Source organism: Schistocerca piceifrons, chromosome 4 (genome assembly GCF_021461385.2).
Source record: "Schistocerca piceifrons isolate TAMUIC-IGC-003096 chromosome 4, iqSchPice1.1, whole genome shotgun sequence".
Taxonomy (NCBI): domain Eukaryota; kingdom Metazoa; phylum Arthropoda; class Insecta; order Orthoptera; family Acrididae; genus Schistocerca; species Schistocerca piceifrons.
In genome coordinates, this window is record NC_060141.1 from 119,635,833 (window position 1) to 119,780,011 (window position 144,179).

Sequence of the window (144,179 nt, forward strand, 5' to 3'; positions counted from 1 at the left end):
AATGGATTTGCCTCGATGGGCAGTGGCTCCACAGCCTTCAATTCGGATAAACATTTACATAAGACCTCCAGTGGGAATCAGAAACTAGCGAACGCGGAAGATATGGACGAGAAGTGTGGCTAAGTGGTGCTAAGTGGGAGTGGGAGTCGTCCAGGAAATGAGCCGAGATAGTACGCGCATCTGCATTTCCGGGTGGCGCAGAGGTTAACGTAAGCGCCTGGTAAGCAGGAAATCCCGGGTTCGAGTCCAGATCAAACACACATTTTCGTCCGTCGCCGCTGATTCCGCATGAAGTCCTGATGCAGCTGCTATCACTGGTGCCTTTCTCCCCCTCCACTTTCAGTTTACATTAACTGTGGCCTTTGTTAGCCTTCCAGTCAATAGCGTGTAATTGTGAAGAATAAATAAAAGAATAACTACGTATGTGCTTAGTCATTGGTACGCCATGTGAAATGTAATGATAGACAGGTCTGTTTGGCTATGAAATATCTGGTTGTTAGGCACTGCAAGAGATGGACTACAGCTAATGGAAATAAACACAGGGGTTTCTTGTGCGCGTAACATTTTGTTTGTGCCTCAGAGTTTTAATGTCCGAGGGAAAAATTATGATGTACTTTCGTAGATATACAAAATATGTGATACCTTCAACATGAATCCACATGAATACAAACAACGGTACTGAAAAAAGAATGGCAAAGCCGTCTACTTTTCCTTATATCCTCTGCAGGAACTGCCTTGACATTTCAACAATTCAATGACGATTCTATTTCTTAATCTACTGACTGTGCAGCCTGCAGCAAACGTTAGTGTTGGCCCTACTTCTGAACACCACATTTTCATTGGCCATTGCATTTTTAAGTAAAGATAGCTACCAAAAACTGGGTTGTTTTGGAAATCAGCCAGATGCAAAAAAAAAAAAAACTCAAATGGCTCTAAGCACTATGGGACTTAACATCCGAGGTCATCAGTCCTCTAGACTTAGAACTACCGAAACCTAACTAACATAAGGACATCACACACATCCATGCCCGAGGCAGGATTCGAACCTGCGAACCGTAGCAGCCACGTGGTTCCGGGCTGAAGCGCCTAGAACCGCTCGGCCACCGTGGCCGGCTTATGCAAACACAATTAGTTTATTTTTATATTTCCCCACACATGTTTCGACACCAATGTGTCCTCTTCTGTGGGTTAAATTTTTGTTTCTGTAAAGTAAATTATCACATTTGCAATAATTTAACTACTGCAGGCCTAAGAAATACAATGTTTGCAATTTGCTTCGTTTTGTTTAGACACTCGCCTTAAAATTACATTGCTAATTGAACTGTGTTACTGTACATCGATTTTAGTGCTCGTTTTCGTCGTTTTTTGACAGCATGTCATCTGCAAACCAGCCATGGAGAAAATTATTGCGTATTTGTGGATAGCTGTTTCGAGGGTAGAGGTTATGTACGTTTCTGTACTTACATTTTACGTCCTGTTTCGTGTACCTGGTTGGCGTCTTAATCAGCTACTATTTAGTACATTGCTTTCACTCAGGTTTTCATAAATTTCCGCTCACTGCTTCACCTCACAAGCACTTTCTCAAAATGTGGCGAAATGAGGTCTGAGGAGACACCTCTGACAATACACGCAGTGAGATGTGTCATGTTATTATCGTTGCTCACTTGTTCATTGTTGGTCTTGTGTTTGTTATGGCACTGATTTTGTGTGTGTGCCTGTGTGTGTGTTTGTGTGTGTGTGTGTGTGTGTGTGTGTGAGAGAGAGAGAGAGAGAGAGAGAGAGAGAAAGAAAGAGAGATGGAAAGATGGGTGGGGAGAGAACCAAAAAAACAGGTTTTTTTATGTTTTTTGTAGGGAATCACCTTTTTTTTTTTTTTTTTTTTTTTTTTTTTTTTTTTTTTTTTTTTTTTTGAGAGACTGTTGCTTTCTCTGAGGATCTTAAGATCAGTCTCCATGTTTCGTGACCAGGCCCGTAAGAGCGTGTGAAAGCATTCAAGGCAGCATACTCTCATTGACTCTTTAGAAACCTTTTCCAGCGTGGCCACTGTGTTGTTCGCGTTAGGAAGTTTTGCTGGCGGACCATGTCCTCACACTATCTCCGAAACACGGAAACGCTCTCCGCGGCGCATCGCCTCCGTTCAGAGGCACTCTCAGCCGACGACGCTTCCTGCGTGCGTATTTTATCTTGACTGAAATAGCAGGGAGCTAGGTGGTGGAGTGGCAAAATACCATAATACTTTAGACAAATTTATTTAAATATTCAAAAACGAAGAGTGTGAAAGCAGATTTTAACTTACACAATACAATGCGCCCGCCATAGACTAAAGGAAATAATGAATTTAATTAAAAACAGTACCAACCAAAACCAATTATTAAACTCACAGTGAAATACCTTGAGCTATTTAAGTAAATTTTTCAACCGATTAAACTCGTACAACTCAGTGATGATGTGTGAACTTTAAAACAAGGAACCTTCAATGTCTAAAAGATGCTCTTTAAAGAAAACAAAATACAAGGTTTACAACTTTAATTTCCAGAGCACGTGACCAAGCTACTTCTGCTGTACAAAGTGAAGGCTCTTTTTGTAATGTGGTCACAAGAACGACCTTTGTTAAGCAGAAGGTACGCCACGGCCTCCATGTAACCGTTTATAATGTCAAGGCTTTTACAATTCAAGGCTTTTACAATTCGATAAATAAGCTACCTGTAACACAATATACAGGGTATAAACGATATATGATGCAAAAACGTCCTTTTAATAGAGCACAATTACTTGATTTCAGGTGCCGAGACTTGTGTAAACATTCTGCACAATACTGCAAGAATTCATTAAACAGGATCAGAAGATTGCGAGGCACCTACTCTGCACCCTCCGCCAACACAGGTGCACTTACGTACGCAATCGGTTCGTGCTGTTTCCCATTGCGCGTATTGGCATCGCGAGCGTTGAGTCCCAAACACAGGCAACTACGGTCTGCGTGGTTGAGTCATTGTAATACTTCGAATGTTGATAGTCGTCGACTTACCAGTGCAGACGTTATTACAACTCCGTTAAACGTTATGATGGCAGGGAGTTTTAATGTCCCTGAACCACAAGGTATTCATTTAATTTATGACGGGGGAAAAGGTGTTGCGAGGGTAGCTTGTAGTGATCCATCTACACACAGTTAACAAAATTAAGACCTAACCTGCTATGTTATCTAGTTCAGTTATGAATCAATCCCTGCCACTGGATTTCTGCCAGGCTACCATAAAATCCTGCTCATAGCAACTCTGAAGTGGTGTAAAAAAATTAAAAAAAAACACTCCGATTTCAAATAACAAAAGTTTGACCGTTTTGCCTAACATTTATCTCTGCATACACAGTGAAGTACACCACGGAGATGACGTGCTACAGACGCGAAATTGAAACGACAGGAAGAAGATGCTGTGATATGCAAATGATTAGCTTTTCAGAGCATTCACACAGGGCTGGCGTCAGTGTTTCCCACACCTACTACGTGCTGACATGAGGAAAGTTTCCAACCGATTTCTCATACACAAACAGCAGTTGACCGGCGTTGCCTGGTGAAACGTTGTTGTGATGCCTCGTGCAAGGAGGAGAAATGCGTACCATCACGCTTCCGACTTTGATAAAGGTCGGATTGTAGACTATCGCGATTGCGGTTTATCGTATTAGCAGAATATGGAATCAGTGGGTTCAGGAGGGCAATACGGAACGCCGTGCTGGATCCCAACGGCCTCGTATCGCTAGCAATCGAGATGACAGGTATCTTATCCGCATGGCTGTAACGGATCGTGCAGCCACGTCTCGATTCCTGAGTCAACAGATGGGGACGTTTGCAAGACAACAACCATCTGCACGAACAGTTCGATGACGTTTGCAGCAGCATGGACTATCAACTTGGAGACCATGGCTGCGGTTATCCTTGACGCTGCATCACAGACAGGAGCGCCTGCGATGGTGTACTCAAATTGCGTGAAAATGTAATGTCGATTATAATTATCCGGGCTGTTATGCCGTGGTCGGTTGAATTCTGTTTCGATTTCCAACGTGGGTGTGTTGGACCTTCCATCGAGCTACGGACCCCCTTGAAGATGTCTCCCGCAGTCGGAGACGAAACGTTGGGAATCGAAACAGAATTCATCAACCGACCACGGCATAACAGCCCGGATAATTATTATGGACATGATATTTCCGGCCGTGAAAGTCTACATTTTAGTACGAAAATGAAACCACATGTCAGTTCTCGTATAATGTATTTGTCCAATGAATACCCGTTCATCATCTGCATTTCTTCTAGGTGTAGCAATTTTAATGGCCAGTAGTGTACTTCTAAGTGAACACACAGTGCTCAGTCTGACACACGTTATTATGTTTACTCGCATGTGCGTGTACTGCACCAATCGGATGTAAGCAGTTCTGCTGTCACTGGCTGTTGCATTCAGCTTCATGGCGGACGCCACAGTTCGAACAAACTCAATGCCTAAATAATTGCACGTTAAATTCACTCACAGAAATTACGATACACACATGTTTCACACTCGCTAAAAGACGGCAGCACTAAAATTATGAATGAGAGAAATAGGCATAGGATTGGAAACAACTACACTAATGGAGGTCAACAATGTATACATCAATAACAAAATATCGCTAACATGACATTTATTTTAAAGAAGAAGCAAATTAAAGATTAGTTTCTTTGATCAAGTCCTAAGTAGAATGTTTACAATTTTAATAGTTGTTTTAGTCTCTGACGAGAGCTAAAGCAGCTACCCTTATCTGTTACGATGCAGGCGGTGAGGTGCAATGTCGTCGGCAGATTATCGTTGCAGACAGCGTGTTGAAATCAGCTCCGTCGTGTGTAGATGCTGCAGATGAATTATCTCATGTGAAATTTTGCTTTCCAGTTGGCGACGATTTCGTAAGTGGCGTATTATAGGCCAATGGATAGTTGGACGTTTTTACAGTTGTTGCCAACATTCAGCTTTTTACGAGCGATTTATTATTAGTTCTCTCATGCACAACGCTGAAGTAACACAGTTGAGTGGAGGGTTTAAATTTATTTCGATCGCAGAATTTTAGTCTGTTCGTTTACCAAGCGAATAACGAGACCGCGAACTCGCCACTGTTGGCGGTAACATGCACACTCATAATAAACAATTCCCACACGCCTGTGGCACAATTAACGGTTCATGCACACGATAGCGATGGCGCGAATATGCACTGAAATTATGAAGTATGTAAAATGCACACGGTACCATTACAGCGAACACAGTTCTTTCCAAAACACTGTAACTGCAATGTCGTCTGTCCACAGCTATATTGTCGTAGTTACGTGACACATTTCGTTTGGCGGTTTTACACAGTACAACCTCTCTCTGTTCCCTTTAAACGTTTTTACCTTGCATTACAGGAAGGAGCAGAAATGCATCTCATCGTTAGTCAGTTTCGTTCGCACCGATTGTTTCACGACACGACATAGTCATCACACTTTTTAATCTCCTTCCGCCTTCTCGTACAAACATGAGTGCAACACAACCTCTGCTCACACTGTTCGACCCTCATATTCGATATTCTGATCGCTCTCGCTCTGCTTTTACAACGTTTCAGTACACAGTTTACTGTACAAAGTTATTCCAATCAAAAACAATGCAATAAAAGATAAACGAAGAATCAAAATATTTTACATATTCAATAGACAAGAAAACCTAATTACTTATAGCAGTTGCATATTATTATTTTCAACAAACAGTTACTCATTACATTATAGAACAAAATAAACACTGTGGTATATCACCAGAAATCCAGAATACAAAAATAAGAAAGCAAGAAACAAAACAGGAAAACACCTGTTATACAGGCCTCAGCCGGTGATCCCTTCACAAGCTGTATGAATTTATCGAGAACGCTTCCCACAACTTCCTGCACGATCGACATTTGTTGCTGTTTATCAAAGATTTGTATCGTCATAATTGTCTACTCTTATACGACTACTTTTCAAATTCATCCGTAACGCAGTACAGTAGTCATCTTCACCTTCTTACTTTTAATTCTGTGCGCAAAACGTATTGTCTGTTCTGGTACGCTTCCATTTTGTTATTAAATAAGTCATGACATAGTACAACTTACGAGTACGTATTTAATTTGCATTGTTTGAGAGATACCGTCTCTTTACTGCTCCGCATAAAAGGCAGAGACCCAGAACACGAAGAACGTATTTGATAGCTGAGGAACAAATTCAAGACCGTATCCACAAAGATCCTACTAAGAGTACTAGAAGCATCGTCGCCAAATGGGTTTATTGCACTTTGAAAGAGGAGTTTCTGGGGCCTTACTACATTTAAGCATACAAGCGTTGGAAGAGCAAGATTTCCCTCCGTAACCATAATTCTCAGAATGTTTTTCGTTGCAAAGTGCTCAGCATGATTTTGTAAACAAAACAGTTGTTATTCGAGATGGAATAATTAATTTCCAAAACATGCACACGTGAAGTGTACACAGTCCGCGCCAAGTAGCAGTAACAGATTTTCAGCGCCTGTTTTCCGTGAATTTATGGGCGGGTATAATCGATTATTACATTATTGGGCCTTATGTCTTACCTACACGACTGACTGCTAGTAATTACCGAGGATTTCTAGAGGGAACATTGCCAACAACTTTATTAGAAGATATTCTGTTAACCGTACGTCATAATATTTGGTTCCTCCACGATGGTACTCCACCCACAACTGTCACAGAGTACGAATGGTTTTTGAGTAAACGATTGATTTTCAGGACGGTGGATAGGACATCTTGGTCATCAATGGCCAACACGTAGTCTTGATATAAATCCACTGGATTTTTACTTTTAGGGTAATATGAAAGAGCTTATTATTATCAGAAAGTAAATAACGTAGATGAACATACGCAGAGAACTTTCGGTGCCGCCAATAACATAAAGATGTGTGTGCGAACGACTGCTACGAAACTCGATTCGCCGTAATGAAGCATGTGTCGAACGTAATCGTGGGCATTTTGAACATTTATTGTGGTATTGATGTAAGAGCAAACAGTCATGTGAGTTTCATTTTCGTTACGGTTGTAGTTGTTGCAGTCTTCAGTCGGAAGACTGCTTTGATCCAGCTCTCCATGCTACTCTATCTTGTGCGAGCCTGTTTTTCTCTGGATAACTACTGCAACCTATATCCTTCTGAATTTTTTTCTGTATTAATCTCCTGGTCTCCCGCTATGTTTTTTACCGAACCCCCCACCTCCAAACACACACACAAACACACACACACACACACACACACACACACACACACACACACACACACACACACACACACTACTAAACTGGTGATCCCTTGATGTCTCAGAATGTGTCCTATTAGCAGATCCCTTCTTTTGGTGAAATTGTGCCACAAATTTCTTGTCTTATTTGAACAGAAGTCCTATTCCTCCGGCCACCGATCTTCCCTCATTCCCACTATCTCTAATTTCAACCTATCGATTTTCTTTCATAAATTTTCTAACCTACTTGCTCAATTAAGGCATCTAACATTCCACGCCCCAATCCGCAGAATGTCACTTTTGTTTCCCCTGATGGCGATGACCTCCTCAGTATTTCCCGCCCGGAGATCCGAACAGGAGACTATTTTACATGCAGAATATTTTACCCTAGAGGACGCCGTCGTCATTTGACCATACAGTAAAGCTGCATGCCCTTGGAAAAAAATTACGGCTCTAGTTTCCCCCTTGCCTTAAGCCGTTCGCAGTACCAGCACATCAAGACCGTTTTGGTTGATGTTACAAGGCCAGATCAGTCAATCATTCAGACTTTGCCCCTGCAGTTACTGAAAAGGCTGCTGCCTCTCTTCAGAAACCACACGTTTGTCTGGCCTCTCAACAGATACCCCTCCGTTGTGGTTGTACCTACGGTATGGCGGGCTATCTGTATCGCTGAGGCACGCAAGCACCCTGCGGTCCAGAGTTCGTGGGTGCCGGCGGGTGGGGTGGGGGTAGGAGGGGGGGGGGGTGATATAGAGTGGCAGGCCCCCTAGACCTGAACGGATAATTTCTTGAAACATCTTAGAATAGGGAGATGCCCTACATTCTAACAGAGACATAGCCCACTCGAAGTAAGCTGGTCTAATACCATAACAGTAACCGCAGCACGACATTTGTAACATTGAATACAGGGCCTAAATGCCGTGCCGCTCTCGCACGGCGCACCACTGTAGAGGTAAATCCTCTGCTGTGTCCCTGGCTAGCAACCCCTGCCGAAGAATTCGCGAGACAGAGCCCTGTTACTCTCTGCCGAGGTCCATCTTTGCAACCACGACACCCTGCAGCTCGGTAAAGATGGGCCCAACAACATGCCGAATGGACCACTCAGGATTGGCATTACGTTCTTTTAACCGATGAGTGTTGCATATGCCTTCAACCAGACAATCGTCGGAGACGTGTTTGGAGGCAACCCGGTCAGGCTGAACGCCTTAGACACAGTGTTCAGTGAGTGCAGCAAAGTGGAGGTTCCTTGCTGTTTTGGGGTGGCGTTATGTGGGGCCGACGTACGCCGCTGGTGTTCATGGAAGGCGCTGTAACGGCTGTACGATACCTGAATGCCATCCTCCGGCCGAAAGTGCAACCATACCGCCAGCATACTGGGGAGGCATTCCTCTTCATGGCCGACAATTCGCGCCCCCATCGTGCACATCTTGTGAATGACTTCCTTCAGGATAACGACGTCGCTCGACTAGAGTGGCCAGCATGTTCTCCAGACATGAACCCTATCCAGCATGCCTGGGATAGATTGAAAAGGTCTGTTTATAGACGACGTGACCCACCAACCACTCCGAGGGATCCACGCCGAAGCGCTGTAGAGGAGCGGGATAATCTGGACCAACAGTGCCTTGATGAACTTGTGGATAGTAAGCCACGACGAATACAGGCATGCATCAATGCAAGAGGACGTGCTACTGGGTATTATAGGTTCCGGTGTGTACAGCAAGCTGGACCGCCACATCTGAAGGTCTCGCTGTATGGTGGTACAACATGCAATGTGTGGTTTTCATAAGCAATAAAAAGGGCGGAAATGATGTTTATGTTGATCTCTGTTCCATTTTTTGTACAGGTTCCGGAACTCTAGGAACGGAGGTGATACAAATCTTTTTTATGTGTGTATTATTTTATTCCGGTTGCCAAGAATTACGTCTAATTACTAACTCACAGGAACTATCTACTTCAGTTTCGCTACCGTATAAAGTACTTCTAACAGCAACAAACACACCACCGCCGATTGTATTTATCCTATCCTTTCTGAACACCGTTACGTCCTTCGCAAAAAATTGCCTATAACGATCTGAGGATCAGTGCTTTCTGTTAGCTCTTGGAGCTGTGGTACTGTCCCACCACAGCTACGACAATTTACACACTCCTAACCTAAAAAAACGCCGTCCAAGCCATATAGTACCCACTACCCGCGTAACCGTCTCCTGTTGTAATGGACTCCTGACCTGTTTAGTGCAACCCGAAACCCCACCATCCTTTGGCGCAAGTCGAGAAATCCTCTAATTTGTTCTGTAGACACTACTAGTGTAACATTATAAAAAAACAACGGATGATTCATAAATAATCTGTCGATCTGTTACTTATACATTTAGATAACACTTCGTATTCGTGGAGATATGGTAGGGCTCCATTTGGTTAGAAAAAAAACTCCTGATCCATCGTGAACACGAGTACATTCATTTGCCATACGATAACGGCAAAATTTAAAAGTTTGCCTTTTATTTTGTGGTAGAGAAATGTGTTTTCCATCCGGTGCAAGTCTCTTGACATGATGCATCTTGCGTCTCAGTATTACTGTTTCTCATATTTGCTAAGAGTGAGGGGTCCCTGCTGCAGAACTTCCACCGTCATAAAAATCCAACATATGTATGTAGTTTCGATGACACCCGAAAATAACAGTATTTCACCATACGTTAATGAAGCCGGAGAAAGAGCAATACACAATGAACTTTCCAAAATTAATTACAGAATTTTTGCGGAGTTAGAGAATTCCCCACATCTGGAGCAGTGCTGTAATTTTTCTGGTTCACAGGAGACGAAACAGACATAAAAACCCTGTAAGCCGATAAAACTATTATAGGCCCGTACTGTATTTGACCTTCACGAAAATAATTACCGCCAACCAAATAAAACAAAATATAACTGTACTCAAGAACTGAAAATAGCATTAATAGCTTTTTTTAAGTTGTCAGCAAGATTATAAACCGAAGCAGAGAACATGAATTACGGCCATGACATACATTTATGTTGGTGAAATGTTTGTCGCACCAACTGTTCTAGTAGCCATTGAGAAACAAAACACTGATTCACCCTACGCCAATACCCCAAAGAGTATGTACGTCAATGATGCAGCTTTAACTAGTCTGAATCAAGTTACTGGGAAATTTAAAAGAAGAATATTACGTTTCATCAAAGCTGAAGAAATAGATGTTGCTAAACCATGATTGATCGAAATGCTTTTGCTGTGAACACATTGTGGCTTTTGCCTCACGTGCGGATGAAATTTCAGAAAGGTTGGAAGAAATAAACAGATCAAGGTTACAAACAGGACTGAAAATCGATTATAACAAGACTAAAATGATGTTCACTGCAAGACAAAAAAACGACACACCACGAAGGAATTATCCGAATGAGATGGAAATCCGTAGATGTTATGTACATGTACAAACAAATAATTACATCTATTCAAGACAAAGAGCTTCAAATGGTTCAAATGACTCTGAGCACTATGGGACTTAACTTCTGAGGTCATCAGTCCCCTACTAGAACTTAGAACTACTTAAACCTAACTAACCTAAGGACATCACACACATCCATGCTCGAGGCAGGATTCGAACCTGCGACCGTAGTGGTCGCGCGGTTCCAGACTCTTGCGCCTAGAACCGCTCGGCCACCCCGGCCGGCACAAAGAGCTTCACAAATTGAGAAAATCAATAACGCGTTGGTCCACTTCTGGTCCTTACGTAAGCAGTTATTTGGCTTGGCACTGATTGATGTTGTGTATCCTCCTGAGTGATGTGCCAAATTCTGTCCAACTGGCGCGTTAGATCGTCAAAATCCCGAGTTGGTTCGAGGACCCTTCCCGTAATGTTGTAAATTTTCTCAATCGGGGCGATATCCAGCGGCAGACACGAAGACAAGCAATAGAAACTCACGCCGTGTGCGGGCGGGCACTATCTTGCTGAAATGTAAGCTTGCGATTGGCCATGAAGGCCGATAAAACAGGGACTAGAATATCGTCGATATACCGCTACGCTGCAAGGGTGTCACACATCAGAATCAAAGTGGTCCTGAGATGAAATGAAATGGCACCCCGTAGCATCTCTCCTGTTTGTAGGGCGGTATGGCGGGTGCCAGTCAGGTTCGTAGGCCTATCCCATCTGCATTTTGGGCGTCTCTAGTCACGTTCGACCTGGAATCTCAATGACTGGAGTAGGATATTGTCTTCACACTAATGACCCCGCTTCGATGACCAAAGAAGACGTATCTGAAGACGCCGCAGACAGTAGTGGGTGACCACCTCATTGTCGTCCACCATACGGCCCAACAGGAGTACCGCTTTGGTTGTCATCTGCGGCACCCTAACAGGACAACGGTAAGTCGACGATATTCTACGCCCTGTTTGGTTTCCCTTCATGGCAAGCCATATTCATCTTACATTCCAGCAAGATAATGTCCGTCCGCACATGGTGAGAGTTTCTATTGCTTGTGCCTGCCAAAGCTTACATTGACCGCCAAGGTCGCTGGACCTTCCATCCGCACTCAGAACGTTTGGAGCATTATTGGCAGGGTCCTCCAACGAGCTCAGGATTCGACGATCTAAGGCGCCAATTGGACAGAATTTGGAACGATACCCCTTCTTGCTTCAGCTGTCAATATGATTTATTTTTTCAAATTTAGGTTAATTCTTGCCCTGGTAATATTACATTGGTATAGTACAAAGTGGTACATTGCGAACATTCGTTTACAAAACTTTAATTGTGCAACCATTTGATAATATAGAGCCACATTTGACACGTTCACAAATATTTTCAACATTTCGTGGACCTGTCAGCAACTGTATAAGTATTAATTTTAAATTAACAACAGCCTCAGTTGCACTATTTACCTATATTTACCTAGGTTTCAGTTTGGATAACCCAACCTTCTTCAGAATAGAAGGAACTACGATTTGTCCATTATCTTTTATTCTAAAGAAGGTTGGGTTATCCCAACTGAAAGCTAGGTAAATGTAGATAAACAGTGCAACTGAGGCTGTTGTTAATCTAAAATTGACATTCACAAATATTAACCCCCATGTATCGTCTCGGAAACAATAACACGTGTGTATTTGTAGAAATGCACCATCTTTACATTCCAAATTCTCTGATTTATTTCGACTTGCTGCATAAAACCTGCTGCATGATGGAAAGTGCATATATGTACACAAAAATGTCTACTAATAATGTACTTCAAAACCGTGCATCCACTACTGGAAACAGTAAGTTATTTTTCGAGTTTTCTTCGTTTTGTAAACTTATATTCGCTATGTGCCGCTTTCTAATATACAAATGTAATCTTACCAGGACCAGAATTAAATTAAATTTGTGAAAAAAAATGATGTGGATTGTCAAAGCACATGAGGATGAGGCGCCAGGGCTCGAAATGCATCTTGAATTGTAGTAAAATCACAGTTATTATTGAAGGTGCTTGTTCTTTACTTTAAGGAATTAAATAGTGGCAATTCCGCCAAAGTTGGGAAGGACGTCAAAAGCCGTTTCAGAGGAATTGACCTGACATTTGCCTTCAGCTCTCTAAAGATGCTATGGAAAACCCAGATCTGGAGAACTGGGCGATGGTTCGAACCCAGCTTCTCCTGAATTGTAATTGCGTCAGTATTATACGAGGTAGATGAAGGAACAGTTGACAGTTGAAAAGGGTGAAAGGGAGCGGTGGAAGCAAATCAGCCATTACCCTACTGAGGCAACCACCTTCACATTTTTACGATGTGATTTATAGGGAAACCTTCAAAGCCTACCGCATGACGAAAACAGAACTGGATCGTTCCACAAAATGATGAACCCTGCACAAAGTAGACATAACACTGTTTTGTCTGCATGGTGCAAACGTAAAACGCGTTGACTTTTCATTGGAACTCATACTGTAAATATAATAATGATGTTTCTGTGTGTGGCTCAGTGCCCTTATGCAAATCTTTTTGTTGGACACCACTTCAGCCCGACAGAATCACGCTAATGGAAACCCTCATCTCCCCCACACGCAGAGCAAAGGACGGACGAACTCGGAGGCTCACCAGGCTGCCGGGACGACCTCGGTTGTCAGTGAGTCATTTAATTTGGGAGGGGTCGCAGGCAGTTGCGCAATATACGAGTGCCTCGTTAACAGTCATTACCATTCATAAGTATCTATTAAAAGCAGTGTATCCGATACAATGCGGCGAACACGCGACCAGAAACAATCAGGCGCATTTGGTCCCCAACTGTGTGATCAAACAGGTTGAGGACTGGCACTCAAAGCGCGGAATATTCCCTAGAGGCGGAGGTGAATCCTCCTGACGGGGAAAATAGAGGCCTAAACAGATGCCTTAGCATTACCGAATTTCCTGTAGATCTTGATAAATGGAAGCCTATTTGCTTTCTTTTTCGGTCGTAATGTATTTCTGTTACGTCCTCCGTGTATAGATATTTCTCTTCCTTCTTTTTCCTGCTTTTGTGTAATGGTAGCTTAAAAGATAACAGTAATTATTAGTTGTGTCATTTACACCAATAGATCAGTATCTATGTGTCAGAAATTTTTTTCCCACAAAACTGTTTGCATTGTTCTGGATTATGCTCCAAACCTACAGCGTTACTTTTGATCCAGCTGCCCTTCACAGTACGCTTTTCTGGTACTGGACGGAGATGTAGAGAAGAAAATCTGGTACATTTTTCAGACCTCCATCTGTAGCTAGCCCTGTAATAGAAGTTAAATAACCTTTCTTATTTCATTTTTATATCATAGCGTTCACTTTTTATGTGCTGCAGTCTTTTTCTGAAAATACAGAAACTTTTCCAAGAAATTAAGGTTTTTCTAATGTAAAAAGGTGTTCCAAGGTACGACATAGTCATGTGCTTACGAACAAATATTCTATTGAATTTTAAAAGCTTTGCAATCTGAAAAATCTTGCCAATACTGTATTTAATCATTTATTTGTTCATTATTGCTCTACTACAATCCAATTGTCTGCATGTAAAATGAAATCAAGCAGAAGTATTATCAATAATCACTTAAAAGTTATATACATTTTGAAATAGAAGCTACTTTGAAATAACACAAATTTCGATTTACAAGACAATTAATATTGTTCAGACAGTTAAGAAACTTTAAGGCCCCAAAGAAACTCACTTCATTAGCAAGTATCACGTATTCCATGGTGAGAGACCTTCTTCTGTTTCAAGGTACAACACAGTGCACAACCGACGAAGTGTGACTTAACTGCCCACATGTTAAACAAATACTTTAAAAGAATATAGCACTTTGAAAGTCGCGAGCTCTATCTTCTTATCTCGTGTTTTCTACTGAAAATCTCGTGCTTGTACTCTTGTTAACTTCACTGCTACAGAGATCGCCTAAACTCTATTTTTTTTATTGGTGCGCAACAAATAACTTACTTGGTCTTCCTGCTGCCACTGCTTGATCTGCTGCATTCCATTATTTAACAAAAACATAAAAAAACCTATTATTCAAGCTGAGTGCAATGCATGTTCTGTATGGCGGCTGCTGCTGTTGCTGCTGCTGCTGCTAACTACAACTACATATAATTCAAGAGAATGGGTTTGGTCAAATCTAAACTCGATAAATGATAACCCAAACAAGTAATTCCTTTTTTAAAAAACTATATTCTGAAAGCGTTTCTTTCTCATTCAATTAACAAAACACTAGAAGTTCTTTGAACAATCGCTTCGTATGTAAATCTGCCTCCAGTGGCATTACAAATTAATCAAACTCTTGAGACAGACTGAAATACTTCTCAATTAAATACATAGTGAAACAATTCCCTGACAATTACAAAAGAAATCAATGACAAAAATCAATACTTAATCTATTCGCCTAACAATGGTTTCCCTTAAGAATTCAACTCCTATCATAATCCAAATTACCGTCTGCTGCTACGCACATACCCAAACCATTTTCTTTAAATTAATAAGCGCGCTGCAAATTATAAAAAATATCATCTCAATACCAAATCGTGTGTCGCTGCTGGCGGACACGGCAGTACGGCAGCTCGGCGACGACCCCTCTCCCAACACACGTGTGCACCACAGCAGGCGGACTCCTACACTGGCTTCCAAACTGCCACAAATTAATCCGTGCGCTGCGAAGCGCGAAAACAATATCTTAGATTCCAGAGCTTATGTATGCACGCTGTAGCCAACCTTTAAATCCTAACAGAGTATTGCCAACTCTCAACTTTCCTCAGCATGGAATTCTGTAACTTACGAATTAACAGTATGCGTATTCCAAATAGCTTTGATATAGTATACATGTGTGTAGAAAGTGTAATATTACACAAATTCTGTACAAAACACAACCTCGTGTGTAATAACAACGAAAACCATAGGAAATGGCGGTAATTGCATATGGCGTCCGCTAGAGCGCATTCGTTCTTGTGGTTCTAAAATCAGTCTCTAGAGAAAGTAACAGCCAAAACCAATTACGTGTTTCTAGGTACACTATCCTCTAGGTACAACACTCTTCTCTAGGTGGTAGAAGAGCCACCTTTCAAGTTAAAAAGAGAAAAGACTTAAGGTAGGAATCATTTTACTGCTTCTGAAAATACTCTCCTTTAAATTTGATACACTTTTGTATCCGTTCGAAAGAAATCTGACATTTTCTTTATCGGTTATGTACTTCAGAACCATGGGTTTGGGAAGATAAACAGCTTCTTTAAGCGATGACATTCGATGTCCACTCATTTTTTTCAAGTAATGGCAGGAGAAGTAAATAATGAGTCAGGTGAATAGGGGCAATGAGACCGTGGTTTTATGATATGGTACCCTTTAAAGTATAGAACTGAGTAAATGCGACTCATTTTCTTTTTAACTAAGAGGAAGTCCATTTGTAGAAAAAATTAGTAGTACTTTAAAAACATTTACTGATTAAACTCTTGCTACATGTTTATTCGGGTTGATACTAATACTTATCACAGCCGCAAATTGAATTAATCCTGCTTCACTTATATTCAATGGAAGGCAAAAAAAAAAGCAGTAAACTTCATATTGAACCATATGGAACTGCACGACTGATTTTGTTTTCCAATGACAAAAACAACCCCTAAAATATTTCGATTCTACTGCTGCACCCTGTTTCAGCTTAAGGAGTTATCTCACTCACTAGTCTCTTCTCCTCGTTAGTTTTTTAGCACAGACTTCTTCTCTCGCCTGTTCTTCCTAGCACCTTTTACTTCATCTGTCGATTTAACTTTTATGTCCTTTCCGTAAACAGGGATGGATGATATGGAAGAACTTAGTCGCTCGAGAATCGATGTTAAGGAATCCAAGTGCAACCTCAGGAAATGAAGCTTGCCTGAACCTAGCCGAACGGTTGTGTTTATGGTGAACTGTTGTTGTTGTTGTGGTCTTCAGTTCTGAGACTGGTTTGATGCAGCTCTCCATGCTACTCTATCCTGTGCAAGCTTTTTCATCTCCCAGTACCTACTGCAACCTACATCCTTCTGAATCTGCTTAGTGTATTCATCTCTTGGTCTCCCTCTACGATTTTTACCCTCCACGCTGCCCTCCAATACTAAATTGGTGATCCCTTGATGCCTCAGAACATGTCCTACCAACCGATCCCTTCTTCTGGTCAAGTTGTGCCACAAACTTCTTTTCTCCCCAATCCTATTCAATACTTCCTCATTAGTTATGTGATCTACCCATCTAATCTTCAGCATTCTTCTGTAGCACCACATTTCGAAAGCTTCTATTCTCTTCTTGTCCAAACTATTTATCGTCCATGTTTCACTTCCATACATGGCTACACTCCATACGAATACTTTCAGAAATGACTTCCTGACACTTAAATCTATACTGGATGTTAACAAATTTCTCTTCTTCAGAAACGCTTTCCTTGCCATTGCCAGCCTACATTTTATATCCTCCCTACTTCGACCATCATCAGTTATTTTGCTCCCCAAATAGCAAAACTCCTTTACTACTTTAAGTGCCTCATTTCCTAATCTAATTCCCTCAGCATCACCCGACTTAATTAGACTACATTCCATTATCCTTGTTTTGCTTTTGTTGATGTTCATCTTATATCCTCCTTTCAAGACACTGTCCATTCCATTCAACTGCTCTTCCAAGTCCTTTGCTGTCTCTGACAGAATTACAATGTCATCGGCGAACCTCAAAGTTTTTATTTCTTCTCCATGAATTTTAATACCTACTCCGAATTTTTCTTTTGTTTCCTTTACTGCTTGCTCAATATACAGATTGAACAACATCGGGGAGAGGCTACAACCCTGTCTTACTCCCTTCCCAACCACTGCTTCCCTTTCATGTCCCTCGACTCTTATAACTGCCATCTGGTTTCTGTACAAATTGTAAATAGCCTTTCGCTCCCTGTATTTTACCCCTGCCACCTTTAGAATTTGAAAGAGAGTATTCCAGTCAACATTGTCAAAAGCTTTCTCTAAGTCTACAAACGCTAGAAACGTAGGTTTGCCTTTCCTTAGTCTTTCTTCTAAGATAAGTCGTAAGGTCAGTATTGCCTCACGTGTTCCAGTGTTTCTACGGAATCCAAACTGATCTTCCCCGAGGTTGGCTTCTACTAGTTTTTCCATTCGTCTGTAAAGAATTCGTGTTAGTATTTTGCAGCTGTGACTTATTAAGCTGATAGTTCGGTAATTTTCACATCTGTCAACACCTGCTTTCTTTGGGATTGGAATTATTATATTCTTCTTGAAGTCTGAGGGTATTTCGCCTGTTTCATACATCTTGCTCACCAGATGGTAGAGTTTTGTCAGGACTGGCTCTCCCACGGCCGTCAGTAGTTCCAATGGAATGTTGTCTACTCCGGGGGCCTTGTTTCGACTCAGGTCTTTCAGTGCTCTGTCAAACTCTTCACGCAGTATCGTATCTCCCATTTCATCTTCATCTACATCCTCTTCCATTTCCATAATATTTTCCTCAAGTACATCGCCCTTGTATAGACCCTCTATATACTCCTTCCACCTTTCTGCTTTCCCTTCTTTGCTTAGAACTGGGTTTCCATCTGAGCTCTTGATATTCATACAAGTCGTTCTCTTATCTCCAAAGGTCTCTTTAATTTTCCTGTAGGCGGTATCTATCTTACCCCTAGTGAGATAGGCCTCTACATCCTTACATTTGTCCTCTAGCCATCCCTGCTTAGCCATTTTGCACTTCCTGTCGATCTCATTTTTGAGACGTTTGTATTCCTTTTTGCCTGTTTCACTTACTGCATTTTTATATTTTCTCCTTTCATCAATTAAATTCAATATTTCTTCTGTTACCCAAGGATTTCTACTAGCCCTCGTCTTTTTACCTACTTGATCCTCTGCTGCCTTCACTACTTCATCCCTCAAAGCTACCCATTCTTCTTCTACTGTATTTATTTCCCCCATTCCTGTCAGTTGCTCCCTTATGCTCTCCCTGAATCTCTGTACAACCTCTGGTTCTTTTAGTTTATCCAGGTCCCATCTCCTTAAATTCCCACCTTTTTGCAGTTTCTTCAGTTTTAATCTACAGGTCATAACCAATAGATTGTGGTCAGAGTCCACATCTGCCCCTGGAAATGTCTTACAATTTAAAACCTGGTTCCTAAATCTCTGTCTTACCATTATATAATCTATCTGATACCTTTTAGTATCGCCAGGGTTCTTCCATGTATACAACCTTCTTTCATGATTCTTAAACCAAGTGTTAGATATGATTATGTTGTGCTCTGTGCAAAATTCGACCAGGCGGCTTCCTCTTTCATTTCTGTCCCCCAATCCATATTCACCTACTATGTTTCCTTCTCTCCCTTTTCCTACACTCGAATTCCAGTCACCCATGACTATTAAATTTTCGTCTCCCTTCACAATCTGAATAATTTCTTTTATTTCATCATACATTTCTTCAATTTCTTCGTCATCTGCAGAGCTAGTTGGCATATAAACTTGTACTACTGTAGTAGGCGTGGGCTTCGTATCTATCTTGGCCACAATAATGCGTTCACTATGCTGTTTGTAGTAGCTTACCCGCATTCCTATTTTCCTATTCATTATTAAACCTACTCCTGCATTACCCCTATTTGATTTTGTGTTTATAACCCTGTAGTCACCTGACCAGAAGTCTTGTTCCTCCTGCCACCGAACTTCACTAATTCCCACTATGTCTAACTTCAACCTATCCATTTCCCTTTTTAAATTTTCTAACCTACCTGCCCGATTAAGGGATCTGACATTCCACGCTCCGATCCGTAGAACGCCAGTTTTCTTTCTCCTGATAACGACATCCTCTTGAGTAGTCCCCGCCCGGAGATCCGAATGGGGGACTATTTTACCTCCGGAATATTTTACCCAAGAGGACGCCATCATCATGTAATCATACAGTAAAGCTGCATGCCCTCGGGAAAAATTACGGCTGTAGTTTCCCCTTGCTTTCAGCCGTTCGCAGTACCAGCACAGCAAGGCCGTTTTGGTTATTGTTACAAGGCCAGATCAGTCAATCATCCAGACTGTTGCCCTTGCAACTACTGAAAAGGCTGCTGCCCCTCTTCAGGAACCACACGTTTGTCTGGCCTCTCAACAGATACCCCTCCGTTGTGGTTGCACCTACGGTACGGCTATCTGTATCGCTGAGGCACGCAAGCCTCCCCACCAACGGCAAGGTCCATGGTTCATTGGGGGGGGTATGGTGAACTACAAACTGAAAAATTAGAATCAAGCATTTGAAGAGGTAATTTCAATTGCTAGTTCCTAAGCACGGTCTCGTAAACTGGCATACGGCTGGGAGAGCGGTGTGCTGATCACGTGCCCCTACTTATCCGCAACCAGTGACGCCTATGGCCTGAGGATGACACGGCGGCCGGTCGGTACCGTTGGACCTTCACGGCCTGTTCCTGCGTATTTTAGTTTAGTTTCAGTTTCTTAGCAAGCTCTTCCAAATTTACCTACGACGCCAGAGTTATCATATCTTTGTGACAATACACATTTTTAAATCTCGTAAGTTGAACAGTCTGACTCGAAATTTGAATAGTCCTTCTCCTGCGCCCAGTTTTTTGTTTTCCGGCGTTTCATATCCTTGCCGTGGTGTAAGCCAGACATCCAATTACAGAAAGACTGTCCTCAATCCGAGAATACTACGTAACGCTCTGGAAATGAAAGTCCTTTTTCACACGAGTAGCTGATTTGCAAGCTAGAGCACCTAAGCAAATTTCTTTTCTCCAGCAGCTCATAAAGTATCACTTTGGGCGTATTCCTGTCGTTCTTCTTGTATGTTGATGTGACTTGATCTTAGTTGCCAAGTTTTTACTCGCTGCTCGCGTTGGCTACGCCTGCAAAAGTGGACCGGACTTTCTTTGCAAGTTGTGATTAAGCTTTCTATTACTCTTTCGTTTCATAAACTCGTTCGACCCGTTTTGCAATTATCGGCGCGTTCCACAGCAGCGCGAGTACCGGTTATAGAGGCGTAGTTGCCGACAGTGGACCGGACAATGATCCGCGAGGTAGGTCACGCCGCGAGGGCTGGCCTGCATGCGAGAGGAACAGGTGTGAAAGGAAAGCTGCACATGGCTCATTTCATCTGCACGCTGCGTCGCCTGCTTAATGTAGAATGATTAACATTTGACTTACAGTTCTCTAGCCAAACTCTGATTCCACGCCAGTTTCATTTAACTTTAATATGTGAGATGAAACTGGTAACATTGCGACTGTTTAGAGCGCAGTGGTACAACTATGTCAGCTTCAGAAGTTGAACCGTACGGGTACAATACGTGGTGCACAAGTCCAGCGATCACTGAAGAAACCGTTGGTGGAGGAGTGTGCCACGATAGAGAAAGACTAATAAGCCGTCCTCTCATGGGACGTGAGAACGCAAGTAGACGAGGTGCTGGTGACGTCACAGCGTGGGACTCCACTTTCCACTAAACTGTGTGTGACTCGTGAGTTAAAAGAGTCTAGCATGTCAGATTTTCGCCTCGCGGAGAGGAACGTGGCCAATGAGATACGAGTTCGTTTTTCACGTTACAAACAGAAATCACGAGCCACCATATAGTACGGCATTAAACGTCGTGTTTGGCGGCTTTTCTTTATCACAGACTACGTGGTATAAATATGACTTATTTCAAAACATCAGCATATTGAGGATTTATGGAACAAGCGTCGTGTTAACTACGATTTCTTAAAGTGACAGGAAGCTACTTGTCAGTAGGTTAAAGGTTTCTGTAGTTGATGTTTCTAGTTTTATAACTTGTGTGCCATGGAAGTACACCTTTTCAGTGTTACGACATAATGTTGATATATTAAAGACGTGTCTTTTTGGTACAATTTTCACGTCAAATACAAAATAATGACATTCGTAGATACAGTCTTTGGACACTTCCTACTACACACAGAGCTGCCATGTCGAAGTTGGAGCGAATTTGATAGTGTCGGAAGCTGTGAGATATGAAGAGAAAGGTAGCAGGTTTGCGTCCCCCTCCTTTCAAACATTTTTCACCTTTTTTCTGGAAGATTGTGGGTCTTTTGTATTAATGTAACAGGATTATGTGTAAAAACCGATGTTATTTGTTATAAATCACGTATTTGCTGCAATTCTTGTTGCAAAGGCCAATGAATGGATGATGTGTCAAGCAGAATATGCACTACACCTCAAGCATGTTTATAACGTAAAGCTTTACTGTAGGCCTAATCCCATTTGGATTGCATTGGACTGCGCCACATGCCGTTGTAATAATACCGCACAGGGTTTAAAAGCTTTAACTCATGTACCCATCGCTGCCATAAATCAGCCAATCATAAGACCCATAAGTAGAGGTGAAAGACGTCATTGGGAAATAATAAAAAAGAAATTTTAGCACCGGAACCAAGAACTGTTGTTTCTTCATATCAATGTCTTTTTTTCCCAGTGGCCAGATATCTTAACGTGACTACCAGTCGATGTCAGAAAGTAAACACAAGGTAAATACTGGAAGTTTTCGTTTTTATGAAACTTTGCGTAAAATATTTGCACCTATCTCTTGTTTTTATCAACTTCTCATGCTTGTACTTTGCCGATAAGTAAAAAAAAAAAAAAAAAAATGTTAGGCTCTGCAACTATATTCAATTTCAAACTGAAAGTGGGACGTTCAATTGAATTAATGAACAACGTTTAGAGGTATGTATCTCAGATCGTCATTCACTGTTGTGTAGTGTCACTGATCGCTCTCCAAGCCGTGGACGAGTCCAGAACCTTCTTCGCGATTTTCTCCGTTTTTCTTCGACAATCGCCAACAGAGTTAACGCAGCAGTGTCAAGCGTGTCCAATTTCGTAAAGAAAATGTGTGATTTGCGCACCACATGCAGCCGGGGACTGCCGATGGAAGTGTTAATGTCGCAAATCACGATGAGGCATAAGTTCCGTCGGTTCAGAAGGTGTAGCAACCACAACAGACACCAAGTCTATCGCGCTTCACCGTGAAAAACACTTCCCACTTGAGGCCTTCGTAAGTCGTAACACTCATCAACTGCTTAGACCGGCACCAGTTTTCCATGTTGTTCTATATGCTTTTGTTTTATGTCATTTTCCCTTGATTTTTTCCCTTGATTTTTCCTTGCATCTGATGCCACGTCTCGCCACAGTGCTACGTGTTTGGTGATAAATCCAAGCACTGAGACTTATTTCGTTGCAAAATGGGAGAACTATTGGATAATCAGCTTAAAAGTTCATGCCTTAAAGTTGATCACAAGAATAATCTACAGAAGGACAGAGCAAGAAATTGAGGAACTGTTAAATGATGATCAGTTTCGGTTTTCCATATTTTTGGAGCCCTGTAGAAAGACTTTCGTGACCGTCGATTTGCTTCGAAAGAAGAGGCTCACATCTGGTTACAATCGTGGATCTGCAGACAACGGTAAACATTTTTCTATGAAGGCACTCACCACCTTGTCTCGTAGTGAGATAAATGTGTTAACTGTTATGGCGATTACTTTTGAAATAATAACAGTTTACTTGCTTTTCTTCCATCTGTCTTGCCTTCATTTGACTGCCTCTTCTAAACGCACCAGAGAGGCAGTTTTTTCATTGCACTTGATAATGGAGCTAAGATTTAAGGAAAATCAAGACACAATTGTATGATTTTTTAACCGAGAAAAATAGTTCTAAAACATAAAATAGTACAAGATATTCGAACTTTCAAGAAAAACGGTACAATAAAAAACAGATAATATACAATACTTAAAAGAACGAGGAAGGAATAGTGACAATGGAAGCCCAACAGGCAAGATTTGAAACTCAACTATAATAGGTATAGATGTACTGCCTGAAGCGACATTTGAAATTTTGTACTGATTGGGACTCCGAAAAAGTGCTCGGATTAAAAAGGGTGTCAGGCAGGATTGTGATCTTTCTCCCCTACTGCTCAACCTGCTCATCGAAGAAGCAATGACGGAAATGAAAGAACGTTTCGTGAGTGGGAGTAAAATTCAGGTAAAATTACAGGATCCGTTGAATGGAATGAACGGTCTAGTGAGTACGGAGTATTGAGTGAGATATACAGAGGAAGGACGAAAGTAGTGCGGAGTAACAGAGATGAATTTGAGTATGAACTTAACATCAAAACTGGATACCACATAATACACTAAGTGATGGAATTATGCTAGCAAAAGCAAAGTTGTCGTTCCTCGCTAGGAGAAGCTTACTAGTATCCAAAATAGGCCTTAATTTGAGAAATAAATTTCTGTGAGTGTAGGTTTGGTGCAGTTAGTCGTGGACTGTGCGGAAACTGGAAAAGTAAAGAATCGAAGCGTTTGTGATGTGGTGCTACGAAAGGGTACTGAAAATTAAAGGCACTGATAGGATGAGAAATGAGGAGATCCTACGCAGAACCGCCAAGGAAAAGAATTTGCGGGGAACACTGACAAGGGACAGGTGATACACTTATTAAGACATCACGATATTACTTCAGTGGTGCTAGAGACAGCGATTGATGGTAAAAACTGTAGTGAAAGACAGAGATTAGAATATATCCAACAAATAACCAAGGTCGTTCGATATTAGTGCTATTCTGAATGAGGAGGTTGACATTGGAGTGGTTGTCGTGTGGGCCACGTGAAACCAAGCAAACGGGAAAAAAAAAAAAAAAAAACGACGAGCGTGCAAAATACTCAATTTTCTTCTACTTACTTACGGACAAGAGTTCATCGCCTTTCGTTGCTCTCTGGAGGTGTTTGTTGTACTCTATGTTTCGTGTCCGCTGTCTTCGAAGTTTAGAATCTGTAATTGGGATAGTTATTAAAATTCGTCAGATATCATTGGCAGAGAAGAACAAGTAATGTGACATCCGTCTTGGTTTTGCTGACGGCTTCTACAATCAACTTGACATAATTTTTTTTACCGTTCACCGTGTCATCGCCGTCTCACTGTTGCTTAGTTTCTATTCGTTTAGAATCAATCGTACTGAAACGACGACGTGTAAGGGAACAGAATATATGACGCTCTAGACTAGACATTAAGTATATCTATCTTTCGTGTCCATTACATAGACATTCCATTAATAAATAGCTTCTCACTCTGGTGACGTGGGAGGCAATTACTAATTCAGTTTGAATCCCGCCACAGCAGTATCGCATCAGCGGCCGTATTTTTTATTACTGTGATTGTAGTAATTGCTGTTATTATTTCAGTAGTCAGGTCTTTGAGAATCATTATAAGCCTACAGGCAACCTGGCTATTGTTCTCATTTGTTGTTTTTTCGGCAGAGTCCTACGTTTTACGTTATTCACTGTGCTTAACGCGATATTCATCCAACCATTTTCTCATCTCAGAAGGTTCCAAATGCCTCTACAAGTGCTATCATTATGTTTCGTGTTTTTGCATCTTCTGGTCGTATGACCATTTCCTCTAGATCCTTCTTGATGTTCATAAACCAGAGTGTTAAGCCGACCGCGGTGGCCGAGCGGTTCTAGGCGCTTCAGTCCGGAACCGCGTGACTGCTACAGTCGTAGGTTCGAATCCTGCCTCGGGCATGGATATGTGTGATGTCCTTAGGTTAGTTAGGTTGTAACCTCCCAGCATAAATTGATAAATGGAAATGGTGCCAAGTGTAACCTCCTCACACAAAAAATGTTAAATAATAATGAAAAATGGAGCCAAGCGTAACCTCCCCACAAAAATTAAAAAAAATTATAATTGACCATAAACCTCACAATAATATTGATTATATAATGAACCATGAAGCAAATGTAACCCCCTAACAGAAATAATAATATCTGGTAAATTTTATAAGGACAGCAGCGCTGACCTTCGGCCCTGTATTCTGAATAAAAAAGCAAAAATTCTTATCTCAATAAAAGACTGCAAATATATCTGCTCTTAATTATACATTCTTCGACACAGCTTCGTGCAGTGCTGGCGTATATATATTTTTTGATTCTTGGAAGTAATGATAATGCATTGGAGATTGAAATGAATGCTTTTCTTTAAAAGAGTTACTTTATATTATAAAAATTATTATTGGGGCATTTTTCTGAACAAATTAAATTACAATTAACATACATTATTAATTATGCGCAAGGCTGCTTCTTTACCTTCTACAACAATACTCATCCTCCAGAACCCTGACCAGAGTCGCGCGCAGAGCACACAGCCGATGCATGCCGACTCCCGCAGACTACTACTGTCCCCTCGCTACTACAGCCGACCGACTACTACTGTCGACTCGCGCAGACTAGCGCAGACTCGCGACAAGCAACAACTAACAATAAACTACTCTCTGGTCATAGATCCTGTCATGCTTCGCCCATCGCCGGCGAAGCATACTCCTTACATAACCCTCCACTGGGGGGGGCAAAAATTTGGCAGCGTTGGTGAGTCAATTGGACTTGCCATGAGCAACAAATTTTTCATAATTAATTAACTTTACAATCACAGAATATATACATATATATATAGGTGCAGAACATGAAATAAAATATAGTGCACATGCACTGAGTACAGACATATCAAGCAACTACTGTCCCCTCGCTACTACAGCCGACCGACTACTACTGTCGACTCGCGCAGACTAGCGCAGACTCGCGACAAGCAACAACTAACAATAAACTACTGTCTGGTCATAGATCCTGTCATGCTTCGCCCATCGCCGGCGAAGCATACTCCTTACATAACCCTCCACTGGGGGGGCAAAAATTTGGCAGCGATGGTGAGTCAATTGGACTTGCCATGAGCAACAAATTTTTCATAATTAATTAACTTTACAATCACAGAATATATACATATATATATATAGGTGCAGAACATGAAATAAAATATAGTGCACATGCACTGAGTACAGACATATCAAGCAACGACAAAATGTATACACAATGAGTACAAAACATATTAACAAATGGCAAAAGTGCACACGCACTGTAGTTCAGAACATATCAGCAAATCACAAAATGCAATGAATACAAATCATATTAACAAAATGACGAAAGTGCACACGCACTGTAATACAGAACATATCTGGGAATCACAAAAAAATGTATATGTAATGAGTACAAATGGCATAAAGTGCACACGCACTGTAAAACTCTCTAATATTTTTACAACAAATAAATATAATGAGTACAAATCATATTGACAAATGACAAAAGTGCACACGCACTGAAGTTCAGAACATATCAGCAAATCACAAAAAATGTATATGCAATGAATACAAATCATGTTAACAAAATGACGAAAGTGCACACGCACTGTAATACAGAACATATCTGGGAATCACAAAAAAATGTGTACGTAATGAGTACAAATCATATTAACAAATGGCATAGAGTGCACACGCACTGTATATGTCTTTATCATTTTACAAGAATTAGGAAAGGAATGGGAAGGATTGCGTCCTGGTTGTAGCACTTTAGTTTGCACGCAGCTGCACTGAAAGTCCATATCTTTCTACAGAAGCACAACACCAAGTGAGACAATCTGAAGCTCTTTTCCTTGAAGTATTAATCAGTGTAGCCAAGACACTGAAATGTCGTAATAATATTCCATGCTATCATTTTGGTAGTACACTAGGTACACCAAACAGTAGGACCATAATAACATCTCCATCGCTCAAGGTGGTGGACAGCATGTCATGTCAACACCATGTTCTTGTAAAGTAGACCAACGTAGAATTAGTGCAAAAACCAAATATAGTGCTCCATGATCATGAGGATAGACAGGACAAATGGATATTGCAGTAATTTCTGGTAATTAGGTCAGAAGGTGAAGGACATTAGGTCACATAGTAGTCTTCATTGAGAATTACACTAGTCTAACAACTGATTTGAGTAATTGATGGCACTCATCGCCCAGTTACTGAACATTTCTGTACTATGTATGTAGTATTACAGAATAATGTTCATAAATTATCTGAATATAGTAATTATTGGCACTCATTGCCCAGTTACAAACCATCAGAAGCCATCATTCAAAACAGAAGCTAATGAATGGCATAGTATTAACATAATTCACTTAATTATAGTAATCATTGGCATCATAGGTCATCTTATTACAGTAATCAGTGGCATTCATTGGCCAGCTACAAAGCATTTTTTTTATATTTTTCAGAAGTCATTATTCAAAATGAGTTAATTATTGATACAGCATTTATACATAATTAATCTAATTACAGTAATCATTGGCATCATAGGTCATCTTATTACAATAATCAATGGCATTCATTGGCCAGTTACAAAACTTGTTTTTTTGTATGTATTATTCAGAAGTCATTATTGAAGTGACATACTATTCAGAGCTGATCAGTATTACTCAGAACTCTCTTAAACTAGTAGCAGTATTTGGGACTGTTAATTACTTTGTTTGCTTTTGAGTTATTGCTGCAAATGAAGATGTGTAACCTCATTCGTCATGAGTCAGCTGTAGCAAGGTTATGAAACAACTAGAGTATATGTGATCACATTCATAAACGACATAGGTTTAATAAACAACTATTTATACCACATTAATTTCATGAATAATTTCTCCTGCAAAATATACAAAATGGATTATGAAACTGAAAGAAGAAACGCATATTATGCTGAAAAGTAGAGAACTTCGAATTAACAGGTAGTGAAATGTGTATAAATATATATATGTTCTCTAGCTGTCCTTTCCAAAACCTTCAGTCATCATACCATGCGATATAAGACATACTGTCAATACGAACTGCAACAAATACTTAAATAACTACATAGCATCTCTTAACTAACAGTAAATATATAAACTTCATCATTATTTTCATCTGCAAAGAAAAACTTCATTATCCATATCACCATAACTCCATTATTATCATCACCTGTAAAGAAAAACTTCATTATCCATAGTAGCATATTCTTCATCATTATTCATCACCATTCGTTATCATCTGCAAAAAAAAATCACTTCATTATTCATTATACAACTATTCCTTATTTCTAGCATATTTCATCACTAAAACTAAGATGTGTAGTTCTGTCTGACAGCCTGCATCAATCGCCTCGTATTCTGAAAGAAACAATTAGTTAAGACTGCTATCATACGATGTGTATAGTATATTCTTGTTAATGCTTGTTAATTCTGATCCATTTACTCTTCATCACGAGGTATTGCATCCTCTTTCATTCATTCCGAAGGTGAAATTCCCATTTCTGTATAATTTATTTCGTTTACACGTTATTTCTTTCTGAAAATGATGAACAAGGATTAATGTGTCGCATTTAATTCATATACGCATTAGATAAAAACTGGTTTATAGTAACATACAGCATAGCATGACAGAAAACGTAATACGTCAAAAACATCGACAGTGTTCAGAAGCAAAAATGTACACAGTGTATCACAATGTAGCAGCAAAAAAAAAAAAGTATTGTAGTCACGATGTTGAGATATCATAAGGCAAAATGTTAAAGTCAACTGGTGTTTGTTATATCTTAAATATTTCATAGTGCATACAAACAAAACAGGAAAACAATCATACATACATAAAAAATGGAAAATATGCACGGTCTGATGTGTAACGACAAGAAGAGCGACCTGCTAACCTTACCTTGCCGGGCACTTGCCAAGAAAAAATTACGATAATCATCAGTAGGTGTTCATATGAATATAATTGCATAAGCGCTCATAAAAAATTAGGAAATGGCATTACAGTGTGATAAATCATAAAGTATCTTCATTCAATAAAAGGTTTGATGTTGGATATGTGGTGGTTCCCTTTGGTTTTTCTGGTTCTCAAAGTTTCGACGTGTACTACATTGGGGTGAGGAATGCTGCGAATCCGATATGGACCTGCGTATAGAAGTTCAAGTTTACTGCACCTACCTTTTCCTCTATTGGATAAATAGTGTGTACGTACTAATATCTTCTGTCCAATGTGAAAGTCACGGCGTATACAAACCTGTTTTTGCTGTCTTCTCTGACGCTCTGCGGCACGTTTGATGTTGTTCAGCGCAATGTCAATTATTTCATGGTGTCGTAGTCGACAAGATGTAGGAAATGTTACTAATTCTTTAATTTCGTTAGGTGATTCAACATTTTTCAGTATAACAGACGGAGATAGCATAGTAGATTCATTCGGTATGGAATTAATTACATCTTGGAATGAGAGTATGTGTGTGTCTCAATCAATATGTTTTTATGGCAGTAAATTCTACACAGTTTACCAATTTCTTTCATTAATCGTTCACAAGGGTTCGAAGAAGCATGGTACCTGGATATATATAGACCGGAGAAATGTTTCTAGCTCGTAACATACGTGTCGATATAGCAGATCGAAACTGTGGTCCATTGTCGGAAATTACTTTCAACACATGCCCTACATGAAATAGAAAATGTTTTACAAATGCTTTCGAAACAGTTTTAGCAGTAGCTTTGCGTAACGGAGTGAAGGTAACAAATTTTGAAGTGAGTTCAACAGCGACAAAGATGTAGCAAACACCTCTATTAGTTCTGGGAATTGGACCAAAAATGTCTACAGCGGCCAAGTGTCTTAATTTAACAGGTGCAATGGGATGTAATGGAGGAATATGTGAAGTCGTATCTGATTTAGCTTTCTGGCAGATTTTACATGACGCTAAAACTCGTCGAATACGTTTCTCCATGTTGGTACGAACGGTCTACCTCGACGGGAGGCCCTAGCCACACGACATTTCCAGTATAAGAAAACATTTTCTGGCTCCGTAATGTGCGTAACTTAAATGAGTATACCAGATTAATTTGTTAACGAGTTCGTCAGAAATGCATAATAACCAATTGTTGCTGTCAGGATGAGAGCGGCGAAACAGAATGTCATTGCGCACAGTGTAATGGTTTCTAATGGTAACATTATTCCTATCTTGTCAAAGGTGTTTGATTTCTTTCCACACGTTGTCTTTACTCTGCTCTTGTGCTATGTCTTGTAAAGACGACGAAATGAAATTTTCAAATGCAACTTGCTGAATGTACATGACGCTGAAATTTGCTTTGCAGAAGTTGGTTGCGATGTCTTGCTGATTGTTGTTAAGAGAACGGGATAGTGCGTCTGCTACAATATTTTGTGTACCGCGAATGTGAACAATTGTAAAATTAAATTCCTGTAGATAAAGTTTCCATCTACTTAATCTGTCGTGTGTAAATTTAGCCGAAAGTAAAAATTGTATCGCTCTATGGTCTGTATAAACTGTAGCGTGTCTTCCATAAACAAAATGCCTAAATCTGGTAAATGCCCATACAACACATAATATTTCAAGTTCTGTAACAGAATAATTTCGTTCAGCAGGTGACAGAATGCGACTTGCCAAAGCGATGTTTTTAATTACTGTACAACCATCTTCTTCAATTTCCTGAAAAATATGTACGCCTAAAGCGGTGTTGGAACTGTCGGTGGCAATGGAAAAATTTCTAGTAAGATCTGGGTGCGATAAAAGTGGTGCATTCAACAAAGCATGTTTCAGATTGACTAATTCAGACTATTGGTTTTTCATGTAAAAGTATGTCTCAGATGTCGTCAAAAGTAATAACATTTTCGTGTACAAAATTCTCTGTGTCAAAAGTATTGCTTGCGTTACTAGAAGATGCAACCTGTACTGTATCTAGTCAAATTCTATCTGACGCGCTATTATTTTCAGGAGGATGCTGTGGCATTTCCACTATTTGTACTGTTCTGTTATTTCTTCCTGACATATTACGTTCGGGATGATACCTACTGTCTGGTTCATTCATGATAATATGTTGTTGCGGATGATTTTGCTGTTGGTAAGACCGACTGTTATGAAATGTACGCTGAAAATTGTGTTCATTACTTTTACGTCTGTCATGACAGTCATTTCTATACGGTGCATTGCGCTAGGAATAGAAATGGTGTGTTTTCTGTACGTAGTTATTTCCTTGTTGCTGTGCATTACTATTTGTTGGAGCTGTTGCTTAGGTTTGCTAACCGGCTGGTTTTGTTGCTGTTGCGGAGAAAAACCTCTATTGTTACCAAAATGCGTTCGCTGTTGCTGATAATTTTACACATACTGATGATTAAAATTTTTTCTGATATTAACATTACGCTGGTAGTTCTTGTCATTTCGGGAACGTATAATGATAAAATTGTCACTTTCGGTAAAACTTGACGTATCAGGTTTTTTTACTCATTCTTAATTCTAGATAGAGCGATAGTTGAAGAGCTGTTCTAATAGATATAAAGGATAGTAGAAGAGAAGGCAGCAGTGCAGAAAACTAAAGATGAAACAGCACTACTATGGCTCAGGGCCCTGTGCATGCTACGGCACATATTCATTAAAGCGTAATGAATCCCCTGAGGTCTATTACGCGCTGCAAATACATTTTAGCTTCTACGTTACAGGCAATGCCGGTGAAAATTCAAAAGCAAATTGCTGTATCCATGCCAATTGTAGTTTCTGTATTACAGGCAATGCTATTGAAAATACAAAAACAAAATTGTCGTATACGGTTCAAAGCGTGTACCTGTGCTCTGTCATTTTCAAATACCTTAGACTTTTTTACGGATGAAAATTGCTCGTAATCAACGTTATCGTCACTGAATGTGTGAACAGGTTCACGTTAACATAAGAATCTGTTTGTCTGTATCTTTTCGGATTTTAAGTCACGTAGTTTCTGTAAATTACTTAAGTTATACTGGCTGTACGAGTGTGAGAAATGTTCGGAATGTGGCGTCGGTTGTGATGTGTTAAACGCTGAAACATTTTTTATCTCTGTTACCTCTTGCTGTAAAGTTGACAGTTTTCTACGTAATGTATTATTAGATGAATCTATCTCACTAATTGTCTGCAGTAGGTTTTGGAATTCAGGTGTTTGATTAAACGAAATCGGTGAAGTATCGTCTGATTTGCTGTCATTATTACTTTCAATAACGTCAATACGACTGGCCAATTCATCATATTTTTCAGTCAGTATTTTCACCTGATCATCGTTTTTAGTGTCAGAAGCATTAATTCGTTTTTGTATTTTACGTGTGGTTTCGTTCAATTTTTTAACGTCAGCTTTAATGACATCGGAATCCTGTGTTAGTTCTAATTGTTCGAGTCTGTCGGTCACTGTCTGAAAGTCTACTGTGTGTGTATCTGTTTTTGATTTTAGATCGGAAATTTCATCACGCAATTCGGTGTTCAACTGTTTGATAGTGTTGATTTCGTCTGATACTGTAGCAATATTGTCGTCTACGTATGTTTTTGCTTTCGCAAACAATTTACGTTTATCTTCCTGTCTCTGTACGGTAATTGTTTCCATGACTTGTCGTTTTATTTTATTTTGTTTCTGTATAAATTTACGGAAACGCGTTTCACTGTTTTGCAGGTGGTGATTAAAACGTTCGTCAATTTGGCTGTTCTGTTGGTCGAATTTCGCGTCTATTTTTGCATCCAGTGTGCGCGAAAGTTCTACTGTCATTAATTTAAACTCGTCGCGTAACTCTGTTGCTTTTTCAGAGCATTGTTTACCGACTGCACTAATTTCGCCTCTAAGTGATTCTGTTGTAGCTGTTTGCATATCCCTTAATTCTTGAGCAACAGATCTAATTTCTTCACTACTTTTCCTAGCACAAGCCCCAATTTCCTCACGTAATTGTTCTTTAGTATCATGACACTGCGCGGCAACGGCTGTAATCTGTTCACTAAGCTGTCTGCAATTGTTGTCTAATTTTTCATTAAGGTTGTCATGTTTTTCATTAAGTTGTTTGATCTGTTCACTAAGTTGTTTCGAATTGTCTAATTTTTCATTAAGTTGTTTGTGATTGTTCTCCTGTCTTTCATTCTGTTGTTTGGCGTTTTCATTAAGTTGTTTGAAATTTGCACTATGTTGTAGCAATAGTGCCATAATTTGATCCAACACAATATTACCTACTCTATTCTCCGTGCTGTTTGATGGCGTACCTGCAATTGTCGCGTTTTGTGTAACCATTTGGTCATTCTGTGGTTCTCGAAAAGGTTTCCCAATCGGATGTGCACTGTTAGTTACTACCTCGGAATCAAATAAATCTGCCGTACTTTGAGTACACTGTTCATTTTCGTTAGAAAAATTTGTCTGTTCATTACGTAAATTTTGTAAGCCGGGCGTGTCGAACTGAGCAGCGTTCATTGCAACAGAACGTCCCGCGTCATCTATTGTCGTTAAATTAACAGAGGACACAAATGAATTTATTTGTTCATCATTATGATCAAAATCAATATTAGTGGTCGGTACGCACTGATTGTCTGTAAATGGAGTATTGTCATCATTACACTGAGTATCGCAAATATTATCGGTCAAATTATTAGAGTCGGTTATTTCGCTCATTATACATCGCGATGTACTATTAACAGTTTTTCGCGGCATTTTTCACAAAACAAAATTATTCACAAATGAAACAAAGACAATGCAAAATGCAACAAACACAATTATAACAAAGAGCAACAAATTGCCGATGATCTGTGGAAGAAAGAGTGACAAATTAGTAAATGCGTTGCGCCAAATGCTAATTACATTTAAGTAAATAAGAGCAGATATACAACTGCTTATCAGAAGATTCACAAAGAAATACGATCCTGGCCAGATGTCGCCAAGTGTAACCTCCCAGCAGAAATTGATAAATGGAAATGGTGCCAAGTGTAAACTCCTCACACAAAAAATATTAAATAATAATGAAAAATGGAGCCAAGCGTAACCCCCCCTCAAAAATTAAAAAAAAAGATAATTGACCATAAACCTCACAATAATATTGATTAAATAATGAACCATGAATCAAATGTAACCTCCTAACAGAAATCATAATATCTGATAAATTTTAAAAGGACAGCAGCGCTGACCTTCGGCCCTGTATTCTGAATAAAAAAGCAAAAATTCTTACCTCAATAAAAGACTGCAAATATATCTGCTCTTAATTATACATTCTTCGACACAGCTTCGTGCAATGCTGGCGTATATATATTTTTTGATTCTTGGAAGTAATGATAATGCATTGGAGATTGAAATGAATGCTTTTCTTTAAAAGAGTTACTTTATATTATAAAAATTATTATTGGGGCATTTTTCTGAACAAATTAAATTACAATTAACATATATTATTAATTATGCGCAAGGCTGCTTCTTTACCTTCTACAACAATACTCATCCTCCAGAACCCTGACCAGAGTCGCGCGCAGAGCACACAGCCGATGCATGCCGACTCCCGCAGACTACTGCTGTCCACTCGCTACTGTATCCGACCGACTACTACTGTCGACTCGCGCAGACTACTACTGTCCACTCGCTACTACAGCCGACCGACTACTACTGTCGACTCGCGCAGACTAGCGCAGACTCGCGACAAGCAACAACTAACAATAAACTACTCTCTGGTCAGAGATCCTGTCATGCTTCGCCCATCGCCAGCGAAGCATACTCCTTACAAGGTTTAAGTAGTTCTAAGTTCTAGGGGACTGATGACCTCAGAAGTTAAGTCCCATAGTGCTCAGAGCCATTTGAAACAGAGTCTTTCATTTCTATTCAGAGATCGAGGATTATTTCCTACACACGGACTCGTTCATACGTCGTTTAAAACGGGAAAAGCATTTCCACATTTTGTTAATAAGCCTCTCTGCTTTGGAATATATTTCTTGTTTCAGATTTTTTATTTAGATCCCGTTTCCATAATGCCTACTAAAATCATCAGGCGATCAATTACAATTACAAAATGATCTAGAGAAAATTTCTGTACGGTGCGAAAAGTGGCAATTGGCATTAAACAAAAGAAATCCGATAAATTTTGGGTATACGATAAATCGCACAAATCTATGGGCTGTCAATTCCACTAAATACCTAGGAATTACAGTTACGAGCAACTTAAATTGGGAAGATCACGTAGATAATATTGTGGGGATGGCGAAACAAAGACTGCGCTTTGTTGGCAGAACACTTAGAAGAGGCGACAAACCCACTAAAGAGACAGCCTACATTACACTTGTTCGTCCGCTGCTGGAATATTGCTGCGCGGTATGGGATCCTTAACTGGTGGGATTGACGGAGGACATTGAAAAAGTGCAGCTCGTTTCGTGTTATCGCGCAGTGGGGGTGAGACTGTCTCTGACATGATACGCGAGTTTGGGTGGTTTTCTTTGCGGCAAGATCTATTTACGAAATTTCAGTCACCAACTTTCTCTTCCGAATGCGAAAATATTTTGTTGTCATCCACCTACGTAGGGAGAAATGATTATCATAATAAAATGAGAGAAATCAGAGCTAGAACGGTAAGATTTAGGTGTTCATTTTTCCCACGCGCCATTCGAGAGTGGAATGGCAGAGAAGTAGTATGAAAATGGTTCAGTGAACTCTCTGCCAGGCACTTAAGTGTGAGTTGTAGAGTAACCATGTAAACATAGATGTAGTTGTGAGTCCAGTATAATATGTAAGATGGCTTTTCTTTATAATTCAGTTACCAAACTTTTTTCAGGGAGGATAAGACGCGCATGTATAATGACATTATATACCCGAATATTTCACTGTTTTGACATTTCTGGTCTAATTCCTGCCAATTTCAGATCAGTTTTGATTTCTCCAAGCTATTTCATAGTGTCCGTCTTTGCTTTACTCTTTTTGTCGAAGAAATCGCCTATTTTTCTTGCAAGTCTGTCTGCGTTAATTCTGTCAATGTCTCAAACGTTATTATGGATATCTGTAGATTACTTGATCTCCAGGTTTCTTCTGAGTCGGTACTGTTCGTCTACAGGATTTGAACCTCGAATTTTTCTTAAGATTTTGCATTCCTTTTTTCCAATCGTTTCAATGTCTGTTTCTGATCCATAGAGGCATTCTGATTTGATTACTATATTGCAATGTCTGAATTTTGTGTGGTGGAGAAACATTTCTTGTTGCAGATATTTTGTGTAAGCCGGTACGCAGCTCTCATTGTTTGATGTCTAATTTCGTTTGCTTCTGTTTCGATTCCATTTTCCTGAATGCTTTCTCTGTGACTTTTATATCGTGTAACTCTTTTAATTTTGCCACATTTCGTCTCCGTGGACTTCGGTGCTTCATGAATTTTGTTGGAGGTCACATATTCTGTCTTTTCAAAATTTATGTGGAGACCGACTTTTTCTGAAGTTTCTTCCAGGAATGACTGGGTGGCCAATTCTGGGAGCTAATTTCTGTTTGCACCATTCATATAACACTTTCTCAAGGACGCAGCTGATAATTAATGCCCGCATCTCGTGGTCGTGCGGTAGCGTTCTCGCTTCCCACGCCCGGGTTCCCGGGTTCGATTCCCGGCGGGGTCAGGGATTTTCTCTGCCTCGTGATGGCTGGGTGTTGTGTGATGTCCTTAGGTTAGTTGCCCGCATCTCGTGGTCGTGCGGTAGCGTTCTCGCTTCCCACGCCCGGGTTGCCGGGTTCGATTCCCGGCGGGCTCAGGGATTTTCTCTGCCTCGTGATGGCTGGGTGTTGTGTGCTGTCCTTAGGTTAGTTAGGTTTAAGTAGTTCTAAGTTCTAGGGGACTGATGACCATAGATGTTAAGTCCCATAGTGCTCAGAGCCATTTTTTTGATAATTAATGGAGGCAGCCATTCTTCTTCTCTTACTCTCGTTTTAATTTTGAAAGGATCTGAGGTCCTCCCATATATTTAACCTTGGACTTCGTGTTTATTACCGTTTGTTTTGTGATTCTGACCTTATTCTTTTAATATTGGGAAGAGTTACTCGTGATCAACTGAGTCGAACGCTTTTTTGAAATTAACAAACGTCCAAACAAAATTTTTGCTACAAATTCTATGACGTATGAGGATTACCTTTAGGTTCAAGATTTGAATCTTGCCTGATATTCTCAATTTTTGGTTCAAGTTGTTTCTGTGTTCTGTCGAGAAGACAGTGGGATAGAACTTCGTAAGTAATATTTCTGAGATTCCCATGTAGTTATTTCCATCTGTATTGTCTCCCTCCTTGTATAACGGTTTTTCCAGCCTTCTGGAAATTGTTCAATTTTCCGAACATATTGCACGTTTTTGGTGATTTCTTTTACAGCGTTTGAGCCTATTGATTTGAGGATTTCTGCTTTGCTTATCTTTCCCCCGTGCTTTATTGTTTTAGAGCCTTGATCCGTCGCAATTTCTTCTTCATCTAGTGGTAATGAATTTGGATTAGTGCACTGAGTTTCTTGTGCTCGGAATCGTCGGGTAGACTCTGGACATTTAAGTAGTTCTTTGAAACATCTGGCAAGTTCCTTGCCGTTTCCGTGATTGCTTAGTGCCCAATGCCCATTTTTTTCTTGAAGCAGAGACTTTGTGGTCGATATCCTTCTTCTTCTTCTCTTTCGAATAACCCATTTGGAGGGTACGATGAATCAACTGTGGCTACTCTTCATTGTATTAGATTTCTTCAGTTTCCAAATTTCCTTCATCCTTTTGGAGTGTTGTTCCCTTTCTTCTTGAGTCCACTTTCGTCTAGTTATTTTCTTTCTCTCCTGAAATTCTGCCTTTTGAACTGCCTTTCTGAAATGTGTTCTGTTTTCTATTGTGTCTATTGTAACTCCAGCATTTTCAACGTCCTTTTCAGTCTCTATGAATCATGCTGGCTTGGATTTGTAGCTATTGAGTAATGTGAATATCCGCTTGGTTAGTCTATTGTTATCCATTCTGAATATATGTCCAAAAAACTGTAGTCTCCTCTTCCTCATTACATCAGTTAGTTTCTCCGTTTTCAGATATAGCTCTCTGTTTGGTCTTAACCTGTATTCAGCATTATCGTTTCTTTTAGCTCCCAGTATTTTCCTTAAAATTCTTCTTTCGATATCCTATGAGCTTAATTTTGAAGTTCTTATAGAAATCTTGTGTGTTGTTTCTTTCGAAGTCTTTCTGGATTTCTGCTAGTTGAGTATTCTCGTATTTCCTTCGTCTTTCTTATTAATGTGGCTGGTTTTGTTCTCATTGACAGGAATGTGCTATAGTTGTCCTCTGTCTTATCTTTGTTTTAGTTGTTGGATGCGTCCTATCGAAGCTGGATTACATACTCACATTCCTCATCCCACGAAGAGTGACTTTTTTCCTTTTCTGGAGATGAGTTACCGTTTGTACTGTTTCGAGTAATTTACTTTCCAGTCTTAATTCTTCAGGTTTTCTCGGTGATGTGTAGACATGTTGAATAATCGGGCCTTCTTCCCGATTGTTCAACATAATTTTGAGTTGTAGTCAATTGTTTGACTGCTTTTTCTGTAAGTCTCCGGTGGGCGATGGTTGGATCCAGCTACCGTCAAATTTGGGGACTTGTGTCTGCTTTTTGTGTACCTCTGAGGTATTAAACGTAGTTTTATTTTTGTCAGAAATAGTCTCGAGTCGATGTTTGCACCCTTTCTGACTTGGACCTTTAAAACTTTTTCTGTTGCAAACGTCAATTTTGAACTCATCGATGACTCAGTTCGTTGATCTTCAGGTTATCTGTTTTGATGGTTTCTTTTTGAAGTCTGTTGATATGCTTTTACGGTTCAATATCCTCCAGAGTTCAACTAATGTTCGTCCATTTAGGTTTTTTTATTGGTCCATATATGCGCTGGGGATTTTCGAATTGTTTTTCTCCACTTTCTTTCCTTTTCCTAGCAGCGCACTGAAGTCGTCTAGTACGATTTTGGCATGTGTTTTTTTTTTTAATTTTGTATACTATTTCTTCTATGGTTTCCCATGGTTTGTCTACCTATCTCACACTTGGTTTTAGTAGAATTTCCAACGTTGATTGGCATGCGTCGTGGTGGTAGTAGTGGTGATAGTAGTAGCAGATTTTTTCATCCTCAGATCACTTTTACAGAGATATTGGACTTGTCTTGGCATTACAATTTAAGAACAACAAAAACAACGTAATTTATGTATACAAAAATTTGTATACTTGCAGATCTACTTGAGGACAGGACGTCGGCCATGTATTGACACATTATTATTATTATTATTATTATTATTATTATTATTACAGTCTTATTTTCTTTGAAGACTGTGGAGGTTACGTTAAGTGTATTTGCATTTAGCAATTGATTTTTTCCTCCTTATAGGAACAAAATGTCCCACTTACTTGAGGACTAAATGCTCTTTTGTATGCAAGGTGAATTCGGTATGCTTATTTTTGGTGTTCCCTTTTACACAAATTTTATTTTCACAGTAGTGATGGGTACAGAGTATGTCGCACACAACAATGATAAGCCACGTTCTCATGTGTCGAAATTATTAAGTTTCCAAAGCACTTAATGTCAAGCCTGAATTCAAAATAGAAACAATTCCGTAAATTCAGGCTACAACAAATCCATAGCACAATAGGCACGGGGAAGGAGAATAGACGTGGGGCATAAGGGAGTAAACGCCTGTGAACTCAGCTTTACCGACAGAGCCGGTGCATAGGTTTTGCGCACGTTATCCTAATGTGTCGGCAACTGTCTGATAGCCACTCCTTTCAGACTGCTTAAAGCTTCATCCTCTGGCGAACTGTCAAAACACGAACTGTCTAAATGCGTAGCGTCCTCTGAGGGAGAAACTCGTGATCTGAAGTCACAGTTCACACATGCCTTCTACAAAATTGTTAGCCTCACTGCAGTCTCAAACCATGTCTTGTCATTTGTGTGGCTTTTCTTTGTTTTCTAGAAATAAGTGTATTTTTTACCATTTGTGTCATATGCAATCCGAAAACAAAGGAAGTAGGATACAGTACGCTTGTTCGCCCACTGCTTGAATACTGCTCAGCAGTGTGGGATCCGTACCAGATAGGGTTGATAGAAGAGATAGAGAAGATCCAACGGTGAGCAGCGCGCTTCGTTACAGGATCATTTAGTAATCGCGAAAGCGTTACGGAGATGATAGATACACTCCAGTGGAAGACTCTGCAGGAGAGACGCTCAGTAGCTCGGTACGGGCTTTTGTTGAAGTTTCGAGAACATACCTTCACCGTGGAGTCAAGCAGTATATTGCTCCCTCCTACGTATATCTCGCGAAGAGACCATGAGGATAAAATCAGAGAGATTAGAGCCCACACAGAGGCATACCGACAATCCTTCTTTCCACGAACAATACGAGACTGGAATAGAATGGAGGACCGATAGAGGTACTCAAGGCACCCTCCGCCACACACCGTCAGATGTCTTGCGGAGTATTGATGTAGATGTAGATGTGGATTGGTGTGTTAGATATGTCTGCTGAGTGGTATTGTGTTTTGTGATATGCACAAGAAGGGTAAAAGAATGGAGCCACAAAATTGCAGACCAGTATCCCTAACTTCGGTTTGCTGCTGAATACTTGAAGATATTCTCAGTTCGCCCTCGACGACGAGTGTTCATCAGATACAAGGGTATCGTCAGGAGCAGCCCAGAGAAGTGTGATAGGACCGCTGTTGATCTCTGTATACATAAATGATTTGGAGAACATGGCGGATAGCAATCTGCAGTTGTTTGCTGCTGACGCTCTGGTGTGCGGTAAGGCGTCGAAGCTGAGTGACTGTAGGAAGCTACAAAACGTCTTAGACAAAATTTCCAGTTGGTGTGATGAATGGCAGCTAGCTCTAAATGTGGAAGAATATAAGTTAATGAGGATGAGTAGGGAAAAAAAAGTGTAATGTTCGGTTACAATATTACTAGTGTCCTGCTTGACACATTCAAGTCGTTTAAATATCTGGACGCAACGTTGGAAATCGATATGAAATGGAACGATCATGTGAGAACTGAGGTATGGAAGGTCGACTTCGGTTTATTGGGAGAATTTTAGGAAGAGCGGTTCGCATGTAAAGGAGACCGCGTGCAGGAAACTGGTGAGACCTCTTCGTGAGCACTCCTGGAGTGTTTGGGGTCCGTACCATGTCGGATTGAAGGAAGACAGCGACTCAGTTCAGAGTCGGGCTACTAGATTTGTTACCGGTAGGTACAAATAACGCTTAAGTGTTACGTAGCTGCTTCCGGAGCTCAAATGGGAATCCACTGAGGGAAGGCGACGTTCTTGTCGAGAAGTACTATAGAGAAAATTTAGAGACCCGGCACTTGAAGCTGACTGCCGAAAGATTCTACTGCCTCCAACATCCATTGGCGTAAGGACCACGAAGATAAAAGAAATTAGGGCTCATATGGAGGTATATAGATAATCGTTTTTCCCTCGCTCTTTTTGGGAGTGGAACAGGAAAGGAAGTGACTAGTATTGTACAGGCTATACTCCGCCGCTTGCGGAATATCTATGTAGATATTTATGTAGAAGACGGCAGTTAAAGGTCTGTGGAAACCTGCTGCTGACACACAAGATACTCATCTGGAATAACGCCAATGGGGCTTTCGAGTTCAGTGTTCAGTAACACTAGCGGGTCAGCATCAGGTGTCACACTTCCTAACTTCTTGAGATGCTGCGGAGATTCAAGGTTTATCCCAAGAACTGGATACGTAGTCTGGTAACCAGCAGCTGTTCGTTTCCCATTCGGATACATACGGTCGCTGAGAGTTTCTGGATCAATTGGAATTAGAATATATACCTCTAGGTCAAGCGTCGCGCAACTAGTTCACTTTGACTTACGCTACAATTCTATATACGCTCGGGGGAAAATATATTGTTGGGTACTGTGTTTCGCAGAGTGTGCTACTGTCGCTACCACTAGCGAAATGCGACAGCGAATCACATTACTACCTTGTCGTCAGATCTCTCCCTAGCCATCAGTGCGACAGCCCACCATAAACGTGGGCAAAACACGCCGTTTTCAGAGTGTTTGGTAGCAGTCAGATCGGGGGTGCCCGACGAAAGGCACACTCCACTGGCGAAGCCGAATAGGCACCGATCTCTTCACGAGCCACCACGACCAGGGTGAAGGGATGTATCCTGGAGAAACTGCCGCCATCAAATGACGTGGGCAACAACGACTTGGTGACAGGGGTCAATGTCGGCTTCCGATAACTGTAACAGCGGGTAGGTGTTCCACACAATGAAGCCAATCATTCGCCAATACAACAAGTGACAAGTTCTGTCATCTAAAACCATCTGCTCTGTGTGGAGCCGGCCGGTGTGGCCGAGCGGTTATAGGGGCTTCAGTCTGGAACAGCGCGACCGCTACGGTCGCAGGTTCGAATCCTGCCTCGGGCTTGGATGTGTGTGATGCCCTTAGGTTAGTTAGGTTTAAGTAGTTCTAAGTTCTAGGGGACTGATGACCTCAGATGTTAAGTCCAATAGTGCTCAGAGCTATTTCAACCATTTTGCTCTGTGTGGAGAAGCTGCCACTCCAAAGATTTACCTCTGGCCATCGCACACTGAGATTAACATAGGTATAGTGAGGACGCCAAAGGACGCTCTAAAGATGGAAAACCACATCTTGACTGATGAGTCAGCCCAGTGGCTGTGAAACTTTTTTGCCCAAGAGCCAATGCCGACACTGTGTGGCGACACCTCGGGACGCATGTATATCGAGCTTATTATTAACTGGTCACATAGAAAAGTTAGAATGCTATGAGTCCCCAATAGACTAGATGAGCTAATGACGCCAACCCACAAGCAATGATCTTTAAAAGTCGACACAATTGGGAACACTTCGTTTCGACTGTTCTGTTTCAGATTCCTGCCGACAACAGCGATGCCAAAGTTGAAACAATCTGATGAACTGAGGATGTGTTGTATTGCCTGTGTGGGCGGATAATTAGTTGATCAATAACAGCAATTATATTTAAATGCATCATGCATTATGAGTCACGACCACAAATGTTTATTAAATGTTTTCAGTGTCATTTTTCTCCTACTCATTACGCTGTGTCACAACAGACGAAATAAGCGTCAAACGAAAAAACTACAAATAACGAAACTTGTCTAGCTTGAAGGGGGAAACCAGATGGCGCTATGGTTGGCCCGCTAGATGGCGCTGCCATAGGTCAAACGGATATCAACTGCGTTTTTTTAAAAATAGGAACCCCAATTTTTTATTACATATTCATGTAGTACGAAAAGAAATATGAATGTTTCGGGTGGACCAAATTTTCCGCTTTGTGATAGATGGCGCTGTAATAGTCACAAACATATGGCTCACAATTTGAGACGAACAGTTGGTAACATGTAGGCTTTTTGAATTAAAATGCAGAACGTAGGTAGGTTTGAACATTTTATTTCCCTTGTGCCAATATGATACATGTACCTTTGTGAACTTATCATTTCTGAGAACGCATGCTGTTACAGCGTGTTTACCTGTAAATACCACATTAATGCCATAAATGCTCAAAATGATGTACATCAACCTCAATGCATTTGGTAACACGTGTAACGACATTCCTCTCAACAGCGAGTAGTTCGCCTTCCGTAGTGTTCGCACATGCATTGACAATGCTCTGACGCATACTGTCAGGCGTTGTCGGTGGATCACGATAGCAAATATCCTTCAACTTTTCCCACAGAAAGAAATCCGGGGACGCCAGATCCTGTGAACGTGCGGGCCATGGTATGGTGCTTCGACGACCAGTCCACCTCTCATGAAATATGCTATTCAATACCGCTTCAACCGCAAGCGAGCTCTGTGCCGGACATCCATCATGTTGGAAGTACATCGCCATTCTCTCATGCAGTGAAACATCTTGTAGTAACATCGGCAGAACATTACGTAGGAAATCAGAATACATTGCACCATTTAGACTGCCATCGATAAAATGGGGGTCAGTTATCCTTCCTCCACAATGCCGCACCATACATTAACCCGCCAAGGTCACTGATATTCCACTTGTCGTAGACGTCGTGGATTTTCCGTTGCCCAGTAGTGCATATTATGCCGGTTTACGTTACCGCTGTTGGTGAATGACGCTTCGTCGCTAAATAGAACGCATGCAAAAAATCTGTCCTCGTCCCGTAATTTATCTTGTGCCCAGTGGCAGAACTGTACACGACGTTCAAAGTCGTCGCCATGCAATTCCTGGTGCATAGACATATGGTATGGGTGCAATCGATGTTGTTGTAGCATTCTCAACCCCGACGTTTTTGAGATTCCCGATTCTCGCGCACTTTGTCTGCTACTGAAGTGCGGATTAGCTACAACAGCAGCTAAAACACCTACTTGGGCATTATAATTTGTTGCAGGTCGTCGTTGACATTTCACATGTGGTTGAACACTTCCTGTTTTCTTAAATAACGTAACTATCCAGCGAACGGTCCGGACACTTTGTTGATATCGTCCAGGATACCGAGCAGCATACATTGCACACGCCCGTTGGGCATTTTGATCACAATAGCCATACATCAACACGATATCGACCTTTTCCGCAATTGGTAAACGATCCATTTTAACACGGATAATGTATCACGATGCAAATACCGTCCGCCCTGGCGGAATGTTACATGATACCACGTACTTATAAGTTTGTGACTATCACAAAGCGAAAAAGTGGCCCAACTAAAACATTCATTTTTCTTTACGTACTACACGAATATGTAATAAGAAATGGGGGTTCCTATTAAAAAAAAAAACACAGTTCATATCCGTTTGACCTACGGCAGCGCCATATATATATATATATATATATATAAAACTGTACAAGTAAGATGGCTGGTAAATCCTAGAATTAACTGGTGAAATCTAAGACTTACCATCACGGTGAGGTAAAAATCCGAAATTTCTTATTATATGCATAGATTTCGAACTTTTACCAAGAGATGTTGTTAAATCTTAGGACGTACCCGTACCAACTGGTAACACCATATTCATTAAAAAATTAGCTTAGTAATTTATTGAAATAGTTTGTATTTATTGTAAATTTATGTATTTTATTCTTGCATTCCAGTGTGATTATAATGAGCAATATTCCATAATAGTGAAAAATGTTGTAAAAAAAATGTTACCTTGTGAACATTAATTTTTGATACACAAAGGCTGACTATTATGGCATTTCGAATTACATAATATGGAAGACGATTTACACAAGCATTGTTTAGTTGAATACTTTTAGCAATTGCACTTTTTGAATCCTTGTCCTCCAACAAAAGCTTGTTTGGCAACCACTTCCCGTAGACTAATTTCTTCTCTTACTGCTTCTTCGACGTTGGTAAGATTTTCCTTGCACAATGTAAATTGGTTCCTAGTGTACAATGACTTGCCTGAACCTGCACGACGGAGGCGCGAGTCTTCGATCCAGCTTTTACCAGTTCGCATTGCTAAATCCTAAGATTTACCAATGTCTATCAGTAAAAGTTCGAAATGTATGCATACAATGAGAAATTTCGGACTTCTACTACCATACCGTGATGGTAAATCTTAGGTTTCGTGTCCGTACATTTCACTTTGTAGCCAAAATCATTCACACCAGACCAGTGGCGTTTATGCATGGGAGTAGGCTGAAGTCTAGAGAGGGAAGAAGGAGATGGACAGAGACAGGGAACAGAAGGAGATTGGGACATAAATTCAAATTCCCATACATGTTAGAAACATGTGACTTCTCTTTCCTCCCTTTTTCATTTAAGCAGACTGAACCATAGTAAAGCGTGCAAATACAGTGTGATTCCGTGATGATGTTAAAAACTTTCAGGGATAATGGAGAAGGGTAAATGTATCAAGCTGAGGGTAAGGTACCGTGGTACGGAAACAATCTAGTCGAAAATTATAAGCGTAAGTCTTTCTGATACCTCTGATAGTGGAATACATGTACAGGTATTGTAGTTGCTAAGATAGTAGGGAGGCAACTTTCAGAGCTGGTAGCGTAGACCAAAACAACAAAAAACTGTCGAGTAAACATGGGCTTTAAAATGCAGATCTTTAGAGCATTGAGCGCTTGGTCGTCTTCGCTGGCGTGAAATATATCTCTTCAACTGAACAAGTGCTCGTAGCTCTTAAGGTATGCATTTTAGAGCTCTTGTTCTATGAACATTTTTTCTTGTTTTTGTCTATCTAATCCTCAGAAACCTGCCTACCACACAATCTTAGCAACAACAGTTTTGGTACCTGTCAGATGTATCTCAACGATTTTCGCTTATAACATTCAACTCGGTCGTTTCCGGTCAAGGGTCCCTTACTTCAAAGTGATACGTCTGTCCTTCTTCATCGTTCCGGAAATTTTATAACATCATCACGGAACCAACCTGTATGTATCTCATTTGCATAGGAGTCGCGCATGTCCGTGACTTTTCACTACTGGAAGACTATTATCAAAACACTTCCGTCTCAGTCCCCTAACTCGCTCTGTTTGCTCGAATTCACTAACATCAATTAAAATTAAGCACATCTTAAAATATTACTGTCTCTGTTACTGAGCAGGAAAACTTCTGTCTTGAGACTCTCTTAACTTCAGTTAACTTTTTGGATTCGGACATCAGTTGCTAAATGTATATTACCATACAATACGCCTGAGAATCTAGGGCCACACAAATACTTGATTTGGACCGCTGTTTGACGATCACTGATGTAGACGCTGTATACTATCCGCCGGTGCATAAAATATGGATTTACTATGGTACCGGATTCCTGTTATTTAAAATGATTTACCACATGTAATTAGAACTCATCAATTATTTCTTTTTGTATTAATGGAAGAGATACACAGAGACAGGAACTGTCGATGCCATGACTCGCTCAGGCCGCCCAAAGGCTACTACTGCAATGGTATGACCGCTACCTACGGATTACGGTTCGGAGGAACCCTGACAGCAACGCCACCGTTTTGAATAATGCTTTATGTGCAGCCACAGGACGTCGTGTTATGACTCAAACTGTGCGCATAGGCTGCATGATGCGCAACATCATGCCAGACGTCCTTGGTGATGTCCATTTTTGCGACACGACACTATGCAGCGCGGTACAGATGGGCCCAACAACATGCCGAAAATGGTTGAAATGGCTCTGAGCACTATGGGACTTAACATCTGAGGTCGTCAGTCATCTAGAACTTAGAACTACTTAAACCTAACTAACCTAAGGACATCACACACATCCATGTCCAAGACAGGATTCGAATCTGCAACCGTAGCGGTCGCGAGGTTCCGGACTGAGGCACCTAGAACCGCTCGGCCACACAGACCGGCCAACATCTGAATCGACCGCTCAGGATTGGTATCACGTTCTCTTCACTCGATGAGTGTCGTTTATGCCTTCAACCAGACAATCGTCGGGGATGTGTTTGGAGGCAACCCGGTCAGGCTGAACGCCTTAGACACACTTCTAGCGAGTGCAGCAAGGTGAAGGATCCCTGCTGTTTTGGGGTGGCATTATGTGGGGCCGACGTACGCCGCTGGTGTTCATGGAAGGCGCTGTAACGGCTGTACGATACCTGAATGCCATCCTCCGACCGAAAGTGCAACCATACCGGCAGCATACTGGGGAGGCATTCGTCTTCATGGACGACAATTCGCGCCCCCATCGTGCACATCTTGTGAATGACTTCCTTCAGGATAACGACATCGCTCGAATAGAGTGGCCAGCATGTTCTCCAGACATGAACCCTATCCAGCATGCCTGGGATGGATTGAAAAGGGCTGTTTATGGACGACGTGACCCACCAACCACTCCGAGGGATCCACGCCGAAGCGCTGTAGAGGAGCGGGACAATCTGGACCGACAGTGCCTCGATGAACTTGTGGATAGTATGTCACGACGAATACAGGCAGACATCAATGCAAGAGGACGTGCTACTGGGTATTAGAGGTACCGGTGTGTACAGCAATCTGGACCATCCCCTCTGAAGGTCTCGCTGTATGGTGGTACAACATGCAATGTGTGGTTTTCATGAGCAATAAAATAGGCGGAAATGATATTTATGTTGATCTCTATTCCAGTTTTCTGTACAGGTTCCGGAACTGCTGGAACCGAGGTGTTGCAAAACATTTTTTGATGTCTACATGATTGTAGCTGCTGAACCTTGTAGAGGATTTTAAAAACATTGATTTTTGTGTAATTGGCGTCTGTTTGAATGACGTCGTTCAATTTTCACCAAAAAAGACAGTCATTTGCTAGAAATATTGTTTAAATTAACAAATCAGCAACCCCCTTAGTGGTTCAGTTTGAAATGTTATTCCAAAGTTGTGGTTGAATTTTCAGTAAAAGATTAAAAATTGTTGAAGGTGTAGCGCGTGTCGTTTCGAAAAATCTTTTTCTGAGAAAAACGCTTTTGAAGTTTAGACATGAACAAATGAAAACTTCTATTTTTGGAAAACTTAATCTCCTATCGCAAGACTGGCCTGTCGTACTGTTACCATTGCGAACGAAATCATATCCACTAGTTTATCACAGAACGACTGGAAAATCGGTCGTGGCAATTCAATGATCGCGCAAAACTTAACAATTCGGCTTAGCCCTCCTCCAAGCAGGCGCATTGCTAGGACGATTTGACGGTTGATTTCATATGTGTTCCGTACAAACTTACTGCGTGGTGTAACAACTTCAGCGCAGATTGGACAGGCAATAATTATTGTGAAGCCTAAACCTCGAGAACTTCATTCTTGCAACGTTACGATCGTATTGCGCGTTGTACATTACGCGTGTAGAGAAATAACAGAGGAAGCGACAAGAAAATTTATAACGTTATTGCTCAACCCATAATTCACATTAAAATCCTGGTCACTGTCTAAGTTTTTTAGCAGAGCCACTGACTCCTTCCGTACTACTCTCAGCCTCATCTATTCTTTGGACGACTTGATGACACCGCTTCGACGGCGCATTGGATACGATGTTTTCGTACCTTTTCTACCCTAGTACGTTTTCTTACCACTCACTCTCACTCGGAAGGCAAAACTGTATGCTAAAACACCACAAATATATTATCAAATGTCAGTTCTGTAAGCAAGTGAAAGAACTGTCTTTCTCGTACGTGTACCAACGCTTGCTGAAGCCAAGCTAACGTATTATTGTTTTGAAGTGCTTCTAACTATAGTTAGGAATTCCACAGAACAAACTTTTTTAAGGGATTAGCCTTTTTACCGCATATTTTACATTGTAGAGGGTTCAAAGCGTCTTTTAAGCCATTAAAAAAATGAGTTTTAGAAAATTTTTCAGTGGTGTTACCACTTAATGCCGCGCATCGGGAATTCGCATCATGCCAAAGCGATACTAACCAATGTAAGTTTAATTCCTTTTGGGTGCCAGTGAGGGTAGGCGCAAATTCTACTCGAAGCTACAAACGCCCCTGACATGTATCATACTTCCGTCTCCTGACTGATTTGGGTACTTCTTGTTTGCATGTTTCTTCGTAACACACACACACACACACACACACACACGAGAAGGTACCGTATTTTTTTTTTTTTTTTTTTGCAGAATCACGGCCAGATACAGAGGTAAGTTGGATTTTGAAAATTATTTATTTTTTCTATAGTTTCTGTGAGGTGACGTAAATCATATTTTCATGTAATAGACTCGTTCCACATACAAGTGAATTCGAAAAATAATGTGTGTGTAAAATACGTATAATTTGACGTTTGTATACTCTTTTGAACGAATGGAAAATATGAAATCAAGTGAAGCGAAAGCAAATGTTTCTGTTGATTTGTGGCACTGAAATACTTCAGTGCTCAACTGTGTTCATTATTTACGTATATATACTTTAATCTATAACAGATTTCCGATTATTCATATGTGCATCCTATCTCATCTGTTTTGACTGACAACATTTCACTTCCATTGCCAGGCGGAAATTCCAATGAACTGCTAATACTCTGAAACTTTCATTTCGTTAGTGATAGATCCCCGAAATGCGAATGGAGTTTTAAATGCTCGTCTGCGAATTGCTGAGAGGACAGCGACAGTTTCAAAGTTCGCTGCATCAAACAAAATGATTTAGTAGAATTCAAATCCAGAACAGCAGGGGCACTCTTCAAACGCGGAAAACACACAACACACGAAAAGAGAGACAAGCCCTCACCCAGTATAGGGGCATAACCAATGTGCAACAAGGTCGAGGGTCCAACAAAACCAGTTCCAGATTGTTGTTGCTGTTTTCAGTCCAGAGACTGGTTTGATGCAGCTCTCCATGCTACTCTATCCTGTGCAAGCTTCTTCATCTCCCAGTACGTAGTGCAGCCTACATCCTTCTGAATCTGCTTAGCGTATTCATCTCTTGGTCTCCCTCCACGATTTTTACCCAATACTAAATTGGTGATCCCTTGATACCTCAGAACATGTCCTACCAACCAATCCCTTCTTCTAGTCGAGTTGTGCCACAAACTCGTCTTCTCCCCAATTCTATTCAGTACCTCCTCATTAGTTATGCGATCTATCCATCTAATCTTCAGCATTCTTCTGTAGCACCACATTTCGAAAGCTTCTATTCTCTTCTTGTCCAAACTATTTATCGTCCATGTTTCACTTCCATACATGGCTACACTCCATACAAATACTTTCAGAAACGACTTCCTGACACTTAAATCTATGCTTGATGTTAACAAATTTCTCTTCTTCAGAAACGCTTTCCTTGCCATTATCAGTCTACATTTTATATCCTCTCTACTTCGACCATCATCAGTTATTTTGCTCCCCAAATAGCAAAACTCCTTTACTACTTTGTCTCATTTCCCAATCTAATTCCCTCAGCATGACCCGACTTAATTCGACTACATTCCATTATCCTCGTTTTGCTTTTGTTGATGTTCATCTTATATCCTCCTTTCAAGACACTGTCCATTCTGTTCAACTGCTCTTCCGAGTCCTTTGCTGTCTCTGACAGAATTACAATATCATCGGCGAACCTTAAAGTTTTTATTTCTTCTCCATGGATTTTAATACCTACTCCGAATTTTTCTTTTGTTTCTTTTACTGCTTGCTCAATATACAGATTGAACAACACCGGGGGGAGAGACTACAACCCTGTCTCACTCCCTTCCCAACCACTGTCCCTCGACTCTTATAACTGCCATCTGGTTTCTGTACACATTGTAAATAGCCTTTCGCTCCCTGTATTTTACACCTACCACCTTCAGGATTAGAAAGAGAGTATTCCAGTCAACATTGTCAAAAGCTTTCTCTAAGTCTACAAATGCTAGAAACGTAGGTTTGCCTTTCCTTAATCTTTCTTCTAAGATAAGTCGTAGGGTCAGTATTGCCTCACGTGTTCCCATATTTCTACGGAATCCAAACTGATCTCCCCCGAGGTCGGTTTCTACCAGTTTTTCCATTCGTCTGTAAAGAATTCGCGTTAGTATTTTGCAGCTGTGGCTAATTAAACTGATAGTTCGCTAATTTTCACATCTGTCAACGCCTACTTTCTTTGGGATTGGAATTATTATATTCTTCTTGAAGTCTGAGGGTATTTCGCCTGTCTGACACATTTTGCTCACCAGATGGTAGAGTTTTGTCAGGACTGGCTCAACTAAGGCTGTCAGTAGTTCTAATGGAATGTTGTCTACTCACGGGGTCTTGTTTCGACTTAGGTCTTTCAGTGCTCTATCAAACTCTTCACGCAGTATAATTTCTCCCATGTCACTTTCATCTACATCCTCTTCCATTTCTATAACATTGCCCTCAAGTACATCGCCCTTGTATAGACCCTCTATATACTCCTTCCACATTTCTGCTTTCCCTTCTTTGCTTAGAACTGGGTTTCCATCTGAGCTCTTGATATTCATACAAGTGGTTCTCGTATCTCCAAAGGTCTCTTTAATTTTCCTGTAGGCAGTATCTATCTTACACATAGTGAGATAAGCCTCTACATCCTTACATTCGTCCTCTAGCCATGCCTGCTTAGCCATTTTGCACTTCCTGTTGATCTCATTTTTGAGACGTTTGTATTCCTTTATGCCTGTTTCATTTACTGCATTTTTATATTTTCTCCTTTCGTCAATTAAATTCAATATTTCTTCTGTCACCCAAGGATTTCTACTAGCCCTCGTCTTTTTACCTACTTGATCCTATGTTGCCTTCACTACTTCATCCCTCGAAGCTACCCATTCTTCTTCTACTGTATTTCTTTCCCCCATTCTTGTCAATTGTTCCCTTATGCTCTCCCTGAAACTCTGTACAACCTCTGGTTTAGTTAGTTTATCCAGGTCCCATCTCCTTAGATTCCCACCTTTTTGCAGTTTCTTCAGTATTAATCTGCAGTTCATAACCAATAGATTGTGGTCAGAGTCCACATCTGCCCCTGGAAATGTCTTACAATTTAAAAACTGGTTCCTAAATCTCTGTCTTACCATCTATCTGAAACCAGTCAGTATCTCCAGGCTTCTTGCATATATGCAACCTTCTTTTATCATTCTTGAACCAAGTGTTAGCTATGATGAAGTTGTGCTCTGTGCAAAATTCCACCAGGCGGCTTCCTCTTTCATTTCTTAACCCCAATCCATATTCACCGACTACGTTTCCTTCTCTTCCTTTTCCTACTATCGAATTCCAGTCACCCATGACTATTAAATTTTCATCTCCCTTCACTATCTGAATAATTTCTTTTATCTCATCATAAATTTCTTCAATTTCTTCGTCATCTGCAGAGCTAGTAGGCATGTAGACTTGTACTACTGTCGTAGGCGTGGGCTTCGTGTCTATCTTGGCCACAACAATGCGTTCACTGTGCTGTTTGTAGTAGCTTACCCGCATTCCTATTGCTTTATTCATTATTAAACCTAATCCTGCATTACCCCTATTTGATTTTGTATTTATAACACTGTATTCACCTGACCAAAAGTCTTGATCCTCCTGCCACCGAACTTCACTAATTCCCAATATATCCAACGTCAACCTATCCATTTCCCTTTTCAAATTTTCTAACCTACCTGCCCGATTAAGGGATCTTACATTCCACGCTCCGATCCGTAGAACGCCAGTTTTCTTTTTCCCGATAACGACGTCCTCCTGAGTAGTCCCCGCCCGGAGATCCGAATGGGGGACTATTTTACCCAAGAGGACGCCATCATCAATTACGCATACAGTAAAGCTGCATGCCCTCGGGAAAAAATTACGGCCGTAGTTTCCCCTTGCTTTCAGCCGTTGGCAGTATCAGCACAGCAAGGCCGTTTTGGTTAGTGTTACAAGGCCAGATCAGTCAATCATCCAGACTGTTGCCCCTGCAACTACTGAAAAGGCTGCTGCCCCTCTTCAGGAACCATACGTTTGTCTGGCCTCTCAACAGATACCCCTCCGTTGTGGTTGCACCTACGGTACGGCCATCTGCATCGCTGAGGCACGCAAGCCTCCCCACCAACGGCAAGGTCCATGGTTGATGGGGGGAGGCAGTTCCAGATAAGGCACCTGAACTGAGGCAGCAGGTCATTGGCCTCAGGTTCCCTGTATTTCACGAGTAAAGCTATACTGTATTACATGTATTTATTTAAGTTGTATGCCACCATGTGTTTTTAATTTTTAATCATTTAATTATTTTTGTAAGAGTCCAATTAATCAAATGACTGTTTTGGCAAATATATCACGTATCTAGTCACTCCTAACAAGTATAATAATACATCTTACACTTGACGTTATGTATTCTATAGTAGTTTATTACTGGTTACAAAAGTATGATTTTTCATTTTTTCTTTCAAGTAGAAATTTATTCAGGTATTAGCTGATAAACCCAGCACTTCCCAGGTATTCATTTTGCCAGTTTTCTATTAGAAGTATCTGTAGTTCAGTATCGAAACAGTTTCATGTCCATGTATTCGTAAAAACAGTTTTGAAGTTATGAAACAGTTGCACAAAGAGATATGCATGCATGCATGTACGTATGTATTAAACCGGGGACCTAGAAACGACAGAGAAGCTTTTCCCGCCATAGCCCTCAGTGGTTCACAACCCTGCAACAGGCCACAGCAGTCCACCCACCTCACTGCCTTCACACACCGTACCCAAGGTTATTGTTCGGTTCGGTTCCCCTCTGGGCGGATTATTGCCGGGGCCCGGCACGCCTTCCCACTCGGGAAGCAGCGTGTTAGACCACGCGGCTAGCTGGGCAAGGAAGAGATATGCATAATGTACATATGTGTAAGTACAATACCCTGGACAGTTTCAGTACGCGGGGCGCAGTTGCTTCACATGCCTACAGTGCGATTTTGTAAACATTTCTATGCCAACCCCTCATCATAGCTCTTGACAGTTATAGTTTTCACCTGCAATCATTCGCATTTACCAGCTGGAAACAGTCAAAAGGGCAGTTAGGTGTCAAGGATTTCCTTAAGTTGACTCGACTTTAGGAATGGCTTAATAGGAAAGAAAAAATATTTTAAAACTTACTTATTGAGCTTGATGGCGTAGTGGTTAGCCTGTTGGAATCTCATTCGGCAAGACGACGGCTGAAACTCGCATCGGCCACCCTGATTATGTTTCCGTGATCTCCCTAAATAGGTTCAGGCAAATGCCGAGATGGTTGCTTTGAAAGGGCACAGCCGACTTCCTCCCCCACCCCTCTCTAATCCGATGGGACCGACGATCTCGCTGTTTGATCCCCTCCCACAAATGAACTAACCAAACAAAACTTGGTGCACGATGCGGCATTTTTTCACGAATTTCAATGTTTCTGACGTCATTTATTTTCTTGACCTACTGTCGTACAGTGATACAATTTTGTAGGTAACTTCAGCGGCATGTGTGGATTAGCGTCTGCAAAACATGTTGCGAATAGAGTTAGTATCAAAGAGGTAATAAATTTAAATGTCATGCACCATTTGACAGTTTTTCATAAATCTCATTGTTTCTAACGTCATGTCTCCTGAACTGTGTGTGGATCAACGTTTAACGGCACATGGGGATACTGTCTGCGATATTTATTGCAACTAGAGCTAAGAGCGAAGAGCAGTTTTTCACGCATCTCATTGTTTATGGAATCATATTTCCTTAACACGAGGGTTGTTCGGAAACTAAGGAACGATCGGTCTCGAAATGTAAACCACAGTGAAAATCAAAACTGTTTTCTTTGCACATTTAGCTACACCTTCCAGGTACTTCTCTACATAGTCGCCTCTCCGACTTAGACATTTGTCAGTGCATTATACCAAATTTCCAACACCTTCGTCATAGAAGGCAGCCGCCTGTGCTTTCCAATAATTCTCTACGCTGGTCTATAGTGCGTATCCAGCGTTTCATGTGAGCAGAGATGATACTCAGGAAGAGCCAGTTAGGGCTGTGTTGTGGGTGATTGAACACTTCCCATTGAAAAGGCTGCAGGAGCATCTTCACTGCCCCTGCAGAGTGCGGCTGAGAATTGCCATGAAGAAGGAAGTGCGTGGCAGTTGTGTTAGGTGGGCTGCATTCATTAAGGCGAAGCCTCTCAGCGGGCCCTCCCACTTGGCGGAAGACACCGTTGTTCTAGGCACCTTTACTCACTCACAGTGCGCTCACAACTGAAAAGAGCGTCTTGATGCGATCGACGGGCGTACTAGAGACACTGCCCAAAACGTCTGTGAAAAGCCTCGACGGATTTTCACGGTGGTTTCCATTTCGTGACCGATCGTTCCTCACTTTCCGAATAGCCCTCGTATGCTAGGTAGGTGGTTCTTACCCTCACAGTGATTGTTGCCTCCCACTGAGAGATATTCGCACCAAGTTTGATCGAAAGATGTCCAGTGGTTTAGGAGGAGATGTGGAACACACATGCACCCATACATACACCCCCTTTTATAACATGTATAGTATAAGGGGTCAAGAGTACTGCAACGATGTGCTGACTCTGGCAGTGACATCATTCCCCCTGTATTTGAGTGTCAGGTCTGAAGATCAGAAATGGTATTAAAAGTTAAAAAGAAGATGCTCTAGAGTTCTTGCACAATAACCTGTAATTATGCATATCCATTACGGATATTTTAGAACCGTGACTGTATATTGAATGTAAAAATGTTATACAAAACTGCAACCAGTCACGTTTTTGAATAATTATGTTTTATTCCATGAACCGGTTTTCGAACCTTTTCAGGTTCATCTTCAGATGGTTTCAGGAAGTTACATGATTATTTCTAGCATAATGCTGGGTGCTGGCTCTATGACAAAAAGATGGGACACACTTTAATGTATTGCCATGACTATAGCTTATCTGTCGATATGGATTTAAATTTAGTTTTTTACTTACTGCGGCAGTATAGGCGGCTTTTTTCGGTTAGTGTCCATCTGCCTGCCTCCATTTTGATGTCCAGTTGTTGTATCACTACACACACTTCCACACAAGCAATATTAATTTACACTCTGACAGTGAGACTTTTCCGGCATCCAGCATGCGCTTTACAACTGTTCCTTGTAACAAAGAGCTTGACAGAAAGATATGGCATAGGCCTACTTTGCACACAGATGTAATTTGTTATTCTTTACGTGTATTAAGGTTGATATAAGAGCAAATATTTTAATCAGACTGGCGATAACATGAGAGCACAAAATAAAATAAATGAACTACCACAAGAACAAACTTCAGGTGATCTGATATCTTATTTCTATTTGTATATTACGTATAAACAGGCAGTTTCTAGCATTTTTTTATGTGATTGGCGTTAACATGGATATCAATGAATCAATGCTACAGAGTTATTGTATCTGCAGTGAGATGCAGCTGTCTGTTAGACTAGGACCTTTACATTTAAATTTAAATTAATAACCAAGCTTCAGATGAACTGTTGACTTATTTCTGTTGTTATGTTAACATGATCTGGGGTAGTATCAAGAGTAGATTCTATTTATTTTAGCTAAAAGTATATGTATAAAAGTTATGGCGATTGTGATGGACTAAAGCTGTTTATATTTAAAAACCATGAACAAAAGTTCTTTAACTGTTGACTTATTTTTATTCTAACATTAAAGTGATCTGGATATTGGTAAAGGCAGCTTCTGTTTGCTCCAGCTGGAATTAATATGTATAAAAGAACTGATTTATGTTAGCAGTAGAGGGCTTTAACATTTAGAAAGATAGTACAGGTTTTATTCTGTGGTAGGATATTACGTTGGCACTGGTGTAGTTATGATGTAAGGAGAGGGAAAGGGGTCGTTTGGGGGGGGGGGGGGGGATGGAGAGGCGGTGTAGGGTTCGTTGAGTGGTTACTTGTTTTGAAGTAGTAGATCTTCAAAGTTCTGAAGGAAAAATTTGTTTCGCAGTTCAATTTGATCATTGAGTACGTAGTCATTTTTTTTACATACAATAACCTGTAAATAACACAAAGGTGCTTTAGATCTCTTGAATAATAACCGGTTGGCTGCTCTTGTAAATAATATGTTTGACAACTGATTCCGTAGCCTAAAAGCCACATCATCAGGTTAAATATGGTGAATCATGGCATGAAAGTTCCAACATGGGTGGGAGCCAACAGTCCTACGAATATTTGACGCAAGATTATAATATTACTCACAGACAAGGATTGTTCGGTCTCGTCCGTTTTTCAACTTTAATGTCATGTTTCACCATGTTCAACCCAATGATGTGGCTTCTAGGCTACGAAATATGTCGTTAAATAAATTATTTACAAGAGCAACCAAGCGGCTATTACTCAAGATGTCTGCTTATGCCTGCAGTTGTCCCTCGTACAAAGTAGCGTGTGCTCTACACTGTTTTCTCCATGAAATAATAAAACAAGACCACTGCTACCACAATTCCACAATTCTGTATTTATCGCACACATAAATCTATAACAGAGAGATCCAGTTCATAGTTTGCTGCAAGGAGATAAGCACTTTGCCAGTGAGGAAGTGCGACGTCCCCGCGCTGGATTACGGGCAGGAAGGACACGGACTGTCGGTGCGCGGCTGACCTACGCTTGACCAGACGAGTGCTAATCGGCGCTAACAGTAGCTGGCAGTGAGGCCGCACACGCGTGGGCGTGACTGCCAAAGACCGAGGCGTCACGCGACGCGCCGTCCCCGCACCGAAATACGTCTGCGCAGACTAGGGCACAGCACAGGTCGGCGCCGCCACGGATGATCCACTGTGCAGCGCAGGGCCCTGGCAGGCTCTGATGGACCGTAAACAACTCTCAAATTAACACTTTTTGTTGGTGGTGCTCAGCCAGGCGATTGTACACTAGTGGCCATTAAAATAGCTACACCAAGAAGAAATGCAGATGATAAACGGTCATTGGAAACATATATTATACTAGAACTGACGTGTGATTACATTTTCACGCAATTTGGGTCCAGTACCCAGTACCCAGAACAACCACCTCTGGCCGTAATAACGACCTTGATACGCCTGGGCATTGAGTCAAACAGAGCTTGGATGGCGTGTACAGGTACAGCTGCCCGTGCAGCTTCAACACGATACCACAGTTCATCAAGAGTAGTGACTGGCGTATTGTGACGAGCCAGTTGCTCGGCCACCATTGACCAGACGTTTTCAATTGGTGAGAGATCTGGAGAACGTGCTGGCCAGGGCAGCAGTCGAACTTTTTCTGTATTCACAAAGGCCCGTACACGACCTGCAACGTGCGGTCGCGCATTATCCTGCTGAAATATAGGGTTTCGCTAGGATCGAATAAAGGGTAGAGCCACTGGTCGTAACACATCTAAATGTAACGTCCACTGTTCAAAGTGCTGTCAATGCGTACAAGAGGTGACCGAGACGTGTAACCAATGGCACCCCATACCATCACGCCGGTTGATACACCAGTATGGCGATGACGAATACACACTTCCAATGTGCGCTCACCGCGGTGTTGCCAAACACGGGTGCGACCATCATGATGCTATAAACAGAGCCTGGATTCATCCGAAAAAATCACCTTTTGCCATTCTTGCACCCAGGTTCGTCGTTGAGTAGACCATCGCAGGCGCTCCTGTCTGTGATGCAGCGTCAAGGGTAACCGCAGCCATGGTCTCCGAACTGATAGTGTCCATGCTGCTGCAAACGTCGTCGAACTGTTCGTGAAGATGGTTGTTGTCTTGCAAACGCCCCCATCTGTTGGTTCAGGGATCGAGACGTGGCTGCACGATCCGTTACAGCCATGCTGATAAGATGCCTGTCATTTCGACTGCTAGTGATACGAGGCCGTTAGGACCCAGCACGGCGTTCCGTATTACCCTCCTGAGCCCACAGATTCCATATTCTGCTAACAGTCATTCGATCTCGACGAACGCGAGCAGCAATGTCGCGATACGATAAACCGCAATCGCGATAGGCTACAATCCGACCTTTATCAAAGTCGGAAACGTGATGGTACGCATTTCTCGTCCTTACACGAGGCATCACAACAACGTTTCACCAGGCAACGCAGGTCAGCTGCTGTTTGTGTATGAGAAATCGGTTGGAAACTTTCCTCATGTCAGCACGCTGCAGGTGTCGCTACCGGTGCCAACCTTGTGTGAATGCTCTGAAAAGCTAATCATTTGCATATCACACCATCTTCTTTCTGCCAGTTAAATTTCGATTTTGTAGCACGTCATCTTCGTGGTGTAGCAACTTTAATGGCCAGTAGTGTATTACCCGGCTCATCCTGAGACACAGAGGGGTGGATAAGAATTGTAGAGGAAGAACAAAGCTTGATTACAATGAACAGGAACGAAAGAATAAACTGAAACGGTCTTTCCGTCCGTTCTAGAAGCTTTCGTAGCTCTGTGTGGACAGAACCCACGTACTCGTGGCGACGTACGGTGCGCCAGGAAAACTGTGCGACGTTCTGCCTCGGAAATTAATCGGAAACGTTTATTGGAAGACACCGATTACATCTGTGTCATTACACATCCAGATTCAGTCTAAGGATCGTCAGCCTCGCTTTCGTCCATGAGACATCATGGTTACCCTCCTTGAGACCTGATGTCCATTATCTCCACTTTCCGTCATAGTAGCTGTGGTCCACCTGAATGGACAGTATGGTGCAGCCATCTGGAGGAAGAAACAATCATTACAATCACTTGGCGCCAAGTAGCAGCCCTGTTACCATGTGAGTAATCCTCCACAAACGTGTGTTTCTCGACAACTCATTGTAGGCCATATCTATAATTGATATAATTGCGTAGGCTTCCGCGGCCAGGCAGTCAACATAAAAGTTTTCTGGGTTTGGTACCGCGTCATAATGCAAAAAACTACATTTTCATTAGACCCAGAAGAAGGCCGCTGCAATCGTGGCCGAAACGTTGGTTTTTCTATAGCAGCAGTAGTTTTTTACATTATGACGCGGTACCAAACCCAGAAAACTTTTACGTCGATTATCTATAATTGTGGTTTTTTTGAATTTGGTGTGTAGTAAGTTATGATAGTACTGCATATTTCTTTAATTACAATTACAAAAAAGTTACGTCCACTTTAATGGACGCTAGGACGTATTGGACGCTTGCCACATTTTCGAACTATGGTTCGTAGTCATCAGTGGTCGCTAATTTTCTGTACACTTCTTCTCGTGATTGTTGCTAAACAGCATTATCTTACTTATTATTATTATTTTCTATAAGCACAGTCACTTTCTGGAACAATAATGAAGCTGTGGATACCGAAAGCAGTCCATCTAACAGCGGACCAGATTCTTGAAAATCAAGGACACATGACTGTTAACCAGACACTGAGAGAAGACTGATTCTACAGCAAAAAGCTGTGATCAAATGCGAACCACAACTGCGTCGACCAAGGCTGGGAAGCAACTATGGATCAACGCAAAAGATGATCAAAATGGTTCAAATGGCTCTGAGCACTATGGGACTTAACATCTGAGGTCATCAGTCCCCTTGAACTTAGAACTACTTAAACCTAACTAACCTAAGGACATCACAAACATCCATGCCCGAGGCAGGATTCGAACCTGCGACCGTAGCGGTCGCGCGGTTCCAGACTGTAGCGCCAAGAACCGCTCGGCCACCCTGGCCGACAAGATGATCAAATAAAGATGCAAGATACATTCAGTTCCCTCATCCAGTAACAATCGACAGTTACAATAAAAAAATGGCTGTCATAGTCTTGATTGACAGGATAATGATTTTTATGGACATGCATTAGAACCACAAAGTAGAGCGTAAAAGCAGTTTTGAACTCGTAGATCTGGGATTTGCTAATATCAGAAATCAGTACACCATTGACCGAATTAAGAGTGATCAGCCAAAAAATAATACCCCGTAATGTCTAGATTTCAAACTACCAGTTGCAGACCATTTGTTAAGTGGCCAAAAGGAACAATATTTTGAAGAAGAAGATGAAGACACTGCTCCCAATAGACTGAAGACTATTGCGCTCATAATCACGCTCATCTACTGCAGCCCATTTGCTAAGGATGACTGAGTTTAAAAATAGCAGTAGGTGTAAGAATACTAGCTGCACGAAGGAAACGGAAATGAAGTACTAAGGCTGTTCAGCTTTCCTCTGTCTAACATCACGGAACAACTGCTTCTCAAGTATCATCAGAAATAAAATTGTCGTAATTTGTGCCATTTTTTTAAGTTTATAATCAGTGTATAAGTGATATCTGCATAATAAGACTGTATTTTGTTAAGAAAACAACCAGTAAAGTACTTTTATTTACATTTTCACTTTCTTTCTAATGCTTACTGATGTTCACCAAGAACCAGCGTCCACTGTAATGGACACTCCTGAAAACATGGTTTCTTTATTCCAAAATTTTTTAGATTCGATTTCGCTACCTTCTGTTTAACAAGAATATAAAATATGTTTCAAATAAATTCATGACAATTGCCGACAGGTCTGAGGAGGTTAAACTTCTCACTTCTCGAAAGTCAATTATTAAAAGTCATGTAGCTATTTAACTACCTTCAGGGTAGCACAGGACTGGAATATGTTCACCGCTGACAGTCTATACACCGTCTCCAGCTGCCTCCTAACAACTTACACCGACAGTCGCCCCCACAACAAAACGGGAATACAGTTAGAACCAACAGGGAAGAAATCCCATAAAACCTCAAGAATCAATTTCGCACGGAAAGAAATTGAGTATATTGTTATCAATGATGCCTAGTCAAGTGTGTCACTTTTTTCCAATACCACCTTTAGCTAACGGCTCCAAGTTTTGCTATGAGGACACTTTCTACTGAACAAGTCCACGATCAGCAATCAGCAATCCGCAAAATCAGGAAGTACGCAAGGAGATTTCCACGTCCTTCCACAGGTACATCCTTTTGCATGCTTTGTAGGCTTTTCATACAAAGGAAGTAACTTGTTGATCACGAATTCCTGACTTCCAATGTGGTACTGAGCCTTACGAAAGCTACCACCCGACTCACTTGTTCAAGTGCTCCAATCCGCTCCACAAGACTACAGTGCTACTATAAATAATTCATTCATTTTCAATGCTCTTTATTTCCCAAAGTATCACAGGTAGAACCATGAGAGACGCATTAATAGAATCGTAATCTCACCAAGTTTGCATTTTTCACTCTACGAATGTTCTATGAGTACCCCTCTGGTCACACGACACAAGTGTGCCGTTGTAAGCAGAGAGATTGCTGAACCCTCACGTTTATTGGTCATTAACAGTAGTCGCTGATTTCTACAAGGATCAGTTAAGAGCTTAAACTGAACGGAACGTTACAGCAACTACCTATAATTTCTACTCTCAGGCGCCGTCCTAGTTGGCGTAAGAAACAGACTGTATTATTAGAAAATAAATAAACAAGTCAGTTACACCACTGAGTGCCAGTTGTAAGGTGTGTTGGTTTATGTATGTCATCGATGTGCACGTCGGAAAGAGAGCAAGTTACGTTAATGTTAAACAACCTTTGGTCTTATCGTGGCACAGTCTTTGCCTCTGCGCTGTCTGATACATTCTTAGTTGAAGTGTGGTAGATGACGGACGTGTTTAGTAGTGCTGTGTGGACTTGTGATTGTATCTGTTAGATGAAGAAAGATTGATTGTAAAGAACAGCAAGAATGAATAAGATGCATACATAATAAAGCGAACAGAATATAAATTTTGAATAATTTTATTATTTTTTGAAGAGAAGAAGCTTGAGTTAAGAATGCAGCACTGCGCAGCTACTTTGTTAGAATGATTATTGTCACCTAGTTAAGTTTGTTTATTCGCTCAGATCTGAGAGGAAGACCACCCCACTTCTCTGATTCATGCATTAACATATTAAATGATTAAACTGTTTGATTTTTATTGAAATTTCCTGTTAACATTGTACCCTCTTTAAATCATTGTTCACTTTGTTAGGCATAGTATTGTTCAGACCTATGCTGTGTATGAATTTCAGCCGAAGTTTTACTCTGGCTTTTTGAGTACGTATTTCATTCTAAAATCGTTGACTTGGAATATCATTACATAAAGAATAGCTACTCTCCCCATCTCACTGTTTATCATTACGCATTGTCACATGCAACAGTTTGAATATGTATTTAGAACTAGAAATGTAGCTTAGCCGCTCCTGCTTCCACTTTGCTGTTGTGCTTCCGAGAAATCTGTAACAATGTTGTCAAGACGTGAGCTAATTGGAAAGTTTGATTAGGGCCAGATAGCTGTTATACTTCAGTTGCGCATTTAATATAGAGGCAAGTTGCATTCAGGTCAGTTACAGTTCACTTCAGATTAGTTGTATAACAGTTTGTGGGGACATAGTTTTGGTTATAGGTAGACTTCTATAGAGTGGGAGGCAAAGTTGGACTAAATTTCAGACAGAAACGAAAATACTGGAAAAGTTACACGACTCAATATTCTATTTTAAGTCTTGTTTTCGTATTTAACGTGCTCTGTTTCTAAATTTTGTGGGACAGATGCTTCCCAAAAGGTAATGATTACACCAATCATGTACCGCATCACTGGATCATATTTCGTAGTCTGTCCCTGAACTCCATTGCACGAGGGTAAGTACGATTTTGAAGTATACTGCCTGAAAAAAGAAACTCAGGCTCACGGAATACATGGCCTTGATATCAATACAACTTCGTCGATGTACACAGCATCGACAGGTGTGTAAATGATTAGAGCTGCAGTTCTCTATGATAAGTGGCACGGCCACCAGAATGTGTTAGTGTTGTCCGTGTTTAGTGTTGATGGTTCAAATGGCTCTGAGCACTAGGGGACTTAACTTCTGAGGTCATCAGTTCCCTAGAACTTAGAACTACTTAAACCTAACTAACCTAAGGACATCACACACATCCATGCCCGGGGCAGGATCCGAACCTGCGACCGTGGCGGTAGCGCGGTTCCAAACTGTAGCGCCTAGAACCGCTGGGCCACTCCGGCCGGCTTAGTGTTGACGCCAGGTAGCATGTACGTATAAGAACGTGAACAGTAGCTTACATTGAGTGATCACTTTTAAGTACACGGAGATACCGCGTATTCGTGTTATCAACCGCTGACAGGGTTTAAAAGTGGCCTCATTTTAGGTCTCCATTTCGGCGGCTGGTCGAATCGTGCAGTATCCAAGTGTGTGGGACAGTCGGATGCGGCAGTGGCCCGATGTCAGACTGCATGGGAATGTGAGGGCAGGCAGTCTCGTCGCCAAGGTTCTAGTCGATCGCGTCTGACCACAAGAACGGAGCGCACCAAGTACATCGTGACGCCTCCACTTCTGTGTCTGCCATCCGAGAACTTGTTCTGCTAACCTATAGTAATTGACTGTGATAAGCATGGGTTTAGGTATAACTGTGTGCGTGCATAAAACTACATAGAAGCCAGGTCCGCGCTCCCCTCTTCCTTCCCATAATCACGTGGCGAAAGTGAACCATGTTAACTAGAGAGACGGGTTGTGATGATGTATATTCCAATGGGGCACACGGCTAGTTACTGAAATGCCATCGGTATTGAATAAACATCAATTAACCTATACCTTATGACTGATTATTTCCTCCCTTCATCAAAAAGAATATGTGGAAGTCAGTACATAACACTACCGCCCACTACTGTTATACTATAACATCAAAGCTGGAGGCAGTTGATATACTGAAATTATTTTTATTAAAGCAATTACAGTATAAAGAAGCAGTGTAGTGTCACCCTATGAAAGGAATTTTGTTGTGTTGACCGTGATGTACCCAACGGAGGTGGCTTATCGGAAGTGAAAGTCAGAATTACGTTAATATTTAAACAATAACAAACAATATTTTACCTATCCACACAGTTCAAAGACTAAAGAAAACGGTCGCCAACCTAATTACGCACGAGAAAGATTGACATTCTTGTTCAAGAAAATAGATATGAGTAACTTTAATGGACAGACACAGCCTGTACTTTACCACACGAGAGTGCAATGAACTCTGTCACTAACAGATATTGACGTTAAAGAAAATGCTAACAATTAAAGAAGAACAAGGCTATTCGCATAAACACGATATATAATGACACACACTTTTGCATTCAGGGCTTAGTCAAACCGAATAACCTCAATAACATTACTATTAAAGATTACCGTAGAATTATGAAACTGGGCATGAATTTAGTCCCTCTTTACCAAATACTTTTCTACCTAACATGAAATTCATCACAATCTATTGGTTATGAACTGTAGATTAAAATTGAAGAAACTGCAAAAAGGTGGGAATTTAAGGAGATGAGACCTGGATAAACTGAAAGAACCAGAGGTTGTACAGAGTTTCAGGGAGAGCATAAGGGAACAACTGACAGCAATGTGGGAAAGAAATACAGTAGAAGAGGAATGGATAACTTTGAAGGATGAAATAGTGAAGGCAGCGGAGGATCAAGTAGGTAAAAAGACGAGGGCTAGTAGAAATCATTGGGTAACAGAATAGATAATGAATTTAATTGATGAAAGGAGAAAATATAAAAGTGCAGTAAAGGAAGCAGGCAAAAAGGAATACAAACGTCTCAAAAATGAGATCGACAGGAAGCGCAAAATGGCTAAGAAGGGATGGCTAGAGGACAAATGTAAGGATGTAGAGACTTATCTCACTAGAGGTAAGATAGATACTGCCTACAGGAGAATTAAAGAGACCTTTGGAGGAAACAGAACCACTTATATGAATATCAAGAGCTCAGATGGAAATCTAGTTCTAAGCAAAGAAGGGAACGCAGAAATGTGGAAGGAGTATATAGAGGATCTATACAAGGGCGATGTTCTTGAGGACAATATTATGGAAATGGAAGAGGATGGAGATGAAGATGAAGTGGGAGATATAATTCTGCGTGAAGAGTTTGACTGAGCACTGAAAGACCTGAGTCGAAACAAGGCCCCGGGAGTAGACAACATTCCATTAGAACTACTGACAACCTTGGGAGAGCCAGACCTGACAAAACTCTACCATCTGGTGAGGAAGATGTATGAGACAGGCGAAATTTCCTCAGACTTCAAGAAGAATATAATAATTCCAATCGCAAAGAAAACAGGTGTTGACAGATGTGAAAATTACCGAACTATCAGTTTAATAAGTCACGGCTACAAAATACTAACGCGAATTCTTTACAGACGAATGGAAAAACTGGTAGAAGCCGACCTCGGGGAAGATCGGTTTGGATTCCTTAGAAATGTTGGAACACGTCAGGCAATACTGACCCTACGACTTATCTTAGAAGAAAGATTAAGGAAAGGCAAACCTACGTTTCTAGAATTTGTAGACTTAGAAGAAACCTTTTGACAATGTTGACTGGAACACTCTCTTTCAAATCCTGAAGGTGGCAGGGGTAAAATACAGAGAGCAAAAGGCTATTTACAATTTGTACATAAACCAGATGGCAGTTATAAGAGTCGAGGGACATGAAAGGGAAGCAGTGGTTGGGAAGGGAGTGAGACAGGGTTGTAGCCTCTCCCCGATGTTGTTCAATCTGTATATTGAGCAAGCAGTAAAGGAAACTAAAGAAAAGTTCGGAGTAGGTATTAAAATCCATGCAGAAGAAATAAAAACTTTGAGGTCTGCCGATGATATTGTAATTCTGTCAGAGACATCAAAGGACTTGGAAGAAAAGTTGAACGGAATGGACAGTGTCTTGAAAGGATGGTATAAGATGAACATCAACAAAAGCAAAACGAGGATAATTGAATGTAGTCGAATGAAGTCGGGTGATGCTGAGGGAATTAGATAGGGATATGAGACACTTATTGTAGTAAATGAGTTTTGCTATTTGGGGAGCAAAATAACTGATGATGGTCAAAGTAGAGAGGATATAAAATGTAGACTGGCAATGGCAAGGAAAGCGTTTCTGAAGAAGAAAAATTTGTTAACATCGAGTATAGATTTAAATGCAGGAAGTCGGGCTGAAAGTATTTGAATGGAGTGTAGCCACGTATGGAAGTGAAACATGGACGATAAATAGTTTGGACAAGAAGAGAATAGGAGCTTTCGAAATGTGGTGCTACAGAAGAATGCTGAAGATTAGATGGGTAGATCACATAACTAAAGAGGACCTATTGAATAGAATTGGGGAGAAGAGGAGTTTGTGGCACAACTTGACTAGGAGAAGGGATCGGTTGGTACGAACTGTTCTGAGGCATCAAGGGATCACCAATTTAGTATTGGAGGACAGCGTGGGGGGTAAAAATCGTAGAGGGAGACCAAGAGATGAATACACTAAGCTGATTCAGAAGGATGTAGGCTGCAGTAGGTACTGGGAGATGAAGCAGTTTGCACAGGATACAGTAGCATGGAGAGCTGCATCAAACCAGTCTCAGGACTGAAGACCACAACAACAACAACATCATGAAATTAATAAGGAGTTTACTAGCAAACAATTCCTCACTGTCCTCTGAATAAAACAAATTACTATTTTCATAGAAAATGATCTTTCTGTCAATAATTTTCTATCAGTGCGCACAATAGACAAACTATGGATCCTGTTGCATTGGTAATAAGCACTTTCAACACATATGAGGACCAAGAGTTTAGCAAGTATAGGTATATAACTTTCAACAGTGACAGTTTTTTTTTACGGCAATGGGACACAAATTGACATAGTTATAAAACAATGATCCACCTTTTTGCACTGTTTCAATAGACTGCACAATAATTGTTTACTAAGAAGGTCATTTGAAGCCAAACTTAAGTAATATGTACTTTTGGAACTAACCTCAAGATGGTTTATTGTCTGTCTTTATTACCTCAGTCTTTTACCTTAAAGGCAGCGATTAAATAGTTAACTTTGAAAGTCCACAAAACTTTAAATTGGGTTGTTTCAATTAATGGGATGCTCTCACAAAGTTACATTTACTAAGACCCACAATTTTATCAAATACACAGTAAATATGAATACTCCCTTCTTACCAAATATCGAACAACATTACTTAACTGTTTGTCTTTGAGACTTTCATTTTTCCACAATAAGGACACACGGTAATCATAATTCAAACGGAGAGGAACCTGACAGGTGTTGTGATAAGCAAAAAATCAAGGTAGGTACATAGATTCAAGTAGAAGTTACCTTATATTTGCACACAACATCCAATGAACTGATCCTTCACTTTACATGTCTACAGTTCCTCCATTGCGTTACAGTGATTGCGCAACGTGGCTGCGAGTACATCTTGGCAGGTGGATTTACAGTTGGTAATGATAAAGCTCTGTCATTTCTTGGCTGCGATGATAGATACTATTTCCAGAACCAAGCTAGCTTGCAAATCAATCCATCTGAGGCTTTGTCACATTGGAAAAAGGCACAAAAACCTCTCTCAGCACCAGTACAATACACGACCTTTACATAAGCTGTTGACAGTTTGGTAGCTCGTCCCCGACTAATTCATTGTCTTCCTTCATGCTAACCACATTTTGCGAGCGCTGTATGATTCCGTTCCCGTTGGGAAACACAACACCTTTTATACATATAAAGAACTAATAACCCTAAGTGAGGATCAGCAATTACAGAGTAGCAAACAAATACTTTAAATAAAACTGAACATTTGCATATATTGACATTTCTACAAAAAAATTATTTATACAAAATTATTCAACCTTGAAGATATTATGTGAGAAACACAAAACGTATCTTTTGCTCATATTGTACATATTACATAGATCACTCTTCCTACATTCTAAAAGACATCAAAGTTTTAAACAGAGAAAAGAATAAACACTCTCATGGTATCGATTCAATCCAACAACACTCACAGAAACTCAACGATATAATATTAAATAAAACAAAAAGCAAAATAAATCAGTAGAGCATTAGAGCTATGGTGTTACAAGTATCACTGTTCAATGCTGGGTCATGAAAGTAAATAATGGCTCTATGCTCCGTATGAAGCCCTGCACAGGTGCCTTCTGTAGTGGTTCCAAAAATATTTCGTTATACGTTGCGTTTAAATTTTTACCGGTTGGTTATACCCACCCGTTGGAAATTATTTATACCCCACAAGTAACTCGCAGGGGCCTGTAATTTCGTAGACCACACGGATTTGCTTAACCATTACTACAGAGGGTAGCTTGCAGGAGCTGTAGGACATCACAAGCGACTGTAATCTTCGTACCAGGTCGAGTTCTAACCTTAACTACACCACCACCAGTACGGAGGTTACGTTGCACTGTCCCCGATACAACATGACGTGTAGTACCGGCTAAGACGTCAATTCCGTGCCAGCGCTAGTATCCAGGATATAAAGGACCAATGACAACAGTTGGGGACCAGCGAGCCTCAAGAGAGTATACGACGGCCTATGACACCCTTCTCAACCGAATCGGTACTTGCATCCAGGCCAGAGGGGATGCAACATCATAATGATAAGTGGGGCTTATACTGTCAAGTTCTTTGTAAATTTGGTCCGATTTTGTGATCTCTGAAATATCATCACATATCCTCTCAACCGGTGACGGTGAATTCCTCCTCAACTTCCGGCTGCTTCTTTCTTTTTTTTTTCTTTTTTTTTTTTTTTTTTTTTTTGTACCATCTGTCACACTCTGCATCTGCAATTGGCCTCTGAAAACCATTCTGTATATAAGAAAAGTTGTTTTCTATGTAGGGTCTCTCGATAAACGACGTGACTGTTACAGGCAGACATTTTTTTCTGGCTGTTCTCTCGATTGCTAAGTAAACATTTTCTTGCCACATCAGCGAATTCATTATTCTATTTCAGTGTGCTATAGCATTTGAAAGTACAAGAAGAAGAAACAACTTACGAGGAACCAACAGTACCTATACGTGACGATACCATTACATCATAGTGAAGTCTTACCATCTCAGGGATGCGTGAGACGTTCCGGAATCTTAGAACTCAGAAAGACAAGTGAGCGAGGCATGAAAGACAGTAACCTTTCCTCCCTCTCTACCTCCACTGTGTCTGACGTGGTGTTGAGACTGAAATTGTTGGTGACAGGCCATCGCCAATGGGAAATGTCATTTAAGGAATTGGAAGAAATTACAAGCAAACTATGAATTTCACTCAGACTCGGAGATTTTGTAGGACAAATTTTAATAACCATCACATATTACAGTGGCGTGCGGGGACGAAAAGACCACTTCAAGAAATACTAGCGACGGAAATGATGTAGTTGTGCCTGAAGTAATTATACTATTTTGCCAAATAAGCATATTTTTGGAGATCCGTGACTATTATATGATACAGAACGGTTATAACCTACGACAGCAACCAGGTACAGTTTAGTCTTGCTCCACTTTGCAAAACCCCGCGCATCTTTCAAATGGTTACACGACCCAGAAAATTAAGAGCCGGAACCCCTTTAAGACCCAAACTGGTTTATTGCGCACAAATGGATTAACTGACGAAAAGAACTGCATAATATTGAAAATGAGGTTAATTGAAGGTGTTAGAAGAAACAAGTTTTAAATGAACACATTAATTTACTCAGTTAAAACAAATGGGAAACGCATCTGACTGTCTAACAACCGCCGTTAATATTTAAAAGCTACACTGCATGGATTACAACAAGTGAACCTGCTGGTTTTCCGAGCCTTGAGAATGTGTCCTTTAGGCGCACCTGGCATTTAAATGACCTGCGAGCTTCCAATTAAACGGCATAACGACCGTTGCCTTGACAGCTAGATTGAGAAGGGCATGCATCTACCACAACACTGCTGGACTTGGTTAACTGCAATGATCTGACTAAATTCTGACCAAGGATTGTCCAAAGGTGCTGGTGCCGCTAATAGCGCTCTCTGCAAATTATCAGCGTGAGGCATTCAGAGCAGTTCTGTCACGACTGCCTCTCCGAATTACACGGCGAGAGACGTCGTCCTGCCGATACAAACTCTGGATCTTTGACGAACTCCTGCGTATATCCATCGTCGTCTCTGTCTCCGGATGAATTCTTCCAAGCGCACTCGCCTCCATCCCCAGAGGAGCTCCTAATTTTCTATCTGAGTCGTACAGCCCACTTTCCTCTTCCCGGCAAACAAGTGTTTACCGCCAGTCACTGTACAAGAATACTCAGCCTGCCAATGGCACGATGGCTTCTTCCACAAGAATCGTGACAAGAAAAACGCGTCGTGTTAAAATTCCATGATATTCTGATCCACTAATCTTTTCTAGAAAACTTCTCTCTATGATCAATCTTTTACTGACGTGTTAACAATCGTGTGTTTTCGTGCCCAACTGTTTTCGTGCCCAAAAGCTAGCCTCGCGTCAAAGGAACTCGGAAAGTAAAAAAGCTGCGCTCGAATTTAGGTTCTCATCCTGCGACATTCCGTTTTCTCTAGGAAAGTGCTAGACTGTTATCTGGCACTGTTCAGAACACGCAGAGCGTTGGTCTCTTGCTAAAAAGAATTTCTCACATCGACAGTGCACACCTGCTAGACTGGAGACGAGTCATAAACGAATATTCCTCTTAGTGCAGTATCATTTTTATATTAAATGGAAAAGGATATGGCAAATGGTTTGCTGATTTTGAATTTTATTAAAGTAAAACTCTAACATAAGTGAGTCCAAAATATGTGGTGCATCTATATGCTGTGTGTCGTTGTCAATCGACCACGAATAATACAGATCACGGTGAGTGAACTTGAGGACTTAAGGAACAACACGAATGAGAAAGACGGTGAAACAGAAAAGTGGTCGAGGTGGGCGTTTCACGGCAACTCACCTGTACCATTGTCCTGTAGGAGTTCCCTCAATCTCTATGAGTTGTTGCCTGAAGTCACAGCTGATGGCTTCCCACACCATGGACGTCAGAAGCAACACGGCTGTGCCTCTCCAAAACATTGCAAGAATGGAATCTCATCCCAGCTCGCCGCCGTACTCGCTAACTACGGACATCTGGGGCAGTGCAGAGCCACGATTCATTGCTGAACATAGCGCTACGCCATTCATTAGCAGTCCCTGCTTCTCAGTCATGGCACCATTTCAAACACAGGTGTTTGTGTTGTGGTGTTAACGCAGTAATATCTGTGACAAACGACTTAAAATCGCCGCGTCCTCACAACTTACTGCAGAGACCTTTGAAAATATTCTCAAAAGACGTGAAATACAGAGGGGTCCAAAAAAATGTATCCACTGTTTAGAAGTCCATAACTGCCAAACTAACTGACGAAGTTGTCTCATCTTTGGTAGTGTAATAGTGTGTAGTTCCGGCAATCGTCACACAAGCGTTGTATTGCAAAAAAATGTCTCTGAGCACTATGGGACTTAACTTCTGAGGTCATCAGTCGCCTAGAACTTAGAACTACTTAAACTTAACTAACCTAAGGACATCACACACATCCATGCCCAAGGCAGGATTCGAACCTGCGACCGTAGTGGTAGCGCGATTCCAGACTGTAGCGCCTAGAACCGCTCGGCCACACCGGCCGGCCGTTGTATTACGTTGTTTTGTTTTGTCAGATGACAGTCGCCAGATAATCAGTGTTTTATTCTTGTTTGCATCTAGTTACCCGAGTAAACATGGCTGGCGCAAGGTTTACATTCGATGAAAGGAAGTCAGTTTTGAAATGGTATTTTAAGTACGAAAACATTAATGAGGATCAACGGCAATGGCGAAATGAGTATCAAACAGAGTCACTGACACGTTCAACGATTCGTCGCATTCGAGACAAATTTGAAGTCAAAGGCTGTGTTAAAGATGTACACAAACAACGATCTGGACGACCTGTAACAGTAACAAGTCCATCTAACTCCCGTCGCGTGTTACAACAATTCACTCGCTCAACACAGAAGTCTGTGAGACAGTGTGCCCGTGAAACTGGAGTGAGTCGCTCAAGTGTTCGGCGAATTTTGAAGACAGCAAAGTGGAAGTCCTACATCCCTCGACTGCTACACGCAATGAACGAGGACGAGCCAGATCGTAGAATGGAGTACTGCGAGTGGTTTATTAACATCGTGCGCAGCATTGAAGAGTTTTCAGAGATTATCGTGTGTTCCGATGAGGCACAGTTCAAACTCAATGGCACAGTAAATCGCCACAATTGCATCTACTGGGCCGCCGAAAATCCGAACGTCCATGTAGACAAAGCCGTGAATTTGCCAGGAGTAAAAGTGTGGTGTGGGTTGTCTTACTGGGGCTTGATTGGGCCATTCTTCTTTGACGGCACAGTTACCGGTGAGGTGTACCTTCAGAAGCTTCAGACATCCATTTTACCTGCCATCCGAGACTTGTATGGAGACGGAAGAGTTTACTTTCAACAAGATGGTGCACCACCCCACTAAAAAAATCGTGTTAGGGCATATCTCGACGAAAATCTACCAGGAAGATGGATAGGCAGTAGAAGTGCTGTGGAGTATCCACCACGTTCGCCAGACCTAACTCCTCTGGACTTTTACCTGTGGGGAACACTACAGGACATCGTTTATCGACAAAAGACACGCACATTGGATGAACTTCGAGAATCCATCGTACATTCATGTGCAAGTATCCAACTGAACACGTTGCAGTCAGTAGTTCGTGCTGCAGTTCGGCAGCATCGTTTGTGTGTGGATGTTAATGGTGACCATTTCGAACACCTACAGTGATACCTTTAAGTTGGACTTTAAGCTACACTTTCACCAAAAATGAGACAACTCCGTCAGTTAGTTTCCAAGTTATGGACTTTTAAAAAGTGGATACACTTTTTTGGGCCCCTCTGTATATAAAATGAGGATAAATGATGCATTGTGAGCTACTGTCGAAGTTTCATTTGCCTTTCTGAATCAAATAAATATTCGCTACGCGCTACGCTGCCTCTACAAAAGGCACTGGAGGAATACCAAAGATCCCTACGCGAGGAATGTGCCATTGATTCAATAAATGGGCGGAGACGTCAGGAATTTAAAAATGTGCCTCGCCATCCAGGTAGCTGAAGTAAGAACATTTCGGCATACCGACTTGTGATCTGTTCGGGTCCTACAGGCTACGCTCATGACTGCGATGTTCTTGGACGATTCGCCAGAGCGCTCATCAAACCAAGTTTGAACATTCCTCATCTGCTGAATGAGGCCTTATCCTACAGCGTATTGTTTTGAGAATACCAGTTGTATGAAGGGACCTTCCACAGTCACTTTCACATGCAGCATATCGAGATCAATCGAATCAATTCGGATTATAAGTGAAAACTTTACAAAGCAGAAAACCATCCTGCACAGCTGTTTACAGACGAACTGGATCGATAGCCTCACATTATCGAATCCGACCACTTGTCACAAAGAATAGGTTTCATCTATTTATTTCAAGTTTCTGCTACCAGTCACTTTTTATTTTATGCTTAATCTAACAAAATGCAACGCGTTTCGAACATGTTTTGTTCATCTTCAGGCGTTTATACAAACATACATAGAGAAATGTTACTTAAAAATCAACAGTCCTAAACTAGATTAATGTAGAACACTTGGTGCATTGTTTTTTACTGTAGCTACTGGTGGAAGGAGGCGGGCAGTGTATGGCTAGAAATCGAAATCAGTGATGTCTTCTGCTGGTTTTCTTCTTTGTGGTTGACTATGTATATCACAGCCTGTATAGGATGCAGATAGATTTGCATCAGTTATGTGTTACGAAAATAGTGTGAAAGGCTTTTATATGACAGTTGATCACTTACAATTTGATAATCTTGCTGCTTCACTCGCATCACAGGTGTAATGACGGAGCTGTTGATTGACATTATACTATTGCACATTATAATTATGTCACTGGTTGCCAACGTAATCCACTGCACAAATTGCTTCGATGTTATACACACAACACAAGAGGACGGACTGTAGCATGTGAGTCTGTATCGATTATCGAGGTTTTGTATTGTTATTCTTGGTACTAACAGATTTGTAGTCAATTATTTACATTGACGTATCTTGAATCTATTGAGTTAGAACTGGCTTAAGACTGTTGAAGAATTTTGAGTTTTTGAATTCGGTTATTTCATTAAGAATGTTATCTCTATGCTTTGTGTTATGTATGAAAATTTCCATTTCTTCCATGATATCCATTCTTAACATGTTCGAAACGCGTTGCATTATGTTAGATTAAGCATAAAATAAAAAGTGACTGGTAGCAGAAACTTGAAATACATAATTATCCCACACAGTCACGGTTTACAAACATAGCCATTATGGCTGAAAATAATTAGTTTTCATCTAGCAGGAATTTTAACTCTGCAAGGGAGTGTGCACTTCTGCCAAGCAGTTTCAGTAGGTTTCATGTTTCCAGATCAGAGAGTTTGTAAGAGCGGCTTCATCGTCAACCTAATCAAGCTGCATACTGACTAACAACAAGTGTATCCACAGACATGAAAAAGTCTCAGACTCCGTCATCATTCACTGCAGAACTAAAGTGAGTTGTTTCCTTCAGCTCTGACATAAGTCCTGGATACCTTCTTTGGTGGAAAGTGATTGCGAAAGGTATCAGACTTGGAGAAACACCAGGATATTGCTAACAGAGTATCGGAGAGCTGTAGATAAGAGTGAAACCCGCTCGTTTTAGGATTAGTTCTCTTATCTCGCACCACAGGCTTTCCTCTCTTGCTCTGTTATATTTCATATGAAGGGTCACGTACGGAGTGGGGAAGTTGTCACGTGAGGAGAGAGAGACTTGCACCGACACGCACGAGTCGTGCGGATTGAACAGGTGTGGAGCGGAACGAACTCGCTGGCGACAACAACGGAATGTCTGTTAGAACGCCTGCGTCTTTCCCAGTCGGCCAGAGGCAGTGAAAATAGCCTGCCGGAGACAGGCGCGTGGGAGTGCGACAAACTGACGACCGCCACCGCCGGGCGCCGCAGAAGAGAGGTAAGGCGGCCTCCGCCACTTGTCAACTGCACGCTTCCAGCCCGCGTTTGTGGTTCAAAGTACAGGGCTGCACACGAGTTCTGTTTCGCTGTACACACACTACCTTCCACGAAACAAGCATATCTGTCTTCATTTTCTGCAATTTTTTTCCCGCCTTGGCATGGCTCGCAACTCGTGCGAGCTCGATCGAGAATTCACGAAGTCCGGCACACCAAGTTGCTGTTCAAAGTTGATGTTCTAAATATCGCTTGTGCATAACTTTTCAAAGACCACGAACCAATGTAGAAATTTTCACAGTCCTGAATTACTCTACGACCACAACTGTCGAGAACTGCTCTAAGCTCCCGAACTCTTGAAGAACTTTAAGACCCGCTAGACCTGTTGCCAGAAAATTGTCATACAGTCTAATCGCGAGTGGCACGCCGCTCATCCGCGCCCGTCTCGACTCACTGAGGTCGTACAACGGACTGACCGGGGCCAACACGGCTGCTGCTCCTCGATCCGTCACTACAAAACCCCACAAACTTACACATATTTTACATATTACTTTTTAAAACTACACATCTAAACACTTTACATGACTCACACTTGCGCAGTGATTCTTTCGAAATGTTAAAAATGCAGGTTTTCTTGTCTTTTGCTAGTAAATCTAGTATAACGTCTTTCATTGGCTGTGTGCGAATTGTTTTAACGAATAAAAGTTAAAGAACAACAGCCTTTAGTCGCAGTCGTGATTTTATTTCAGTGCACGATGCATTTCGATCCCTGGGGGCTCATCCTCCGGTGCTTTGGCACTTTTCCAAATCTAGTTTGATACCGGTCCAAGCAAGATTACGTTATTGTGTTAGAGAGTGGCACATTGTGGACTTAAAATTACAAAACTAAGACAAACGCAAAAATAATTTACTGTTTCCAGTAGTGGATACATGGTGTTGAAGTACAAAATTACAAAATTTAGGCAAACTGAAAAATAAATTACTATTTTCGGTAGTGGACACATATTTTGAAGAATAGTATGAGTGGACATGTTTAGTAAATGGTACCTACTTACAGTTAATAATACAACAGCGTTGTATCTTCTTTGAAATAACAACAGTTGTATATATGTAGGAATGCAGCATGTTTACATTTAAATTCTTTGACTTGTTCTGACTTATGTTTTCAAATGTGCTGTATAATTGAAGATGTACATATGTACATAAACATGTCTAGTCATATTATACTTCAAAACCATATATCCACTACTGGAAACAGCTATATTTCCGATTAGTATTCAGAAGTGCCACATTGTAATATACCAATGTAATCCTTCCAGGACCAAAATTAACCTAAATTTGAAAAAAACAATTGTTGCGGACTGTCAAAGTACCTAAAGATGAGCACCCAGGGCTTTAAATGCGCTGTGCAGTGAAATACAGTCACGATTGTGACTGAAGGCGGTTGCTGTTTCTTTTACGAAAGTAGTAGGTACAGTCACGGAAGAAACATTGACAACAATTGCGTCATTTGTCTGGAAGGATATATTAATTTTACGTTTTTTGGAGTTTTTACTAATCTTGCATGAGAGTTAGTTGTGGTATGCCATGGTGTGCGCTGACGGATGAGCTTTCTGGTGCAAATGTGCATTGTATGTCGCTTTTATGTGTTGTTGTACCGGTATTGTTTTAGTTTCCTGTCTTCTGTTTAGATCTTCATTTTAATGGTGTCGTCGAGTTTGTGTACTGTATTTCCATCGTATCCATAAGTTAACACGTGGGAATTATCTATCCCACTCGCTGTGACTCTTACTTCGTACATAAATAAAATACACGCTACTAACTGTGGATTTTCTCCGCTCCGTCTTATAATGTCATCAACACTGCGATTTTCCAGGGTGGTGTTGTAAGCTGAGAGCTAGCTCACGATACGAGTAGTGTGGATAAATTAACCGCTCGTGCAGAAATGGGCAAATAAGGGTGTGGGTTATGCATCCAGCATCTCCAGTTCTTCTCGCACTTGGTTCGGTATCTTCTTCTACACACCGCACCACTTGCTCCTCCACATCCGGCGTGCAAAGTGCGCACGTCTATCTTGTTCTCAATGTGAATGGTACCTTGTCCAGAAATCTCTAGACCACATCTACTGAACATATTTTCTGGTGGATTGCGTCGTTTCGGACATGGCGCGTGCTTAACGATGAACGCAGTTGGCAAAACCACTCCAGAATACCACGTCTGCCATTTTCGGCATGGAATAATATGACCCCGACCCACTGTCTGCTTTGTTCGCGCTCTGCAGTACCGCTGCTCAGCACCACCTCGAAACGATACGTACGGAATGGCTGATGCAGGAGGTAGTTTTAAGCCCAATTTCCGACAACACCTGCAAGAGCTCTAAGTTCAGAAAGAAACATAGCCAGTAATAAATGAACAACGATCCCCAACAAAGAAACAGCCGACACTGGTCGTCTTTCTTTCTTTCTCTACTGCCTTTATCCCGCATGGTGCGCGGGGTCAGCAGGGTTAAGTACGGATTTGGCATGGTTTATTTTTAAGGGGTGGCCGTATGCCCTTCCTCCTGCCACCTTATATCCCTCGGGTCGGAATTAGTGTACCCTAGCTGTCTGGGTCTAGTGTAAATCCTTAAATAGTGTGAATGTGTTGCACATGTCTGCGAGTCGTGTACCTGAGGCGGGACGTGGGGACCAGCCCGGCATCCACCTAGTAGAATGTGGAAAACCACCTAAAACCACATCCAGGGTGGTCGGCACACCGGCCGTCATCGTTAATCCGCCGGGTGGATTCCATCCGGGGCCGGCTCGCCTACCCGAGTCCAGGAAGCAGCGCGTTAGCGCTCTCGGCTACCCTGGCAGGTTCCAACGCTGCTCGTCTACTGATCATAAGATGGCCTATGCTTAAAAAAATATTCATTTTCGGACACACTTGTACCGGATCTTTTTCCTCTACGTTCGAGTTGTACCGCAAAGGGATTTCAAAAAGTAAGTTGAAGTAATCACGGCATGTCAAATGTGTGTGTGATTTCATAAGGGACCAAACAGCTAAGGTCGTCGGTCCCTAGACTTACACACAACTAAAACTAACGTATGCTAGGCCCAACACACACACCCATGCCAGACGGAGGACTCGAACCTCCGGCGGGAGGAGCCGCGTAATCCGTGCGGCCATGAGGTCATAGATCTTGTAGAAAACCGAAAACTGGAATACTGCTGTGTGCAAGAAAGACGATGTCCGGAGTACAAAGAATAACAGGTGTGAGCACTACCTTATTAGATAAAGACCTTTGGCTAACGAGCATTTAATTGAGGTATGAGATGCACATCTGAAATTTGAAGGTAATTTATATTGTCAAAGAGCCATTAATGTTATCAGTTTTGAAAGAGCGTCATTCCAGCATGCATGTTGATATGCCTTATTTTATATTTACATGCAACACACACACACACACACACACACACACACACACACACACACACACACCAGTGAGAAAGAGACACGAGAAGTTAATCGGAGAATCCCGCTATCTTGTGTCCCCCTGAAAAAGTGAAAGAATCTGCTTAGTAGATGGCAAGTGTTTCGGTGTATGATCTAGCCTAACTCACTGCATAATTTCAGTCGACTGAAGTACTGTTTAAGACTCTCTCGGAATAGCCCGTGTGCGAATTCCGAGCTCCTAGCAAACCTTCCGAAAATGTCTGTGTTCTGAACGTTAGACAGCTATCTGTACATCACTTGTTCTGAAAAGCAGCGAGTGATGATTGTTTCCAGTACGTTGCTGCGCGTTTTCTTGTGTAGACACATTCATACACTGACGGAAACGGACAGTGTTTCGCCATGAACGCCTGAGCCGAACGCTACCAAACTGATACGCCATTATTTTCGTACCTTTGGGATCCATCAACAAAAAATTTCATCCTCATGCGATCTTTTCAGTGCAGAAGAAAGCCGCTCGTTCGGAGGAAGAACTGAGTACACGATGGCTGTTGGTTGTGCAGCGTATCACCATCTTTCTGACTTTGGAAAAGGTCGAATGATTGGCCTGAAGGACATGCTAGCATCACATCGACAGATCTGACTGCAGAACGAATGGTGACACGATGTTGAGGACAACACTGCGGCAGGAAAACTGGGAAGGCGACTCTGCAGAAGAAGCAGACCACGAGAATACTGCTGCGCTGCTCTACTACCTCTGACGAATAGATGGATGAAAAACAAGTGAAGTCAGGGCAGAGGCAAGTGGCAGAACTCACAGGAACATATTACCGTCAAGCTGGGTTGAGGTCTCAAGCTGACATCCGTCACTGTCCGCTGACATCACACCACAGAGTGTTGATGGTATAGAGCCAGAGCGACCTGGCACGTTGAGCCGTGGACGGCTCGGATCGATCCCGTTGTATCAAAGCAATCGATCTCGTCGTACCGAAGACCTTTGGATAGCTTGCCTCGCGAGCGGCCACTCTGTGCGGCACGGCAAGTCAAGTAACTTTCATCGAATGATGTAAGAGACGTCGTAGCAACGCAGACGGATGACATTATTTCTCAACATAGTCACCAAAATCTCTGTAAACAACGGCCGGAACGTCGTAGCAGTCGTTCAGTTACTCGACGATAGAAATCCAGTCCTTGGTCACTGAGACAGTGTGTGAACTTCCTCATCGTTGGAAGATCTCATTCTCCCCCCACCCCCCTCCACCCCCTCAAATGTTTCCTTCACCTTGTCGAATTGTCGAAAAGATGGACGCCGTTGCAGGGTACAAGATTTGGACTTGCCGATCAGCATGACCCACGTCTGTGTGGCCTTGGTCAAATTGTTGGGACCATTTCACTGCGGATGGACGCGATATTGCATTTAGTCTATGCACCGCCAGAATCTCACGGTGAATCTGTCTGCTTGCCCACAAGAATTGTACTGTCCCGCGTACCTGAACTTTCGGTGTGTCTGCAGTTGCCGCAATATTTCAATCCCACATTGTGGGGCACATGTTAACCGTACCGTGCCACCCACGGGGACTCGGGTTCGATTCACGGCTGGGGAAGGAGATTTTCCCCCCTCAGGGACTGGGTGTTGTGCTGTCCTCATCATCATTCCATCCCCTTTCCCGACGCGCAGGTCGCCCAATGTGGCGTCACACTCAATAAGACCTGCACTTGTTGGCCGAACTTCCTGACTGGGAACTCCCGGCCACTGACGCCATACTCTCATTCATTGTCACTTACTGGAGCTTGTTAAAAGCTTATGATGCTTTATCCGTGACTGCACAAAACATTGACTAATTGTGTAGCGTCTCCTGTTTTTGACCATTTCTATTAATCCTGTAAGGAAAGAATTAATGTCTCCAGCCTCTATATGTTTACTATTATCTCGACGCCTAATACATTTCGAAACTAAAATTCAGTTGCCAGTTCCTGTATCCTGACTTGTTAAATGATCCTCTCCATTAGTATCTTACTTGGTAACTGATGAAACATGACTTTACCAGTAGGGCGATCTAACTGAAATTTGGCCGGCCGGAGTGGCCGAGCGGTTCTAGGCGCTTCAGTTTGGAACCGCGCGACCACTACGGTCGCAGGTTCGAATCCCGCCTCGGGCATGGATGTGTGTGGTGTCCTTAGGTTAGTTAGGTTTAAGTAGTTCTAAGTTCTAGGGGACTAATGACCTCAGATGTTAAGTCCCATAGTGCTCAGAGCCATTTGAACCATTTTTCTAACTGAAATTTAGAACCGAAATAATTTCCACCCTCTGTTTTTCTCTAAATGGCCGGCTCCGTAGCTAAGCGCTCAGCGCGATTGATTGCCTTATGGTGGACCCAGATTCGTTTCCCGGTACTGCCATGGACTTTTTCCTTGATAGAAGGACTGGTAAGAGATGCTCTGAGACTCGTTAAAACCACTCGACGGATGAGTCGTGGTTTCACAGATAAGAAACCCGACAACGACTTTCAGAGCGGTGTGCTGACTACTACACACAATCCGCTGACGCCACTGGCATAGGATGACACGCCGGTGGGTCGGGGGCCTATCCACCCGTCTACGACCAGAACTCGAAATTTTACCTTTACCTTTATACCTGCAAATAGCATCTTATTCACATTCGAACAGCAAGCAAATTTTCAAGAAGTACTACCAGATTTTAGAATAGTTTCTTGAAACCTACTCGAGTTTGAAATTTACTGACAGACAACAACGTTGTACAGGTTCGGAAATGTAAATAGTGGGGAACGCTCACGCCGACTGAGCTTTAGAGGCTCACAGTTGAATCCGTCTGTAAGTTTCACATTGCTGTAGTCTTCTTCTCTTATTTTTATCAGAGAGATTTAGAGTTTTTTTCTTGTTTTCTGACCTTAACTTCGTAACTGACACCAATTTCGCGGACAATTAACTTTTCCCAACTACTTCAGTTCTAAGGATAACGACGCAAATTAATCTGAAATTTTCTTTTATTTCAGGATCATCAACCACTGTTTGGAAGCAAAGGTGAGTACGACGAAGTGCCTCACTTGGGTATTTCCACACTGTTATTAATTAATATGGACACCAAATGTGGACTACAAGCAGTACAGACAAGAGAAAATAGAAGATTTTGGTGTTATAAAAGATTATATTTGCTATAGATTAGATGGATAAATAGGATAAATAATGAACTTGCACTGATTATAGTCGGGAGGAAAGGAGTTTTCTGTCACATGACCAAAAGAAGGTGTAGATTGATAGGATGCATTCCGAGGCATCAGTGAATAGTTTATTACGTAATGTAGGTAAGAACAGGAAGTGGCTAAAAAAGGTTAGAGCGAAACCAAGGATTGAATAAAGGAAACAGATGAAAGTGGACGATGACATACTTTGGCCACACATTTTACAAATACGCGGCATAATATCTTAAATATAAATTTTATAAAATGGTGAATTGTAATATACATCATAGATTAGCTCAAAAATCTTCTTCCCATTTGAGTCCACCTCAACATGCACACCTCTTGTCGCCCGCTCGACGTCCGATCTGTTCTCCAATACCATCCACACTTGACGCCACCTGCATCCATCAGCAGACCGAGGCTTCAGATTATAGATGCTGTGACAGGAATTCAGTACGCGAAAGTCGAAGTGTGTGAGATCATGAATCTTGTAGAAAAACGAAAACAGGAATATCTCTGTGTCCAAGAAAGACGATGTCCGGGGCACAAAGAATAACAGGTGTGAGCACTACCTTATTAGGTAAAGACCTTTGGCTAACGAGAATTTAATTGAGGTATGAGACGCACATCTGAAATGAGAAGGTAGTTCACACCGTCAAAGAGCCATTAATGTGATCAATTTTGAAAGAGCGTCATTCCAGCATGCATGTTCACATGCGTTATGTTTATATTTACATGCAGACACACACACACACATACACATACACATACACACACACACACACACACACACACACACAGTGACAAAGAGACACGAGAAGTTAATCGGAGAATTCCCCTATCTTGTATCCCCCTGCAAAAGTAAAAGAATCTGCTTAGTAGATGGCAACTGTTTTGGTGTATGAGCTAGCCTAACTCACTGCATATTTCAGTCGATTGAAGGGCTGTTTAAGACTCTCTCGGAATAGCCTGTGTGTGGATTCCGAGTTCCTAGCAAACCCTTCGAAAATGTCTCTGTTCTGAACGTTAGACAGCTATCTGTACATCACTTGTTCTGAAAAGCAGCGACTGATAACTGTTTCCAGTACGTTGCTGCGCGTTTTCTTGTGTAGACACATTCGTACACTGACAGAAACTGACAGTGTTTCACCATGAACACCTGACCCAAACGCTACCAACCTGATACACCATTATTTACGCACCTGTGGGATCCGTCGACAAAAATGTCATCCTTATGCGATCTTTTCAGTGCAGAAACAAGCCGCTCCTTCGGAGGAAGAACTGATTACATGATGGCTGTTGGGTGTGCATAACGTTAATACAGCTTGTCAGGCGGAGATCGCAACAAAGGGTGCCTACACGGGTCCACGTGCAGCTTATCACCATCTTCCTGACTTTGAAAAAGGGCGAATGATTGGCCTGAGGGACACGGAAGCATCACATCGACAGATGTGACTGTAGACCGAGTGGTGACACGATATATTGAGGACAAAACTGAGACAAGAGAACTGGGAAGGCGTCTCTAAAGGAGGAGCAGACCACGAGAATACCGCTGCGCTGCTCTAGTACCTCTGACGAATAGATGGATGAAAAACAAGTCAAGGCGGAGGCAACAGGCAGAACTGACGGGAACATATTACCGTCAAGCTGGGTTGAGGTCTCAAGCTGACATCCGTCACTGTCCGCTGGCACAACACCACCGAGTGTTGGTGGTATAGAGCCAGAGCGAAGTGGAACGTTGCGCCGTGACCAGCTCGGATCGATCCCGTTGTATCAAAGCAATCGATCTCGTCGTACCAAAGACCTTTGGATAGCTTGCCTTGCGAGCTTTGTCTCTGACCGCAGAAGGGCAGTGCGGCTGAGCCTACGGGAGAAGTGTGGAGTGTCTGACGTTAGGTTAGGTTAGCTTCCGCCAGGAAGAGGTTCCAGACAGTCAGTGGGGCTAGACACTGCGACGCTGGTGCAGCCAGTGACCGTTAGTAGCGGGGCACAACATGGATGTGCAGTCTTGAGAAGAATGCCCCTGATCGTTTTGGAGTTGATTCGATGCTGGCTTCTGGACTACGCTACCGGTCAGGAATGCAACTGCATCAGAGCGACTGCGCGCCGATCGTTGTTAATGGTGAGGAATTGCGTTTGAACACTGTGTCCCCTGATATCTAGTTGGCTCCTGGTCGTGCTCCGACTATAGTCACACAGCGGTTGCGGTTAAAATTAACTGATCATCGCCTTCTCTGTTGATATTATTGTTTAATCTGAAACAAACTCAAGCTACGCTTATGTACGCCCAGTTATGTAATCTGGTCATGATCTGTTGTTCGTTGAAGTGCTTTTTTAAATTTTCATTCTAAACTTCACAGACTGTACTAAATGCAGTGATTCAGCTAAAGTTATTACTAATTGTTCTCAACTGGTACGCCTCGAAGAACTTCTCTGCACATTTATTATCGTAATTGGTGCGTTCTGGTATCAAGAACGGTTCTGACTACTGTTATACAGGGTGACAATTATTGAACTACATGAAAAAAACGTAAATTAGTTACAACTTATACCGACCGCAGTGGCCGAGCGGTTCTAGGCGCCCCAGTCCGGAACCGCGCTGTTGATACGGTCGCAGGTTCGAATCCTGCCTCGGGCATGGATGTGTGTGATGCCCTTAGATTTAAATAGTTCTAAGTCTAGGGGACTGATGACCTCCGATGTTGAGTCCCATAGTGCTCAGAGCCCATTCACAAACTACGGCGTGCAAACACTTTATTCAACGTGTAAACGTCACAACAGATATTCGGGTTTAGGTTATGATATGTTCGATATGCCTGCCATCATTGGCGATGATGTGGCGCAGACGAATAGCGAAATTCTGCGTGATGGACTGAAGTGTCGGAACACAGATGCTGTCGATGACCTCCTGAATGGCTCTTTTCAGCTCAAAAATGGTTTTGGGGTTATTGCTGTAGCCACACAAAAAGAAGTCGCATGTGTTAAGATCCGGACTATATGCGCATACATAGGGGCAGAAATCCATTCCAGTACGATTATGCCATAGGTGGTAAATCATTGGAAGCGGTAACGACCGTAAAATACTTAGGAGTTACTATCCGGAGCGATCTGAAGTGGAATGATCACATAAAACAAATAGTGGGAAAAGCAGGCGCCAGGTTGAGATTCATAGGAAGAATTCTAAGAAAATGTGACTCATCGACGAAAGAAGTAGCTTACAAAACGCTTGTTCGTCCGATTCTTGAGTATTGCTCATCAGTATGGGACCCTTACCAGGTTGGATTGATAGAAGAGATAGACATGATCCAGCGAAAAGCAGCGCGATTCGTCATGGGGACATTTAGTCAGCGCGAGAGCGTTACGGAGATGCTGAACAAGCTCCAGTGGCGGACACTTCAAGAAAGGCGTTACGCAATACGGAGAGGTTTATTATCGAAATTACGAGAGAGCACATTCCGGGAAGAGATGGGCAACATATTACTACCGCCCACATATATCTCGCGTAATGATCACAACGAAAAGATCCGAGAAATTAGAGCAAATACGGAGACTTACAAGCAGTCGTTCTTCCCACGCACAATTCGTGAATGGAACAGGGAAGGGGGGATCAGATAGTGGTACAATAAGTACCCTCCGCCACACACCGTAAGGTGGCTCGCGGAGTATAGATGTAGATGTAGATCGAGGCCCGTGACAGTCGCCTCTGGGTACTACAGAGCCACAATGCGGTCCCCGAAGTGCTACTCCAGGACATGAAACACTCTCCGGCTTCGATAGCGTCGAGCTCCATCATGCATGAACCACATCTTGTCGAAATCAGGGTTACTTTTGATAGTGGGGATGAAATCACCTTCCAGTACCTTCACGTACCGTTCGCTAGCCACCGACCCATCAAGGAATAAGGCACGGATTATTCCACGACTGGACATTGCACACCACAGCCAACCGTAGAAGAGACTTCTCGATTGCGAAATGTCGATTCTCAGGCCCTCAAATGCGTCAATTTTGCTTATTGACGAACCCATCCGAATGAAAGTGGACTTCGCTAAACCAAGAACAAGGCGCACGCGCATACTAATTCCCACCATGCCCAGAGGCCAACTATGCAGTCACTCTGCTATTTCCTGTACTGTGTTTCCCCGGTTTGTGTTGTGGCGAAGGAATCTATTTGTTTCCTTTCCTTTGAGAGTGATTTGCCTACAATTACTTTCACATGAAAAGATATGTCACTCGCATAATTTCTATGCTGTAAAACACTTATCTCATTTTTGTCAGATGTTCGTTTATTGGCTGTAATCCATCTCAAAAAAGGAAGGAAACAATTTTTTATCTACCGACTCGGTAAAATTATTTTTTTGCATTATAATTCAGTCAGTATAAATTTTGATTCAATTAAGAATCAAGTTAAAATTAAAGAAGTTGAGGCATTTTTCCTTTAAGGTCTCTTGTGTTATCAGATCAGATGTGGTGTACATAAAAGTAAACTTATTCTTATCCTTTTTTTAAATTTTGCAAAAGGCGTAATTTTATCTGCTTCACTATTTGGTTGTTGTAAGATATCAGATTTCCTTCCAACACGTCTCTGGCTTAAAATAAATACCTTATGTGAATTTTAAATTTTTTTTCTGGGCTACCAGACATTACGACCACTGACGTCTTGCTTCCCTTGACCAACAGTTGATTAAGTGGGTTCAAACATTTTGTCATTCTCTGGTATGCAGCGATGAGTCTCGCTTCTCTTTGTTTCTGTCACATCAACGACAACGCGTCCATAATGGAACTGGTCAAACGTCACAAGCCCACCTCAGACGCTTTGAAGAGTGTACGAATTAATGGATGATCTGTCTGGTACCCTGTTTTGTCACCCATACAGCATACATAGGATGCGATGGAAATATGTAGGTTATACTTTCATACGAGCCTCCAGCCAGCAGTGTTCATGAAAGCACACAGCGTGTGTTTCAGGCATGGCAGGGAATTCCTCAAGATGACATTCCGAGGCTGTCTGTTTTGATGCCATAAAGAATACAAGAGTATATTCGTGAGCTAGTACTGATGTCGATGGTAGACATAACTTCCGAAAGGAATGATTGCTTGATGGTTTATCAATCATTATTTGATGGAAACGTCCACAAAGTATGAGAAATACCGGACCCTGCCCATCAGTGCAGTTGAAACCGTCCCGTCTCCCCTATATCTCTTTTGTTACGCAACCTTCCCTTTTACAATAGCCTATGAAACCTTCCCTTAGGATTTCTATCTCATGCTTAATAATAACAAATGAAATCTTCCCTTTGAAATCAATTCTCTTTCTCAATCTTCGCATACAAACTTAAATGCTGCTTATTAAAAGTGATTTTCTGATTATCTCGACGGAACATAGAATTTGTCGTCGTCGTGGCCCTCAGTCGTTATCTGCAATAACCCAAAACTGTTCCTTACCTTTTTTTACTGTTACTGGATCGCCATCTGACTGCTACATCGAACTGCGACATGAATATACTTACTCTGTTTTACTATACTCTATTAGCTGCTGGTGGGCTGTCATAATAAGTGGCTGTATTTATTACCAAAGTTGACGTTATTCTTTAATAGCAAAGCTGACGTTATTCTTTAATTAATTTTACTGAAGTTACATAATTCATAGTTAAACTTTTTCTTGACGACAATAAAATTTTGTAAAGTTTTACGTTGATGGTTTTTGGAATGGATTATAATCAGTAATGCAATGTTGGTGGCAAAAATTAATTATGATTACGATTTTACCAACATTCATATGGGACTTACATTTTACAATAATCTTACAACTAGCATTGCGCAAACATACCATCAGTAGTCTTGAGTTTCTCAAAAATAATTCAATAATATTAGTTCAAATCAAATGGCTCTGAGCACTATGTGACTTAACTGCTGAGGTCATCAGTCCCCTAGAACTTAGAACTACTTAAACCTAACTAACCTAAGGACATCACACACATCCATGCCCGAGGCAGGATTCGAACCTGCGACCGTAGCGGTCGCGCGGTTCCAGACTGTAGCGCCTGGAACCGCTCGACCACTTCGGCCGGCAATAATATTAGTTCCTCTTACGGTAATAGTTAACTAATGTCTCTGTACATCCGTTCATAATCTCTTGTAAATCGTAGCTGGTGCTGGCAGGCACACCGCTTCTCTCAACCTCTCGCTTCAGACATGCTACCGACCCGCTTCACTTCTCGCTTACTACTGACTACCTACGAACACTAAAGTGGGTCTCTCCCGCCAACAATGCTTTCTGGTCAGACAATCCCTGCTACCATTACAAAATGTATCAATGCGCGGTCTTTCCCGCTCTTTTCTTAAAATGTATCCATACGCGGTCTCTCCCGCCCTTTTTAAAATTATATCAATGTGCGGTCTCACCTGACAACAATACTTTGGTGCAGGATAATAATAATAATGTCGTATGACGAGGGCCTCCCGTCAGGTAGACCGCTCGCCTGGTGCAAGTCTTTCGATTTGACGCCACTTCGGCGACTTGCGCGTCGATGGGGATGAAATGATGATGATTAGGACAACACAACACCCAGTCCCTGAGCCGGAAATCGAACCCGGGCCCTTTGGATTGACAGTCTGTCGCGCTGACCACTCAGCTACCGGGGGCGGACTTGGTGCAGGAATTCCCTGCTACCACAATTATTTTCAACATGACAAATATTAATTACTCCTACTTAATCGTACTAATAAAATATAAACATCTTTCATAAATTGTGGTTTTGACAATAGACAATAGAAATATACACGTCTTACACAGTAGAATCCAGTTACACCAACAAGAATACTGGGTGACACCCCATATTTCAACACTGTTGGTCCTGCCCAAGATGCTTGAGTATCACCAGTCAAAACTGCAAGGCTTTACCCGAGTTTGTCCTGGCTTAAAAACAGGGAACGTTTCATCGTCACGTGTTCCTTACTGAATCCGGAGTGGCGTGTGACTGCTCCTGTATTGCTGGCGCCTGGCAGTTCGCAAAGCTGCATCCCCTCGGCTGAACAGGTGTCCCTGTTACGTCACAACCCTGTGGCTATATTCATGAGACGGCGGCGGCGGCGGCGGCGGCGGCGGCGGCTCCGCAGGAAAGTGGAGTGTGTAGCCGCGGTCGATACGCTACGTGCGGCCGCTGTGCCCGTTCCCCGAGCCTCGGGGCTCGGGCCGTTCCGGTGGCGGGAGCTGTAAGAGCCGCGCCTAATCTTGCCAAAGGGACCACCGACCTCCGGCAGCCTGGCCCGCCCGGCAAGCGTTGTGCAACCGCCTACGCAACGGCGCACGCTCAGCCCCTCCCCGCTCCAGCGCACCAGCATCTCGGCCAGCAGCTTGCCGTCATTGTGACTACTTGTGACTCAGACAGTCCCTGGTAAGACAAATTTCGAAACTAGGTTTTGACCTGCAAAAATGTTTCAGGAGCAGATGTCGAATCCGACCGACTTACTCGAACAGCAAAATGCGCACCGTTATAGCTTATGAGAAAAGGATAGTTTCCATGAGAGCATCAGGCAACTATGAAAGAAATGTAATTGCAGAGGAAAGGAATGTGACAGCCGAGATATGTGCAGTCTTGAAACATGTAATGAAAGCAGCAGGGGAAAACTAGACAATAATAATAAGACTTAGCTCAACAGAAATTCTGGAAAACGCAGGACAAATTTAATCTGGTTGTTCAAAGGAAAAATGTTTGAGCCAATCAAACGGGCAAACTAGAATGTTCAGGGTGCCGCGGAAATGTTGCGACAGACTTCGAGGGGTTGCAGAGGGTGTCTTGAGGAACAAATCGAGGATAGGAATCCGTGTCTGGAAACGTCATCCAACGACGCTACACAGCATCGAAGCTATAGGCGCCAGTGCCTGCATCTGGGCGACCCGTTCCACAGCCAACGTGACATTGTACGGTTTGGGAGTAGACGGAACGTCTTGCGATGCTGCTTGTTATGCAGTGATTGCCGCGATCGCCATTGGAGAAGATGGAGTCGGGTGCTTCGTAGAGACACATTGTCTCCTATGAATGCGATGCTCTGTTGCATCATTGGATGACGGCTTCAGGCACGGATATCCATGCGCAGCTATTTTTCTCCTGAAACCCTGTAAAGTCTCCAATGTTTTACGGTATACAGGAGGAAAATAAACTGGAGACGGAAACACGTGTCAGAACCGTCTTTCCCCCAGGTAATAGACCACTGCATTCATAGAAGACAAGGCTTTTCTTAACAGCAACTAGCTCCATTTCCTCCAACGGCTTTTAGCAATATTGAATGGGATACAATCTTTGGAACTGTAAAAGTAGCAGAGATACAATACAGGAAGTTGGATGTCATCTATAACTAGTAAAGAAACAAGACTACGGTTATAATAGTCCAAGAACGTGAAAAGGAACCAACAACTGGAAAGATTGTGAGACAAAGTTGTAGTCTATCCCCCATGTTATTCAATCTAGATATTGAGCGAACAGTAACAGAAAAGATTTTGAAGAGGAATTGAAGTTCAGGGAGCAGCAACAAAAACTTGGGGTTTGCTGATGACACTGTTATTTTGTCAGAGAGGTAGAGCACTTGGCAGATTAACTGAACGGAATGCATAAGTTATTAAAAAGGAGTTTTACACTGATAAGGCAAAACATCAGGACAAATGCCTACTGTGAGGTCGTATGCCGCCCGGTGACGTTGCGGGCACGTGACGCGCTATGAAAAGAATGTAAGCGCGCAGAGACGGATGGGGGATCTCTCTAGAGAAGATATGGGCTGCAAATGGGGAAACCCACTGAGATAAGCGACTTTGACAAAGGGCAGCTTATTATTATGAAGTGTCTGTGTTCGAGTGTGTCGAAAACGGCGAAGCTGGTCGAATGCTCACGCGCTACTATCGCGAGCATGTACAGAAAGAGGCAGAAGGACAGTGAAAGTACCATTAGGTGCTAAATGGTTGGACGTCCACGGCTCTTCGCAGAACGTGGGGTTCAGAGGCTTGTCTGTAAATTTGGTCATATGTTGATCTGTTGCATCTCTGTTGAAAGAGCACAAGTGTTTCGGAGCACATAGTTCATCGTACATTGTTGAATATGGACCTTCGCAGCAGACCACCCCTACACGTTCACATGTTCACTCAACGACAACTTCAGTGGGCACAGAACTATCGAGGTTCGACCACCGATCAATCGAAACGTGTCGGCTCTTTGGGTGAATCGCATTTTTGCTATACTAGGTCGATGATTGTCTCCACAAACGCCGTCGTGAAGGTGAACAACGGCTCCAAACGTGCAACGCACCACGGACGAGGGTTGGTGGGACCAGTATTATGCCATGGGAGACGTTCTCCTGCGCTAGCATGGGACCTGTGCTAGTGATCGAACACACGTTGCCAGTTATGAACCACGTGCATCCCTTGATGCTTGATGTCTTCCCCGACAGTGATATATGTCAGCAGTATAACTTCCCACGTCTGAGCCAGAATCGTGCTACAGTGGTATGAGGAGCATTATAGTGAACTCACATTGATGTCTCGGCGACCAAATTCGCATGATGCAAACCTTGTGGAAACCATCTGGGTCGCTATCGCGCGCCATCGCCGCGTGCGCAAGTCAGCGGCCCGTTATTTACGTGAATTACGTGACCTGTTTGTAGATATCTAGTATCACATACGTCCACAAACCTGCCAACAAACTGTCGGATCCCTGATACGCAGAATCAGTGATGTATTCCGTTCCAAAGAGATCAGTGTAAAGATGAACATGAAAGAAGGGTAATTAATTTATATCAGATGGGTCTGAGGGGAAACATTAGGAAATTAGGTGCTGAAAGAAGCCGACGAGATTTGATATTTTGGTAGCAAGATAAGAGAACTATTTTAACAGTCAGAGGTCATGAGGAACAGTTCATTTGGTAATGGAGGGGTAATGGGGAATGGCTGAAAACTGAAAATGGAAACCAAGACTTGATTAAAGTAAGCGGATTCAAATGGATGTATGTTGCAGCAGTCAGCAGACACTTATACAAGACAGATTAGCATGGAGAGCTGCATCAAAGCAGCCTTCCGAATAATGACCGCAACAACAAAATTTTCCCACCATTATTCGTTCCTTCGCCATCACGTACCCCACTGTGTCACTAATATGAGAAGGGACACATGTAATCACTTAAGGCTCCGGTCACACCCGATTGTATCGGCATAGTTCGCTAGACCCCGTCTCCGACGAACGACAAGATTAGCTGACAACTTCGTCATTACGTGTCTAAGCACCTTTGTCAGTTTCCAGTGGAATTAATGTATCAAAATTTCTGTGTTTAAAGTCTTTTATTTCGACTTTCGTTAATAAAAAGATGGCGATTTCATATAAATGACATTTACATTTCTCAAGAAATTCTTGCCGAATATCATGTGGTCTATCAATTATTCAAAGAATGAGGCACATTTTTTGTACACATGAGTGAAGAAAACGGTCTACTGAAGAAAGAAACGGTCTACTACATACCTTTGAAAATCAGAAGGAAGGCTGATGAGTTAAAAAATATAACAGATACAGCAACAAATGCCGTTCGTAGCATGTAGCTAAAACGTATTAGTAACGACGCGTTTCTGAGGTGACAATATTATATTGTAACTCAGCGGCATATCTCTTACGAAGGTAACGCCGCTAGTTGTTTTACGGTAATTGCTTTCAGTTGATGGACATAAAACAACTTTACAATTGAAATACACTAGTTTGAAGGAAGTCTGCATAAATTACATAGGGAATTCTAAACCGTCTTTGAAACTACTAAAGATGCATATTTACACTGTCATAAAAGTGTCGTTTCACTCATTTAAAACATTGTCAGTGCTTACATCGGGAAGTATCATATGCACGCACATTTTGCCTAGTTTCACTTTTACTTCCAGCACTATATTTCTTGAAGTAAAACACAACTAAATATTGCGTCAGTTAAGTTTATTTGCTTTGTGAAGAAAACCACTAACTAATTTTTAAGGAATAAAAAGAAATAGGCGTTATTAGTAATTCCTGGAGTAATTACACAGCAACTATAGATATCGTACTACATAATTTAAGAAGTCTGCATAAATACATATTATTTTCCACTCATTCTGGCCGGCCGGTGTGGCCAGCGGTTCTAGGCGCTTCAATCTGGAACCGCGCGACCGCTACGGTCGCAGGTTCGAATCCTGTCTCGGGCATGGATGTGTTTGATGTACTTATATTACTTAAGTTTAAGTAGTTCTACGTTCTAGGGGACCGATGACCTCAGATGTTAACTCCCATAGTGTTCAGAGCCATTTGAACAATTTTGAACCACTCATTCTCACTGTCTCTTATCCCAGTAAACTTAGAACACGCCAACAGACCGATGATAATTTATTCTATTAAATATTTTTGTTCCAAGGATTCACCGCTGATTGGACACTGACGTCATAAAGTTTTTACGTTATGGTTACAGTACAGTCCTGTGTAGAATTTACTGTCAAATCAGCTACATATTATTATTCATAGAACGATTACAACAGTGCCTTGCTAACTTTTAAGTTATTAACAGTCTAATTCAAACTTACTGGCAGATTAAAACTGTGTGCCGGACCGAGACGCGAACTCGAGGCCTTTGATTTTCGCAGGCAAGTGCTCTGCGGCCTGAGGCACCCAAGCACGACTCACTGCCCGTCCTCACAGTTCTAATTCCACCAGTCCATCAGTACCTCGCCTCCTACCTTCCAAACTTACGGAAACAGTTCTAATTGTTTTTCACACATTACTTTTTGGTGTTCATGTTTGTCTACTTTAACAACAAAGAAAGTTAAAGGTATGAAACAATTTTAGGTTTTATGTTTAGTGTCTGAGGTAGATGTTACATCCAGCACTCTGACATCACTCGCTGGAGGATCTACGCGATCATGATATGAGGAGATGGGCACTGATGTCCAACTGGCTTTTCAGAAGGCTTGGGAGTGCCTTCGTCCAATCTGATGTAGCATTAAGGCATGTTGTTCTATTTTAAGCAAAATTTCTCTGGTAATGCTGAAACACGTATGTAACGCAGCAGCGATGGCGAGGCATTGTAGCATCTGTGACCAGAGAGTATGCACTTGACCGCGCGAGTGTTGCGAGCGGTTCTCAGTCTGTCAGTAGTCGTCGTTGCGAGTCTGTAGCTCTGTCTAGTTGAGAGCAGTACTCTGTCAGTAGTCGTGGCGTGCAGTACGCTAGTAGTCGTCATGCAGAGCGGTCGGTCAGTAGTAGCAGCCCAGTGCGGTTGTGTGATGTAGGCGGTCGGCAACACTGGTCAAGATGGTGGATAAGGTATACTGTTAATTAATATAATCATTAGATAATGAAAAATTTTATTTATTGTAATTATTGTCCAACAAGTCCCCCAATAATAATTTTTATTTCAAAAGCATTTTTTTAAAAAAATTAATTTTTATTGAACTAAAGATTTCGTTGCACTTCCCATTTCACTCCACTTCTTTTGAATCAATTTATGGCAATAATGCTACAATTTAAGAACGATATTGGTGTATATATCAAACAACAGAGTGAGAAAACTGACAACAATCTCAAACAACAACTTAATGAACAGTTCAAACAACTTAGGGAAGATTATAAACAACTTAATGAAAAACTTGATGAGCAGAACAAACGACTGGAAGAAGAGAACAAACAATTTAGAGAACGGAACAAACAATTTTCTGAAGGTATTAAACAGCCGAGAGAAAAACACGATAACCTTAATGAACAGAACAAACAAGCTAGCGAACAGATTACAGCTGTTACCATACAATGTCAGGACACTAAAATACAATTACGTGAGGATACTAAGGCTTGTGCTAATAACAGTAATAAAGAAGTTGGCACTGTTGCACAAGAATTAAGTAGTACACGTGTAGGCACAACAGAATCACAGATACACGAAACTAATGCAGTCACTGAAGAATGCCCTAAAAACGCAGTACAGATTCGCGACGAAGTTTATTTTAGAGTCAGTGGAAGTTTCACACACTCCGAATGCGGAAATTGTTAATAAAAGTGAACGTCAGAACAACCAAATTGACGAAAGTATTAAAGTAACAGAATTAACAATTATTTCAGTCACCAATACGTCGCAGAACCCGCCACGTTGCGAACATTTGTCTGACTCACGCAGCGTGTATAATGTGAATAATTTACAGAGACTACGCGAATTAAAATCCGAAAAGACACGCGACTTAAAATCAGAAAAGCTACGCAACTTGAAATCCGTAATTACACAGACGAACAGATTCACACACAAACCTGAACGTGTTATCAAATTCAGTGACGAGAAGGTTGATTATAAGCAATTTGCATTTGTAAGAAAATGTAAGGAAGTTAATAACGACAGAACACAGGTACACGCTTTGAGCTATATACGACAATTTATTTTTGTACTTTCACCGCTATTACCTGTAATGGAGAAACTAGCTTTGAACCTGAAGCGACAAATTGTTATTGTATTTTCATCAGCATTGCCTGTAATGAGGAAACTTGAATTAACATGGTTACAACAATTTGGTTTTGGAATTTTACCGGCATTGCCTGCAACGCAAAAGCTAAAATTTATTTGCAGTGCGTAAAAGACCTCAGGGGATTCATTACGCTTTAATGAATATGTGCCGTAGCGAGCATAGGGCCCCGAGCTGTAGTAGTGCTGTTTCATCTTTAGTTTTCTGCACTGCTGCCTTCTCTTCTACTATCCTTTATATCTATCAAAACTGCTCTTTAACTATTGCTCTACCTAGAATTAAGAAAAATGACTAAAGAAAACCCGATGTGACAAATTTTTCCTGAAAATGACAACATTCTTTAGGCACTCCAAAACCAGCGTAATTTTAATTACAGATAAAATCGTAATCATCAGTATGTACAAAATTTTCGGCAGTCGCAACCACATTTTTGTAACAATAGATATTTTTCACCACAATAGCATGAAAGTCAACCGCTTAGCATACCTAACCAACAATGTAGTCTACAAGGTCAACCAAACTTTAATGTTTCGCCGCGTGCACGTATAGTCCCTGGTATAACAAATAGTAACGCATGGCAGCAAAGAAGTAACTACGTACAGACAACACACTATTTCAACTCGCATCGCAATACGCCGTATAGAAATTACTATCTTGACAGACGTAAAAATGATGAGCACAATTTTCAGCGTACATTTAATACAAGTCGATCTCTTCAGTAGCAACAACATCAGCAACAACAAATAATCATGAATGAAACAGACAATAGGTGTCATCGATAGCGTAACACGTCAGTAAGAAATAACAGAACAGTTCATATAGTGGATATGCCACAACATTCTCCCGTAAATAATAGCACGTACGACAGAATTTGACCAGACACAGTACAGATTGCATATTACAGTAACGCAAACATTACTTTTGACACGCAGAATTTTGTTCACGAGAATGTTATTTGAAACATGCTTTGTTGAATGCTCCACTTTTATCGCACCCAGATCTTACTAGAAATTTTTCCATTGCTACCGACAGTTCCAACACCGCTTTAGGCGTACACATTTTCCAGGAAATCGAAGAAGATGGTTCTATAGTAATTAAAAACATTGCATTTGCAAGTCGCATTTTGTCACCTGCTGAACGAAATTATTCTGTTACAGAACTTGAAACATTATGTGTTGTATGGGCTTTCACGAGATTTCGGCATTTTCTTTATGGCAGACATACCACTGTTTACACAGATCACAGAGCGATACAATTTTTACTTTCGGCCAAATTCACTCACGATAGATTAAGTAGATGGAAACTGTATTTACAGGAATTTAATTTTACAATAGTTCACATTCCCGGCACGCAAAATGTTATAGCAGATGCACTATCGCGTTCTCTCGGCAACAATCAGCAAGACGTAGCAACCAACTTCTGCAAAGCAAATTTCAGTGTCATGTACATTCAACAAGTAGCATTTGAAAATTTTATTTCGTCGTCATTACAGGACATAGCAAAAGAGCAAAATAAAGACAACGTGTGGAAAGAAATTAAACACCTTTGGCAAGATAGGAATAATGTTACGATTAGAAACCACTACACTGTACGCAATGACATTCTGTTTCGCCGCTCTCATCCTGACAGCAACAATTGGTTATTATGCATACCTGACGAACTGGTTAACAAATTAATTTGGTACACTCATTTAAGTTACGCACATTACGGAGCACGAAAATGTTTTCTTATACTGAGACAGAACTGTTATTTTACCAACATGGAGAAACGTATACGACGAGTTTTAGCGTCTTGTAAAATTTGCCAGAAAGCTAAATCAGACACCACTTCACATATTCCTCCATTATATCCCATTATACCTGTTAAATTAAGACATATGGCCGCAGTAGATATTTTTGGTCCGATTCCGAGAACTAACAGAGGTTTTTGCTACATCTTTGTCGCTGTTGAGCTCACTTCAAAATTTGTTACTTTCACTCCGTTACGCAAAGCTACTGCTAAAACTGTTTCGAAAGCATTTGTAAAACATTTTCTATCTCATGTAGGGCATGTAATGAAAGTAATTTCTGACAATGGATCTCAATTTCGTAGTAGCGTATGGACACGCATGTTACGAGCCAGAAACATTTCTCCGATCTATATATCCAAGTACCATGCTTCTTCGAACCCCTGTGAACGATTAATGAAAGAAATTGGTAAGCTGTGCCGAATATACTGCCACAAAAGACATATTGATTGGGACACACACATATTCTCATTCCAAGATGTAATTAATTCCATTCCAAATGAATCCACTATGCTATCTCCGTCTGTTATACTGAAAAATGCTGAACCACCTAACAAAATTAAAGAATTAATAACATTTCCTACATCTCGTCGATTACGACACCACGAAATAATTGACATTGCGCTGAACAACATCAAACGTGCCGCAGAGCGCCGGAGAAGACAGCAAAAACAGGTTTGTACACACCGCGTCTTTCACGTTGGACAGAAGATACTAGTACGTACACACTATTTATCCAGCAAATTAAAAGGTAAGTGCAGTAAATTTGAACTTCTATACGCAGGTCCACATCGGATTCGCAGCATCCCTCACCCCAATGTTGTACACGTCGAAACTTTGAGAACCAGAAAATCGAAAGGCAATCACCATATCTCAAACATTAAACCGTTTATTGAATGAAACCACTGTATGATTCAACACACTATGATGCCATTTACTAATGTAATTATTTCACCTGACTAATTACTGATGATTATCGTATTTTTTTTTGGCAAGTGCCCGGCAAGGTAAGGTTAGCAGGTCGCTCTTCTTGTCGTTACACATCAGACCGTGCATATTTTTTCAGACACACTTACGTATTTTATGACTAATTATGCAATGTTAGCTAATGACATGTTAATTTCATTACATTTTTTTATTAAAGTCTTTAATTCTCGCCTTGATTAATTACACTACATACAAGCTGAACACAACGAACGTCACATTTGTCTTTTTTATGTACAATTGTATTCCAGTTTTGTTTGTATGCACTGTGAAATAGTTAAGATATAACACACACCAGTTGACTTTGACATTTTTTGCTTTATGACATCTCAAGATCGTGACTGTTTTACATTTTTTGCTACTGCATCGTATTATTCTGTGTACATTTTTGCATTTGAACACTGTCAATGTCTTTGACATATTACGTTTTCTGTCATGTTATGCTGTATGCTTAATTGTGTCACCATAAACCAGTCATTATTTAGTGGGTATAGGATTTAAATGCAAGACATTAATCTTTGTTCATGAATTTCAGAAAGAAATGATGCATGTAAGAAATAAATTCAACAGAAATGGGAATTTCACCTACGGAATAAACGAAAGGAGATGCAATAACTTTATGAGGAAGAGTAAATGGATCAGGATTGGCAGGCATTAACAAGAATATACAATACTCATCACAGAATAGCAGTCTTAACTAATTTTTTCTTTCAGAATACAAGGTGATTGATGCAGGCTGTCAGACTGAACTACACATCTTAGTTTTAGTGATGAAATATGCTAGAGATAAGGAATAGTTATGTAATGAGTAATGAAGTGAATTTTTTTTACAGATGATAATGAATGCTGATGAATAATGATGAAGAATATGCTGTTATGAATAATGAAGTTTTTCTTTACAGGTGATGATAATAATGAAGTTATGATAATATGGATAATGAAGTGATGGATAATGAAGTTTTTTCTTTACAGATGAGGATAATGTTGAAGTTATGTATTTATGGTATGTAGTTATTTAAGTATTTGTTGCAGTTTGTTTTGACAGCAGGTGTTATATTGCATAGTAGGATGATGGAAAGTTTTGGAAAGGACAGCTATGGAACACATTTTATACACATTTCACTACCTGTTAATTCGAAGTTCACTACTTTTCAGCATAGTGTGCGTTTCTTCTTTCAGGTCAATAATCCATTTTGTATTTTTTTTCAGGAAAAGTTTTTCATGATACTTACTAAACCTGTTACTTATTATACCTGTTCTAGTACTTGCATTTTTTTTATTACCCATTTGTGTTTATCATTTATAAATGTGATCACATATACTGCCTTATTACATAACCTTGCTACAGCTGACTCATGACGAATGACGTTACTATCCTCATTTGCAGCAATAGGTCAAAAAAAAATAGTGTTATGCCTCAGCAATTAATTATCGATCCCAACGCAATGCATTGCTAACAAAAAAAAAAAATGTATTACCAGTCCCAAGTAGTGATACCAGTTTGAGAAAATTCTGAATAATACTGATTAGCTCTGAATAGTATGTCACTTCAGTAATGACTTCTTAATGAGACAAAAAAAATATATATATATAAAATAATGCTTTGTCACTGGCTAATAACTACCACTGTTTATTGTAATGAGACTATTTATAATGCGCATGATTATTAATGCTTTGATTGTAATTAGCTGATTTTTAATAATGACTTTGTAATGATCTGAATACTACTGAATGAGGAACACTGTTTATTGTAATGAGACTACTTATAATGCCCATGATTATTAATGCTATGACTAATTAACTGATTTTAATAATGACTTCGTAATGATCTGAATAATACTGAATGATGAACTATGTTTTATTCTATTCAATACTTGCTGGCCACTGAGTGCCAATAATTAATGTCACTCGATGAATTGTTATTAATTATGCCATTAATTAGCTCTTGTTTTCAATGTTCATACTTTGTAACCAGAAAGGAATGTGACTGTTTAATAATGCTTTGTAATTAGGAGAAGACTAATGATTCTTACTTTTGGAATGACAAATGATTAATTAACGACAAATGATTAATTAACTGTAATTAGACAAATGATTAATTAACGACAAATGATTAATTAACTGTAATTAGGAAAAGGCTAATGATTGTTATTGGAATGACAAATGATTAATTAACTGTAATTAGGAGAAGGTTAATGATTCTTAATTACACTCTGTAACTGAAAAGAATGCGATTATTTAATAATGCTTTGTAACCAGGAAAAGAAGGCTACTGATTCCATGTAAAACAATTAATGAACATTTTTCTGTAATACTACATACTTGGTACAGAAATGTTCAATAACTGGGCTATGAATGCCACAAACTAATTAAGTCTCTAATTGTCAATATTATGTGACTTGATGTCCTTCACCTCATAAGCTGACTACCCTGAATTATTGCAATGTCCATTTGTCCTGTTTATCCTAGTGATCATGGAGCACTATCTTTGGTTTTGCACTAATTCTACGTTGGTGCGCCTTGTAAGAGCGTGGTGTTGACACGACATGCTGTCCACCACCGTGAGCGATGAAGACGTTATTATGGTCGCACTGTTTGGTGTACCTAATGTACTGCCAAAATGAGAACATGGAACATTACTACGACAGTTCAGTGTCTTGGCTACACTGATAAATTCTGATGGGAAAAGAACTTCAAATTGTGTCACTTGGTGTTGTACTTCTGTGGAAAGATATGGACTTTCAGAACAGCTGTGTGCAATCTAAAGTGCTACAACCATGATGCAATCCTTCCCTTTCCTATCCTAATTCTTGTCACATAATGAAAATCATTTCTGTTCGTAGGTTATACATTTTTTTTTCGATTCGCTGAACTCCAGTGCGAGTACACTTATGTCACTGGTCGACATGATGTTTTGCCATTATGTTTATTTGTTGTGAAAATGCTAAAGAAATTTTTCAGTGCGTGTGCACTTTGGACATGGTTTTTTGTCATTATGTTTATTTATTGCGAAAATGCTAAAGACATTTTTCGATTTGTTCTGAAGTACAGTATACAGTATACGTATGTACACTCTTGTCTTTTATATTGTATATACATTTTTATTTTTATGATATGTTCTGAACTACAGTGCATGTGCACTTCTGTTAAGTGTTAATATGTTTTCTACTGAACTTCAGTGCCTGTACACTTATCTCATTTTTCAATATGTTTTCTACTATTCTGTATATTCAATACTTTAATGCGAATGCACTTATGCCATTTGTTACTAATTGTACATACATTTCATCAATTACTGATATGTTCTCAACTGCAGTGCATGTGCACTCATGTCACTTGTCAACATAATATTTTTTGCCAGTCTGTTTATTTGTTCTAAATATGCCAATGAATTTTTTCAGTGCCTGTGCACTTTGTTTTCTGTCAAATAATTTGTATATACATTTTTCTGATTTGTTACTATGTTTTGTACTCACATTTTGTCTTTGTCTGATATATCTTGTACTTAGTGCGTGTGCACAACATTTACTTTATGTACTACATCTAAATATTCTGTAGATTGTAGAAGTTTATTAATTAATTAAAAAATTTTGCCGCGATTGGCAAGTCCAAATGACTCACCATCGCTGCCAAATTTTTGCCCCCCCTGTGGAGGGTTATGAAACACGTATGTAACGCAGCAGCGATGGCGAGGCATTGTAGCATCTGTGACCAGAGAGTATGCACTTGACCGCGCGAGTGTTGCGAGCGGTTCTCAGTCTGTCAGTAGTCGTCGTTGCGAGTCTGTAGCTCTGTCTAGTTGAGAGCAGTACTCTGTCAGTAGTCGTGGCGTGCAGTACGCTAGTAGTCGTCATACAGAGCGGTCGGTCAGTAGTAGCAGCCCAGTGCGGTTGTGTGATGTAGGCGGTCGGCAACACTGGTCAAGATGGTGGATAAGGTATACTGTTAATTAATATAATCATTAGATAATGAAAAATTTTATTTATTGTAATTATTGTCCAACAAGTCCCCCAATAATAATTTTTATTTCAAAAGCATTTTTTTAAAAAAATTAATTTTTATTGAACTAAAGATTTCGTTGCACTTCCCATTTCACTCCACTTCTTTTAAAGAAAATTTTCAGTAAAATCACAAAAAAAAGGAATATTATCATTTGCAATGCAGTTCCTCCAAGCCGTGCAGAAAGATAAGAGCAGAAATGTGACATGCATTTATTCTGAGGTAAGACTTTAACTCTGATTGTTTTACACAGGGCCAAAGACCGATATTTCGGTTTAATTGTATTTTCTTGTCACTGAACGGACTTTAAATTTTGTGAAGAATTTATATTTGAGTCAGATTGCGAATTTCACATATTGTTGCCATTGTCAGTACATTCCATTGTGGGAAAGTTACACATAGAGCAATGGCCATTAGCATTCATAATTAAATATTGTCGTATTTCTTTCTTTCAAATTTTTGTGGGGAGGTTACACTCGGCTCCCATTTGTATTAAGTATTGTCATTTATTTCATTTATTTCTTTTAAATTACGGTGGGGAGGTTACAATGCTTTCCAGCCGCCGATAAATATTTTAAGTTACCGATCGAAGTTGCTTCAGAACAGCACAGTTTTCAGATCCACTTGATGGTGGCCTACATGTGAACACCGAAACTCGTCGTGGACTTAATGAAAGTCTATATCAGCAGTTGGAGCGGCCTTTTATTAATTGAGTAGTTTCGTAATAACGGCACTCTTTGAGCATATAGAAAAAATATTCTTGATGAAAGCTTAATATGTAAGGCGTAGTGTTCACGTACGAGAACTCAGTCCGACGTGTTCGTAATGTTAATTAGGTACTGTGATCCCAGTATAACAAAGACAGAAAAAAATCGATAACTGCATTTCTCTTCATTCTTTCCATACGGTTCATCCTTCTCCCGTGGTGGGTCGAACGGGTTGTTTGAGATCTGATCCAACGTGGAGCGAAGTTCCTAGCAACCAAACACCAGCTGAGCTGATAGTGAGGCCAAGGGACTCCCGATGGAGATTATGTGTGAGGGTATTTCCAGTTCCAGCCTTTTCCTTATAACCAAGGGAATCATCCAAAAATCTTGGCCAGAACCGGGGAATGGAAGCCATTTTTAATTTAATTCGGGCAATATGTCCAACACAAAGAATATTACCAGCACGGGCCGCAATCTATCTCTACAGCGGAGAATTATATTTTCTAATACGTTTATCAATAGTGGAGTCGGCGAAAGTTGATAGCTGACAGTTGCAGTGAGCTGGGCGTAGGAGCTTCGCTCTCACCTCCACCAATCACGTAAGGCGGTTTTGTAAACGTCTCTATGGCAACGTCTCAGTGTTGTCACGGCCCTATAGACGGCCATTGTTTCCGCCTAGCGGCTGGAAGGTGGCAACAGTGCTGTCAGCTGTCAGTGATTATCTTACGCGGACTGGACTAAAGCCTAACGTTCAGCAGAGATCTACACATGCCACATACGAAAATCTGAGTTCATCAGTCATAGTTTGACAATAATTTAAGTGCTATGGAAGAGTAACGTATTTTGTAAGTGTTCACTGAATGAACGCTTCAGGTTCTTAATCAGTACACAAAAAGGCGTGTTTACTGGGCCAGGAGCATTCACGAAGTCCTTGAACTAATTAGCGCTTTACAAGGCAGAAAACATCCCTTGAAAGTACAGATTAACCTCAGAATATGAGAACGACGTACGGGAGGGAAGTCAGTTAAAGTAAACTTGCTTTTGCGTTGGAGCTGATGTTGAACATTGCAGCACTTACCTTCTGCAAACGATCACGAAAGACATACTTCCAAGAAACCGTTGCATCCACGTACATTTGAAGAAATTTAAAATATTGAGGTTCACTGATCTACCTGATGTTTTTGAGATCGTAGCATGCTGCCGTTACAAGAGTTGTTTGTCAGAAACGGTATAAATAGTAATCTTTTCTGTGTTCCATCGTTCCTTAGTTGCTTCACAATTTATTTGTTCCGTCTACGCAACTAAATGAAAGGCGGTTTGTTTATTGTCATACGCGTTTCGCTTCTTTCATTTGTGAAGCATCTTCAGTGGACTGTAATACATAACTTCAGGTATAAATAGTCTTTCATTAGATTTAAGTGTATAATTGTTTTCTGTAAATTCTATTTAATGTTATTAACTGTCTTGTTTACTAAATCACTTACTATTTCTTTTAAAACCGTAGTTTGTCATCTGCGGTAATTTTTTTTGGTACCTTGTTTTTAGTATTGTTGTGTTTTAAGGAATCTCTTTTTCTTTGCACTTATTAGCGCTCATTCCGATAAATGGTCGGCAGCAGTTTGATTAGCATCAGGTCTCCAGTCTTCATATCTTTATGCCTTCTTCTTAATATCTATGTAAGATTTACAACAAGCATGTTTTGCAGTTTTATATCTGTACGTCAGTTGTGGTCTTCCTCTAGTTCTTTTTCCATGGACGCATCCTTCTGTTTTTATTTTTGAGGCCCCTTTTCTATTAGAAGATCAATAATCTGCCCTCTTTCAGTAGAGTTCGATAAACTTCTCTCCCATTCTTTAAAGGATTTCGCCACGCATGATTTTCAATCTGTTTGATTTTCTGCATGTGCCTGTAACAAAGTGTCTCAAAAGAACTCGGGCTTTTCCTTTCCTCAGTTCCCAGAATCAAAGACCCACAAGCCATATAGTTCCAGTGTCTTCAGAAACATTTTCCAAATGTATAGCTTGTTACGTTTCAAGGCTAATATTTTATTTTTATTAACCGAAGTATGCTAGGGCTCATCAGCCTCTTATTTGTTCTTTGCTTCTTACGTCTCTAAAGAGTTAACTTGTAATGGGCGGAAGTGCATGTGTGTGTGTTTGGTGTGGGGGGGGGGGGGGGGGGGAGATATTTAGAGAGAGAGAGAGAGACCAAAGCTTGAATATAGCAAGCAGGTCCAGATGAATGAAAACTGATGTGGGTATACACAGACGAAGTGGCTGTGTTAAAGCACAGCCAGTCATCGGATTGAAGGCCACAACAACATAACATATCTCAAGTACAGATAGCGTTGAGGATCAGTGGACGAAGTTCAAAACAATCGTACAATATGCATTAGGTGAGTATGTGCCAAGCAAGATCGGATGGAAAAGAGCCACCGTGGTACAACAACCGAGTTAGAAAACTGTTACGGAAGCAAAGGGAACTTCATTTGTTGTTGTGGTCTTCAGTCCTGAGACTGGTTTGTTGCAGCTCTCCATGCTACTCTATCCTGAGCAAGTTTCTCCATCTCCCAGTACTTACTGCAACCTACATCCTTCTGAATCGCTTAGAGTATTCATCTCTTGGTCTCCCTCTACGATTTTTACCCTCCACGCTGCCCTCCAATGCTAAATTTCTGATCCCTAGATGCCTCAGAACGTGCCCTACCAACCGGTCCCTACTTCTAGTCAAGTTGTACCACAAACTCCACCGCTCCCCTATTCTATTCAATACCTCCTCATTAGTCACGTGATCTACCCATCTAATCTTCAGCATTCTTCTGTAGCACCAAATTTCGAAAGCTTCTATTCTCTTCTTGCCCACACTATATATCGTCAATGTTTCACGTCCTTACATGGCTACACTCCATACAAATACTTTCAGAAACGACTTCCTGACACTTAAATCTGTACTCGATGTTAACAAATTCCTCTTCTTCAGAAACGCTTTCCTTGCCATTGTCAGTCTACATTTTATATCCTCTCTACTTCGACCATCATCAGTTATTTTGCTCCCCAAATAGCAAAACTCCTTTACTACTTTAAGTGTCTCATTTCCCAATCTAATTCCCTCAGCATCACCCGACTTAATTCGAATACATTCCATTATCCTCGTTTTGCTTTTGTTGATGTTCATCTTATATCCTCCTTTCATGGCACTGTCCATTCCGTTCAACTGCTCTTCCAAGTCCTTTGCTGTCTCTGACAGAATTACAATGTTATCGGCGAACCTCAAAGTTTTTATTTCTTCTCCATGGATTTTATTACCTACTCCGAATTTTTCTTTTGTTTCCTTCATTGCTTGCTCAATATACAGATTGAATAACATCGGGGAGAGGCTACAATCCTGTCTCACTCCCTTCCCAACCACTGCCTTCCTTTCATGCCCCTCGACTCTTATAACTGCCATCTGGTTTATGTACAAATTGTAAGTAGCCTTTCGCTCCCTGTATTTTACCCCTGCCACCTTCGGAATTTGAAAGAGAGTATTCCAGTCAACATTGTCAAAAGCTTTCTCTAAGTCTACAAATGCTAGAAACGTAGGTTTGCCTTTCCTTAATCTTTCTTCTAAGATAAGTCTTAAGGTCAGTATTGCCTCACGTGTTCCAACATTTCTACGGAATCCAAACTGATCTTCCCCGAGGTCGGCTTCTACGAGTTTTTCCATTCGTCTGTAAAGAATTCGCGTTACTATTTTGCAGCCGTGACTTATTAAATTGATGGTTCGGTAATTTTCACATCTGTCAACACCTGCTTTTTTTGGGATTGGAATTATTATATTCTTCTTGAAGTCTGAGGATATTTCGCCTGTCACATACATCTTGCTCACCAGATGGTAGAGTTTTCTCAGGACTGGTTCTCCCAACGCCGTCAGTAGTTGTAATGGAATGTTGTCTACTCCCGGGGCCTTGTTTCGACTCAGGTCTTTCAGTGTTCTGTCAAACTCTTCACGCAGTATCGGATCTCCCATTTCATCTTCATCTACATCCTCTTCCATTTCCATAATATTGTCCTCAAGTACATCGCCCTTGTATAGACCCTCTATATACACCTTCCACCTTCCTGCTTTCCCTTCTTTACTTAGAACTGGGTTTCCATCTGAGCTCTTGATATTCGTACAAGTAGTTCTCTTTTCTCCAAAGGTCTCTTTAATTTTCCTGTAGGCAGTATCTATCTTACCCCTAGTGAGATAACCCTCTACATCCTTACATTTGTTCTCTAGCCATCCCTGCTTAGCCATTTTGCACTTCCTACCAGCCCTCGTCTATTTACCTACTTGATCGTCTGCTGCCTTCACTGCTTCATCTCTCAAAGCTACCCATTCTTCTTCTACTGTATTTCTTTCCCCCATTCCTGTCAACTGTTTCCTTATGCTCTCCCTGAAACTCTGTACAACCGCTGGTTTAGTCAGTTTATCCAGGTCCAATCTCCTTAAACTCCTACCTTTTTGCAGTTTTTTTCAGTTTTAATCTACAGTTCATAACCAACAGATTGTGGTCAGAGTCCACATCTGCCCCTGGAAATGTCTTACAATTTAAAAACCTCGTTCCTAAAGCTCTGTCTTACCATTATATAATCTATCTGATACCTTTTAGTATCTCCAGGGTTCTTCCATGTATACAACCTTCTTTCATGATTCTTGAACCAAGTGTTAGCAAACATAAACATAGCAAAAGCTTTGCAGACAAACAAAAATCACACGAAGCGAAATGTAGTGTGAGGAGGGCTACGCGAGAGGCATTCAACAAATTCGAAAGTAAAGATCTATGTACTGACTTGACACAAAATCGTAAGAAATTTTAGTCTTATTTCAAAGCGGTAGGTGGTTCAAAACAAAATGTCCAGACACTCTGTGACCAAAATCGTACTGAAACAGAGGATGACAGACTGAAGGCCGAAATACTAAATGTCTTTTTCCAAAGCTGTTTCACAGAGGAAACCTGCACTGTACTTCCTTCTCTAGATTTTCGCACAGATGACAATGGTAGATATCGAAATAGATGATAGAGGTATAGAAAAACAATTAAAATCGCTGACCTGATGGGATACCAGAGCGATTTTACACAGAGTACGCGACCGAACTTGCTCCCCTTCTTGCAGCGGTGTACCGTAGGTCTCTAGAAGACTGTAGCGTTCCAAAAGATTGGAAAAGGGCACAGGTCATCCCCGTTTTCAAGAAGGGACGTCGAACAGATATGAAGAGCTATAGACCTATAACTTTAACGTGGATCAGTTGTAGAATTTTGGAACACGTATTATGTCCGAGTATAATGACTTTTCTGGAGACTAGACTACTCTGTAGGAATCAGCATGGGTTTCGAAAAAGACGATCGTGTGAAACCCAGCTCGCGCTATTCGTCCACGAGACTCAGAGGGCCATAGACACAGGTTCCCAGGTAGATGCCGTGTTTCTTGACTTCCGCTAGGCGTTTGATACGGTTTTCCACAGTCGTTTAATGAACAAAGTAAGAGCATGTGGACTATCAGACCAATTGTATGATTGGATTGAAGAGTTCCTAGATAACAGAAGGCAGCATGTCGTTCTCAATGGAGAGAAGTCTTCCGAAGTAAGAGTGATTTCAGGTGTGCCACAGCGGAGTGTCGTAGGACCGTTGCTATTCGCAATATATATAAATGACGTTGTGGATGACATCGGGAGTTCACTGAGGCTTTTTGCGGATGATGCTGTCGTATATCAAGAGGTTGTAACAATGGAAAATTGTACTGAAATGCAGGAGGATCTGCAACGAATTGATGCATGGTGCAGGGAATGGCAATTGAATCTCAATGTAGACAAGTGTAATGTGCTGCGAATATATAGAAAGAAAGATCCTTTATCATTTAGCTGCAATATAGCAGGTCAGAAAATAGAAGCAGTTAATTCCATAAATTATCAGGGAGTAGGCATTAGGAGTGATTTAAAATGGAATGACCGTATAAAATTAATCGTCGGTAAAGCAGATGCCAGATTGAGATTCATTGGGAGAATCTTAAGGAAATTCAGTCCGAAAACAAAGGAAGTAGGTTACAGTACACTTATTCTCCCACTGCTTGAATACTGCTCACTGGGATCCGTACCAGATAGGGTTGACAGAAGAGATAGAGAAGATCCAACGGAGAGTAGCGCGCTTCGTTACAGGATCACTTATTAATCGCGAAAGCGTTACGGAGATGATAGATAAACTCCAGTGGAAGACTCTGCAAGAAAGACGCTCAGTAGTTCGTTACAGGCTTTTGTTGAAGTTTTGAGAACATAACTTCACCGAGGAGTCAAGCAGTATATTGCTCCCTCCTACGTACCGTATATCTCGCGAAGAGACCACGAGGATAAAATCAGAGAGATTAGAGCCCACACAAAGGCATACCGACAATCCTTCTTTCCACGAACAGTACGAGACTGGAATAGAAGGGAGAACCGATAGAGGTACTCAAGGTACCCTCCGCCACGCACCGTCAGGTGGCTTGTGGAGTATGGATGTAGATGTAGACGTAAAACATCAAAGACAGAAGCGTTGTTACCCGGTATTAACGTGATGTTTTCTGGGACCGAATGATTCTGTATCTAGTGCTCTTATCTTACATAATCCGTTTAATGAAGCGCGAGTCGTTTGATATGAAGCTGTTGACGTACGCACAAAACTAATTACGTTAAGTAAAACATACGGTGACATTTTTGACTGCTTGCATCGTCTTTTTTCCTTGATGTTCCTCGTGCCTGTGGGATTAGAGACGCAAAGAAGTAGCATCAACTTGAGGAACAGTTCTTCGAAAGGCAGTAAAACGTTGAACAATAACATGCATTTTTTTATACATGCCCTATTTTCGCAGAAAAAAATATTAAAGTCCATAAGTGTACTTCAGAGTCACGTACACAGCCCCCGCTGGTGTGAGGGGTGAATTATTCATGCGGCTCAAGTGCACACAATGTCGCGTCGCGTCGTCGCATACGCCATCTGCGGACCAGCAACACGCATGTCGTGCTGCTCCCGGGGCCCTGGCGGGGTCGCCAGAACACGAGAGCGTCATAAGCCGCCGCCATCAGCCTCAACAAAATTTGCATTGTACGTATCGCTCCTAAATTTTATTACACATTCGTGCAGTACATAAAGAAATATGAATTTTTTAGTTGGACCACTTTTATCGCTTTGTGATAGATGGCACTGTAATAGTCATAAACATATGGCACACAATTTTAGACGAACAGTTGGTAACAGGTAGGTTTTTTAAAATTAAAATACAGAACGTAGGGACGTTTGAACATTTTATTTCGGGTGTTCCAATGTGATACATGTACCGTTGTGAACTTATCATTTCCCACAACGCATAATGTTACAGGGTGATTACCTGTAAATACCACATTAATGCAATAAAAGCTCAAAATGATGTCCGTCAACCTCAATGCATTTGGTAATACGTGTAACGACATTCCTCTCAACAGCGAGTAGTTCGCATTCCGTAATGTTCGCACATGCATTGACAATGCGCTGACGCATGTTGTCAGGCGCTGTCGGTGGATCACGATAGCAAATATCCTTCAACTTTCCCCACAGCAAGAAATCCGGGGACGTCAGATACGGTGAACGTGTGGGCCATGGTATGGTGCTTCGACGACCAATCCACGTGTCATGAAATATGCTATTCAATAACACTTCAACCGCACGCGAGCTATGTGCCGGACATCCATCATGCTGGAAGTACATCGCCATTCTGTCATGCAGTGAAACATCTTGTAGTAACATCGGTAGAATATTACGTACGAAATCAGCATACAATGCACCCTTTAGATTGCCATCGACAAAGTGGGGGCCAATTATCCTTCCTGCCATAATGCCGCACCATACATTGACCCGCCAAGATTGCTGATGTTCCACTTGTCGCAGCCATCGTGGATTTTCCGTTGCCCAATAGTGCATATTATGCCGGTTTACGTTACCGCTGTTGGTGAATGAAGCTTCGTCTCTAAACAGAACGAGTGCAAAAAAATCTGTCATCGTCCCGTCATTTCCCTTGTGCCCAGTGGCAGAACTGTACACGACGTTCAAAGTCGTCGCCATGCAATTCCTGGTGCATAGAAAAATGGTACGGGTGCAATCGATGTTGGTTCTCAACACCGACGTTTTTGAGATTCCCGATTCTCGCGCAATTTCTGTGCTACTGATGTGCGGATTAGCCGCGACAGCAGCTAAAACACCTACTTGGGCATCAACATTTGTTGCAGGTCGTGGTTGACGTTTCAAATGTGGCTGAACACTTCTTGTTTCCTTAAATAAGGTAACTATTCGGCGAACGGTCCGGACACTTGCATGATGTCGTCCAGGACACCGAGCAGCGTACATAGCACACGCCCGTTGGGCATTTTGATCACAACAGCCATACAGCAACACGATATCGATCTTTTCCGCAATTGGTAAACGTTCCATTTTAACACGGGTAATGTATCACGAAGCAAATACCGTCCGCGCTGGCGGAATGTTACGTGATACCACGTACTTACGCGTTTGTGACTATTACAGCGCTGTCTATCACAAAGCGAAAAAAGTGGTCCAACTAAAACATTCATATTTCTTTATGTACTACACGAATATGTAATAAAAATGGGAGTTCCTATTTAAAAAAACGCAGTTGATATCGGTTTGACCTATGGCAGCGTCATCTAGCGGGCCAACCATAGCATCATCTGGTTTCCCTCTTCAAGCTAGACGAGTTTCGTTCTTTGTAGTTTTTTCGTTTGACACTTATTTCGTGAGATATTTGGCCCGGTAACTATCAATGGACCACACTGTATACGTATTGGATATGGTGTCTCCCCCCCCCCCCCCCATGAACCATGGACCTTGCCGTTGGTGGGGAGGCTTGCGTGCCTCAGCGATACAGACAGCCGTACCGTAGGTGCAACCACAACGGAGGGGTATCTGTTGAGAGGCCAGACAAACATGTGGTTCCTGAAGAGGGGCAGCAGCCTTTTCAGTAGTTGCAAGGGCAACAGTCTGGATGATTGACTGATCTGGCCTTGTAACAATAACCAAAACGGCCTTGCTGTGCTGGTACTGCGAACGGCTGAAAGCAAGGGGAAACTACAGCCGTAATTTTTCCCGAGGGCATGCAGCTTTACTGTATGATTACATGATGATGGCGTCCTCTTGGGTAAAATATTCCGGAGGTAAAATAGTCCCCCATTCGGATCTCCGGGCGGGGACTACTCAAGAGGATGTCGTTATCAGGAGAAAGAAAACTGGCGTTCTACGGATCGGAGCGTGGAATGTCAGATCCCTTAATCGGGCAGGTAGGTTAGAAAATTTAAAAAGGGAAATGGATAGGTTGAAGTTAGATATAGTGGGAATTAGTGAAGTTCGGTGGCAGGAGGAACAAGACTTCTGGTCAGGTGACTACAGGGTTATCAACACAAAATCAAATAGGGGTAATGCAGGAGTAGGTTTAATAATGAATAGGAAAATAGGAATGCGGGTAAGCTACTACAAACAGCATAGTGAACACATTATTGTGGCCAAGATAGATACGAAGCCCACACCTACTACAGTAGTACAAGTTTATATGCCAACTAGCTCTGCAGATGATGAAGAAATTGAAGAAATGTATGATGAAATAAAAGAAATTATTCAGATTGTGTAGGGAGACGAAAATTTAATAGTCATGGGTGACTGGAATTCGAGTGTAGGAAAAGGGAGAGAAGGAAACATAGTAGGTGAATATGGATTGGGGGACAGAAATGAAAGAGGAAGCCGCCTGGTAGAATTTTGCTCAGAGCACAACATAATCATAACTAACACTTGGTTTAAGAATCATGAAAGAAGGTTGTATACATGGAAGAACCCTGGAGATACTAAAAGGTATCAGATAGATTATATAATGGTAAGACAGAGATTTAGGAACCAGGTTTTAAATTGTAAGACATTTCCAGGGGCAGATGTGGACTCTGACCACAATCTATTGGTTATGACCTGTAGATTAAAACTGAAAAAAACTGCAAAAAGGTGGGAATTTAAGGAGATGGGACCTGGATAAACTGAAAGAACCAGAGATTGTACAGAGATTCAGGGAGAGCATAAGGGAGCAATTGACAGGAATGGGGGAAATAAATACAGTAGAAGAAGAATGGGTAGCTTTGAGGGATGAAGTAGTGAAGGCAGCAGAGGATCAAGTAGGTAAAAAGACGAGGGCTAGTAGAAATCCTTGGGTAACAGAAGAAATATTGAATATAATTGATGAAAGGAGAAAATATAAAAATGCAGTAAGTGAAACAGGCAAAAAGGAATACAAACGTCTCAAAAATAAGATCGACAGGAAGTGCAAAATGGCTAAGCAGGGATGGCTAGAGGACAAATGTAAGGATGTAGAGGCCTATCTCACTAGGGGTAAGACAGATACCGCCTACAGGAAAATTAAAGAGACCTTTGGAGATAAGAGAACGACTTGTATGAATATCAAGAGCTCAGATGGAAACCCAGTTCTAAGCAAAGAAGGGAAAGCAGAAAGGTGGAAGGAGTATATAGAGGGTCTATACAAGGGCGATGTACTTGAGGACAATATTATGGAAATGGAAGAGGATGTAGATGAAGATGAAATGGGAGATAAGATACTGCGTGAAGAGTTTGACAGAGCACTGAAAGACCTGAGTCGAAACAAGGCCCCCGGAGTAGACAATATTCCATTGGAACTACTGACGGCCGTGAGAGAGCGAGTCCTGACAAAACTCTACCATCTGGTGAGCAAGATGTATGAAACAGGCGAAATTCCCTCAGACTTCAAGAAGAATATAATAATTCCAATCCCAAAGAAAGCAGGTGTTGACAGATGTGAAAATTACCGAACTATCAGTTTAATAAGTCACAGCTGCAAAATACTAACGCGAATTCTTTACAGACGAATGGAAAAACTAGTAGAAGCCAACCTCGGGGAAGATCAGTTTGGATTCCGTAGAAACACTGGAACACGTGAGGCAATACTGACCTTACGACTTATCTTAGAAGAAAGATTAAGGAAAGGCAAACCTACATTTCTAGCATTTGTAGACTTAGAGAAAGCTTTTGACAATGTTGACTGGAATACTCTCTTTCAAATTCTAAAGGTGGCAGGGGTAAAATACAGGGAGCGAAAGGCTATTTAGAATTTGTACATAAAGCAGATGGCAGTTATAAGAGTCGAGGGACATGAAAGGGAAGCAGTGGTTGGGAAGGGAGTAAGACAGGGTTGTAGCCTCTCCCCGATGTTGTTCAATCTGTATATTGAGCAAGCAGTAAAGGAAACAAAAGAAAAATTCGGAGTAGGTATTAAAATTCATGGATAAGAAATAAAAACTTTGAGGTTCGCCGATGACATTGTAATTCTGTCAGAGACAGCAAAGGACTTGGAAGAGCAGTTGAATGGAATGGACAGTGTCTTGAAAGGAGGATATAAGATGAACATCAACAAAAGCAAAACAAGGATAATGGAATGTAGTCTAATTAAGTCGGGTGATGCTGAGGGAATTAGATTTGGAAATGAGGCACTTAAAGTAGTAAAGGAGTTTTGCTATTTGGGGAGCAAAATAACTGATGATGGTCGAAGTAGAGAGGATATAAAATGTAGGCTGGCAATGGCAAGGAAAACGTTTCTGAAGAAGAGAAATTTGTTAACATCCAGTATTGATTTAAGTGTCAGGAAGTCATTTCTGAAAGTATTCGTATGGAGTGTAGCCATGTCTGGAAGTGAAACATGGACGATAAATAGTTTGGACAAGAAGAGAATAGAAGCTTTCGAAATGTGGTGCTACAGAAGAATGCTGAAGATTAGATGGGTAGATCACATAACTAATGAGGAAGTATTGAATAGGATTGGGTAGAAGAGAAGTTTGTGGCACAACTTGACCAGAAGAAGGGATCGGTTGGTAGGACATGTTCTGAGGCATCAAGGGATAACCAATTTAGTATTGGAGGGCAGCGTGGAGGGTAAAAATCGTAGAGGGAGACCAAGAGATGAATATACTAAGCAGATTCAGAAGGATGTAGGTTGCAGTAGGTACTGGGATATGAAAAAGCTTGCACAGGATAGAGTAGCATGGAGAGCTGCATCAAACCAGTCTCAGGACTGAAGACCACAACAACAAAACAACAACATGGTGTCTCCGTGTGTTTTGTTCTGTGTCTCTTTTGCTGCAGACGGTATGTTTTCAAGGAATTGTGCCTGCATCGTCAAGCAGAAATTCACACACACGCAACACATCATTCATACGTTAAGTCATGATATACCATAAGCACGTACTTTGTTTCATAAGTGGCAGTTTCTGAAATGTTGTGTTAAGAGTTCGTATCCCTTTAAAAGTAAAGCGACATCAGTAGTAGGTGTCTTCTGGGACAGGCCTGCGAATAATAAAGTATTAATGAACTAATATGCAGAACTAGCTGTTATCGGCGGCTACCCTCGCGTATCGGTAGTTTCGTTATGATCATTGATGGTGAGTACGTAAGCTACTGAACGAAATATCGCCAACTATCCCATGCCTATATGGGTAACCGTAGCTCGTAATGTTAAAACTGAACATGCGGGATGAAAATTCAAAAGCAACGCCTTCAAATTTTCCATATCGAAAACCATTTGCAATTATATTAGTTTCGCTGCCTTGGTCAAATTTTTGGGAAGACTGTAAATCTACGTTGTCACGCATCGGGTTACTTTTCTTAGTAAGATTTTCTCTGTTAATGAGGCTACTGTGCAAAAATCTTGAAAGGTGTACCGGTAAAATACTGCCGTTTGGAAGATAGCGGTGGGGAATATAAAAGTAAATGTTTCTTCTTTATCCTCCGGTCACATTCTCTATAGGCATAAACGATTTGTCAGTTAGAATCAGCAACATTGTAAGATTTCTTACTGTTGTCTACAAGAAGGTATCGTCGTTGGACGATCGTAAAAAATGCGTAAAAGCTTGCACAAAATTTCCACTTCGTCCACTGAATAGCACGTCTCGTTAAATGAAAATAAATACAAAATAGAGGTTATATCAAAGGAAAATAGCCCGATAGTATCCGAATGCAGCAACTATGGTGAATATCTTGAGCACCTGGTACCGTACACGTTGTAATTTCTGTTTGTTTTTTTTGCGTATTGTTAGTGATGTGCGGAGACGGGGTTTGGCAACAGTAAATGCACGCTGTCTGCCATACTGGCTAACTCAACTCACGATTAACTCAACCAGCAATTCTACGCCTTGTACGTCCGTAACAGAACAGTTGACAATGCTAATCACTCACGATGCTCAGTGCAAACAGAGGTAACGTTTAATTACCTTAAATAGAAAATGTCTTAGTAATTTACACTGGAACACCGCCACAGGGAGACCACAATTCAGTCATATAGAACCGATAGACGAAACTTATTAAGATTGTAGGGTCGCCTCATCAGTCAGTTGTAACACAAAAATCATGCTATTGAAGCCGTTAAAATTAAACATAATTTTATGTATCTTCGATATGCTTGTCGGATCAAGATAAGCTGCAGTTACAACTTCCTTTACCAAGGATAGAAATTAATGGGAGTCTAACTGCGGGAAAAATAAATTAATCAATAGTGTGACAAATTTCAAATCAGTTCTGAAAGCACCGTATACATGCAGAAACACACAAACGGCAGAGGTGATACACATACTATCAGCCTGCTGAAATGTAACCAGTTCATTGTCCGCTGGTGCACTCGACAGAAAGCGCGGAGATAACAAGAAGAGTTTCTGTCGAAGCTGTCATCGCATTAGATTAGATTAGATGTACTTTTCATTCCAACCGATCCACAGTGAGCAGATCGTCTGGAATGTGAAATATATTAGGAAAGGAGACAATACAATAAATAATTACAAAATAAGAACAGATATGCTAATGTACCTTCCACGGATCGCAAACGAAATTTTTTTTGTGGACGTGGAAAGAAAGATTAAAAAGCTTTAAGCATATTTACATTTGAAAGGAATAAAACTTGTCCAGACATTAAATGTTCAATACACTTATGATAATTGTTAGGCTATTGTAGCCACACATCATCAAATAAAAATAAATAAAATAAAAAGCGTTTTACAGCACTTACAATGATCGCATTACTGCACAAATTTTTTATGGGATCCAGATTGTACGCAATATTCACATTATGTGATATGATTAATAATATACACGCATCAATCGCTTCTGCGAAGAAATTAATCAGGGAAGTAGAAGGAGTTGGCCACCAATAAATCCTTTACACTCTTTCCAAACAGAACTTTATGGTCAGTTAAACTTTTTATGGCTACTGACATGTTATTGAAAATGTCTATTGCTGAATAGCAATAGTCACAGTTGAATTTTTGTAAAAGTTATTCTTATTTCTAGCGCAGGTTTCATTAACTGAGCTGTTGGTTTCAAAAAAAGATAGATTTTCAGTGACAAATTTCATTAAGGAATAAATACATTGGGATACAGTAGTTAGTATCCCCAATTCCTTAAACAGTCCTCTGCAGAATGTTCTTAAGTTTTGCTTTAAAATACACCTTCTTCAAATGTTAGCTCAACTCAATTAAGATTATCTATTGCAAATTCAGATGCCTAATATGTAACTCTGACAACGAGGGTAGATCCACATTGTGTAAACTGTGTTTTTATGTGACAATGGTAAGTGGAAAGAAATGGAGTGGAAACTGCCAGGAGTAAATTTATTTGTCAGGAATTCCCCACAAGATGATATTGATAACTGTTTAACACACAGTTACAAAAATTCTTAATGAAAAGATCAACAAGATAACATTTTTAAAATTACTGAAGAAGTTTTCAAAATGATAACAGGACACACAGAAGGTGTTTTAACACGAAATTACAAAAAAAGTTAATCAAAGGATCATTAGATAACCTTTTTAGAATAATTGAAGCAAATTCGAAAAATGATAGCAGGAGACGCAGCAGGCGATCAGGAACCAGAAAGCAGTGCAATGGAGGCTAAAAGGAGACACTATTTGGGAAGATTGCGCAGAAGGTGACTTATTGCATTTACCGAAAAATACACTTATAAAATTTTTAGTGAAAGTGCATGAATAATAACAAAACAGTTTACAGAACGCAAGCAGATTAAAATAAAATGCAAGAACTGAAAAGCTGAAAGCTCTTAATTAAATGGAGGGTACTGTTATTCAGTTACATTTGTGCAAGGAAAACTATCTTAAAAGAAATATATGTGCAACGTTCGCTGAAATGCGACATTACTCCAACTGCGCGGAACCCAAAGTACAACGTTAAGAAATTATGTTATGAACATAAGGAATAAATTGGAATACGACAGCTGGCAAACTGCCAAGTTTTAGACTGCTAAATGTCAAATGCGTTGGCATAAACAACGGTAAATAGTAAAATTAATTTTATTTCAACTGCAAGGATGTTCCAAATCCTGTCACAGTAGATTTCTTTCCGCTTAATGGTGACAATTCAAAATTTGCAGTGAATTATCTGACTCCTAGCCAATAGCCTTTCATCACCTCATCCACTCTAGTAACATCTGATTAACTGCGGTTGAATGACCGACCTGCAAAACCCCTCAGAACAACAGTTATTACGGATCTCACAACAGTGACCAGAACAATAACAGATAAAACATACAATCAAACACAAGCTTATATATACAGTATTAATCTCTGTAAGGTTACGACGGCAAACTTGGAAAAGCGCGTAAACCGAGTTAGTCCACGTAAGTCTCATTAACTCGAGACTTTAGAAAATGATACTATGAGGATAGCGGAACTACAACATTACACTACCGACCATTAAAACTGCTACACCACGAGAATGACGTGCTACAGACGCGAAATTTAACCGACAGAAAGAAGATGCTGTGATATGCAAATTATTAGCTTTTCAGAGCATTCACACAAGGTTGGCGCCGGTGGCGACACCTACAACGTACTGGCATGAGGAAAATTTCCAACCGATTTCTCATGCACAAACAGCAGTTGACTTGCGTTGCCCGGTGAAACGTTCTTGTGATGCCTCATGTAAGGAGGAAAAATGCGTACCATCACGTTTCCGACTTTGATAAAGGTCGGAGTGTAGCCTATCGCGATTGCGGTTTATCGCATCGCGAAATTGCTGCCCGCGTTGGTCGAGTTCTAATGACTGTTAGCAGAATGTGGAATCACTGGGTTCAGGAGGGTAATACGGAACGCCGTGCTGGATCCCAACCGCCTCGTATAACGAGCAGTCGAGATGACAGGCATCTTATCCGCATGGCTGTAACGGATCGTGCAGCTACGTCTCGATCCCTCAGTAAACAGATGGGGACGTTTGCAAGACAATAACCATCTGCACGAACAGTTCGACGACGTTTGAAGCAGCATGGACTATCAGCTCGGAGACCATGGCTGCGGTTACCCTTGGCGCTGCATCACAGACAGGAGCGCCTGCGATGGTGTACTCAACGACGAACCTGCAATGGTGTACTCAACGACGAACCTGCACGAATGGCAAAATGTCATTTTTTCGGATGAATCCAAGTTCTGTTTATAGCATCATGATGGTCGCATCTGTGTTTGGCGACATCGTGGTGAATGCACATTGGAAACGTGTATTCGTCATCGCCATACTGGCGTATCACCCGGCTTGATGGTGTGGGGTGCCATTGGTTACACGTCTCGGTCACCTCTTGTTCGCATTGACGGTACTTTTAACAGTGGATTTTACATTTCAGATGTGTTACGACCCGTGGCTCTACCCTTCATTCGACCCCTTCGAAACCCTACATTTCAGCAGGATAATGCACGACTGCGTGTAGCAAGTCCTGTACGGGCCTTTATGGATACAGAAAATGTTCGACTGCTGCCCTGGCCAGCATATTCTCCAGATCTCTCACCAATTGAAAACGTCTGGTCAATGGTAGCCGAGCAACTGGCTCGTCACAATACGCCAGTCACTACTCTTGATGAACTGTGGTATCGTGTTGAAGCTGCATGGGCAGCTGTACCTGTACACGCCATCCAAGCTCTGTTTGACTCAATGCCCAGGCGTATCAAGGCCGTTATTACGGCTAGAGGTGGTTGTTCTGGGTACTTACTTCTCAGGATCTATGCACCCAAACTGCTTGAAAATGTAATCACGTGTCAGCTCTAGTATAATATATTTGTCCAATGTATACCCGTTTATCATCTGCATTTCTTCGTGGTGTGGCAATTTTAATGGCCAGTAGTGTACTTTTTGCTTTAGAAACTTGAAGGTGAATCAACTATTATTCTGGTGACGGCATCTGCAAATGTCTGACATGCTAAACTTTATAAATCAGCCTCGTTATGCACCTTCAACAACGTATGGAATGTAAGGTTCACAAATTGCTCACGATGCAATCTTTTCCAGGCAACACCCAGTCCACATTCATTACAGAAATTAAAAAACATTCGTAATTCCTGGTTGTCTTCCTTTCTGAGAGACCATTTCGTATAACCAGCATCATCTATAAATAGCCTGATGGTGCTTCTAAAGTTAACCGCTAGGTAATTTACACTGAAGCGCCGAAGAAACTGGTATAGGCATGCGTACTCAAATACAAGTGTGCTCAAACGCAAACGGGTGGAATACAGTGCTGGGGTCAGCAACGCCTATATAAGACAAGTGTCTGGCGCAGTTGTTAGATCGGTTACTGCTGCTACAATGGCAGGTTATCAAGATTTAAGTGAGTGTGAACGTGGTGTTATAGTCGGCGCACGACCGATGGGACACAGCATCTCCGAGGTAGCGATGAAGTGGGCATTTTCCCGTACGACCATTTCACGAGTGGAGCGTGAACATCAGGAATCCGGTAAAACATCAAATCGCCGACATCGCTGCGGCCGGAGAAAGACCCTGTAAGAACGGGACCAACGATGACTGAAGAGAATCGTTCAAAGTGACAGAAGTGCAAACCTTCCCCAAATTGCTGTAGATTTCAATGCTGTGCCATCAACAAGTGTCAGCGTGCGAACCATTCAACGAAACATCATCGATATGAGATTTCGGAGCTGAAGGCCCACTTGTGTACCCTTGATGACTGCACGACACAAAGCTTTACGCCTCGTCTGGGCGCATCAACACCGACATTGCTGCTGATGGCTGGAAAGATGTTGCCTGGTCGAACGAGTCTCGCTTCAAATTGTATCGAGTGGATGGACGTGTACGGGTGTGGAGATCACCTCATGAATCCATGTACCCTGAATGTCAGCAGGGGACTGTTCAAGCTGTGGAGATTTTAATGGTGTGGAGAGTGTGCAGTTGGAGTGATATGGAACCCCTGATACTTCTAGATACGACTCTGACGGGCGACACGTAAGTCTGATCACATGCATCCATTCGTGCCCATAGTGCATTCCGACGAACTTGGACAACTCCAGCAGGACAATGCGACACCCCACACGACCATAATTGCTACTGAGTGGCTCCAGGAACACTCTTCTGAATGTAAACACCTACGCTGGCCACCAAACCCCCAGCCATGAACATTACTGAGCATATCTGGGGTGTCTTGCAACGTGCTGCTCAGAAGAGATCTCCACCCCCTCCTACTCTTACGGATTTATGATGTCAATTCGCTCCAGTACTACTTCAGACATTAATCGATTCCATGCCACGTCGTGTTGTGTTGCGGAACTTCTGAGCGCTCGCGGGGGCCCTACACGGTATTAGGCAGGTGTACCATTTTCTTTGGTTCCTCAGTGTAGAATTGTCCGAGCAAAGACAGACGAGAGTAATAACAACAGCCTGACATACCAGTAGCGATACTCAATCTCGTGTTCGCTACCCACTGTGATAGAGGCGCGCCAAGTGGCCAGTAAGCGACACTTATAACACGATGTCGGATGAGTGCGAACAGTAACGTTTATACCAATTTGTAAGATAGTTTTTACATTAGAGAGCGTATATAGTGCCCTAAAAATCGACAATAACTAAAAAATGACACCACATTTGTGATTCTTCAGTTCGCTAAGAAGCCTGGGGGGTTTAAAACGCTACATTACAAGTCTCTTTATTTACGATTCTCTTGTAACGTACAGATATGTTTTCCTTCCAAATTAAAAATTGCTAGTAAACACCAGAAGACCTGACCTTTTGAAGAAACACGTATTATTTCTACCTAACAACGCGAAGTTTTGTTCGCCACAGTTCCAGTGTGGAACGTAGGGAACCTGGATCGAATGTAATACCTACATTATTTTACGTACCACATACGCTAAAGCATTTGCAGCTGAAGGGTAAACCACATACGATTGGTAACAAAACGTAAAATGAAATAAAACCGTTTCCCAACACAGATGAAAGCAATTTCAAAATATTGTTGCTGCAAACGGTAAGAATTTTCAACACATTTGCTTTTGAAGCAAAAGTAATTACATTTACAGAAATACTTGTGTATTAGAAAGTCGAGTGGTGTGTAAGAATCGGCTAATAATTAAACTCCATAAACAATTTTTAGGCTTCAAGAGAAGTACCTGTTGTAATAAGAACAGACATGTATAAAATATAAGTTTATATTCTCTTGTTTGCAGCGGAGTATGCTGCAGTTATACATATATTTCAAAGTATTTCTTCATGAATAAGTTGTAGCTTATGTGATTGAATCAGTGAGATTCAGCATGTTTTACATTTATTTCACGATAACTTCTTGGTAATTTATTAATGCATGGAATTCAAAAATATATCGACTATTGCGTTAATTAAGTAGAAAAATAATTAGAAACAAATATTATCCTTACGACACTTTTGACTGTCTGCTTTTCGCCGGTTGTGTCGCTCCAGCTTTCAAACGGTAAAAACTTTCGCACCAGGGTGTGTCGCGACTGTACGTATTACACTGTGGTAATAACTAACGATACTCGCACTCGCATGGATCAAACAATTTCGTGAATAACACTGTCGCAGACTTGATAATTATGGAGTATCAGACGCAGATATACAGTTCTCACTCTCTTCAAAAGTCTTAAAGAAAATTGTGGCACCGACATGCATGTTGTATATTAGTATACTGAAGAACATATGTTAAGATTATAACGGTCATTACTCAATCATTATATTCAGAAATTCAGTTCATATCACCAAAACTAGTCTTAACAGTACTAGCGGAAGATTTCTGTCAATGAAGTGGTAATACAAAGAAAGAATTTGTGTTTACAGAGTAAATATTCACAACCATCGTTTTGCTAATAACACTTTATTGGTTGGCTCTCTTTGAGGATAAACTCTAGAAGAAAGAACTTGATAGTTTTTAGGTGACTAAACCAAGTTTTGACTTTGCTTGAAATGGATAGGTTTCAGTCATTGTGTAGTACCAACTTTGACCTAGTGAGGCGATCATTCTGTTTAAAGACCTTGGACTCCTTTCATCATTAGGACATTAGACTGGCGACAGGAGCTATCAGGACGAGCCCTATACCTGGCCTATGTGCCGAGGCTGGGAAACAGCTTCTAACCATGGTACGACATGCATACAATGTCTGGTCAGTTCCTCAGTCTCCTGACTTTAATCGTCTTGCCCGAGTATCAGCGGAATAAATGTATGTAAATCTGGAAGAGGAACAAGACTGTTCAAATTAGAACAAAGGAATAGCTTGCAGAACTCGGAGGTGCAGGCTTATATGTTTTAACATAATGTTGAAGTAAGTCTCTTCCCTAATTAGTAGTGAGGCTAAGGCTGTTTTTTTTTCTTTTTTCTTTTTTTTTCAAATTTGACAACATACAAGAAATCTTGTATACCAGAGTTTATTTTTAAACAGGTGTTTTCCGAGATTTTAATGATCATAAAAATTTAACATTTACTCTGATTGGTCCAAGCAATTACGTAATGGCAGCAACTCAGGGCATTATCTGACAATGTCTTTACGATTAGACGCCCAGAAGAATTTTCAGTCTCTCAGCGAAGGATACTATCCTAAAGGCTCTGGGGCAGATGAGGTGAAATCGACGTAATAACTTTCTCATTTGCTCTGATTCCCTTAGTGCCCCACAAAACATTCAGCTAATGTGTCGGGCAGGGAAAGTACTCTAAAACATATAAAACGCACTTTACACGCTGTAGTGTCAGGGGAAAGAAGTATCATTTTGCTGGACTCCGGGCGATCTGGGAATCATGACAAATGAGCAGCCTGTCAGGACAGCGGGAGACGCGTGCAGGAAAAATAATGTACTGCCCCGTTCTGTTCCCTTGAGTGCTATTACCTCGTCGTTGAGGAGGATATGTGTCATTGGGAGAATTTGTGGCTCAAACCGTAAAATAACAAACTAAGCGCAAGCCAGGTGGCCGAGCGGTTCCAGGTGCTTCAGTCCAAAACCGCGCGACCGCTACGGTTGCAGGTTCGAATCCTGCCTCGGGCATGGATGTGTGAGATGTCCTTACGTTAGTTAGGTTTAAGTAGTTCTCAGTTCTAAGGGACTGATGATCTCAGAAGTTGAGTCCCATAGTGCTCAGAGCTGGGTGCAACCTATAGGTTTGTCGTGGCGAACATTGTTCCAGTTGCACAAATGGAAATGAGTGGTTTTAAAACGATGGGAAGAGGGCCCCCTCCCTTGACACACTGGCTTCTTCTTCTTATTAGTCGCCAGCCAGACACATGTACAAGGGAACAAATTTTAGCACATTTTCAGTTAATTATCCTTAATATATTATATTTTATGTCTTGACTGTATTATAATTTTATTTAGGGAATAAACGTGCATTGAGATATTCATGCTACCAAGGGTTCTTTCTATTATTCACTTATTATGTTAATTAGCAACCAGTGCCTGTGTTGTCATTACCCGACATCCATTCAACCCTGTGTCCAAGGACATTGTCCCAAGAGGATTGCCTACGTGGAAAAAGTCTATTCTTTCTAAGTATAGAGTTTTACGTCCCGTCGACAACTAGGTCATTAGAGACGGAGCACAAGCTCGCAGTGCGGAAAGAAGGGGAAGGAAATCGTCCGTCCCTTTTTCAAAGGAACCGTCCCGACATTTGCCTTAAGCGAGTTAGGGAAATGATGGAAAAGCTAAATCTGGATGGCCAGGCGGGGATTTGAACAGTCGTCCTCCCGAATGCGAGTCCAGTGTGCTAAGCACTGCGCCACCCCTCTCGGTATCGTCAAATTCGGCTAGGCGCCGACTGCGCTATAGGCTCAGCGAGGCGTTTAAACAACAATACATGTTGAGGATGGATTTGAGGCCAGAGGTGGCTCTGTGATGTATTGAGGTTGTTTTTTGTACCTTTCCTTTGACCCACTTAGTCAGTGTACCATGAACATGAACCAGGATGGTTACTGAAACATTCTCGGTGCACAAGTGTTTCACTTCCTCTCACATCTTTATGATGAATATGCTTTAGACATTCCCATCTTCCAAGATGACATATGCCGTGTCCACAGGGCTGCACATAAGAGAGCCTCGATTGGCTAATACTGTGGCTCTCTGCCGCACCACAGCGGTGCCGCTAAATCATCCGATCTTAATACCGTAGGAAATGACTGAGACTGGAAGGGCGGCTGAAATGTAGCAGTCAACAACCTCGCAGCCTGGTAGCTCAACGGGATCTAATGGACAGTGGTTTCAGCTGGATCATAGCTGAACACTCTTCCTCGCACTCGGGTTATTATCGTGGTTGCAGGCATATTTCCTGGGGATGATCAGGATTTTGTCCCATCTGTTTGGTCGACACACAGAGCCAGAGCAATATTTGTCAGCTATCGTCATAGTATCTGACCTCGTTTGGTGTCTCTCGATCTGCGCTGCACTGACGGCATCTCTGCTTCTTTCGAAGGCTCCGTATTGGCCCCTCTTCTGTTTAACCTCTATATAGCAGATCTCCCAAACACAAAGTCAAGAAAATTTTGCTATGCGGATGACATAGCACTGGCTACCAGAGACAAGTATCTCTTCAATACAGAGGAAGTCCTTAATAATGACGTTGAAATACTATACAATTATTTCAAGAACTGGAGACTCAAGCCAAACCCTAACAAAACTGAAGTATCTACATTCCATCTTAATAACAAAACGGCAAATGAAATTATTAAGATAAAACTCGGAAACACCAAACTCAAACATAATAAGTTTCCAAAGTACTTAGGTATAACATTGGATCGCACTCTTTCTTACCGAAAACATCTGGAGAACACCACTGCAAAAATTGGAACACGGAATAACATCATCCAAAAACTTAGCGGTACTACTTGGGGAGCTAACGTAAAAACATTACGCACCTCATCTATCGCCTTAGTGTTCTCTGTGGCTGAGTACTGCGCTCCAGTCTGGATTAATAGCTGTCACACCAAACTTATTGACAGGCAATTAAATAACACAATGAGGTTGATTTCTGGAACTGTTAAATCAACGCACACGTCCTGGTTACCGGTGCTATGTAATATCCTGCCCCCGGACCTGCGTAGAAAAGCGGCCCTACTGCACGAATTCAGAAAGATTGAGACAAAACCAGAACTACCAATTAAAGAAGAATTCTCACAACTGCGACACACTCGATTGAAATCAAGAAAGCCACCCATACGCACAGCTGAGCAGCTTCAAAATAATAATTATGACCACATGAAACAATGGAGACTAGATTGGAACCAAAAGACAAATGACCAACTACAGACCCGGTTTGAAAGCTATAACTGCAACATCTCTGGAATGGAACTAACACGGAAAGCATGGTCCGCATTAAATCGAATACGTACTGGACATGGCAGGTGTGCGGATTCACAAAACAAATGGGGAAGAGCGATGTCACCAGAATGCGACTGCGGTGCCCCTAGACAGACGATCCAACACGTCCATGGTGAATGCTCCTTGCGAGCATATGCAGGGAACTGGTCCGACTTCCTGGAGGCATCACCATCGGCGCTAGAATGGATCTCAAACCTCGATATAACCTTTTAACTGACCAATATAAACATAAATTATATTTATGATTGTTATAAGATTTTAATGTCTAACACTTGATGTATTAATGTTGCATGTATAGCCATACGCTAAATAAATAAATAATGCTTCTTTCGAAACCGCAGTAAATTACGCGTGCACCGAAAAGATGGCCAAATAAGACTATTAGAAGAAATTACTTTCTTTTATTGCGAGCGTAAAGCCGCGAATTGCGATGACCATTATGTGGCAACATGGCTGTTGCCTAACCCCACACGGAGTTACGAATTGACTGACACCAGTACCACCAGGTCAGACAAAACACTGGAAAGGGGAGAGAACGCACCGCCCACTTACCCCACCGGTGCCTTGAGTTCAACGCACAGAACACTCACACAAGTCACATCAAACTATCAGAAAAGTCCTTCTCTATGATTTATTCAACTCTCGCTTCTCAAACTACATCTACATCCACGTGGGTACTCTGCAAATCACACTTAAGTGCCTGTCAAAGGGTTCATCGAAACAACTTCACAATAATTCTCTGTTATTCCACTCTCGAACAGAGTGCGGAAAAAAGAAGACTTATATCTTTCCGTGCGAGGTCCGAGTTCCCATATTTTATTATGATGATCGTTTCTCCCTATGTAGTTAGGTGCCAACAAAGTATTTTCGATTTCGGATGAGAAAGTTGTTGATTGAAATTTCTTGAGAAGATGCCCCCGCAATGAAAAACTCCTTTGTTTTAATGATTTCCACCTCAAATCTTGTATCATGTCTGTGACACTCTCTCCCCTATTCCTCGACAGTGCAGAACGTGCTGCCTTTTTACGAACTTCCTCGATACTCCAAAAGAGGACGGACAAGCATAGTGTGGGCAGTCTCTTTAGTAGATCTTTTGCTCTTCTAAGTGCTCTGCCAATAAATCGCAGTCTATGTATCACCACAACATTTTCTATGTGTTCTTTCTATTTTAAGATGTTCGTAATTGTGTTGTTCTTGTTGTGATCGTCAGTCCTGAGACTGGTATGATGCAGCTCTCCTTGCTACTCTATCTTGTGCACGCTTCTTCATCTCCCAGTACCTACTGCAACCTACATCCTTCTGAATCTGCTTGGTATATTCATCTCTTGGTCTCCCTCTACGATTTTTACCCTCCACGCTGCCCTCCAATACTAAATTGGTGATCCCTTGATGCCTCAGAACATGTCCTACCAACCGATCCCTTCTTCTAGTTGTGCCACAAACTTCTCTTCTCCCCAATCCTATTTAATACTTCCTCATTAGTTATGTGATCTACCCATCTAATCTTCAGCATTCTTCTGTAGCACCACATTTCGAAAGCTTCTATTCTCTTCTTGTCCAAACTATTTATCGTCCATGTCTCACTTCCATACATGGCTACACTCCATACAAATACTTTCAGAAACGACTTCCTGACACTTAAATCTATACTCGATGTTAACAAATTTTTCTTCTTCAGAAATGCTTTCTTTGCCATTGCCAGTCTACATTTTATATCCTCTCTACTTCGACCATCATCAGTTATTTTGCCCCCCAAATAGAAAAACTCCTTTACTAATTTAAGTGTTTTATTTCCTAATCTAATTCCCTCAGCATCACCCGACTTAATTCGACTACATTCCATTATCTTCGTTTTGCTTTTGTTGGTGTTCATCTTATATCCTCCTTTCAAGACATTATCCATTCCGTTCAACTGCTCTTCCAAGTCCTTTGCTGTCTCTGACAGAATTACAATGTTATCGGCGAACCTCAAAGTTTTTATTTCTTCTCCATGGATTTTAATACCTACTCCGAATTTTTCTTTTGTTTCCTTCACTGCTTGCTCAATATACAGATTGAATAACATCGGGGAGAGGCTACAACCTTGTCTCACTCCCTTCCCAACCACTGCTTCCCTTTCATGTCCCTCGATTCTTATAACTGCCATCTGGTTTCTGTACAAATTGTAAATAGCTTTTCGCTCCCTGTATTTTACCCTTCCACCTTCAGAATTTGAAAGAGAGTATTCCAGTCAACATTATCAAAAGCTTTCTCTAAGTCTACAAATGCTAGAAACGTAGGTCTGCCTTTCCTTAATCTAACTTCTAAGATAAGTCGTAGGGTCATTTTGCCTCATGTGTTCCGATATTTCTACGGAATCCAAACTGATCTTCCCCGATGTTGGCTTCTACTAGTTTTTCCACTCGTCTGTAAAGAATTCGCGTTAGTATTTTGCAGCCGTGACTTATTAAACTGATAGTTCGGTAATTTTCACATCTGTCAACACCTGCTTTCTTTGAGATTGGAATTATTATATTCTTCTTGAAGTCTGAGGGAATTTCGCCTGTCTCATACATCTTGCTCACCAGATGGTAGAGTTTTGTCAGGACTGGCTCTCCCAAGGCTGTCGGTAGTTCTAATGGAATGTTGTCTACTCCCGGGGCCTTGTTTCGACTCAGGTCTTTCAGTGCTCTGTCAAACTCTTCACACAGTATCGGATCTCCCATTTCATCTTCATCTACATCCTCTTCCATTTCCATAATATTGTCCTCAAGTACATCGCCCTTGTATAGACCCTCTATATTCTCCTTCCACCTTTCTGCTTTCCCTTCTTTGCTTAGAACTGGGTTTCCATCTGAGCTCTTGATATTCATACAAGCGGCTCTCTTTTCTCCAAAGGTTTCTTTAAATTTCCTGTAGGCAGTATCTATTTTACCCCTAGTGAGATAAGCCTCTATATCCACACATTTGTCCTCTAGCCATCCCTGCTTAGCCATTTTGCACTTCCTGTCGATCTCATTTTTGAGACGTTTGTATTCCTTTTTGCCTGCTTCATTTACTGCATTTTTATATTTTCTCCTTTCATCCCCTCAAAGCTACCCATTCTTCTTCAATTGTATTTCTTTCCCCCATTTGTGACAATTGTTCCCTTATGCTCTCCCTGAAACTCTGTACAACCTCTGGTTCTTTCAGTTTATCAAGGCCCCATCTCCTTAAACTACCACCTTTCTGTAGTTTCGTCAGTTTTAATCTACAGTTCATAACAAATAGATTGTGGTCAGAGTCGACATCTGCCCCTGGAAATGTCTTACAATTTAAAACCTGGTTCCTAAATCTCTGTCTTACCATTATATAATCTATCTGGTACCTTCTAGTATCTCCAGGATTCTTCCATGTATACAACCTTCTTTTATGATTCTTGAACCAAGTGTTAGCTATGATTAAGTTGTGCTCTGTGCAAAATTCTACCAGGCCGCTTCCTCTTTCATTTCTTAGCCCCAGTCCATATTCACCTCCTACGTTTCCTTCTCTCCCTTTTCCTACTGACGAATTCCAGTCACCCATGACTATTAAATTTTCGTCTCCCTTCACTATCTGAATAATTTCTTTTATTTCGTCATACATTTCTTCCATTTCTTCGTCATCTGCAGAGCTAGTTGGCATATAAACTTGAACTACTGTGGTAGGGGTGGGCTTCGTATCTATCTTGGCCACAATAATGCGTTCACTATGATGTTTGTAGTAGCTTAACCGCACTCCTATTTTTTATTCATTATTAAACCTAATTGTGATTACTAGCTATTTAGTTGAATTTACGCCCCTTAGTGTTGACTGATTTACCGTGTTACCAAAGTGTAATTGATTCCTTTTAGCACTTACGTGGATAACCGCTCACTTTCAATCATTTAGGGTTAATTGCCAATTTTAGCACCACATAGATGTCTTACCTGAATCTTTTTTCAATTGCTTTTGATTTTCTGAGACGATAAACGACAGCATCATCTGCAAACAAGCTAAGACGGTTGCTCAGACTGTCTCCTAAATACACACATCAAATAAAGTTTTGCATCACTACGGTTACCAGAACTCCTGAAGCCAGACGTTGATTGTGGATATTGTATCACAGACACAGTCCCTTTGACTGTTCAGAGACGTCACTAAACCTGCCCAAAGATGTAAACAGCGATGCATGAGCAGCACCTTTTAGACGGAGGGCTTCGACAGCCGATCAGTCCCAGTCATTCCACCAGGAAGGAGGTACACGGCTCGTGTAATCCGTAGTTCAACCATGCCTAGACGGTCAATACCGCGGTTCGATCGCGTCCGCAGTGTTACTTTGTACCAGGAAGGGCTCTCGACAAAGGAAGTGTCCAGATGTCTCGGAGTGAACCAAACCGATGTTGTTCGGACATGGAGGAGATACAGAGAGACAGGAACTGTCGATGACATGCCTCACTCAGTCCACCCAAGGGCTACTACTGCTGTGGATGACCGCTACCTACGGATTGTGGCTTCGAGGAGCCCTGACAGCAACGCCACCATGTTGAATAATGCTTTTCGTGCAGCCACAGGACGTCGTGTTAAGATCCAAAATCTGTGAAAGACGATGTAGGCCTCAGAACGCCAGGAATTTACAAGATACCGTGTGGATGTGGGCAGTTTTATGTCGGCCAGACTGTTCACACTATTGAACAGCGCCGCATAGAACACGACAAGGTGTTACCGTCTGCGCTATCCCGAAAAGTCAGCTGTAGCAGAACATGCTCTGGAAAACGGACACCGAATTGCATTCGATGAGGCGTCTATTATTAAACGGACTAATGGTTTCTGGGATAGCGTGATAAACGAGGCCATAGAGATTAGAATTTCTGACAACACCTTCAATAGAGACGGTGGATTGCAGCTGAGTACAGCGTGGGATCCGGTGTTGAGGGAGCTGAAGCGTGCCCGGCAGTCGCGCGGCCAAAACATTACCATATATAGTGCGGGACCGAGCACCAGTGACGTCACGAGCGACGTCACGAGCGACGGCTATATAAGCACGGCAATGACAACCACACGACAGTCATCCACTTAACAATGGCAGAGGAGATCTCTGCCGAATGCTCGTGGGCGGTAAACCACTTGACGCGGCTTGAAACCCGAGAATGTTTTATTAACATTTCGTAGGCGCCCAAGTCATCTTGTATGGTCCATCGGTGTTTAGCGGTGGAGTTTTGAACTTCACTTTCGCTAACAAGGATACGAATGAACACGGAACGGCTGGGTGACCGTTGCTCTTGTACGTGGACCAAAAGTCGATAAAGTGAAAGGGCTAGATAATTTCAATTCACATGATGTCATCATTTATCGGACATTTCAGATTTGTGAACTTTACAACAGAGATAAGGGCTCATCGTATTATATGACGATTACGCCTTTGGTTCTCAGGACCAGGAATCATCGTAAAATTAATGAATCGGAATCTCTTTCAATGTCGGTGAAAGGTGTTGACAACTGTAAAAAGATCGCATTCATTGGCGATCTGGAAATATGAATGACTGCAAATGGGCTTCAAGTAGCCAAACATAACTATTTCCAGTCAGTTATCGGTTCAGTTGGTCCTGCCCATCCCATTATGGAGCCGCCACCACCACCCTGCACAGCGCATTGCTGACAACTTGGGTCTGTTGCTCCGTGGGGTCTGCGCGATACTCAGCTCTTACCAACTGTTAACGGGACTCATCTGACCAAGCTACGGTTTTCCAGTCGTCTATGTTCCAACCGATGTGGTCATGAGCACTGGAGAGGTGCTGCTGTTAGCAAAGACAATAGCGTCGGTAGTCTGCTGCCATAGCCCACTGATGCCAAATTTCACCGCCTGTCCTAACAGTTATGTTCGTAGTTCACCGACTTCTACGGTTATTTCACTCACTGTTGCTTGTCTGTTAGCACTGACAACTCTACGCAAACGCCGCTGCTCTCGGTCGTTAAATAAAAACCGCTGGCCACTGCGTTGTTGGTCGTGAGAGGTAATGCTTGAAATTTGGAATTCTCGGCGCTCTCTTGACACTGTGGGTCACGGAATATTAAATTCCCTGACGATCTCCAAACTGCAATGTCCCATGCGTCTGGTTCCAATTACTACCCCTTCTTCAAAGCCTGTTAATTCCCGTCGCACGGCCATAATCAAGGCGACAATCTTTTCGCATGAATGACTTGAGTACGAATGAAGATCCGCCAATGCTTTATCCTTTTGCAACTTATGTATGCGATACTACCGCTGTCTGTATACTTGCATATCTCTATACCATGACTTGTCACCTCTGTGTAAGTGGCTTACAATCGTTAGTTCAAGCTGGCACGGTAGACACTTCGCTGATTTGGCTTGTACGCCAGGAATAAAATCAGTCTTGGAACGTTTTGGACAGACGGTGTATTCCTCACCGCTGCCCGAAGAAAACTGCAGACACTCGAATAAAGTGACACTTTTCATCATAAATTTGAGGGGTTTTACCCGAGGACAACCGCATTTTCCAATATTTACTGCCTGTCGTTCTTTTCTGCCAAGATTCTCTGAATAAAATTCATTCATATGTCCGAGTATTATGACACCATACAAGATCAAGGTTTCCATGTAATTAAAAAACTAAACGCACATACCGAATTTCATATCACGAAACCAGTTATGAATTATATTCCGACAACCGTAACTTGGTGTAAGTCAAAAAAAAATAAAATAAAATAAAAATGGCTCAAATGGCTCTGAGCACTATGGGACTTAACTTCTAAGGTCCTCAGTCCCCCAGAACTTAGAACTACTTAAACCTAACTAACCTAAGGACATCACACACATTCATGCCCGAGGCAGGATTCGAGCCTGCGACCGTAGCTGTCGCGCGGTTCCTGACTGTAGCGCCTAGAACCACTCGGCCACGCCGGTCGGCGGTGTAAGTCACTACTATCGTAAAAACTGTCGTTTAGCCAGGAACTTCCATCTATTTTATAGCTCATATTTGTTCATGTACTTATAGCTGTTATTTACTTAGCTCATGTTGGTTCATGTACTCATAGCTGATACGTGCTTGTATAGTCCCATTTTGAAGCATAATGGGTGGGTATTTAGGTGTGTTCCACTTTCCGTTCAGATAAAAGGTCCTAATACTCGTAGAATCTGGATAGGAAAACAGCTCGTCTGTACTAGCTCGTTAAGAGAGAAGACCACTTAACCAAAACGTACGACAAGCTGTTGTGGCAAGGTCAGAAGATGAAGCGTATCGATACATGAAGTGTCACTGCCTTTCGCGGCTCCACATCTGCTTCGTAACTGCCTACCAGCGAGTAATAATGATGGAAAAAATGAAGAGCAGAACCGAGTGATCGCTCACTAGGTCGAGCTTAAATAGGATGGCCACAGCTCTAAAGGACAATGCGCCGACAAAGCGGTCGAGCGGGAAAAGATGAAAGAGCTGATGACTCTATTCGTTCCCTGGAGGGAAAGAAGCGAAAGTTTATAAGCAAACAAAACAAAAGCTCTTCACAGAAGACGAGGAGCACAGCATTATCTCCTTTGTCCCAACGTCCATTCTCAGAGAGTGAAATAAGCTTCTGGTGAAACACAACGATGTAACCTTAGCTGTGGGACGTCAAAGAGCATAATTTTCTCATTTGTTACAGCGCTGGAAGCATACGTGAAAGAAATTTACTGTATAAAATGTGTCTTTGTATAAAAAAAAACCGCACGGTATGTTATTAGTTATACATTATGTACTCATAGAAATTTTGCGAAATTACGTATTACATGTCTATGGTCAGAAGCGATACCTCAAAACTGGTGCAGTGTTGTGGATTTTCTAATTCACGACAAAGAAGGCAGATAAAACAGAAATAGCTATAGAACAAACTACCTACCATCTATAACGTATGAGATACTGACTACAGATAACACCAACTAAACTGAAAAATGATTTTGAACTAGGTAATAGCTTGCATTTGAAGTGGGTGTACCACAACGGATCATTTGTAAGAGGCGAAGGAAATTGCAGAATGGGACAAAAGTGTGAACTCCCACTTTGGATAAATCCGCAGATTTAGAGGAAGCTTTTGGCTCAGTTTCAACAAACTCAATAGTAAAAGCCTTAGCGAATCATGGGACCAACCCTTGTCCGAGTTTTGAAAACTATGTAAGTCAACGCTATAACTTCAAAAAATGGCTCTGAGCACTATGGGACTTAACATCGATGGTCATCAGTCCCCTAGAACTTAGAACTACTTAAACCTAACTAACCTAAGGACAGCACACAACACCCAGCCATCACGAGGCAGAGAAAATCCCTGACCCCGCCGGGATTCGAACCCGGGAACCCGGGCGTGGGAAGCGAGAACGCTACCGCACGACCACGAGATGCGGGCGCTATAACTTCCATTGTACTTCACCGGGAGCGGGACAGACGAATCAGCAAAAAGGTTCCAACTCATCAAAAATATTATTAGTAGCACTAGAGAAAAAAAAGAAGAAATATGCGTAAATGGATCAGATCTGATGAATCTTTATTTTGCAGATAGGAATGTACTGATTATCTCTAAAGCAGATAAATCTTATGTTTAAAAATGTTTTTCCTCGTCACATAGCTTGTTTTTGATGTCTTTGTGTTCTGTAAGTAAAAGCAATAGCAACATAAAAATAAATTGTAAGTTATATGTATTAATTAACAAATAATAACAGTGAAGCGTGCTCCGATAAAACTGCAACTTCCGAAATAAAGTGCAGGGTCAATACTTGGTGAGTAAACAAGGTCTGAACTGTTGATTCGGTATGCACAGAACGGTCAACTAAGATGTAACACCCTTAAATACTTTCTCCTCATAACCATGACATGGAGGACATTTAAAATTACAAATACTATCTCTTAAGTTATGGCACATAATTTTATAATAGTACAGTTAATCAGAGTCTGCAGTAGTAACGTTAACATTTTAAATGCGAGCAGAAACTACATATGGACTCTTCCTAAATACATCAACAAATATTCTGCATGTTTGCTTTCTGATCAGGTTATGACTCCCTGTTAAACATTTTATACACATACTGCCTGACAAAGAAAGTGATGTGTGAATGTTATCTTAATAAATTAAAGATATAAGGAAGATTTTGTGAATGTGCCCCTTTTTGCTTTACTTCTAGATTGCCTCTTTCTGAGTGTACATTCTTTTTTATGAATGTTAGCTGTTGCATACCAAAAAATTCCAATCATAAAAAAGAAACAAGTGTATAAGCTGACCTAACGTTTATAGTTAAGAACTAAATCAGCTTGCGAGAACAAGAAGCAGATCTGATTGTGAGAAAATAAATTTAATGTCCCCTCCCTGAACCAGCACTGTATGTTACAAAATAAATGACAAACTTTAATGAGAATAATTAAACTCAGTACGGTTAAGTGACCATGCGAATTTGAAAAATCGTTATCTCCTGCATTTGGCTTATCTGTGTCGCAATGGAAAACGCTGTGTAACTGTTCTCTTGCAAAAAGAAGGAAAGGCATGTCTCAGTTTCTGAGCTTCTGCTAACTGCAGATAATCGCGGTAGTGCAATTCGCTGTCTCAAATACATGCAAAATGCAAACTTGTTTTTCATAAAATTTAATCCCCATAAAAAAATGATCATCAGGTATAATGACATAAGATAATGTGAATTACTCTTTAGACAAAAATTCTTCTCAAAGACCTGTATATAAAAAAAATCATCTCAAAAAAGAATTTCTTGACACCATCCCACTTACAAAATTTCACGTTGAAGGTATAGCAATTAATAAGAAAATATTTCGTTACAAATTAGGATTACATAAGATCAACACTTGAGAAATACAAAAATGTAACTCAACATGAAAATTCATACTAACACAAAAGTCCTCATGTTAATGACTAAATTCTTTTCGCCTTTTCAAATGCATTAACATTGACTGTGACAGAACTTTGTAAAAACAGCAAGAAATGCTTCATTTGTATGTCTGTGTTGAACCAACAATGTCTAACTAAATGCTGCCGCACTAAGGTAAAATATTTTCACTCGTTACCTTAAATACCAACCTTGTCAAAATTGTATCTATCTTAATAAATGCATCTCATTCAGTGCATATTGATAATATTCCTTCTGTAATAATAATATCTCCGATTAGATCAATAAAATAATTCCCAAGAGCACCATGTTCTGCCTCCCTCCTGTACAAGCTCACTGCCACGACACCCCGCTACAACTCCCCATCTCCTCTCCTCGCGATCAGCACTTAACACCCATCCATCTTCACGGACCAAACTCATGTGATTCTTGAAGTTTTCCTGGCACACTGAGTATTCTGTGAGGTTTTAGGATTGCAGTCGGATCATATTGACTTCTTGCCATAGTATTTCGACTGGGAGTAGACCATCACCTTCAGGTGAGTGTCCACCGCTGGAGACTGCTAGTTCACGGTGTCGGTTCAATAGCAAAAACGCCACACTCGCCTTACACAATCCATTGAGTCGCTTGTAGCTGAGCATTGCATTATCATGGGCCACTCTGCGTATTATTCTGCCACAAAAATCTTGGCTCCAGCGAGATCTTTTTGGGATTCAGTAATCAAAGAATCCGTGGAAGTACGTCTAGCACAAGATCTTATAAATCGAGGTGGAGGCTTTCAACTGGACAAGGCTTGGGACCCAGTGACCTTTTTAATTTCTTCTGAGAGAAAACATTTGGTTCATAATGGCACGTCTGGCGACATTTGACATTTGTTTCCAGCTCCGTAAGCGCGCTTTCCGACGGGTAGACATTCAGTTTCACCTATACTCGTGCGCCTGCGCTCCACAAATGGAACAGTATTTGCAGAGGGCACACATGTCGATAGAGGACGCTCCTGTGGTGGGCGCCAATGCACATGCGTGTTTGCGCCAATTTTTGCTATAAAGCCAACACCGTGAACTAGCAGTATGCTGATGACACCGCCTTCCTAGCCCTTTATCCTACCCTTCAACGGTCCCAACGTACCCTTCAAACCCACCTCAACCAGTTCACTGCCTGGTGCAACTAGTGGCTCCTTCGCATCAATGCTTCCAAGACACAGACAAACATCACAGGTTTTACCACCTGCCCCTTCTGGCTCCACGATTTTTACCTCACCATTTATGGTCATCCTATTCACCTCACTCCTACCCTGATATATCTTGGCCTCACCCTCAATTGTCTCTTCACCTGGACTCCCCAATCCAACACAAAGCCCACACTAGACTCCACCTCCTGAAACTCCTGTCCAGCTGGACGTGAGGACTGCATGCTTCCACCATCCTTCACACCTGCAAGTCCTTGATCTGCTCCATCCTTTGTTATGCCAGCATCGCCTGGATTTCTGACCCTGCCATCCCCTTCCCACACCATCACCTTTTCCTCGAAAACATTCACACCATGTATATACATCATCCGCAGATCAGCCCCCCCACATCCCCTGGTGCCCTCTATCTTCTCTACCCCCAGGCCATTGCTGCGTGTCTCACTCTCTCTCCATCTCCACACCCTCCACCTCCTTTCCAGCACAACTTCCAGCACCTTCCAGTCCCAGACGATGAGCTTCACCCTGATATCTACCCTTCCTACCAACTCTAACCCTACCTTCCCCGCTCCCACTCCTCAGGGCTCCCTCTCCCCTCCTCCTCCTTTCCCCTGAGCAGTTTTCCTCCCTCCTTCACTGCTCTTCGCTTTCCAGTGCACCCCTTCTGTGTCTCCCTCCTGACTTGCCTTCCCTCTCCATCTCCCACCATGCCCGTTTTCTGCCCCTTGGTGCGCCCACTGACCCCCCCTTTTCTTTTCATCCCAGCAACTCCAGCCCCCCCCCTTCCCTGCTGCACCCTCCCCTCTTTTTCCCTACTCTCAAGCCTCCTCTCCCTCAGCTGGTCATTACTGGCAGCTTTTATTCTTCGTCGTATGTGCTCTGTCTTTTACAGTGGTTTTCAAGTGTCTTCAGTCTGGAGCGTTTTAATACTGTGGCCAATATTTATTTTGTGCATGTGACTTCAGTGTATTTTATGTGCTCCATGAATCGCCAACTGTGTTTTTTTCACTTTATGTCGACATTTTTAACTGTCCACAATGAACGCCTCCATGTCAGTGTACTCCATTTTCTCCACCGATTATGTTCTTACATCCCCCTTTTTATGACGTTTTATATATATAGTTTCCTCCTTTTGCTAACTGTAATTTAGAATGTTAATAAAGTCTGTTTTATTAAAAAGCTTTAAGAGTTTTCCCATAAAAAATTCGGATGCATGAATTTTCAGCATGCACTCGTAATACTGGCAATGCCACGTGACGCAGTGTGCTGGACGTTACAGCTTAGGAAACGAATGTATGAACAATATATTCCTCACATGGTCCGTCCACGCGTGTACGAGAGCAAAATTGTATCATCACATATTCTTGGATATTCCATGAAAATTCCTACTTCGAGTTGTAGGTAGTTCCCGCAATGGCTAGAAATTGGTTCATTATTCACTTCGCAACAGATAAACATACTAATTGACAGCATATCACAACAGTAACTATGTAATGTCTATTAGATTGCTGTATAGCTTACACAGTACTTTATTATTATTATTATTCGAGGCGGTGGACGCGAATAATTGTCAGCCCGAAGTCTACCAATTTCTGTTCGTCCAAAAGTAACGAGTCCAGCAACCAAGTGATTCACAAACAATATGCAAAGTGCACACGCTTTAACTTGGTTGGCTTAAACTGGGGTACGTGATATGAGTGAGGCAAGTGTTTCTAGAGAGATGAGCGTCGCAGAGGAAGCTAGTTTTGTAACAGGAGTGTGCCCTCAATGAGGATAGTTAGCTTTCTTTTCTGAGAGGGACTTGCAGGTAGCACTCACCATCCACTGAGTATTCCTCAGTTTTGAAAAAAGCTTGTTAAAAATACGGAGTTCCAATTGTCTCATTGACTCATTAGTTCGTGGTTTAAAAGAATGCCTACAAAAAGTAAATATGATTTACCTTTTGTCGTTTGAAAAATAAAGATGTTCAAAGAATACCCCTTGTTATTCTAAAATTTGGTGAAGTGATAATGTGGGTGGGAGGTGGGGAGGGGTGGGTGGTACTAACTAATTGATTATATTCAGGGATATTTGTGTCTGGAAGGTTGCAAACCAATGACTCACGTGGTCGAACAATTGCACCTATGAGCTATTGTGGAGATTTCACAAGGCTATCCGACGTCTCGCCCAAGAACCACTTCTACAACTTTCATTTATCATTGGCCACAACAGCAAATATTAAGAAATACATAAAGTCTGCAGCCATACATTTAAGGATTTAGGTACAAAGCTAATATGTTTAAATTATGTAAATTAATAATTCAGCAAAACTAAAAGGAGGAAAGTTAAACCCTAAAATTACTACTGTTAATTAAAATAGATACATCTAATCAGAGTTTAATATCAAGTGAATGAAGCCGGTTGGTAGCAGACGGAGCAGCATTTCTATAACTAGTTCGTCGGTAAAGCCTCAATATTTTCAATATTTTTGCTGTTGAAGTGTTAGTTTTCAGTTGCAGTATAACTTTTCTTAGAGGAGCACATTTTTTTGCGAATCACACATTGACTGTTCTGTGGCGCGTGCCTGTTTGGGGTGTGAACGCGTGCTGGCAGCTGCGAGTGTCTGTGGTGAGTCGGCGGTTTTCTCCCCTCCTGTTTGGGCGCGCAGCCAATGTCTAGAGAATGGCCAAATGGATGCCGTCAACAATCCTACCGGCCGTTCCAAAAGCATGCCCACAAGTTGGCTTCTGAAAAGCCAGAGTCAGGCTACGTCTCGTTTTATATTATCCTGAGGGAAACACCAGTATAGTCAGTTCAGACTAGCCAGACTGCTACAGCTGTATCGGTCTTCATTTTACTTTATTTTAATTTCTATGTGTACAGTACCTTTGCGTCAGAAAATATACATACGAATGCATTTTACGTACTTGGAGTTTAACTGTTAGAGGTACAAACGAAAGGGGCGAGCGCCGGCCAGTGTGGCCGAGCGGTTCTAGGTGCTTCAGTTTGGAACAGCGCGACCGCTACGGTCGCAGGTTCCAATCCTACCTTGGGCATGGATGTGTGTGATGTCCTTAGGTTAGTTAGGTTTAATTAGTTCAAAGTTCTAGGGGACTGATGACCTCAGATGTTAAGTCCCATAGTGCTCAGAGCCATTTGAAAGGGGCGAGCAGAGGCTAATGAAACACAGAAGGTCCAAGGATCCGATCGCAGGTACGCACCTGAAGACAAACACATTACGACAAATGTTCAACCTGGCCACCGTTCATGTGGAGACAGGTTTCAGTACGTTTCCTCATCAGTGCCCGTACAAGTTAAAAGCTCACACGCGCCTTCCAGATACACTGACAACCGTCCACAATGCGCTCCTGGAATTCACCAACAATATCAGTAAGACTCCAATACACTAAAGCTTTTAAATATCCCCTTATAAAAGAATGCAACAGGTTCAAGTCGTAGGAGCTGGTAGACCATGGTATTAACGACACATGAACAACGATATTTACCAGTACTTCGGTAGCCGGCATTTTTACAAAATCAAACGACCGCAATTTATCCCTTTCTGATTTACGCCTCACTTTCGATATTTCGAAATAAACGAAGCTTTAGGCATTAATAGTGTTGTCACGCTGGCGTGACTGCAGGTGTGCGTACGTCATATTGCGAAAACTATTGGTTCCTGGACAAATGTATATTAGGATTATTTGCTTTTTCATTCTCCTGAACTCACCATTTTCATTTGTAGTTACAACAGTCGGGTCACACCAATATTCAAGAAAGGTAGTAGGTTCAAATGGTTCAAATGGCCCTGAGCACTATGCGACTTAACTTCTAGGGTCATCAGTCGCCTAGAACTTAGAACTAATTAAACCTAACTAACCTAAGGACATCACACACATCCATGCCCGAGGCAGGATTCGAACCTGCGACCGTAGCGGTCGCTCGGTTCCAGAACGTAGCGCCTAGAACCGCACGGCCACTCCGCCCGGCAAAGGTAGTAGGAGTAATCCAATAAATTACAGGCCCATATCGTTAACGTCGATATGCAGCAGGAACATATATAGAACATATATTGAGTCCGAACATTATGAACTACTTCGAAGGAAACGGTCTATTGACACACACTCAACATGGGTTTAGAAAACATCGTTCCTGTGAAAGACAACTAGCTCATGATTCACATGAAGTGTTGAGTGCTACTGACAAGGGATTTCAGATCGATTCCGTATTTTTGCATTTCCGGAAGGTTTTTGGCACTGTACCATACAAGCGGCTCGTAGTGAAATTGCGTGTTAAAGGAATATCGTCTCAGTTATGTGGCTGGATTTGTGATTTCCTGTCAGAGAGGTCACAGTTCGTAGTAATTGACAGAGAGTCATCGAGTAAACCAGAAGTGATTTCTGGAGTTCCCCAAGGTAGTGTTATAGGCCCTTTGCTGTTCCTTATCTATATAAACGAATTTCGAGACAATCTGAGCAGCCGTCTTCGGTTGTTTGCAGATGACGCTGTCGTTTATCGACTAATAAAGTCATCAGAAGATCAAAACAAACTGCAAAACTATTTAGAAAAGATATCTGAATGGTGCGAGAAGTAGCAGTTGACCCTAAATAACGAAGAGTGTGAAGTCATCCTCATGAGTGCTAAAAGGAACTTGTTAAACTTCGGTGACACGATAAATCAGTCTAATCTAAAAGACGTAAATTCAACTAAATACCTAGGTATTACAATTACGAACAACTTAAATTGGAAGGAACACATAGAAAATGTTATGGGGAAGGCTAACCAAAGACTGCGTTTTATTGGCAGGACACTTAGAAAAAGTAACAGATCTACTAAGGAGACTGCCTACACTACACTTGTCCGACCTCTTTTAGAATACTGTTGCGCGCTGTGTGATCCTTTCCAGATAGCACTGACGGAGCACATCGAAAAAGTTCAAAGAAAGGCAGCACGTTTTGTACTATCGCGAAATATGGGAGAGAGTGTCACAGAAATGATACAGGATTTGGGCCGGAAATCATTAAAAGAAAGGCGCTTTTCGTTGTGACGGATTCTTCTCACGGAATTCCAATCACCAACTTTCTTCTCCGAATGCGAGAATATTTTGTTGACAACGACGTACATAGGGAGGAACGATCACCACCATAAAATAAGAGAAATCAGAGCTCGCACGGAAAGATATAGGTGTTCATTCTTTCTACACGCTATACGAGATTGGAATAATAGAGAATTGTGAAGGTGGTTTGATGAACCCTCTGCGAGGCACTTGAATGTAGTTTGCAGAGTATCCATGTAGATGTAGGTACCCTGCGTAAGTTTACATATGTCATTCAATATGCATGGCATAAAAGAAGAAGAAAAAGAAAAGTTATCAACCAGACAACATTTCGAGGCATC